This window comes from Prosopis cineraria, unplaced genomic scaffold (assembly GCF_029017545.1).
Source record: "Prosopis cineraria cultivar Desert tree isolate PC_DT_omini unplaced genomic scaffold, ASM2901754v1 PC11, whole genome shotgun sequence".
Classification (NCBI taxonomy): Eukaryota; Viridiplantae; Streptophyta; class Magnoliopsida; order Fabales; family Fabaceae; genus Prosopis; species Prosopis cineraria.
The window spans coordinates 11,373,599-11,515,951 of record NW_026555342.1 but is presented as its reverse complement, the minus strand read 5'-3'; the positions used below and the strand labels follow the sequence as shown (position 1 = coordinate 11,515,951).

Here is a 142,353-nt window from a genome sequence, read left to right as displayed (position 1 = left end):
CTAACCAGATCAAGAATCCGATTCCGATTAGTATCAATTTGTTTCTGGAAATAATCGGGGGTCGATGGATTGGACCCACGGCGAGGTTGGTCTTCATTTCAATGAATTCAGCCATGGATTCAGCGAGACGGGACCAATCTCCCTGATCAATCTGATATGAATCTTCAAGGCTTTGATAAGGGGCAACGATACGAAGGTGAGGGAGGGCATCGACGCCGAAGAGAGAGAAACTCTCTTTGGATTCTCTGAAATCGAGTTTGCAGAAGAACAATTTCGCGTGTGAAAGGGAAGAAGGGTGTCGACTGTTGCCAATGTAGGAGGAAGCGACGAGTTCAAATTCACGGAGCATATCTTTGAGGCGGAGGTCAGGATTGTTGTGGAGTAGAATGGCGTCGAAGAAGACGACGACCCAGTAGGGTCTTGGGGTTTCGACGGAAGTGAGGAATCGGGAGACGGATTCATCGTTGAGGTGAATTACACCGGATTTCGATTTAGATTGAAGGGCAAGAAGCTCGCGCACTCGATGGTCGGCAGATTCGGACGAAGCATTGAAGGCAACGAGAGAGCAGATAGCGATGAAGAGCAGGAAAGATGGGATTTTGGGAAATGGGGTCATCGTTAGAGAAGCGATTTGTTTCCAAGAAGAGAGGCAAGCCCTACGAAGGCATGGAGCTTTTCATCATGCATGCAAGGCGCAACAACTTTAATATACTTGCACTACACAGGAATTGGTTTATATGAGCACCATGGCGCGAATACAATGCCGTTTGACAGTGTTTTCCCAACCCCCTCCTTTTTAACCACAAATTTATTATAATAATAATAAATAAATATTATCAAATTATTATTTTTATATTTAATAAAAAAATAAAATATTAAGATGTTAAAATTAAATCTGAACAGATTAATTCATTAAAATTTAATTTAAATAGTTCATATATAAATTTTGATCTGAACAATTCAAAATTGTATTGAAATAATTAAAATTGTAACTAAAAATATTTTTTTTATTTTACTAATTTTGTACAGTTTTTTATCTATGAGAGATAATATCATTCAAGGCATAATCAGGAATTAAATATAAGTATTTTTTCAATAAAAATTCAAACATTAATTTATTACAGTGTAAGAAACTAGTTCATTTTATTAGACTCAACTCCAATTTTAAATTATTCAAATTATTTTTTATTTTTTTAGTATAATTTTCAATGTTCAAACTAAAATTTTTATTTAAACTATTCAGGTTTAATTTTAACATCTTAATATTTATTAATTTATTAAATATTAAAATAATAATTTTATAATAATCATTTATTATTATAATAAATTAATAATAAATTTGTGGTTTAAAAAAAGTAAAAAAAAATACTATCAAACAGCAGTGTTTTAATGCTAAGCACCATGATATTTATTTTAGGATAAGTACCACCGTGATAAGCATTGAAACTGAATCCCACTGCGCACGAGGACTGGGATAAGGCATCTACAATTCAATTCTACTCGTAGGGCACCATTCGATTCTACGTGTAGGGCACTAATGTGTGTGTATTTTTATGATTTTTTTTTAAAAAAAATAAAAAGGCAACGATGAAACTGTACAAAAATAAAATTAAGTTTAGGTGGATCAGCTAAAAGCGAGTCCTGCATTCTAAAGGCAGTGACGGATGAGAAAGAAAATCTATCAAACAATTTTGTGACATGGTGCCCCCCACGCCAAAACAAAAAAATTATCAGAGTCTGGAGGTGAATCATCATAAATAATTGTGTTGAAATTGACAAAATATTTTTTATTTTATTTTATTTTTTCTTTTTTTCGGGGGCGGGGATGGGAGCACCCCTACATGTCCCCCTGTAGAACCATCCCCACATGGTTGATGTGTATTGTGTGTATAAAACCCTACAAAATCTGCTCTTTGGGGTGAGGGAGTACCACGACACGATGCACATTATGAAATTATATGAGTGGGAACGGTTTCCTGCTCACTCTTGGATAAGCACTGCATTCTCATTTAAAAAATGAGATTTAAACCGTCTAAATTAAATTTAAAATATTATTTTAATTAATTTATTAAAATAAAAAATTATAAAATAATTTTAATAAATTTTTTATTTGATCTAGATTTAATTTAAAGAGTTTAATTTAATATTAAAATTTTTATAATTAATATATATTGATTATCTATATAAACTTTATATAGTCCACCAATTCAGGTATAATATTTTAACTGTATAGAATACATTTAAAAAATTTAAAATATTCAATTATAAAAAATTTAATATTAAATTAAGTCTAAATTAAATTAAAAAATTTATTAAAATTATTTTATAACTTTTATAGCTTTTTATTTTAATAAATTAATATAAAATAATATTTTAAATTTGAATTGTCTAAATTAAAATGTGAATGGTCCACATCTTATCTCTTGAATGAGCACTCCATGCTCATCCAAGAGATGAGCAGGAAACCATTTTCAGAGTTATATTAATCATTTTTACCTGTGAATACTTTTTCTTGTCCAGTCATTTTTTATTGTCGAGTAAAATAATTTACTTTTTTGGACAAAATAAATAAGAAAACACTCAACCTCTTTTTTCCCTACAAGCCTACAACTTCGCGCAACGTATCTTGCATGATAAAACGGTGTTATTTATTTTATTTTTTTTTTGACCTATGTTATTGTGAGACGCCGTTACGCTGTTCTTGTGATAGAGGAACAAGTAAAACAAGAACAATGATTAGAAATGGTCAATGATTGCGCATGACAGACAATAATGATTATATAAGAAGTCAAGAAAGCTGAAGCTGCAACTCTTCACTGCCTCCTACTTCTGAAAATTGACACCTCATACAAACCATCGATCTTTCTATACAAGTCCCTAAATTCCCAACATTATATTCTGAAAAATGCACAGGTTGACTTCTTCACATGTGCTAGAAGCTGATAATCATGCAAAACCAGATATCAAACGTTTATACTTGGGTTTATCTGGTTTAAGCCCCATCTTCAACATTTCATCATGCAGTTTCATGGCCTTTCTAAGTTCCTTCACTTTACACAGCTCACGTATCATTATTACAAAACCCTCACTGCTAAGTAAATCCTGTCTTCTCATGTAGTCAAACACTTTATCAGCTTCCTCAATCTTCCTCGCTACAAAAAGTCTATTGAGAAATACATTATAAGCCGTGACATCCAAACTCGCATTCAACTGCTCTATCTTACAATGCAGTTCAATGGCTGAATCAACTTGCCTGCTATTGCAGTAGTGCTTCATCAATAAGCTACAGAAACAAGAATCAGGCACAATGCCTCTATCTAGAAGAGCACCCAGCAAATCCTCTGCTTCTCTCCATCTACCTTTATTACACAGAGATGTCATAAACTTGGACAAGTTTGATGAATAAGGAAGAAATCCTCTTCTTACAATGTCCTTCAACAGTTCAAAACCTTCCACTTCTACACACTGATCTTCTTCACAGAGAAAATTAGCCAGTGCTTGATAATTGCCATGGTCCAAAGTAAGACCTCTCTGAGAAGTTATATTATATACAGAAATTGCTTCCCTGATTCTCCTCTCCCTGGATAGTGCTCCTAGTAAACACCCATAAGTACGGTCCTGCAAGCTAATATTCTCCTGACAAGCCCCCCTAAAGAACATTTCTGCGGCAAATGTCTTGCCGATATCACTCAGTTTTTGAACCACTAAATCGTAGTTGAATGATGATGAGCACTTGGGAAGAAGTCCCTTCTCTACCATTGTATTGATTATCCTCTCCACAACTTCAACATCATCAAGTTTACATGCTCCATCGAGGATTGAAGTGTAAGTAACAAAATCAGGGGTAAGTTTCCTAGTACTCATTTCATTCAAGGCATCAAATGCAGACTTGAAGTCTCCTTTATCACTATAACAACCAATGACAATATTATAAATTTTCGAATCATAAATCCCAGAGTCTAACAATCTGCCAATTGTGTCAAACTTTCCATTTTTACTCAAAATCTGAGTAACAATTGACAACGTAGAGCGACCAAGTCTATAGCCAAAGCGAATCAAGGCACCATAGAGACACCAAGCCAGCCGAATCTTGTTCTCTCTCTGCAAAGCATCAAGAAGCGCATTGCAGGATCGAACCGTGGGAGTACAACCACGAAGCCTCATCGACCTAAATACCTCTAACCCTTCCATGAAAAGATCCTTTTCCGAATAACGTTCAATAACAAAACTTAGCACAACAGATAATGAATCTCTAGTTCTACCTTTACTCAGTCTGACCATACTCTCTGAAATAGCAGGTGCAGGGCATTCCCGAATCAAAGAATCCAAGAGGGGTTTTGAATGATGACAGTGGATGAGATCAGGCCGGATTTGATTTGAATGGAACCAGAGATTTGGGCTGAGTTTGGATATTGTGGAGTTTGGAGGAACAGAGATGGGTTAAAGTTTAGAGGAGAGATTGAGGCCCTGGAGGAGGGACATCCAGTTGCGTCTCTGCAAGAGAGTGGAAGAGATTTGGGAAGCGAGTTGATTTTGTTGGATTTGGGTTCCTCCAGTTGCGAGAAGTGGCGAAGGATCTGGAGAAATTTGGAGACTTGGGAAGATACATATGGGGCCAGATGACCTGGGCGAAGTGCCCTGTTGCGTCGATAACATTGCGAGGAACCGAAGGATTTTGTTTTTGTTTTTGTGGTTTTTTTTTGGGGGGGGGGGGAGGGTGAGTTTGGATTCCAAAAGGTGGTAGTGGATAATATTAATTATATAAATTTTTAAAAAATCAAACCAAGTCTTTTTAAGAAACAGGAGAATTTAAATTTATTTTTAGTATTTCACAAATTTATAACTTACAATGTGAGATGAGAAACTTGGGTTTTGCTTATAGTTGACAAACAATGGTGCTGTTATTTTTAAATCATCAATGCGATTGCCATTTGCGACTTGCAAATCTCATTTTTTTAGTCACCGTCCTTCAGATTCAGTGCAAGCACAAGCAGGGCAATACTCGGAGTCCTGGAGCATGTGCTGCTTACAAAATTAATGTGATGATTAGTTTATATAAGATTAATGATCCATTGCTGGCACTCAGACACATACAAGCAGTATTTTGGCAGCAGAAGCATCTTACCTACTGATTTCTCAGAAGCGCATTCAGGGCCTTGAGGTCTTCTGATCATCAACTAACTTACCCAATGAAGGGTTTTTTTGGTCTGCAAATGGTGCGCACTGCAATTTGTGAATTCTGTGCATATTTTTGTCACTGACGATTATACATCTAAGCAGAGTTCCCTGTTTAACGGGATTCTTTGTAGTTGTGGCAGAAGAGACCCTCGCATAGAATGTACAAAAAGTCACAAATCCATCACAAACTTTTGAAACTCTGGTATTTCCTCCTCTAGCCAAGTAACACAACTGCTACTGTTCATTTGAGGTTCACAATAATCATTTGTGATATGGTTCAGTAGCATCAAGATTGTTGGCCCAAAAAATAGTACCATCAAGATTGGAGTTAACATCATGACATCAATAATTCTCAAGTCCAGATTGGCTCCATCATCAAACACCTATCGAAAGTCTTACAGTTCACACTTCTTATATTTTGCCTCTTGGCTTTTCCTTTTCCGCAACCTTTTATTAAAAAAAAGAAAATAATTCTCAGGTTCCAATATTATACTGTTTATACCACCATCGCTTCTAGTCTTGTGCAACCAAATTTCTTTGATTGTTCCTCCTAGAGTGAGTCTCAGTCATTGTAAATAGTTGACGAATTTCATTTACTATTTTACTTTACACAGCCAATAATTTCGTTCTCATTTTCCCAACATCATTTCTTTACTAGCATCCAGAAAGAGTCCACACTCATCGAGTCATTATGAAAGGCAATTTCTAAACGCATGGCTCATGACACACTTAAATGCCAAACAACAATAACTCGCAAGATTAAGCTTCGGCAGAGAAGTGTTTGGATGCCAAAGTATGAGATTTCTAAACAACCAAAGGAAGAAATTTAGGTGAAATAATTCAAGAAAAGATAAATGTAGGCACCGGTTGAACGCAATCTGCAGGAAAATCAAAGCAGGTGCACGGAAGGTGGCCCTTTTGAAAAATAAAAGCTTTTGATATTAGAGAAGGGTCTCTGAAAAAGCCAAATCATATGCCATTTCCCTCTTCTCCCTTCTCATTATCATAGACCAACCTCAAGGTTCAGTCACAAGAAAAAGAAAAGTAAAATGTGAGAAGCTCGGTAAGTCAGATTTATCGACAAGTGACCCAAGAAAGATCTCACAACAGCCGGCCAGTTAGCTTCCCTAGAGTTGAGTCTCAGTCATTGTAGAATAGTTGACGAATTTCATTTACTATTTTACTTTACACAGCCAATAATTTCGTTCTCATTTTCCCAACATCATTTCTTTACTAGCATCCAGAAAGAGTCCACACTCATCGAGTCATCATGAAAGGGCAATTTCTAAACGAATGGCTCATGACACATTAAATGCCAAACAACAATAACTCGCAAGATTAAGCTTCGGCAGAGAAGTGTTTGAATGCCAAAGTATGAGATTTCTAAACAACCAAAGGAAGAAATTTAGGTGAAATGCAATTCAAGAAAAGATAAATTGTAGGCACCGGTTGACGCAATCTGCAGGAAAATCAAAGCAGGTTGCACGGAAGGTGACCCTTTTGAAAAATCAAAAGCTTGATATCAGAGAAGGGTCTCTGAAAAAGCCAAATCATATGCCATTTCCCTCTTCTCCCCTTCTCATAATCATAAGACCAACCTCAAGGTTCAGTCACAAGAAAAAGAAAAGTAAAATGTGAGAAGCTCGGTAAGCAGATTTATCGACAGAGACCCAAGAAAGATCTCACAACAACCGGCCAGTTAGCTTCTTAGATCGGTTTGATTTGGCTACAGCCGCTATGGCCATTCAAGAACAAGGGCACTTTATAATGATTTCTCCCTTTCCTTGGTACATGTAGCCTTCCCTCACACCGTGAATCCAAGGATTCGTGATGAGAGACAACTAACCCAGGAGCAATTAGATTCTACCAAATAACTTTCTTTCGAATAACTGGAAAAATGAGAGAGCATAAAAAGTGCAAAGGTCAGGGTACAAAACAAATCAGATCAGAATACTAAGCGACACGAGAAAAATAGCTGAAAAGGATAGGTATTGAAGTAAAAGAAATGGTTGGTCGGGGCTAAGAAACTGAAGGAAAGGAGATGCGATTAGCAGCTTCGCCCTCCCGCGAGTTAGAAAGATGAGTCGGAAGCACAACTCAAGAACTCATTTTATACTGATGTTTTCACAAACCCTAGAATCTTGACCCTTCAGCGCAAGGATTTGATCAAATCATGGCTATCCAAACTAATTAAAAGGTCATGTTAATATATATAAAATAAAATCATTTAGCTAAAATGTACTCTTTCGTGACTTTTTTTATTCTCCTTTCTTTTTTATTGCGTAAAGCTCAAAATAAATTTATTCTAATATTTATTTAATTTGAAATATGTTATTATATACTTCATGATCTTTAAAATAAAAATTATCTATTCTTTAAAAAGTATTATTTCTAATAATTTTAAAAAATTCAAATACCAGTATTTACTATTTTTCTTTAAAGTATGCATTTATAATTTATTATTATACTTTTATCTGCTCAGTACATTTTCTTTAAAAAAACATATTCGGCTTAGATGTTCGGGAAGCAATTACTTCAAATATCAATTGAATCCTTTCTTCACATGCTCTGATCAAACGCTAATTTATGTAACATCTTATTAGGACTTAGTTTCAGGTGAGTTTGCTATCAGCTATGCCACATTCAAGATCAGGGGCATCAAATCACCACTTCCACCTTCCCCTTTGTACTCGTAACCTTCACTCGCACAACTCAATCAAAAGGGGAAAAAAATCAAATAACAAAAAAACTGAGAAAGCATTTATTGATTTGCCAAGGACAAGCATAACAATATCTTGTTGGCAAGAGCAGAGGAACGAAGAAGCATCTCCCAAGAACCCTAACCAAGAGAGACTATGTAAGTATACTCTCAGTACTCATTGGTGCGTCCAAAGGAAAAAGCATCGCGGTCCGCCACTTGATATTGTCATGAAAATAGATTGTATTACAAAGAATGATGGTACAAAAGGCACAAATCACGGCCTTCCAGGTTACACAGAAGCCATCCAACATTTAACTACGAAGCGCTGCTTTTGTTCTTTACAGGTTCCGTTACAAAGATATCAGTATCATCTAGACAACTATCCAGAAAACAAAGCTGTTAAGCACCTAAAAGAAGATGTGGCATCTTGCACACGACTGGTGTCCACTATACATTGCTTTGCTTGTAAAGCTTGGTGTCAAGAACTTGTTTACCACACATCGCACAAACTCCTGAAACACAACACAACTCTCGAGTTTAGTATTCTTACTGGAAAGCAAAAACGTCTGTCTAGTTTCAGAACATCTCCAAAACAAGTTGTACCTTTAGAGTAAGCACAGGTGTGGCAATACTTCGCATCCTGGTGCACCTGCTGCTTGCAGATAATGCACTTAGTGTTTCCGTAAGGGGTCCATCTGCAAGCAAATCAAAGCAATAATAAATTAACACAACATTTATGATCCAAACATGTATGCCTAACCAATTCATAAACAAAATGAGAGAATGCCACCACCTCAGCATTCTGCCAAGCAGCCAAGGTGCCACGTTTCACATCATGCAAACACACTTTAGACGACAAAATAACTATAAAACTATTGACATCTAAATATGAGATGGAAGTATAAGAAGCGATTGGTTAGTCTCAAATTCATAAATTTTGAACCCTCCTTATTAATAATATTTTGATTGTGTCATGTTTCATGTCCTCTGTCCATACTTTAACTAAGCTTACAGTAAGCATCAACTTGTAAAACTGGTAAACTATTGACTTCTATAAACGAAATGGAATATGAGCAGCCAAAACTAGTCTTTTCTACGGCCTTAAAATATTTTGAACCAGTAACCAATATATAAAAAGTATTCATGTGCAACAATCAGAAATTCAATTTTACTTGTCAGAGAAGACTGACCACCCTGGGAGAAAAGGGGGCGGGATTCTAGACACCTGAAATAAAATAAAACTTCAACGACACAGCAAACTAGTACTTCGACTAGTAACTACAAACAGAAATTGTTGTGGCATATAAACAGTTGGTGCGTTGGAATGTTGGATGTTAGAGGCATTACAAGAGCATATGTAAAATCACAATATCCCAAGAGAAAACGAGAGAAGAAAGAAGCAGGGGTCATAACTTCAATTTTGCCCACAACTTAATCGTTCCCTCTCTAGGAGATACAATCGCAACGTCTGCAACATATAGTTGATAAAATAAAGCATAATTGAATAATACGCAATAACAAGTGACATTCACCGCCTGTATAATTTTGTAAAATTATGACAGAACTTGTTCGAGAATAGCGTCTGTCATAGCAAGAATCGATAGACACAACTGGAAGGTCATGTTGAACAGCAAAACAACAAGGGAGTTAATTTTCATTAAAAAAATTGCATATATATCACGTAGAATCTTTCACCTGATCATTACAAATGATATCGATCAAAGAGTCAAAGCATGCTTCTTAAATCCCTTTAGCATACCCAATAAGAAAAAGAAAGGAAAAATAAAAATATGAACTTGAATTTTGACGTGCCTGTTCTTCTTCGAGAGAAGCTTGTTTTCGTTGATCTTCCGGCCACCGCCCTCAGTAGTATTGCTAGCGCCTTCTTTCCACTTATCTGGTACTATCACCTTCGATAATTTCTTCTCGCCTGAAAGAAAAAAATCATAATCAGAATACAGAAAACTGCACCAGTGGCTCCTTTGCCACTCAGATTTTCAGAAAATTTCCCCAAAAAAAATTCCAGTGGAACTACAAATTACAACGAAAGGCGAGGAACTTACACTTCTCGCAGACCATTGCGATCGTCGATGGCTCTAATTCCCGATGATAAACTTGCAGTGTAAGTGATCGATTCGACGAATCCCTAACCTAAACCCTATCGCACCTACGACCGAATGATGTCGTTTAAGCAGTGCGAATCTTGATGGCAATCGTTAAATTAAACGACAGGTCCAGATCTTGATAGAAATTTTCAACCCTCTATCAAAAATGAATTGACAAAATTACCCTCGACAAAACTTTCAAGTTTTAACGCGTGTCGTCGTATACAGGATTAACAAAATGCTAATCTGAGCCGTTGGATTATTATTTTGTAGTGTATAATTCCAATCCTCTTTGGTTATGTACCCAACCCAACCCAACCCATTTATCTTTGCTTTATCTAAGTACACGTGGACAATATGATTGTCTTTGCTCAATACTTCCCTGTTATTATAATTTTCCCAATGTCTTTGATCAGCTTTTCCCCAGATGCTCGCCAATGCAGCTTTCAAAAAAAGTTGGTTTTAACACTGATAATCGCTTATTGGCAAAAGGTGGTGTTTGAATATTTTTTTAGTTAATCAATTTTTTTAGCAAAAAAATCGATTACTTGCCTAACCAAACAGGCACTAAGAGATTACACTGGCACTAAATGAGTGACACAGAGCCATAGTCAAATGTACATGAAGAATAACAGAGTTGGAATGAAGGCAGGCAAAACTATAAAATCCAAGCCAACTATCTACTAATTTCGTTATATATGATTGAAACACATTCTTTTTGCAAATGGTAACAATATCCTATCCTAAGACACCAAAAGGGGACTGCATCATGGGCAACAACAAAGGAGGAAGCTTTTTCGATTTCGGGTTTAAAAGAAAGATTGTCAAATGGAGAGAAAATTGAAACTAAAGGAAGAAACTATCAAAAACGTATCTTTTAAGTTTCAAAATTTAAAATGAAACCATATTAGTTTTTATAAAAATTTGATGTAAAGCTGACATGATTTCAAGTTTTCACGTTGGTTGTAGAAGCAATTAATATGAAAACATATGGAAAATTTTCACCTAAGTCTCCCAGGGCAAATTAAATTATTAAAAGATCTCATAACATGTATAAAATATTATCAAATTTTAAATCTTGTGTATTTATAATTGAGCAGAGGAAAAAGACAATTGGACAAATGAAAATGACAACTTAATATTAAACTCATATATGAATTGTCATTTTTATTCGCCCAATTATAAATATCTTTTGTCAAGTTATAAATGTCTAAAAATTGAAATTTAAAAATATTTTTTATATTTTATGAAATCTCTTAATAATTAAATTTTTTTTATGGGATTTAAGTGTGATTTTTTCATGTTTTCCTATCGGTTTTTCACAAAATCAATGTAAAAACTTTTGCATATAATTACAATTTTACCCCATTTTTTTGCTATGGTTTTTTTAAATAATTGATGTTAAAAGACGATGTAAAAAAGTTACTCTGTAATAGTGATTATATGTTAACCATGCTCGGATCTTAGTGTTGAAAGTTGAAACTATAAACCAATTAAAACGACACACACGCACCGAAATCAAAGTTCTATCAGCAGATGCCCATTGTTGGACGATACAAAACTTCGAAGAAATTAGGCAGCAGAATCTTCCGCATAGTAAGGACCCCTTAGTTTAATATAATATAATAAAATAAAACACAATTTTTTTGTCAAAAAATTCTAATCACTGGTACAAATTTAACTTTTTACAAGGAATTTTTTTCATTAGGCAAACAATTAAAAAAACAAGGTGGTTACTTAAGAAACCGAAATAAAAAACTTTTTAAATTTTTACATCATCTTTCTCCTCTTACAAGAATGTTATATTTTACAATTTTTTTCTCATCAATGGGATTTTCTCTACAATTTCCTCTATTTTTCTAGCTCGAAATCACATATCTTTAGCAATGTTAATCCTCCCCACCTATTCCAACCATCTTCTCAAAACTCCATCATCAATTTCTTTAAAATTAATTCCATCTATTAGTTTGGTAGAGGCATTGATTCTAAGCATTTTTCTTAGGCTTGAGTCATTAAGGTAAGTTTGTCTAATTTCATTCCCACCCTCTAATCTCTTCTTTAAATTAGTTTTTTTTAGAGTTTATGGTTAGGGTTTTTGTTTTTAAGGATACCAAACTATTGGGTAGGAATTTTATGGTGATTTTGAAGTTAAATAGATGTTATTTAGATTGTTTTCTCAATAATTATGATGATATGGAGGTTAAATTCGAAACCTTAGACTAAATGGGTAGATTTTTATAATGTTTGAGGGTTTAGAGGCTAAATAAGTGATATGTAAAAATTCTAAATTATAATTTAGACAAAAATTTTACAAGTTAAACATTAAATCTTAAGTCAACTTGTACAAATATAAAAATATTGCCCTCCTGGTATATTTTGCACTGGACTTTATGTTGATCATGTTATTGTCACATTGCATTTCTTTTGTATGGTGTTTCATCAAGAGAGTCAAAGCTAACCCAAACCTAACACACCACTTCTTTCTTTACCTAAGTTTCTTTTTTTTTTTTTCACTATGTTGCCAAATATATATATATATATATATATATGTCCACCTTGCTTTGTGACCAATTGAAAACTTAATTAAATCAAGGTCTAATAATTATCTATTATCTATTTTGAGGCGATGTGGAACTAAACTTATTTATATATGCAACCTGTTTGATTTCCTGCTAATATTTAAATTTTTTTTGATTAATCACTAATCAGACTTTAAAAATCAAGTGTTTGATGCTGTGAATGGATTCTCACTGTTATCTCAAATTGGATTAGATATAAATTCTTATTTTGTTCATTATTTGAGAAACAAGATACTAGTTTGATGATGATTCTCCCTTGATTAAGGATAAGGTATGCCCGTGGTGGATATCGTGCTCTTAATATAGTAATAAGTTTATTGTTTTGGTTGTAGAAATACCTTGAACCAGATGACCTTGATTCTAGAAATCTACTTATTTTGGTTGCATACATTACCCCATCGACATACCTTAGGCAACATACTTTATGGAGATTCTATGAGTTCAGATAGTTTTAGATAATTTTAATGAGTTTTTTAGTTTAAGACAAATCTTGGATACCTTATGTATATTTTTGGATAGTTAATTGTAACAATTTTAATTGTTGAAAACTTTAAATGAATTATATTGGATAGTTAATAATTTTGGATAATTAAAATTGATTGTGTTGTTTGGATGAAAATTTTATATGATTTATACTATCTAGCTGGTTATATTTGTGTATAAGGATGAAAAAATATATACAAATATTATATATATATATAAAATTATTTTTTTACATTGGTTACAACCATAATTAATGTAAAAAACTCACTTTCTATATCAGTTATATCGATATGTAAAAAGTGAGGGAATCATTTATTTTTTTAAAACATTAATTGTTTATAACATTGTCTTGTGAATGATATAAAAAGTCATTTTTATTTACTGTAAAAAGCTTTTTCTATTATAGTGAATTTTTAATAATGTGAATTAATAATGATGTTAGTCAAAATAAAAATAAGTGTTCACAGTGCCTACAATAATTACATCCCCAACTAACACATCAAGCATTGCCAATCTGAAAATTGAGTTAAAATTATAAAATAAAGCTTTGTCAACATAAATTGAATCAAATTATTTGGAAAGTTTTTTTAGTTAACATAAATTTGTTAAGCTTCGTTGTCAAACATTCATAGAATTCTGCAGCGTACCTTATACTTGAAGCAGATCATTAAAGTATTTAACTAGTTATCTTAACAACATTAGGTTCTTTAAACTTAAGTAAACTATATGCTTTATTGTAAACAATATTCTGTATACTGTAAGTGAATCAATTAAATCAATGAAATGCTAAAACAATACTTGACATTATTTCACAGCATACAATTTGAAGACAAAATGGGGATGTGGGAAAAATAAAGAATAGAGAAGAATTGAATTTAATCCCAAGGGCTGAGAGAGCACTCCTCGGGCAAAGTAGGATATCGTTCAGAATCGTTGCAATAATCATAAATAACCATATTTCTCTGAACCCAGGCATAGTCCTTCTTCTGATCATCAGAAAGGTGCCAAGCATTGTACTGATCCCACCAGTTCTTGGTAGTGGTGGACACACAATCTGGGTATGGATCCTCCCATTGACAAGCATCCACACTGAAATCTTTGTACGATGACACGAACGGTGCTAGCTTCCAGTTCGTCTTCTCCAGCCCTCCTCTCGTCGCCCAGTCATCTGCATTCCATATGCTCGAGAACAGAAACATCGGTTTCTCGTTCGGGAAGAAGCTGTTTGGCTTCCCATTGTTCTTGTACACTCTCAGCGGAACTCTGTCCACAAAAAACCTGCCTTCCCCAAATCCCACAATCACCTGATGTGTTCTCATGGAACTGAGTTTCTTGATTGGAAAATGGGGACAATGAGGAGAAAGGGAACTTACACGAGCTGGTGATCGTTCCATAGAACAGAGTAAGTGTGGTAGTCCTCGGTGGGGTCGAACCAGAGCATGTGCCTCATCTCACGGCCTCCAGTTCCATTCTTGTACACGTTTGTCTGAATCAAGTAAGGCTGCCCTGTCCTGTTTCCTAAGAACTCAAAATCAATCTCGTCTCTTTCTGGCCCTGCTCCATTCTCGCTGCACATCTGCATCAATTTCAATTCAATTCATGATCTCCCACATGAGAAAGGTAGTATTTTGGTACATTCTTGAATTTGAATGACTTACATAATAAGCTGTCACCACACCAGCAGAATCGCCTCCAACTAGCTTCAGCTTCATGCTGAACCATCCAAATCTGTAGCGTTGTTTCGTTTGGAACCCGCATCCTATTCACCGAAAAAGTTACATCGACAAGGTTTGAACTTGGTGCATTGATCAAACAATTGACCTTCATAAATAAGGTAAACCACCCTGAATGACACGTTGAGCTGATGAGTTACCTGTTTCTTTGTCGAGAGAGAGATACCAGATCTGGCCATCTTCGGAGGTGGTGAAGTGTTCCTTGGACCACATTATGCTGAAGTTGTCTTCGAAGGATCCTTTGGAGATGCCTGCTTGGGATGCAGCCGCCATGGCCATGAGAGCTGCAAAGAGAAGGATCATGGATAGTGATGCAGAAACTGGGCTTGAAGGGGTGTCCATGGCGGGCGGATGAGGGAAGATTTTGGAGTGAAAGGGATTAGATCTGTGACTGAAAGAGAGAGAGAGGTGTAGAATAAATTGGGGGGGGGGGGATTATTTGAAAATAATTTAGAGCATCCAGTTGTAATCTTGTAATGTCATATGCCATTGTTCCCCAGTTTCTTGTTGGACCCAAGCTCGCGTATCGACGCTAAAATCAATAAAATATCTGCCTGTGGGTTGGGGGGGGGGGGTTTTGAGGATTGGAAAAGGGTTATAATGGGAAATGGGGATTAAAATAAAGGGGGAGTGAGGGGGGTGGCCCTGTGGGGTCTGTAAGTCTATTAGGTTACATGGAAACAACGTGGGAGTGTGATCCTTGGAATTACATTCTGTGCTCGTCAAGAACAATCATAACTTTTCATTTCAACTTTATTTAATCCTTATTGTTTATTTAAATTAAATTTTTAAATATTTTTAATATTATATTTATTAATATAAAAAATATAAAAATATAAAAAATTTAATATATCTGTTTATAATCAATTTGGTCAATTTAATCTAACAATCCAATTAATATTAAAAAAATTTATAATTTTATAATTTGATTATATAGATAGATTTTATACAATTCAAGTATAATTTAGATAATCTTATTTGATATTAAAAAATTATAAATTTTATAAATTAATTATTTAAATGTACTCTAAATAATACGAGTTTAATATTATAATTTTTTATATTTTGTATTTTAATAAATGTAATATTAAAAATATTAAAAAAATTAATTTAAATAAACGGTATGAATTAAATAAGGTTGAAATGGAGGTACAGGAAAAACGCAGACGTGTGATCCTTCTGGTTTTCGAATTCAAAATTCTTGACAGCTGCATTCCGCTGTCCGCCCAGCCTTCTTACTCCAATCATTATATTATAGTATTACTATATACTATTTTATTTAGATCGAATTTAATAATAGATAATTAAATTATATATATCTTGAAAGGTTGGGGTTGAATAGAATATATAAAAAAATAGGGAGAATTATAAATAAAGAACTAATAAAATATTAATATTAAATTATAATTTTTTCACAATTAAAATTTCTAGATTCAGTATATCTTATTTCATGTTTTAGTATTAAAATCTTTAAAAACTCTTGGTTTGACATTATTTTTAATAAAATCTTTAGGTATCATTTCACTAATAAACTAACAAAGTCATGGCAACAATGGTGAATTCTTCACTGAATTAATGTACTTGCATTGGAGAAAGTAAAATTGTATTTGCTTTATAGATCTATCGGGGGGTTACGCTGCTTTTTGAGAGTAATACGATACTTTCTTCTTTAATAAAAAAGACCAGGGGAAAATCATGTGAAAGATAACAATTAAATTTAGTCAGAATTCAAAAGGTTTCTACGTTTTAAAATAATTCATTTAAAATTTTAATATCTATATTATTAAGTACAGTTGGATCTACGAGCTAGTTTGTGGACTTCTCTAAAATATAGTTAAATGTAATAATCTAGTATCTCTAAGATCTTTGATTTTTATGATGGTTTTATAAAGAGGTTGATTTTAACAAAAATTGAACCCTTCAAGAATACCCAAAAATTCTACAACAATACTGAAATAATAATAAAGGTATTTAGAAAATTTTTTTATCCAGTCTTCTTGATCACCGTGAATGCGAGCTCGACAAACAGCGTTACCTTTTACATTGACGGAGCCATTAGCGGAGGACACCATTTATGACACTCCTTCCAAGAAGAAGATGTTTGCCAACCATCGAGGTGATTGAGGAAACAAATAAAGCAAAGCTTATGGGGGTTAATGGTCTTATAAAGTTTAAGAAGATGACCGACCAACCAACATCCCCAACACTTTTAGCCACGAACCCTAATTAATGGAAAATATAGATCAGCGTTTTTTTTAGCTTTTCTTCACTGCACACTCCATGTGATAAGTCTAAGATTAAATATGTCTCATTCAATCTACGAGGAGTGCAAGACTTTATCACATGGCCTCGAGTACACTGCATCCCATGACCAATTCAACTTAATCATTTCATTTTATTTTTAAGCTTAAAACAATACATATATGCCATTAGCCAGCGTGCATGTTTCTTGTCCTGTCACTCTACCTTAAACTAATGCTATATTCGAGTCCGTTCGAGCAGTCTTTTACGTTATGATGAATGGAATGGGTTATGGATCCATCAGCACTGTGCCCCTATTCCTTTGAGCATTTGCACATGGCAATGTGGCTTTCCACAATGGTGTCTAGTCATTAGTTCTTATAATTATTGGAGAATGACACCGGACACCAGAAGCGTGCATGTGCCTGGACTTGGTCAACGTTAATATTGGTTGACTTCTCGAGATAGCTGATGAAAACAACATTACTAAACACGCCCTTGGAGCCCCTATATGATCTTAGGTTGGTGATTTACTATTGTGTAAATTGGCCCATATCCCAATAGGCCCAATTTGTCCACTCAAGCTATACACATAATAGTTGGGAATGGGTGTCGCGTTAAGCCCATTTGGCAAGAAAACATAACTTTGCAGCGCTATTTGAAAGTGTATTCTTAGATGATCTTTTGGCATCGCTACTAGGACATTTGCGTTTACATTTATGACTTATATGTTGAAGCCCATTATTTTAGAGATCCATCATACTTTTTGGGAGTAAGAGTCTAGCTGAAACCCGGGGTCTTTTAAATCTTATAATATTTTTAAGTGGTTATATAAAGCTTAACCTAAAAATTTTACGGGTGTTATCCATTTCATGCAATCTACGGAAACTTAGAAACTAGTCAATTAAAATGAATTCACCTATTAATCTACTATACATTGCTCAGATTGTGACGTGCTCTTTGTGGCTGATAGCTGTAGACACCCAAAGTGGAAATCACAGGCATAATCCTAAAACATTATGAAGATGAATTCCTTACCAAAAGATGATGACAGAGATAAATATCTTATAAATCTGGGTGACTTACAAATGGCATATCACTAATATCACCTGATTCATTTGTACTTATGTGGTACTACTGTACATCTCATCTCCTTTTTCTTCGCCTTCCTTTCACTGCTTTTTGCTTGGTGGGGTGAACCTGCTTTTTTCTTTTGGAAAAAGCTGATATGATATCCCATATCTGATATAATATCTCCACTACCCCTGATAGCGAAAACCCCACCTTTCTCCACCGTTCAAACTCTATCTCCGCCTTCTCATAGCTATTCACCTCAGATTTTTCATTCAGATATTTCCTTCTTGTCTTCCCAGAAAGGTCTCGCTCGTTCTGTTTATAAACCCCTTCCTTCTTATTCACTTCGCAATATCAATCTCTTCCTTCTTCTTCTTCTTCTTCTTCTTCAATTCATTTCAACACCAAATCACAGTATGGCTGCCATGGCCACTGCAACCCTAACCTCCTCCATCTCTTCCAACCCCAAATCTTCTTTCTTCCACAGTAAGATACCTTCATCTGTTTCTTCTCGCTTCACGCCTGTCAAATCCTCCATCTCAATGTCCCTAAACTCTCCCTCCTACGACCTCAATTCGTTCACCTTCCAGCCCATCAAAGAATCCATTGTCTCCCGGGAAATGACACGCCGTTACATGACCGACATGATCACCTACGCCGACACCGACGTCATCGTGGTCGGAGCCGGCTCTGCCGGCCTCTCCTGCGCCTATGAGCTCAGCAAGAATCCCTCAGTACAAGTGGCCATCATCGAACAATCCGTCAGCCCTGGCGGCGGCGCGTGGCTCGGTGGGCAGCTCTTCTCGGCCATGGTGGTCCGAAAGCCGGCCCACCAGTTCCTGGACGAGCTCGGCGTGGAGTACGACGAGGCTGAGGACTACGTGGTCATCAAACACGCGGCCCTTTTCACGTCGACTATCATGAGCAAGCTTCTGTCACGGCAGAACGTGAAGCTGTTCAACGCGGTGGCGGCGGAGGATTTGATCGTGAAGGAGGGGAAGGTGGCAGGGGTGGTGACGAACTGGGCGCTGGTGTCGATGAACCACGACACTCAGTCGTGCATGGACCCTAACGTGATGGAGGCGAAGGTAGTGGTAAGCTCGTGCGGGCACGACGGGCCGTTCGGAGCGACGGGAGTGAAGAGATTGAAGAGCATAGGGATGATCGACAGCGTCCCAGGAATGAAGGCTCTGGACATGAATGCTGCCGAGGATGCTATTGTTCGATTGACCAGGGAGGTCGTGCCCGGAATGATTGTCACCGGCATGGAAGTTGCAGAGATTGACGGAGCCCCAAGAATGGTACGATCATATATCTATATATATATATATATATATAATCAGTGAATTAAAGAACAAATTAAAAGAAAGCTTTTTTGGCCTCGTGATTGAAAAGAGGGATTCATGAACATGTGGAATGATTTGTTGTGACAGGGTCCAACGTTTGGAGCGATGATGATATCGGGGCAGAAGGCGGCGCATTTGGCGTTAAAGGCACTGGGGAAGAACAATGCCATAGATGGAACATGCGAGCTTGGAAGACAAGAACAACCCGTGCTTGTTTATGCTTCCGCTGAAATTGATCAAGACATCGTTGATGCTTAGAAACTTAGCTCAACATTAAATATCTTCGGTTTTTTCCCCTTTTCATCTCTGTTTCGCTTCGTCTTCTGTTTGGTTACCCCACTCTTATTATCTGGGAATAAACCTAGAAAATCGACAATCTTTTTTACATGGAGCAAACACAGACTTTTGTTCGATTGTGCCTTGTGTTTACTATGGATTCACTTCACCTAAAATATATACATAAAATAAAAAGATAAACATAAAAAATTTGGTCATCGGACCTACATTATCTAAAATAGGGTCCACCCTTCTATATCCATTTCTCACCTTAATTTTGTAATTTAGGTGAAGTGCACTTTAGCATATCTATATTCAAAGTTAGTGTAACTGTAAAATTAAGATTTGGATCAGTAAGCATGACTTAAATCTTCTTCACTCAATGAATATCTGATGTGATATGATAATAATGATTCGATTTAATTAAACAATTGTAAAAGATTTTGTATTTAATATTTAAAAAGTAACAAGTCTCAAATTTATGGCTGTGTATTTGCCTATTTGGTTTTCCTCAGGTAAGAAAACTTTAAAAAGTTAAAATAAGATGATGTACATGAAAGGTCCAATTTTTTTGCCTTGTTTGGCAACCATGAGCGTGGAAGAATGAAAGTTGAAGAAGGATCCAATTCTTTTGTTGCATGGAACTAAAATTGGAAGTTGCAAATTGATTTCCTGTGGACAGCATACTTTGCTTGAAAATACATCCGCCGTGTTTCGGCAAAAGGAGCCCTTGGATTTGCTTCTGCACAAACATGGTTTTGACCGTTTTCAATAACGTACACCCTGCGTCGTTTATATATCGAGTATACAAAACTAGAGATTGTGTTACATTGAATTGAGCGATAACTTGGACTGAGAAAACACGAAAGAATTCAAGTTGAGGAGGGGAAGCTGACATTGAAAACAAGCAATGTTGGTATGAATTAATGTCTAAAGAAACATTCACTATTCCAATATTATTGTGCTTCAGATCATTCTCATTGCTCTCTTCCATCCTTCATATAGTTTTTCTCTTTGGCGCGATACAAATTTTGGTATTGATAACAAGATGGCTGCGCGCGCTTAATGTATCTAAAGTCAGATGTCAAAAGTGTTCGCACTTATTTGGAGCATCATGGCACGTCTGAATATGACGCTAGGTTTTTAACCGTCATATTTCCTTCAACTCATCCTTCGCTTCCTCTTTATATGACAGGTTTTATTATAGTAACCATTATATTTTGGATTATCAATTTTTTTAATTTTTGTAGCAGTGAAGGGTTTACATGCCGCCCTCTTTTTTAAGCACCATGCTTCAGAACTTGTTATTTCTGCAGGCATTTTATTTGAGGAAGATGTGAAAGAAGATTGTGAAGGCATGGGTCAAGAAGACAAAAACAAATTATTGCAAAAAGCAAAAAACACTGGCCATGTTTGGTACATCAGAATTGTGAAAAGGGAAATGGAATTGGACATGGAATTCTTCAGTTGGCTTGTTTGGTATATCAGAATTGCTTTCTTGAAGGAATCTGATTCCATCAAAATTGATGGAATCCAATTCCATTGTAGAGACCATGGAATCCACCAACTCAACATGGAATTAGCTTATGTGTCATTAAAAAAATAAAATAAAAGGTATTTTGAGCTTTAAAAGTACATTCTTTATTTTTTTATTGTTAAGTTTTTCATTAAAAAAATAAAATAAAGGGTATTTTGATTTTTTATATTTTAAATACATATACTTATTAAAATTATATCATGATTCCATCTTCATACCAAACACACTTTTAAAACTCAATTCAATTCCGATTCCGATTCCGATTCCAATTCCGATTCCGATTCCGATTCCATCAAAAACTCTTCTATCATACCAAACGAGGCCTGGAGTGAAGGCAGTTTAGTTGCTACTTGCATTTTTTTTATTTGGGTAAAGCAAACCTGCTTGCATGAAGTACGCAATCTCATGGCAGACATTCTATGATTTTTTTTTTCTTTTTGCATCAGTTGGGCTTGGATGTTCGGATGATGAATCTTCTGCAAACAGTGGTCTTTTCGGGTCACAGCACCTTTTTCTAATAGTTGTCCAGTTGGAAGCTGTAAAAAACAAATAAGCATGTATCAACCAAAAAGAAGAAGAACAAATAAGCAACCTTGTCTCCCACCTTCTCTTGTTGGGAAAGAAGCATCGTATATTCAGTATTATAGACTAATCATGTACATCTAACTCAAGTGGGGACTCAAATAGGAGGGCGCTATCCTTTTTTTTTTTTGATCGAGAAGCTTGATGGTGAACTTGAAACCTTGTTTAAGGAGTGTTGAGTTACTTAAGCCTCAGCCCTACCATCATTAATATGTAGCTTTGGGAGATTTATCGTGTTTTCCGCTTACTGTTAATTTGCTCCTGTCACAGTAGCTGTCTCTTGGGGAAGAGAGAAGATTTTTGATGCTGCTCTGCCTTAGTGGTTGGGAAAGTGAATGGTCGTAGCGACTCAATTCTATTAAAAGGCAAGAAGGGCTGAAACAATGAAAAAGTTGAAAAGTAAACACAATCAAAATATTCAAAGGGGCACCATGGACCCACACATATTGACAAGGTTGGGCCATTCCGAAGCTGTTTACCAGCAAAGACAAGCATTCGTGGCTGGGGTGGGATTCCCTCTTGGAGTAGGATCTTTGCCCTGACGTGCTCTATTGTATCAAAGCTCCGCAGCTGCAGGGTAATGGTGTTACTGTTTCCGGACTTGACCAAAAATTTGCATTCCTTCACGGAGCTTGTTATAATCCGCTTCGCTACAACAGATCGCGAGACCAAATCGGGGGCTTAGGGATTCTTTGATAACCAAAGCACATGACCCCAGAGGGCCTTTTCCTATTACAATGTCATGCGTGTACAATTGACTTTGACATGCCAACGAATTGTAATGCAATCTTTAACAGACCGTCTCTGTTTGGTCAGTTATAAAATTGAAGGGATGACTATTTCTAAGCTCTCCGGAGAGAATGAGAACAAAAAAACAGCAGATCTTGTGTCTGTCCCCTTACGGTGATGAGAACCACCATGATAAGATTTGTACGGTTTAGATTTTAATATGAACAGTTCAGATTTAATGTTTTTCATTATTATTTTATATTTATTAAAATAAAGATTGTATAAATTTCTTTAATGAATAGTTTATTATCAATTAGAATACAGATAATTAATTTGGCTAGTCTAATTTAATATTAAAATTTTTATCTTTCATATATTAATGATCGAGACGTACTTTATAAATCCATATTTGATTATATAGTTTTCATACATTTTTATTTTAATAAATACAATATTAAAAGAAATATAATCTCCTAGCTCGAACTTTTAAAAATATTTTTTAAAAAACATTTGTATAGTTAATATATAAAAATATATTAATTTTAATATTAAATTAGACTATTTAATTTAAATATAAACGAGATTTGTCATGAAAGGATTTATTAAATTTTTTATAATTTTTATAAATTTTTATTTAAAATATAAAGTAAAAATATAAAATTAATGATTTAAATCAGGATGGTTCAAATTTTACCAGGCACCATAAGCACCGAAGACAAATTTGTCATCCGCGTAAAGTGGGATTTGGACCTTCCATAATAAGATTATAGATTTTAGGAAGAATTATTTAGAAGTTTTACAAAATACAATTAACTGCTATAAAGTTAATTAAAAACTTAGCAAAGAAAAATCAATAAATCTTGTGATATTTAAATGTGTTGTATGAGACTGGTATATAATTCTCCTTAGATTCTATGATATTTTTTTATATTATCATTTGAATTAATAAATAAAAAAAGGAAAAGATTTTTCCTGAAACGCAAAGAGGTGTTTGTAAAATGCTTTCTCAGCAACTCCCAAGGCCATAACATCCGCCTTTGGTATTCCATCCTTTTGCTTGCATATTTAATGTGTTTTCCTTTCAATACAAGCAAGCCAACGAGTTAATTGTCACAGTGAAGTGACTGTCTCTCGGGCAAGAGAAAAAGTTTCCTTTATATTTATTATTATTATTATTATTATTATTATTCTCTGCTTTTGTGGTTAGGAAAGTGACATGTTTTGGCATTTCCTGATTGTAGTCATCCCTTTAGGTTCTGAAACGTTAACAGAGGATATTTAAACAGATCTCTCACCAGACCCACCCACCCACCCATAATATTAAGTGCATCTCATGCAACATAGAGAGCATACTGAATTTATAAAAAATCATAGAACACACTGATTGTGAATCAGCTCATGACAAGATCAGTAATATGATACTACACTGACACGGATACAGTGACACAACAAAGTTTGAAATGAGCTGAATCAAAGGCAGAGATTGTCATGCATAAGGAAAAATGAAGCTAACATTAAATTCATCTCATTCACTTGTTGAGTATGTGGCAGTCCAGTATCTTTCAAACATTAAATTCATCTCATTCACTTGTTGAGTACGTCGCAGTCCAGTATTTTTCAATCTGTTCAGCTGTTCTTCCAGGGATCCTCCCAGCTATTAAAGCCCACCTGATAGAAGCACTGGAATTTTAGCTTTAAGGATAAACATGTTGAATCTGCATATCCGTCACTATTTTAAAATAGAACAAACCTTTCACCAACTAGTTTGTACATTCTGATAATCAATTCCTCCTCATCGCTGGAAAATTCTAGCTTTGATTGTTTGCTGGTCTCCTCTGTAAAGGAACAAACATCCTTAAGGTATAAGAAGGGAATGTTCAATATAAAAGCCAAACAAAGTGCATGGCTGAGACTTGAGAAAGTTATTATCTGTAAATCCTTAGGAATAGTCATGCTCACATGTGACAAAAGAAGATTAAAGAATAGCATAAAATGCAAAAAAAAAAAAAAAACGATTATAAGTACTAAATATGATAAGAGTGGGGGTCTTGAAAGAATACCTTGAAGGTTCTCCAAGGCAAAAAACGATTATAAGTACTAAATATGATAAGAGTGGGGGTCTTGAAAAGAATACCTTGAAGGTTCTCCAAGGCTTCATCAGTGGAAGAATGTTCTGAGGCAGCCATTGGGACAACAAGGTAAATGAAAAGGCAAAAGAGAGAGTGAGATGAACCACTTACAGGCTTGGTATTAATAGCCATTTCTTGTCGTCAAAACAGGTGGCTCTGATCAATCAGGTTAACGAGAACCAAATTCACCAATATACGATTTTGATTTGATATGGCGTGGTTAACGAGAACTGCAGCCTCCCTGTATATGGTGAGATGGTAATGCAAGGAATATATGAATGTGACATTTTGAAGATTGGTGGCTTACAAAATGATCCGTGAAATTTTCACTGTTGATTACTTGGTGTGGAGGGCCCAGGCATGTGTTGAAACTTGAAAACAATGCTGTTAGGTGATGCTGTCTCGTTAACTATTCAAACGCAAGCTTTTGCCCATTTATCTAACGCTCAATGTTGAAGTTTTAGTTAGCATCTTCTAACAGTTAATATTAAAAATTGATAGTAAAGGTAAAAATAACTTGTTTGAATTACTTTAACAAAAAAATTGTTTTTAACTAATAATTTAAGATACTAGGTGCTTCTTGCCGAATATTTTAGGACAAAATGCACCTTTAGCTAATAAAAATGGGTTAAGAACAAATGTCTTGAAAGTATTTTTGAAAGTAACAATGATATTCTTACTTTTTAAAAGTAGTGATATCACCTTAAAATTTTAAAAAAGAGTACAATTTTACCTTATTGTCAAGTTGACCATTCAATCATCATGTTGGCATCTACCTAGCACTTTTAACCACACAAAAAATACATGTCCAAGTGGCCGAGTGAACCTCTTCTTCCGCCAAGTATCACGAGGGACATGAAAAGTGAGGAACATGGTAAAAGAGAAATGTTGAACCTCGGTGATGCAAATCAAGGTGAGAGGGAGCAAATTCAACGTCTCCAAGCTGGTCTTGGTGAGATTGATGACAGTAAACTACATGACTCGGTGACGTAACAGATGAAGAGACAGGTTGGGCTTGACTGACTTAATAGCGGCTTTGAGCAACAGACAGATAGACAGTCTCACATGGCAAGGAGAGAATTGAATCTTAAGGGGTTTACTTGACTATTCAATCTTGAATGGTGGGAGTTCAGCTAATTATTAAATGGGATCGGGATTTGAATGACTCAGGGATTGATTGGAAGGTATCAATGTAAGGTCTCCCTTACTAATTCCTTTTAATTCCAAAAATTATGAAAATAAAGGGCTAAGTAAAATAGATTACTAATTGTAAACTTTACAATAATAGAATCCCAAGTTTTTAAATTTTAAAACACTTCATTATATAAATAAAAAAAATCAAAATAGAAATATCTGCAAAAGAATAGATACTAATATATATCAAAGTATTTGCATTTCAATTGGAGAACAATAAAATAATGCAGAAAAGCAGAGGTACGCTGTGACATGTGTTACATGCACCATATCATGTTTTTCTTTGTGTTATGTGCCATGGCACAAGCGTCATGTGTCATGGTACATTGCACAAGCTGATAGCATCTGTTGCTATTGACAACAATAAAATGCACCCTATTTTTTCATCTAATATTTGATTGAGGTGATTTAGGTGTTTATAAAAAGCTTTTTTCTAACCCTAACTAATGGCACTGGTTTCACAACTAGATTATTTCTCAAACAAAAATTGAACACCTATTTTCTCAATTTACTCCTTTTTCAATCAAAACATAAATCTGGTGTCCCAATTTCAATCCAAGTGCCAAAGCTCAATTTTCACTATAGACCACACTCAATAGACTTATAGTTAACTATACACCACATCATACAAATGATATATCTATTTCATTTTTAATGCTCAACCCTTTAATAACAAAAATAGAAGTGAGTCTCAAATTTATAAATTATTATATCATTCAACACCAATTATATTTTTACTCACTTTCCACTTGCACTAGTGTTTTAACCCTTTTTAAGATTTCACAATCTAATACACACACAATTTAAGACCTAAAATACACAACTTAGCTCAAATTCACATGGTGTAAGTAAGCATAAATATGATGTCTCCTAGTTGGTAATATCACAAATAGTTATACACATAAACTCAAAATAATTTAGGCATACAAATTAGAATAAATGTCCTAAGTCTCAGATTATTTCTCCCATTCTTGCCTTGATGAACTAACTTCTATAATATTAAAGAGAGAGAAGTCAGTACAATCACTCAGTAATCAAGATGAATCTAACTTATACAAATGCATATCAATTAATTACAATACAAGTGGCAAAATATCATCTCACTCATGTATTTTATGCATTCATGATTTCATTTTTCAAAATCATGACATTAATCACATAATATCATATGATTTCAATATAAGGACACAAAATAGACAACCATGTGCCCTTTCTATCGATTTGCATGATCACACCTTCCTTATATCCTCTTTATGCTACCAACACAAAACCATGGGCTATTTCACAATGGGTTCATCCATGTAATAAGACTATCCTAGCTATTTATGTGTGAGAAGCTACCCAGCCAAGGTTGCTTAACTCACTTGTGGGTCATGATTTTCTCCAAATCTCATTCTATGGGGGTGTCGTTCTTCTTGTACTAACTTCCTCATCAAATAAGTAGAAATTAGAGTTAGGTTCAAGTCCTTTATTACACAATGGGACAATCCCTTATCAAACAAGTGGGCTAATAATTATAAATATATCTAGACAAACCATCAAGCTCTAATAGTATCCTTATCATGTGAATTTTTAACTCACAACTCCTCTTTTGAAATGAATTCTCATCCTACATGATCATGCAATGTTAAAATGCAATACTTCATAGCATGCAAAATAATCACTATACATGTATGTTTAATATCATTGTTGTACTCATACCATCTACGATTACCACATATTCACATAACAATAGATCATTGAACTCTACATCATATCACATCATTGAACTCCTAGCGATAATACATCATGCAATTCCATTTGGTCTTCATATATTCACATCATTTCATAATCATTTAAATTATCACATAACAGTGTATCATACATGTACATGCCAATTCACAAATTTCCAATTTATCATTGCAACAAGTTAATTCATTATATCACAATCATTTATCATGACACAAGCACACATCTATATTGAATGTTTTCATATATGTCACATAGTTTATACAACTATATAACTAATTAACATACAAAATTACAGGAAATATTTTTCTCAATTATCTCAAATTTTTGAGAGGTCAAAAGTTTACTTCTCAAATATACACTTCCAAAGCTTTTTAAAGCTTGAATCATGCCAAGTTATAATCACTTTACATATTCACATCAACAATGATCATTATCCATATTAGGATAAATTCTCAATATCTAACTTATTCATATACAAGAATGCCCATAGGGTTTGTTGGCCTTTTTTAACTCACATTGGTTTACATGAACCCCATTGAACTATCAATCATTAATGGCATTTTCAACTCCCATATAAATTGTTTATGAGGGATTTTCAGACATTAATAATCCTAACAACCAAAAACTCATTAAGCCATAAGTGTTAGGTTTAAATAACTAAATCCATTTCCATTAACTCTATTTCAGTCAATAGGTTCAGGCCCAATAGCCTTTATGAATCAAAAATTATCTTTCTCAAACAAATGCTAATCTTAAAATTAAGAAAAATGGAAGGAGGATAAACATTTAGGGGACTTATCTTTAGTGTTTAGAAGTTTTAAAATACTCTTAATGCTTTTGAATTTTAAGCCCTAGTAGAGCTTTTCATAGTTTTCTCATTTCCTCTTTTGTTTCTTTTCTATTTTGAGTCTGATTCGTATTCTTATTTCTACAAATTCTAGACCATGTGCCGTAGAGCATGCCACACTTGTCACGATATATTGTATAAAGATGCTTGGTTTATGTTTTGATGACTTATGCACTGCAACATATGGCATAAAGCCATTCCTCCTTGTTTTTCTCCTATTTAATGGTTCGGGTGGCCTAACTTTGCTTTGGACTCAATCATAGGGTTGGAATCACAACCTAAAACATCTAATAGCTCTTTGTAATCACACACCACATTAATTTACTTAAATAATCTCATTGTACTCAAATAATTAAAGGTTAATTTCCTAGAATGTTACAACAAGAAGAGAAGAGATCAAGGAAGAAAAGGGACGGAGACAATGGCGAGTTCTTCATTGAAAGTGTTTCTATACTTAAGAAATCTTCTTCTACTTGTGCGCTCTGCATTTGTGATTTCTCTTTTGAACTCATCCTTTCTATACCTTAAGGTAACTTTATTCTATAATTTATTGTCCTTGCTTGCTCAATTCTAGATCTAGTCAGAATCCAAGTATATATTTCTTTTTTCATATGCAACTGCAAGAGGAGAATCCATGTGCATTTGTTTCTCCACTTTTGTTCAATTTGCTTAATTAGGGAAATGTGTTTTGCTGTGACAATCACGATAAGGGCTTGTACTCTGATGCTTGAATATGAGACTGGGGAGTTGAAGGAGGCTGAACAACTACATATGGGTTATGACGGTGAAGGTTTGGGGGTGAGGGACATGAGGCACTCACGTGGAGGAAGAAAAAGGATAGTCTATGGTTCCCATTTGATTCAGGACATGCCCTTATCATTCTTGTTTTGAAATGTTTAGATTATGCTGGATACTGGATACTGGATGCCTGATGCCTCTCATTACTCTGTTTAGTTGGATTCCAACTTTTTGTCCTTAATTTTAGGTCTTTAATTACCTTTTCAATTTGCTTCTCCTCCTCAATCATGGTTGAATGGTGTAAATTCTATAATATGCCATTTTCTACTTAGTTATCTTGATTCTACTTAGTGAATTCTATGAGGACATTTTTAGTTTTTCCTTTTGGTTTAAGTGCATCAATTTTTTTAGTTTTAAATTTCAAAACTTGTGCAAAAGAGAAAGGGGCACCTTTCTAAACTTTTTTTAATTTTTTAAAAAATGCCAGTGATTGGAAGTCAAAGTAACAGTCAAACAAATGGCCACACTGATGGCAAAGTAAACTTGTTTCCTTTTTTAAAGTTTTAAAGCTAAATTGCTCCAACTAAAAGGTAAGAGTACCCACTACTTTTTTAGAAAAATTTTAAAATATTTTTATCCCTTACCCTATAAAAAAGTGGTGAGCTGATTATTTATTTTTATGAGATAAACATTATTCTAAATTGGTCCTTCAATGATGAAGTTGTTTAATGCTTCTACACATGGAAGCTTGACAGATCTATCTTTGAGACTTAAAGTTAAAACTCATTGGGGGTTGCTGTGGATTTCTTATTTTGATATAGCTTTTTCATAGTAGAATTTCATGTAAAACATATCAGTTTTATCAAACATCTTTTTCACTTTTAAATTACTTTTTTTCTTAGATATAAAAAAACTTGTGCTTTTTCACTTTTAGATATTACTTTTTTTCTTAGATATAAAAAAGACTTGTGCTTGAGAGGGCAAGTAGATACAAAGCCAGATGTTTAATAACTTTTTTGTTGGTTACTGTTAATGACATTAAATAAATTGTACAAGTTGAAATGAACTGATACTCGAGAATCACAGACAAGATCAGCAAACAAAGTTACTGTTGAGGACTAGAATTTCTCTCTTAGCCTCTTAGACATTCAATGCCTATACATTTTGCTCTTGAGATAGGAGTCACTGGTTCGTGACATTCTCTCCAGCAAAAACAAACTCCCAAAACTACTATTTGCAGAACCAGAAAGAAACACAAAAGCAGTGAGGAATATTCCTAAAGTTCTTGATGAAATCTAAATATGCATAGTCCTATTGAGAATGCTAAATTCACAAGTACTCACAGTTGGAACTTGGGGGAATATTAAAATTCATGTAAACTCAACAGTGTTGGGTGAATTGAATGAAGGAAGGTGGAACCTTATTGGTATAGATTGATCATCATCATTTAAAAGGTTGAATTATACCAAGATCAAAAGTGAAAATTGGAGTACTTCATGAATAGTTATTTTTCACTCTAACTTTACTCTGTGAAGTTGATAACTTACACTTTTATGTATAAGCAAGTGCTGATTTGTATTTATTGCAGCTAAAATGCCATTGTTCCTTCACCATGCCAAGCTGTTTGATGCATGTTTCTTTGCTGAATGTCTTGGACCTCAAAAAATCACACCCCACAAGATTGAGAATGATGTTAGTTCAGATAAGATAGCATGTGAGAATCTCCCCTGGTTGATTACTGTACATATCTTGGTTGAATAGCATATGAGAATCTGGTCCTTCTGTCATTGATTTTTCAATCATGGAATAACTACTATATCCTATATGTAATTACCTATTCATAATTTTTTTTTATTTTTACTTTCAAATAAGTATTGTGGTTGTGAATATGTTACTTCTTAGGGGGATTTATCCTTTATTATTCATCAACTCAAGTACAGCAGATAATGATCAAATTTTATATTCAAAAGAAATTATCCAAATTCAATTTTGTTGGGACAAAATCCACAATTTATTTCACCCATCATTCTTTTTCTTTTATTTTCTTCTTTTGTGCAAAAGAATGGCCTGAAGCTTGCTGTTTTAGTCTCTTAAATTTCAAGGCCACAATTAGTAGTATTTGATTGTTATATACATAAAATGTACCATTGTTTATGTTAAAAATCAAATATAAATACGTCCCTTTTACTATTCAACTGAGTAGTATTCACTAAAAAAAAAGTAAAGGTTATTTTCTCCAATTTAATGGTAAAGTTTCAAGTGCCTAAAATTTAAAAGTTGAGAATTTTTTTTGTATATTTTAAGAGTTTAAGATCAAGATATTATTTGTGTAAAAGTTCAGAGTTTGGAATGCTCATTAACCCATTAATTTTTTATATTATGTGAGTTTTTTTTTTGATATTCAATTATTTGACTTGTTTATTAATTTAATCTGTGCAAAAAACAGTTCGGGTGACATATGAAAATTTTATTTTTTATTTTTGTTTATATAATATTTTCCTTTTGCGATTTTGTTTAGTAGATTATTTGTATTACAATCATGCAATCTCAAGTAGGCAAAAAAGTCTTAAGTTCTTGTAATGTATATGAGGATATCGAAAATTCACGTTTCTCAGCATAAAGAAGGCCAAAACATCACTTGTGTCAGGGGCATATTAAAGGAGTCTGCAAAGAAAGGACATAGGCAAAAAAAGGAATGGAAATGAAAACTATATCAATCGTTCAATATGAACAAAGTACACGAGAAATAGGAGACCAAAATCAAATGCAAGGTTTAATTAATTGAACAACAAATGGCAATCATCAAAACTGTGGGATGAATCTTGTTGAAATTGGGAGCCTTATTGAGAACCAAACATCAGAAAATATAGACTAAATTGTTGCAATGCCTAATTTCCTATAATCTTAAATTGGAACTGGCTCTCAGATTAAAAGCTCTAAATTGGATCCCAATTACATAAATTTTGGTCCCTATAATCTTAAATATCTCAACTCTGAGGCCTGATTCTTTTTAAAAAAAAGGTGTAAATTTAAGATTATTTGTGAAATGTATAATATTTTAGATAAAGTTCAGAAATACATTATTATGACAGCAGATGAAAAGATGTAAAATAGCTATAATTACATTCAATCAGATAGCTCCTAATAATAATCAGTCAAACACTAACTGATACGATCCCTTTCCCCTTTTGTTTCCTTGCACATACGTTTGTCAAGAGAAAAAAAATAAACGGAGACGATTCATCAATAGCTCCGCAACAACTTATGTTGCCAACTTAATACTTCTCTTCATGTCCTTCAAGAATTATTTATATACATATATATTCGTTCTTAAACATTATGGATAAGGATACCTTGTAGAGACGAACAAGCCTAAGCAGCGGCACGCAAGTAAAATACATTTCAAGACTATCATCGATTAGCTAAATAGAATGGGCACTTCCTCGGCTTCTTTTTTCAAATGAGAACGGGACTAAATTGACTGTCTTCAACACAAAAAATAATAAAAGCCGAAACTAGGGGCTAAGCAAAACAAATGGCAGAATATCACACGACAGAGAGACCGACAGGTAGAGGCATGAGTGGCCCTCAGATTACATGGAACACCTACCCATCATGGCCCATAATATTCTCATATTGATTGCTTCTCTTCTTTCCCAACGATACCTTCCTTCTACACTTCAGTCATGTTTGTTGTGATGGAATGGGCTAGGTGGAATGGGAATCGAAGAGGAATTGACAAGGTTTTGATGTTTGGCACAAATGAAAAGCCATTACCATGGATTGGCCTATTACCTTAAATGAGGTAACGAGCAATCCTTCCCTGGACCAGACAAATGGCTACCACTTCTTAGGAATAAATATTTATGGGACAAAGTATCCGTGCCATATTTTTTTTATTTCCAAGCCTACCTTTCACCTCTTCCTCGGTGGCAACAGCAAGTCTGATGGCATGCTCCCTCTTCCTCACCAATTGCAAAACCGACAGCATTCTCCCTCTTCCTTACCAGCCGCAAGTCCGACGGCATGCTCTCGTCATCATTCTAATGCAGTAAAGGCCATCCTAATGCCCCTATTCCTTAACCTACAAATGATTAAGGCGATCTTCAATCTCCAATAAGATAAGAAACCAAGCCACAGGTGACAAAGTCACTTAATTCTATGAAAAAAGACACAGAAAGAATGAAACATAACATATTCATAACGAAAACAACGGATAGAGCACAACACATGTAGTACTCAGCATTGACTGAAATATTCACGAAGTTCAAAAGAAAACATAACCAAATTATTTAAAGGGCCACCATGGACCCGCCCATTAACAAGTTCTTCTAACGGTTACAAACCCTAACTACCACTCACTGCAACTAGCACCCCAATATTTTAGAATCCTCCACGAAGGCGGAGCACGAGGTGAAGGGTGGACTCCTTCTGGATGTTGTAGTCAACAAGGGTCCTACCATTCTCCAATTGCTTCCCTGCAAAGATCAGTCTTTGCTGGTCCGGTGGAATTCCTTCCTTGTCCTGGATTTTTGCCTTTACATTGTCAATGGTATTCGAACTCTCAACCTCCAGAGTAATGGTTTTGCCTGTCAGAGTCTTCATAAAGATCTGGATACCTCCCCTGAGACGAAGCACCAGGCGAAGTGTGGACTCCTTCTGAATGTTATAGTCAGCCAATGTGCGTCCATCTTCTAGTTGCTTTCCAGCTAAAATCAACCTCTGCTGGTCCGGGGGATACCTTCCTTATCTTGGATCTTAGCCTTAACATTATCAATTATGTCAAAGCTTTCAACCTACAAGGTTATAGTCTCCCAGTGAGGGTCTTCACAAAAATTTGCATACCACCACGGAGACGCAGAACAAGATAGAGAGTAGACTCCTTCTAGTTGTTATAGTCAGCCAAGGTTTGGCCATCCTCAAGCTGTTTACCAGCGAAGATAAGCCTTTGTTGGTTCGGTGGGATTCCCTCTTTGTCTTGGATCTTTGCCTTCACATTGTCAATAGTATCTGAGCTTTCCACCTCGAGGGTGATGGTCTTTTGGTCAAAGTCTTTAATAAGATTTGTATTCCTCCTCGGAGGTGAAGCACCGGGTGGAGGGTGGACTCTTTTTGGATGTTATAATCAGCGAGGGTACGACCATCCTTAAGCTACTTTCCGACAAAGATAAGCCTCTACTGATCTAGAGTAAAGATAAATCTTGGCCTTCCTTGTCTTGGATCTTGGCCTTGGCATTGTCAAAGATAAATCTCGCGGGATCCCTGATTTTTAAGTAAAACGTTCTAGATTTAAGAGAGAGGTTACTACCACTTTAATACTATAAATAGAAGACGAAGATATAAAAAATTATAATCAACACTTAATTAAAGACTCACATTTTATACTTTTAGCTTTTAGTTTTATCAGTTAGTTTTTATCTTCAATCTAGACTTGTAACTTTTTCACATTTCAATAAAAATCAAAACAATTGTTTTATCAAAATTTTATGTATCTTTTACATCCAAGTGAATTGTGGTAAGGGAGTTCGGAACTCTTCTATTATCAATTGAGATTCAATGTCTCCGACACACCTAATATTTATTGTTCACACACAAACAAAAAGAAACTCATTTTTTGTTTATTTTTTTATATAAGCAAAATCACCTATTTTAATAAGTATTTATTACATATTTTTTTAAATCACCTCTCATAATTTACATTGACAAAAATAATTAATGCATGCTTATGTTAATTAACATGAGGCATTTTAGTTTAATTTTTTTATTTTCAAACATAATTATTATGTTTAATTAATTTTTTTAAACTATATAATACAGTTTTTTATATATATAAAAACAGAGGGAGTATATATTTACTCATCATTAATTAATAGGATTATAAAGAAAATGACAAAATGAATAGAATGAAATCACTCATATTTTTAAATTTAGCACTGAGGACACGATCACTATCCAATGAAGGGCATCAACGGTTCTGATTCTAGTCGAGTGGAATACCAATTACCAACCTCGTTCCTTTGCATTCATCGCTGTGGCTGTGGAGGGCAAAAGAGTTGGACCATCTATGATAAGGGATAACATTACATAGATTCTCTTATTTGTTTTCACCAAAATATTATCATTATAATTATTTTGAAATGACCAAAAAATAGTGGAGGCACGTAAAGGCGGTTGCTAAAAAGACAAAAAGGAAAAATAAAAAACACGAAAAGTGGGTCCAGCTCACCAGGTCCCTCAAAACCAAATCATCAACTCTTGCTCGGCCCAATTCCTGTCTTACATGTTCAATCGGCCTTGTATTTTATATTGGATTCCCATGCCTCTACTAACAAATCCATGGTTCCTGTCTTCCCAGTGTATTAAGTTGTCTGGAGTCGGCATTTATGGAGTGCCAGACTTACCTGGACTGTCTCAGTTCGGGGAAACCCAAATAAGTTTAAATTTACAGAAAAGTCAAACTGAACTCTAACTTTTTCAAGCTTCCGCCTCAATTGAGCCGGCCCAAATTGTTGGATTTTTTAAAATTTTTAAAAAATAAATTTCAATTTTTATTTTAAAATTAATTATTTTTATATTATAAAAATGTCAAATATATTTTTGGGATACTTATAAAATGTAGAAGACTTAATTTTTCTTAAAAAAATTGTGGGTCTTAAAATTTTAAAATTAAGATGCATTTCAAATATTTTTTTAGATGCTTTATAGATTAAAAATAATAAAAATGTAAAAATGTGAATACTTTAAATGTTTTTATAAAATATCTATAATATCAAATATATGGTCTCTTATTATAAAATGAATTAAAATTTAAAGAATTAATTAATACTTAATATATTATTTATATTATTTTAATTTTTATTGAGTATTTAGGCTTAGTCGTCGAATTTTGTTAGCTTATTTGGACTGACCCTAATAAGACTGAACATTAAAAAAATTATGATTTTGTTAAATTTTTTTTGAGCCTGAATTACGGAATTCAAAGTTATCAAATTAGATATTTAGTAAAAAATGCTAATCCTTCATAACATGAGGATTAAAGGTTTGTATTCTTATTAAAAGAGGTACAAACATTTAATATCTAAACATGCTTACAATAAAATTGTTTTCAATGTGTGTGTGATTAAAAAAAAAAAAAATTGCTATCAAAGCGCGGCCTATGAGAATGCAAGGCGCCGTCCCTTGTAAGCCGGTCACCGTCTCTGCGTGTTGCAATGGAGTCCGGCGAATCAAGATGGCTCAAGAATTGGATCCCAGTACCTCTTTCATAATCTTCACGTCTAGTATCGATGACTCAAGGGAAGATAAAATCTTTTGAAAAGGGTCACTTTCCTCTCAATTCCATTGATAAGACGGACCTACGAGAATTTTCACCCTTAATTGAGAGATGGCGAGGATTTCGCAAGGAGCACAATGGGATATGTCTTAGTGAGGACGAGTTTGCGAATATGGATCGAAGAGCAAGGAATATGGATCGAAGGGCAAGACTATAAGAAAATAGAGGAGCGTTGGGATAGCGAGGAAATTATATATGTGTGTGTGTATTCGAAGTAAAAGGCAACATGGCAAAGCCATATAAAAATAAAAATTTAAAACATTGTCCATTTACTGCAAAATGGGAAAGATCTGGCTAGAACATATTGTCTAGTGCTGCAGATGATAGAAATTCAAAATTATTTCATCCTTCGTTGCTGACCATAGGTCAGAATTAATGAGAACTATACAATCTTAAGACTTACTGGTTAGAAACTAAAGAAGATAACATTGCGTTAGTTAGAATGGTTACAAAGTAAGAGGTCAAAGTTATAGTTTTCCAACTCTATAAAAGTATCAAACCCATGGCCAGATGGTTTATCTGAACCTAGAGACTTATAAAGAAAAGAGACTATTGGACAATTTAGACCACTAGGTCGTCTGTATGATTTTTTGAAGTAGATAAGTTGTTAATGGATGGATGGAAATTGATGATGATCAGAAGACGTTCCTAGCTAGTGGTCTCAGTGATAAACATCATTGCGCATGAGGCCTTTGATTACCTTGATAAAAAAAGAGTGGGTGATCGATGTGTGGAGAAATGGCTTTAGTGACGAATATGTCAAGTGTGTGTGTGTGCATGTGTACCGTGGGATGAGTAATTAAGGGTAAATTAAACTTCGAAAATTCTCTGGCCTATAGATATTAAGGTGTCCCTTGGAGCTCTTGCTTCTCAATAGCCTGTTAACTCATTTGGAGGTGACAAATCAAGAAAATCTTCCACATATACAAATCTATATCCAATATCTCTATTGATGCACAAAGCTTAACTTTTATTAACACGTTCACGAAGTAACCAAAGTAAGCTCAATAGTATCGTATGGAGGAAACTGGATGGACCCATTCTAAGTGGCCCTTGGAATCCATCTATGAGTAACCGTTTTAAGCTTAATGTTGATGGTGCTTTCTCTTATCTTTTGAATGTTGCTGGCTGTGAGGGCCTGATTTGTGATTCTAATAGAGGCTTTCGAGCAGGTTTTTTGTTTAAAATGAATGACAGTAACCCAATCTATGCTGAACGCTAGGCTTGCATGTGAGGCCTTAAAATGGCTTCGAACCTTGGGTATGGAAAGCTGATCCTTGAATCTAACTCAAGTGAAGCCATTGCTGCAATTAATGGTAACACTCCTCCTAATCGCTCATGTTTGTCGGTGAAATCCGAGCGCTTCTAGCTCGTCAGTGTGGTGGTTCAGACTCGAAGAATTTCAAGATATGCGAATGCAACTGCTGACATGCTTTCTAAACGGGCTCTTTCTTATGTTGTTGGGTTTTCATCCCTTGTTCTCCCCTCCCGGCCCCTTATTTAGATATAATTTTGGCGCAGGACACTAAGGATGCCTCTCCCCCCCCCCTCTCACTGTAAGAACTAATAGTACTGCAAAAATGGTTCCCAGCAAGATAATTTTTATATCAAATTAATAGTACTGGCAAATGTTAAGTAAAAAGTGGAAGACGTGTGTGGAATAGAAGAACTGAAGGATGCTGAGAAATACCTTGGATAAATTGTCTACCGTACAATCCAAAATACAAAGTCTTGCCATAAGATTATCCTGTTTCTCGAGTTCATTTTCTGTATCATATATATGGTGGGCTTCAATTATCTTTCCTCCTCTTTGCAACTCTTGTTCTTTCAGTTAGTATATATACATACACACACAGGCAAGAAAAGATTAGCACCTATTCGGCGTGAAATAAGTGGTGATTATGTTATGCATGCGTATTCAATGAAATTAAATTTCCAGGTTTTTCCATCTGCTCCTATTTGGCCAAACTTTACTTTCATTATCAAGGCCATGGGAACTTATAGGCAAATAAGACAATAGCTTAGGGCCCTGAAAAAACCTAAATATCTTTGGTCGGTGTAGATTAAATAGACACAGTTGTACTGTTGTATAATAAATGCTAAATGAAAAGAGTTAAGTTCAAATTCTTTCTCTCATTGAAAACCTGTTCTTATTTTCAAAATAACATTTAGTAATTGGATTGGCCCCAGCTTGATTACTGATTATTATTTATTTATTTTTACAATTTCCATTCTCATATCTAACTCTTCAACTTTTCGTTTTCACTCTTCCACTTTTCTCCCATTTCTTTTTTCTACTTTAAAGCCTTAAAAAAAAGTATTAGTCATCAAACCCCTTTTTTGCTGCAATCTTTTTTTGATATTTTTGGATCCAACCAAAGCATTGGAGCATACACCATTAAGTAGGGGCTGTTTTTGTCTCAGTACTACTTGCTATCATTTGTGTTTGTTCCTTTTTAATTCAAGCTTTATTCTTTAAAATACAAAACACTAAATGTTTAATTTTTTATTATTATTTAGTTGTAAAAAATGTCAAATAGAACATATGAGGATCGATAAATTATGATATGTTAGGCTTCTTTATTTATTTCGCCTTAGGCCTCAAACTCCCTTGACGCTAGTTGCTCTCATTTTCATCTTATTTAATTTCAACATTTTTTAGGGATTTAAAGAATATTATTCTCAAAAAAGAAAATATTAGATGATGGTGGGTGCCGATCAAAAGGAGATGATTTGTAAGTGAACCATATCCTCTATATCTATCTATATGTGTTGTATGTGGAAATAAGTAAAAAAGAACAAAGATAATACATAGCTGAAGAGTTCAGGAACGAATTCAAAGTTCAATGAATATTAAGATCCACCACCAGTGACGCTTCCGTTGAAGATTTCGATGGTGTCTCCCTGAGCAACTTGGTGCCACCGAAAGGACTTATCGTCGTCCATCACACTCTGCCCGTAAATGAAGAAATAGCCATCCGAAGGAAGAGGAAGCTGATTCCTCTGATGCAACTTCTGAAGCTCCTTCCTCAACTCTCCCACGTTATCACTTGGATTCACATCCACTGGTATCTTCTTCTTCCCACATTTAGTCAGAATCATCACCCTCAACTTCTTCGATCCTCCACCGCCACCTCCTCCACCCCCATTGTTAGCCCCGCTGCTTGTCGCCGGCGCGGCAATAGGCAGTGGTCTCAAACTGACCTCAATCTCAGAATATTCACAAATCTCACAATCTAGCAACATCTGATGGTCGTGCAATTCATTACCCGATAAATGGACGGCTAGCCTGTTATTGGCCGGAACGACCTCGATTTCTTGAATTCTTTCTTTCAGCTTCAAGACAGTGTCGTTTGCGTCCATTTCTAGGGTGTAGACCTTGGACGAAGGGGTCTTCACGTTGATGAGCAATTTCACGGTGGAGGGCGCCGGAGAAAACTCCTCTGTCTTGCCGGGCTGGGTCTTGAAGAAATCGGCGGCGATGTGGAGCTGAACGCGGGAGTTATTGAGGAGAACGCATTTCTCGATGTCGGCGTCGTCTGGGAGAGTTTGGCCCTTGAAGATTAGGGTTTGCATGGAGACGGGAATGCCTTGGTACTTTTCAATCTTCTCTTTGATGGCAAGGACAGTGTCGTAGAACCATACTTCAATCATGAATGGTCTTCCTCGCTGGGGTACGAAGATTAAATCCATGTTTGCAATTTAACTTCGTAACCCAGACATTAATATTATGGATTTTATATCCATCCATGTAACGGCCAACAAAATGAGTATATGATAGTAATGCAGTTCAAAGTTACTCGCTTTTTGTAACAAAGACCCGATTTTTTCTAACGAAGGGAGCCTAAATCGGTGGTGATTTCACTTTTTTGCATTTACTTTTCGCATTTAATGTCATTAAGTTGTACATTGTACTAGTAAATCCAAGTTTATAGGGCCAATTAATTACTCCAATCCTCTCTATATAGAATGTTCCTATATTTATAATTTATTTTCAGCATATTTTAATAAAATTAACAAAAATTTTATCCGTTATTTTAATTTTAAAATTTAAAAAATTTTAATTTTATTCCTATTAAATATATCTACTTTAAAAATAAAATACTCTAATATTTTTTAACCTTTTCAATATTTAAAAGGAGCAAAATGATAAAAATAAATACAATAATTATTAACTGCCTTATAAATAAGATTAAAACAAATATTTTCTTTCTTATGAATAGGATCAAAGTAATATAATAGTGTTGGTTCAAAATGGAAGACTTTACAATGAATTAAATTAATAGCATTAAAATTTTCTTTTATATACTCTTATTATTAATTGTATTGTAGAGAAAAATTATATATATATATATATATATATAACTTCAAAATAATGAAGATGGATTGATTTTTTCATTAAAAAGATAGGTTGATTTTAATTAGAAGATAATATTAATTAAAGAGAGAAATTTTTAGATAAAATAGGTGCACCATATTATTTGTAGTTTATCCAATTAAAATGCTTCAAGTCATCTAAATAAAATCTTTTATGACATTATTTAATTTCTTGTATTTTCTCTCTCTGCTATCATTAATAGCATCTGAATATCATATTTTTATTTTATATACCACAAATAACATAGCACACTCAGCCTACTTAAGAATTTTTATATTAAAAAAGTAATGATAATTTTTATCATTTTAATCATATGAACTACGAAATATTGTTGTACTAAATGTGAGCACCACTTATAATGATATTTCAAATATTGATTCACCACGTTGTAAGGGACTTAAGACTAGCATTTCTAGACCAAACTCATGTTGGTTTGTATCAAACTACTTTTTATGATGTGTTTGGATTAATGAAGATTGGAATTTGGATTGGGAATCCAAATCCATTTCTTATTATAGTTGATTTGTAATTCCAATTTTTTTTTACACCTTAATCATTTAAAATTTGTTCCCTTCATATTTTTACAATTGCTATGACTCTTGTGTCTTTTCTTACTTCTCATTCTCATCTCATATCAATTGAAAAATATATAAAAACTTATCACTTTCATTTTTTATTTTTATTTCAAATTTCAATTCATCTCTTTTCTTTATTTCTTAAACCATCCAAATAAAGAATTTTAAATACATGAACTTATATCAATCCCAACGCTGCCTAATGAGGGTATAATTGAAAATATATAAATTTTTTAAGAAATTAAGATTTTAACTAATATTTTTTGAGAATATTATGAATTAATTTTCAATGCTCTATATCGTGACCTAGAGGGAGTATAGATTTTAAAAGACGATTCAGACTTCAGACTCAGAGTTTATGACAAAAGAAAAAAAGAAGACGATTCGAAGAATTATATATGAAGAGACAAGAGATATTAATGTAATTACTAGTTCTACATATTCTCTGGCGAGCGAGAGAAAAAAATGTTAAATTAAATACTCAAAGTAGGAAAATTATTAAAAATTTGAATTAAATACTAATAATAATTAAGATTATAATAAAATTTAATGATAAATCTTTATTAAAATATATTGACTTAAATACACTACTCTCGTAAAATTGATTGAGAGTAAATTGAGATATTAATGAAGGGCGGAACATTGAGAAAATAATTAATTCTTCTTAAAATTCTAAATCAACAAACATCTTGAAAAATTACAAAAATTCTAAAAGCAACAAGTAGCCATGAAAGAGAAGCAATAGTTTGGAACATGAAAACAAATTTTCAGCGGTTGTGTGAACAGAATATTAAACATATTAATGCCAGTTGACCCCCCCCTTTTTGTGTGGCTATCATGACTTTAGCCAGATAACATTAAGGATGTTTGTTTGAAATTAAAAAATAAGTAATTTTTAATAGATATTTTATAAAAAAATTAATTCATGAATATTTTAAAAAATTTAATGAAAAGTATTTATTATTTATTGATTTTTTAGATTTTATAATATTATCATGAATCTTTATTTATAAAAAATAATTTATTATTTAGTTATTTTAAATTTTTATAATAGTATCTTGGTGTTTTTCTATATTTTTTTCTCATACAAAAAAGGCACTTTAGTGATTATTCCTTAAAATTTGTTTAGACCTATTCAATGTTGATGTTCATATAACTAAGTAGAAAACTTTTTTAAGGATTGTTTAATGTGGACAAAGTAAAACTCATTAATTTATATAGATAAACTAGATTTATACCCTACGCGATGCATGGGAATGTTTTAATTTTAAAAAATAAAAAAATAAAAATGTTAAAAATATATTGCTTTCTCCTCTATTTTAAGAGTCACAAAATACAAGCATGTCTTCTACTTTTAAATTTTCATTTTCATTCATTTAAGTATTAGTTAATAGTTGTTGGACTAAAATACCGTTATTGATATATTGTTTTAATTTTTCATTCATATTTTAAATTTATTTGTTATACAAACTGATTTATATAGTATTTTTTTAAAAAAATTAAATACATATTCTCTCTTTTAAAAAATTTAAGGTAGTTTTAACTGAATTTTATCTCTTAATAAAGTAGTTACATATTTTTAAACTAACACAATATTTTTTATTTATTCCTACTTAATAAAATATTTTATTCTAAAATAATATAAAATAATTTATTTATTAGAGACACTTAAAAAAGAAAACAATAATTATACCTTAAAATATAAAAAAAATTTATATTTTTTAATATTTAATTCTTAAAAAATACTTTACACTTTGAATTAAAAATTATTTATATTTTGTATATAAAAAATTATAAATGACCTAATCTCAACTTGAGATTAATTTTATTCTTGGACCTCAAAAATTCTTTATTTCTTCACCCTGTTGTTTCTGCCGTTCTTTTTCTCTATTAGCGGGGCTTACAGTTGGTTTTTTTAATATTTTTTATTGTAAAATATTTAGTGGGTCCCACCAATGATTTTTTTAATATTTTCTCCTTTTCTCTTACCTCTCCCCCCCCCCCCCCGGGTAAAAATGCGAAATCCCTGCACCTTTAAAAGCTCCTTAACCAGCTGCAGCTTCAGCACTGTCTCCTTCCTCCAAATTTGTAACTTACACTATCAGAGACTTGTGCAGTGTTCAACTTCCAGAAGAACATACACGATGTGGCAAAGGTGACGAAGGCGAACTACGATTCTTGCACTATCTCTTCTTCTTCTTCTTCATTGACTTATCCTCTGTCATCGCTACAACCTCACTTGTCGTAGAGAATGAATTGTCTAAGTAGGAGTCTTGGTTGAGGGTGCTAGGATTGAGAAGGAGTCGCTGGAGTTGTTGTTGATAAGAAGAGAGGGAGGAAATGAAGGAGAGAGAGGGAATGGAGAAACCATGCAGTTCACCAAGGCTTCAATGAGGACGAGGGACATGCCCGACGGTGAAAATTGAAGGAGGATGGGAGATGCTCGACTTACTAGTCCTTTGAAAGCTTTGCACGATCACTTTCTCTCTCCTCCACTCCTTACTGAACCATTTCTCTCCCTCTCTCGCGCTCGCAGACAATTCAAGGACACTTTTATAGAGTGAGAAAATAGACAAACAGATTATAGGACTAAATTAATAATTTAAGAATTTTCAATATAAGTAAAAATAATAAATTAAATATTTTATAATATTTAACATAATATTTTTAACAATGTTAAAAATGAGATTAAAATGTGAGTTTTAAAAATAAAAAAGAAGTATTTTTACTAAGAATCTTATATTCACATTTAATTTTCATTATGGATCCTACATGATTTTTTAAAATATAAAAATTTTATTATTTTTTACACCTTATCTAAAATTTTAACATTTGCAAATGTAGGTCCCCCACACACACACACAAATTTAAATTAATTACTAATGTAAATTTACTCATTAAATTAAATTATAGGTTTCACACCCACTTTTTTACCCCACACACACACAAAAATTTAAATTAATTGCTAATTTAAATTTACTAATTAAAATTAGTAGGTTTCATAGCCACTTTTTTACCATTAGTAATTTCTTTGTTTACCACCTATTATTTTTACTAAAAATCTTATATTGATGATCAATTTTTATTAATCAGATGCGATCTTTTAAAATATAAAAATCTTATTATTTTTTATTTTTTTATAAATTTTTAAAATTTATAAATGTAGGTCCCACACTCACAAATTTTAATACCATTAGTAATATTTTTGTATATCTAACACATATTATTTTTACTAAAATTTTTAGGTTCATCATCAATTTTTACTAATCCTACGATCTTTTAAAATATAAAAATATCATTATTTTTATATTTTATCTAAATTTTTAAAATTTATAAATGCAGGTTCCACACTCACAAATTTTAATGGTAGGTCCCACACCTACTTTTCTATTATGGATCCCATAATTATATTTTTTTAAAACAAAATCATTCATTAACTAAATTAAAAAAAGAGGTTAAGGTCTAAATTTACCATTGTACTTATTTTCAAGAAGCGCTACCCACCCTAAACTCTTAAGTGAGATAATTTTTTTCCTCAACTATTCTCTAGAGGAGCAAAATTGCCCTTCTATTAATCTACTATTTGTTCTTTTGTTTTGTGCTTATATGTCATGGTGGTGGGTCCATTGTCTTCTTACTTGGCACCTAATGTGTGACCTCTGCCCATGTTTGACCTTCTAACATGGCATCTTCTTCTTCATTCTTATTCCATCTCTAGTTCTAGCCTCCCTTACTCAATTTTATCTCCTCCTTCAGTGAATTTATTTTTTGAGGGTCCATAACAACACCACCACCACCACTTCCTCCTCTACCATTATGTCTATTATGACTACCATAGTACTTGGTATTTGAACCAGAATGATCCTCAACACCCTTCACATTAACAATGGTAATGAGATAAAGAAACATAGCTAGTTGAAAAGGTGTGCCTCACCTTTCAACCTCTATTACTAGATTTCTCATAGGATGGGAACAACCAGAGACTACTATTAAATCTAAGAGTCTTCTCTTTTGTATAGGACCTCTTTATTATTTGTCGACAATAGATAAAAGCAATGGAAAATTCTGAATGCCCTTCTTATTGACAATCGTAGATTTGGGGCTCAATTATTGACTAAAGCTCTCATTTTGAATGCCTTTGTGCCATAATTTGGCAATGCATTGCGAAGGTAAGGTGATGACCCAGATCTGGATCTGAATCCAATAAAGTGACAATATGCAAAAAAGATCCATATAAAAGGAAGTGTGATGTATTAGACGACAAACAAATTATAAGCAAGATCGAAGTTGAGTCTTCAACAATTGATTTGAAAAGATTGGTGATAATGATAGTTGATGAAGTAGTGGATGCAAGGAAAGATATTGAAGAAGTAATGGATGAGGAAAAGGGGATAAGTGATTTCTTTATGTGTGATATTCTCACTCTACTAAACACAATTACTAAAAACGCTCATAGTAATCAAAGGTTTAACTCCAAAAGGTTATTACTAAGTTTTAGTTCAAAGTCAAAGAATTCCAAGTTTTCTATATTAAAAAGAGTTTAAATCTATCAAAATCTCTTATATTAGAGAAAAGATAAGTTATGGAAGCATGGAATGTCTCAGATGAGTAAAAGAAATCAAAAACGTTGAAAAACAAATCATATGCTGTGAAACAAGGTAATGCACTGTGGCTCGTGCATGCTACACTGGCACGTGTTACTTTCTATATCATGTGCCGCAGCTTAAGTGCCATGCGCCATGGCGTGTTGTATGAAAAATTAGTAGATTCTGATGTCATTTAACAGCAGAATTGGGAAATTTTTAACACATCTTGATTCTCCATCTGATGTCTAAATGACGTGATTTAGGTATCTATAGAAAGCTCTAAACATGAACTAGCTAATGGTATAGGTTTCACTTTTAAAATAAGTCACACCAGGAAGTTAGACATCCAAACACATTTTAACTACTTTTCACAACTTTCACATAAAATGGGTGTCTAAAACCCTCAATAAGTGTCAAAAGCCTTTCCTAATACCTGGACTCTATCCATTTGATCTAAGACTATCAATATAACATGTCATACGTACTTAAATAATAGTATAACATAAATTCACTCCTCAACCCCTTTTTACCAAAAACAGAGGGGGAGGTAAATTTTCACTGCATTTCATCAAAAATCATTGTAACAAATTTAAAACATCATTTTTACACTTATATTAGTATTTTAGCCTACAAACATATATATATATATATATATATATCTCAGCATACATAAATACTCAGGGCTCAAAATACAAATTAGATATTTCTAACAACAAAATAGTACAAGTATGATGGCATGCAACTTAGAATTGACAAACATATACTATTACACAAAATAAGCTAAGCTAAATGCATACAAAAAGAAATATGCTAATTTCTAGCCTCTTGAGCCTTCTCCTTCTTCGTACCAGAGCTAGATCTTGAAAAGTGTTAAATGAAAGGGGTGGGTCTAGCCACTCAATAATAAAGGTAGAACCTACCCTATGTAGTTATATATTAATTATAAACTAAGTACATACATATGAAACCAAGTACTTAAACATACTCACGCACATCATAACTCATCATTTCTCATTAATAACAACTTTATCTCACATTAACTAGATACGTTGTCACCATATTCTCATATATGTGACCATGACTCTTTATTCACGCAACTTGCCACAACTCAACAAGTGTGACATGTCATATATTTATATAAGAAATGGTCAACCAACTTTATATCCTCCTTATTTCTTCAAACTAAAATTGTAGGCTATAAAATTAAATAAGGCCCTGTCCATGTAACTGGACTACCCAAGCTTACTAATCATGAGTGTGACTCAGCCAAAGGTTACATGACTCACTCTCAGACTACGACTTCCCCCATCCTCAAATCTCTAGGGTATCTTATACCCTAAACTATTCTCCTCGTCGAATTGGTGGAGAAAGCTAGATTCTAGTCCTTCAATAAATTATGGGGCAGTCTCTCGACAAACTATGGATAAGGCTATACCTTCCTATATCGAAGGGCAGCCTAAATACCATATGAATTTTTTTCTTTACTCTTGATTCCTAAGCAAACTCCTGCCCATTGATCATGCCATATGTGATACTTAACTATTTTCACATTTTTATTTTTATTCACTCATTATCACAATAATCATGTTAGGCTCACGACCATGCGCTAACCAAGTATGCATTCTCATCATTTTCTCAACATAATTCTCACTAATCTCAAAAATCTATTTCTCTTTAACACATATTTATCTCAACACAACATCACATTCATTTTTCCCAAGTACTTGTGCATATCCATAGTTTAAAAACATCTTGATTTTGCATTTTCATTTCAAACCAAAAATAACATTATGCACATTCAATTTTCATACACTTATTGAACCCAATGCATGCTTTCACATTGAAAATTAATCCATACATGTAACATTCACAATCAATAATCAGTTAACATATAACTATCCAAGATAGGGTTTCCCTAGTTACCTCAAACCTTTAAAAGGTTAAAGATTCATCCCTCAATATAAGAGCTTTCAAGCTTGAATTCCTAATCAAATAGGTGACCAAGAGTCAAAATTACAATCAACTAAGTTAAATTTCATCAACATTACCAACTCAAACATTAAACCTTCAATCTCCACTTCGAAATTACCTAATATTCACTTCACAAGAGTTTAAGCCTATCCCTTGGGTTTATTAATTAACTTTAGTCTCCAGTAACATTAATGAATCATTAAATTCCCATTGATGGCATCACAATCTTCTAACCACCCATAATAAATGAAATTTTCAGATATCAATGGTGCCTAACAACTTAAAACACCAAAATTCATTATACTTAGGTTTAGATATTCTAATATACTTTCATTAACTCCATTTGAGTTAATAAATTTAGATTCATAATCCATATAGACCGAAAATTCATTTTCACTATCAAACCCTAACTATAAACTCATAAATGTGGAAGAAATTAAGAGATTAATGAGTATAGTACTTACCTTGGGTGCTATAGCCTCTAAAATACTCTCAATGTCATCTACAAGTAAACCCTAGCAGAGCTTGATGTGTCTTTCTATTTCCTCTTTTCTCTTCTCTCTTTTTTTGTCTCATTTTTACGACTGATATCTACGGGATTCGCGCCGTGGCGATAGTGCATATGGTACAAAGAAGACATCTCTTACCTGATAGCCTTATACATTGTGACATATGGCATAGGGACTTTTTAACTTATTTTTCTCCATTTTTGGTCCCTAACTGACCCAATTTTACTTTGGACCTAAATTATAACTGAAAAGACTAAAAGCATTTATTATTCTGCTTTAATTACACACCACATCAATTTACTTAACTATCCTTATTAATCTTAGTAAATCAAGAAATTAAAAATTAAGATGTTACATTGTGTACTAGAAAAATTTATGGATTTAAAAAAGGTGGACATGTATGGATTGGAAATGAATGGATATAGGCCAGAAAGGTTAGCTATGGCACGAAGACTTTAGAAAGAAAATAGTAAGAAGAAAGAGATTGTATAGCAAAGAAGAAGAAGAATATAATGAGATCTAGTCAAAGGTAGTGTTTGACTTCATAGGTTAGAGGCCAAGTCAAACAATGATGGCCCCATGTCATGACACATCATCAAAAAAAATGAAAAACTTAAAAAAAAAAGTAAATTGTACCACTTAAGAGTTTAGGTTGCTAAGTGCTTTTCAAAAATAAGTATAAAATTAAAATTAAATCTTAAAAAAAACAGAGTAAGCACTGTAGATCTACAGTGCTTGAACATTATGCTTTACAATATATATTAATGATTAATGAGTTTTAAGATTTTCTCTGTAATAACCCATATTATAATAATAAAGCTAGATTAAATAATAAGATAATTTTATTTTATTTTTAAAATTTTTTTTAAATAATAACAACAACAACAACATACATTGGTGGTTTTGTGAAGATTTTGTTGGTTCTTATCATTAAAGTTTTGCACTAGAGATTTTTATTTTTATTTTTATTTTTCCTCTGTTATTGGAAACTACCATTTTGCCCCTTAAAAAAAAGAAAGAAAAAAATGAAATGGCAGATATATATCAGGCTTCCTCCTCACCTCTATTTTTTAAAAATTCTAGACCAGCCGAGAGAGAGAGAGAGAGAGAACGAGAGCGAGCAAGCGAGCTCAGACCTTCCTGTCTCAACTTTCCTCTGTTTCTTCCGCCGCCTACTGTCATCGCCAGTGATGTGGATGCGCCGGAAAAGAATTTCTCACCTCCTCTATTATTCCTTACTGACATGGCCTGTTGGTTCATGCTGCTGCGTGTTCCCTTTTTCTTTGATTTGTGTAGCCAAAAACTCATCTCCCTTCTTGTATGTGCTGTCATGGGGTAGCGTATAAGGTTCTTCCATTCCTATGCATCACCATCAGCCTCCTCCTCTTCATTCAGTCGAACATTCCAGACCAAACGAGAGAGTACTTCTCCTCCCTCATTACAACTCTTTGTTCTCTTCCTGATTTGGGTGAGCTCGCTGGTAGGCTCGAGTGTGTTCGCTGGAGGTCCTAGTTTCTTTCCACTCTAGTTGCCGTAATAGATCGAAATCCCTCCCTCCTATCATCGTCGGCGACTGTGAGTGAACTTTCCTCCCCCTCCTTTATTGTGTTGCTATGCGTGAATGTCAGAGTTTATTTTTTCCTACTACGCGTCACTGGTACTTGCTACCATGGAGGTTCTGTCAATTCTGCTGTCGTCCTTCATTCTCCTCTGTTAGTTTCAGCTACGTGTTTCTATATCATGTGGTGGGAGTAATTTTTGTCATGGTTAGAGGTTCAGTTTGCTAGTTCTCCCATTTCCCTGTGCGCGACAGTGAACAGCTCTCTTTCACCTGTTCTCGACATTTTTCTGGTTGGAGGGAGCTTTGAGTTTCTTATTCCATATCTACCATGGTGGACCTGAGGTGAATATCTTTGAATCCTTATTTTTCTTCTTTTCTGCTGGTATAGTGCATGGCTGCGTGAATGAAAGAAATATTGAGGTTTAATCAAGTTGAAATTCATGTTTTATGCTTCTGATTTTAGCATGTTATTTCCCTATAATTGTTTTACTTCAAACTTAAGGAGCATGGCAGTGATTTGAAATTCCTTTAAGCTTGACCGGTTCTTGATAGGGATTTAATTTTCTAGTTAAATTGATTTGGTTTCTGTTGAAGAAATGAATTTGGAAGGCTAATTAATCTAAACATCTATCTTGGAAATTTTTGGTAAATGGACTTGGGTAGGGAGAAGCTTGATTACAGTTAAGGTTCAAATCCTCACAGAAGTGTTTGATAAAATGTTTGAGAGAGAGTCTTGTTATATGATTGTTTGATTTTGTATCTATAATAGTGATGGTTTCTCAAGGAGGATGATTTGGCTTGGATATTAGGATTTGTATATCTCAATTAGGTGTTGTCAAGAGGTGTATTTAAGAAGCTATAAAAATTTTATTTGAGTTTTAAATTATTGAGAGTTAAATGGTTGATGATTTATAAAGTATATTATCACTTTGAAAGTCATACTTGATGCTTGGAAATAGTGGGCAAGAGAATTAAAGGATGCAAGTGTTATTGAATGGCTTAGAGTGTCGCATATTATGTGTTTAATAAAAAGTCTAAGAAGAAACCTATAGGTGTGGATTTTATTCTTAAAACTTTAAAATTATTATTATTATTGATTCTAGTTGAGTGGACTCTCTTAAAAAGAGACTTGTTGATTCAAAAGCAAAGTTCATTAAAATTTTATTTTATATGATAGGGTAATCGTAAGCAGGGTAGCTCGATTATTACAGATGAAAGAAGTGAGTTTTGAGGTAAAGTGTTACAGGTAAGTGGATAGTATTCCAACTGATATTTTTTTTTCAATCAAATTTTCCTTTACTAAAATATTACGTTTTTTTTCTGGAAATTATTTTAATAACATTAATGCGATTATTGGATATTTGTTGATTAACATTACTTTATTTTGAGAAGTTAGCTTTACTAAATTTGAAATGTTATTTGATCGATTAAATCAAGTTATTGAACTTTAATTATGAGATTTTTATTTTATCAAATATTGGATTAATACAGAGAATAATTCATGCGAGTTCGACATTGAAAATTTTTTTATTCAATAAATACAAGCATGAGCATTGGATATGAAATTTTATTTTAACACGTTTTAATGCTTAAAAGTATTCATGTAAGTTTGATTTTGAGAATGAGAACTGTATCTTGAAAGTGATGATTTTCTCGCATGTTTGAAAATGGTTTTAAAAAGGGACTTTATACAGAACACTGGTTGCTAACGGCAGTTCTGTTAGCCCTTGGCGCGCCATGGTACACCTAGCTAGTAGGGTGTTTATAGGAGGTGCTAGCCCCGTGCGATGGCCAATGCACGTGGAACGGAGGGATGGTTATTCATGAGCATCGTACTCACGTTTGTTCCGTGGCTTCAAGCAGCGTTTGATTAGCATTACCTTCGTGGACTGTGTGTTCACGTTTGTTTCGTGGCTCAGGCCGCGTTTGATTACTTACCCTCGTGGACTGTGTGTTCACGTTTGTTTTCGTGGCATAAGCCGTGTTTGATTAGTTACCCTCGTGGATTGTGTGTCCACGTTTGTTAATTGTTCTGATAAGTCCTTATAATTATGAATCTAATTACTTAATGATTTTATATTTCATTGATTTTTATTCAATAATTTATTTATAAATATTTATTTCATACATGTGCTTCCTTAAAAATCAAGTGATATTATCGTTTGCTACCATAGTTCAATGATTTAAGATTTTTTAAATTTTTATAGAGACATCATTATGAAGCTTATTGAATTTTTATGGAAATTTTTGTTTCATTAACTTACATATCTATTTTGAATTTTTTATTTTATTTATATTTAATTATTTATTGTTGGGACGTTATTCACTGAAAAATATATTTTTGGCCTCAGGTAGTATAAATTGAACTTGTATATCAAGGTGTTACTTGAGGCATTCTATCGCTAAAGTGGAGTGGAAGAATTATTTCAAACAAGTTTTACTTGATGAAAATTTGAACCCTGTATTCATTTCAGGGAATGGTCGTAACTACTCCATGTATAATGTAGGTAGGATTCTCATCTTTTTTAAAAGATTGTATATATGTTAGTAGGGAGTGAGATCCTTTATTTTGATTATTATTGTTCTTTGTCATTCATTTCAGGAAGTCTTATTTACATGAAAGTTCTATTAAAAATTTAATAAATAATAATAATAATAATAATAATAATAATAATAATAATAATAGCAAAAATCATATGCCAGTAGTTTGGCATGGATGAAAGTATATTTGTTCAAGGCTTAAGGGATATGAGTTTTATACACATATTCCGTGCCGGTCATGCCTTAAATTTTTAGGGCGTGACATTCTCAATTCCAATAAAAATATCAAAATGAGTATTTATCAAAGGAAGTATTAAACATTGATAATAATCTTTTAAGAGTATTAAAAAACCAATATTTAGAAACTGTTTGGTTGCAACAAAAATTGAAAATTGAAAGGAAGGAGTGCCAAAATCTAATTTTTTAGGCTAGAAAAAATATTACAATACCACTACAAATACAAAAAGTCAAGAAATATCAGAAGTATCATATCAAACTATACAATATACCCTATAGTGAGTTAAAATTACTAATATGAGATCCTGATAATTATTTGAGTATTGTTGACCCTAATTGAAGATAATTCTCTAAAAATGTGTTTTCTAACACAAATTCGAGGTGTTGTACTTAAGTTGTTATCGCCACTTCCACAGAGATCGATGCCATGAAAAATTAGATAGAGATTTAAGTAAGATAGGAGACCTATCTTTCAAAGGTGCACAGCATCCACAAGCCTTTTATTACTGAACTCAGAACTCTCTGAATCATGTATCCACAGCCATTTGAAGTGTTCTTCAAATTAGAGGAAGCATTCTGACATGAAAATGAATCTGAAAATGATTGAAACACCAGATAGATTTCCAACTATAATATTCCTTAAAGCATCAAACTATATAAGGACTGTAAATAATGTTCAATATCCAACATTCAAATCTACATGCTACGCTTTAGGACTTCTTGATGACGACTAAGAGTATATTGATGCAATCAAAGAAGCCTTTATATGGGCATCAGGGCATTATCTGAGAAGATTTTTTGCAAATATGTTGCTTAGCCAGTGTCTTAGCCAGCCAGAGTTAGTTTGGAGTCAAACAACTAAGTTAATATATGAGGATATGTATTACTCACCAATTTCAAGAAAATTTAGAACAGGTTAGACCCTTCTTCTTGTAATGTAAAATGCCTCATTAGTTATAATAGATCAAAACATGTTAAACCATTTTTCCAAATGAGATATTATTTGGCATACACCAACTTTAATCAAAATAGAAAAAATGTTTCATTCAAATTTGATAAGGAAAAAAAAGTACTTATCACTTAAAATTAGATATCTAGAAGAGCAATATAAATTATCAAACTCACTTCTTATATCATCATTATGATTTATTATTTATTAAACTCTGTTCTATTTTGAAATTTATTTCTAAAGACATAATCATCATCTATAAAGTAGATAGCCACAGTATCTTATTATATATATATATATATATATCCATCTTTAGTTATAAACTTGTCATAAGATAATTTTTATGACTAAATTTATACAGTAGAAAAAAAAATCTATTAATCATTTTAATATTTGGTTATATGTAGCATCTATCTTTAGTGATAAAGAAAGGAAAAATGCTACACTTTCAGAGATTAATAAGATCCTTCTTCAAAATAAAAGGTCACTAGATGATTTTCCTTCCTTGCCAAAGCCTACAGCGGTGATTGATATGAACACAATTAATCAACTTGTCATAGAAGAATTGAACTTTGATATAGACCTTTACAAGTCTAAGACAACAATGTATGAGGAAAAGATGATAGATGAGCAAAAAAAAATTTATCAAGATATCATTTCTGCTATCCAATCAAAAACAGGAGGGTTCTTCTTTGTCTATGGCTTTGGAGGAACTGGTAAGACATTTTTGTGGAATGCTCTCACAGCTTACATTAGATCTCAAAAAATGATTGTCTTAAATGTTGCATCAAGTGGAATTGCAGCAACATTATTACCTTCTGGAAGAACTACCCATTCAAGGTTTTGTATTCTAATTCATATAACAAAAGATTCTATGTGCAACATCATGCATGGTTTTGCAATAGATAAGCTACTGGTAAACAATGATTTAATTATTTGGGATGAGGCACCTATGATCAAAAAACATTATTTTGAAGCATTTGATAGATCTCTAAAAGATATAATGCATAGTGAACAAATATTTGGAGGTAAAGTCATGGTTCTTGGGGGGGCTTTCGGCAAATTCTACTTGTAATACCTGGAGGTTTTAGGGCTGATATTGTTAATGCTTCCATTAATTCATCTTATTTGTGGTATCATTGCAAAATTAATAAGTTGACCAAGAACATGAGGCTTGCTACATTAAGTTCAGAAATAGAAAAGGATAAAATTCAATCTTTCTCAGATTGGCTTCTAAGTGTAAGAGATGGATCAATCAATAATCAAGGTGATGGTAAATCAAACATAGACATACCTGAAGAATTTTTAATCTCTAAGTACACAGATCTTTTAAAAAAAATTGTGGGATGTATTCATCTAAAGTTACAAGAAAATTTCATGTAAGAAGATTTTTTCACAAATAGAGAAATATTGGATCCAACTTTAGAAGTTGTCGATCAATTGAATAGTTACATATGTTCAATCTTCCCGAGCAAGGATGTTACATACTTTAGTTCAGACTCAATATGCAAAGCAACTAAGGATTCATATTCTTTTAAAGATATCTACAATATTGAATTCTTGAACACAATTGAATATTCTGGAATGGCTCCACACAAGTTAACCCTTAAGGTTGGAGTCCCAGTAATGCTTATGAAAAATATAGATAAGGCTAATAGACTTTTTAATGGAACAAGGTTGAGGATCACTTTGTTAGCAGACCACTTTATAAGGGGAATAATTCTTAATGGATCAAATCTAGGTGACGATGTTTATATTCATTGTATGGATCTAAATCCTTATGAGGGTAATCTTCCTTTTGTCATGCGTCAGTGACAATTTTCTATTGTCTTATCATTTGCAATGACCATTAATAAAAGTCAAGGGCAAACGTTGTCAAGAATTGAAGTTTATTTGCCAAATTCAGTATTTACTCATGGACAACTATATGTTGCTTTCTTGAGGGTTAAATTAAAGTATGGGCTTAAACTTCTCATTCATGATTCAAATTTTAGGCCTCTTAGATCTACAACAAATGTAGTTTACAAGGAAGTTTTTTAATTTGTAGCTTGAACAATAATAGTTGAATCTCTTTCTCAAAAGACATGAATACATCTTTTCGTGTTTTGGTCTCTTCGTGAAGGAAATTCGAATCAATTTTAATTTCTTGACCGATCTCCATCTATCATTTATATTCATTATATTCATTGCTTTTTTTGGTCAGCAAATGAACCTTCCAAAATATAGCAGCAAATGATTTTGGACTAAAAAATCATACCTTCTAATAAGTCAACATTATAATTTATAAATTTCATTGATTTTTTTTAAAATTTGCTATTGAAAATATATTTTAACAAATATTTATTTAGTCTAACAAGATAATATTATTACTTAAAATAATAATTCTATAAATGTGTTGACTTAAAGTACTTCTTGATTATTATGTTTTTATCAAACCCGTGCATCGCGCACGGGATCTATGCTAGTTGAAGATAATTCTCCAAAAACGTGTTTTCTGACACGAATTTGAGGTGTCGTACTGAAGTCGTTATCGCCACTTCCAATGACGTGAAACATTAGATAGAGATTCAAGCAAGATAGGAGGCTTATCTTTCAAAGGTGCACAGCATCCACAAGCCTTTTATTACCAAACTCAGAACTCTCTGAATCGCATATCCACAGCCATTTGAAGTGTTCTTCGAATTAGAGGAAGCATTCTGACATGAAAATGAATCTGAAAATGACAATTGAACACCAGATAGATTTCCAACTATAATATTCCTTAAAGCATCAAAGAAATAAAAGACTCGTCTGACGAGGTTATCAGTTCGACCACTACTTTCCCGGTGAAGAAATCGCCATCGATGTAGAGTTGAATGCGGGAGTTATGGATGAGGAAGCATTCTTCCATGTCGGCGTCATCTGGTAGGGTTCGGCCATGGAAGATTAAGGTTTGCATGGAGGCGGGAATGCCACGGCAATTTTCAATCTTCTCTTTGATAGCAAGGACGATGTCAAAGAACCGTAGTTAATCGTGAATTCCTCCCTTGGGTGCAAGAGTTAAATCCATGTTATTCTGGAAGTTAATCTCATAATCAGATAATAATATCATGGATTTAACACATATATACTCTTTCTATTCCTATTTATTTATGAATCACTTCTAATATTTTTATTGAAATCAAGAAAAATTTTAAAATTTATTAATTTTATTTAAAACTTTAACCAGTAAAATAAAATATTCTATTCCAACATTTAATAAAAATAAAAAAAATGATAACGATAAATATAATAATTATTAAAATACTTTATAAATAAATTAAATTAAAACTCTTTCTATCCTATAAATAGAGTCACGAGGTATATACATTGCCAACATAATGACTAATATAGTTAGGGTTATGTTTGAAACAGTATCCATTTTGTTAAATGAAGAGCCGAAATAATTGGCGGTTTAATGTCATGATATTTTGATTCTAAAAAATCCATGTATATCTTTTATAATAATTAATATTAAATTAAAGATATACTCGCCATCTTAAGAATATTTAGCCTTTGAGTTTAAATAATTATTTTAAATATGAAATTAAAGACAACTAGCCATTACCCTATTTTAATTTAATTGTCATTATTAATAAAATATAATATCTTAAATAAGATTATTCAAAAATTCCGGCGGTGAAAATCAAATATGCTCGATGGAATTGGAAAAGTCCCATCAACAAGATGAAAGGGGTATAATGGTCTTTATCTTGTGTTTCTTATCACGTTAATGGGAGTTCATCCCATTCCAGTCAGCTATAGGAAATAAGAAATCGTGCACAAGCTCAGAGTACCAAATGGCTCTTCAACATAAAATATTTAATTTGTCAAAAATGGTACCAAGTATAAATCATGATAAATTTATGCACATCTGATAAATAGCATGGCTCCTCTTAATCTTCATATTTATAATTCCCATAAGCTTTCTTCACACATTTTGATTCATTCCATGTATATATTTCTCATCTTTTCGTTTTTCTCCTCAAATTTTTCAATATTTAAATTTTATTAAAAGTACAATTCTTAAAGAATTTTTTTATCTCATTGGAAAAACACATATCTAAACCATATTTTTTTTATTTTATTTATAAGTCACTTCTAACATGTTTTATTATAATCAAAAAAATTTTAAATCTCATTAATTTTACCTTAAAATTTAACAAATTTTCATCTTTACCTTTAATAAATATTTTTAAATCTCATTACTGGTATTTTTTTTTTGTTGCCCAATGTATTCCCATAACCGAAGACCATGAGACTAATCCCCCGATGAATATGAGTGCCATTTAAAGGATTATCCTCTCCCAAGTAATGTTTTTCCATGCATACCTTCAAAAATTAAACCTTGAAATGATGCTTAAGAGCCCAGACCACTATTATTTGTACGACATCCACTTGATTTATTACTAATATTTTTATTCAAAGCATTTAATAAAAACAAAAATATAAAGAGGAGTATAGAAAATTGACAAATATTCCATAAATAAAATTAATTTTTTTCTTCTCTCTCTCTTTTATAAATAGGACTAGAGGAGTATCCCTTTTTTTTTTTTGGCAGTACAATGTGACATGGATTATAACTTAATTTTTTTAAAAAAATATGCTTATCTTCATAATTTAAATATTTCTTTTCTTTTCTTTTTTTTTTTTTGAAAAAACCATTTTCTAAAAACATGACAATTTAGAATTATCATCTGATATTTTTTTTTTTAACCTTCAGAAGTATCGTCTGATTAAGTTTACCTTTTGCCCTCAATTTGCATAATTTACCTTGGACGTGACTCAGATTCATGATTGGATGAAAAATTATTAGGTACCATGTTATTATTTTTTTTTTTTACCAGAAGGTACCATGTTATTTACACTCTCATTGATAAGGATATTTCAAATCAAATAAAAATCTCTCATCTTCTCAACGTGTGGGGGTGTGTTTTATATCCATTGATCATGTTTATTAATCCCAATGATGCATGGGCGTAGGCGGGAACCAAGTAAAATCCATTAAATTAGATCTGACGTCTTCATCCTCTTCCCCACCAAGAGTAATACATATCACTATAACGGGATCAACAAATATGACGAACATATACAATGCTTCTTGTCTTCGTCAGTCGCAAATTTTAAATCCTAGTCAATCTGATTAGTTTGTATCTTTCATCTACTTCCATCCCCATCTACATAAAAAAAACAAAGAAAAAGGAGATAATCAGGCGATCAAGTACGAGAATGAATTTCTTGAAAGCTTACCTGATCTTTAAATCAGCTATGGCCAAACTTTGCCATAGACATCCTTCTTACTATATTTTCGATCCCAAGACCAAGGTACATCTACAGGAAAAAGGAATAGGGAAAGAAAAAGTAAATACAAAATTGGTACGAATCATAAACAAAAAGAAAACGTTGGCGCCGAACAATGGCTGAGAATTAAATTTACGTAGCCTTGAAGTCCAAATGCCTGAGGATAGAGCATGACCTTGAGAAGTGTAAGGCTGAGGAGGAACCTCGTAAGGAACCGGTAATGGAATCACTTGTGATGATGAATCTGCAGTCTCACTTGTCATCCCAACCAGAGTCACAAATTTTGTTCTGCGCGTTTGAGAAGATCCTAGTTCTCTGCAATTATCCTGTATTTTTTTTTTTTAATGAGTCAGAAACTCTTTAACTCGTTAAATAGTAAAACAGAACCAGAACCAGAACAAGAAAGCAAGGATGTTTGATGTGACCACCTCTGATGGTCTAACGTGATCTGTACAGGAAAAGTCACAACCATGTCTTTTGGCTAATGATGGGAGAAACAGCACTCCTAGCTGCGAGAGAATATGTGTAGGTGCTATTAAAGAAATCGAGAAATGGACAGAAAGTGGTGGACTATTATGAATTTTTCGTGTAAGAAAATTCGGACAAGTACCTCGTACGAACGGATCATCAACTGAGAATTGTTTTTCTGGAGAGCTCCCCAGGCTGCTTTACTGAGGTTTGCAGAGGTTAACAAAAACCAACTGTTTTGGAAAAGGGTAATTTCATTGTCAGCTATCTATAGCCCAGCAGTGCAGCAAGAAACCAAAAATTTGCATGGGCATAAAAATGGAGTGATGGAATTCTTACGCAAGCTTCTGGCCATTATAACGAGTAAAAGTCTTTATATGTGGCATGGCACGACTGAAACAAAGAAAGCACAAGAATTAGGGGGGAAGAGTTCAATAATAAAACCTTATTCCCTAGTACGATGTTTTCCTTGAGTTGTGGGCTGCGTGGCTGCAAATGAAATGCAATTCCAAGTTCACAAAAATAACGCAGGAAGGGTTTGCTAGTTCCAATGATAACTGAAAAAGTAACAGCATACTTCAAACTGATCATCTTTCACCCCAGTTAAAATTCGTTCTGCTCATTTGACCAAATAGATACATCGCATTATCAGGCTCCAAGCACATCACGTGGCAATTTTTTTCCCAGAATTGATGAAAAGCAGGCAACACAAGGGATACAGCATATGCTTATGATCCCCATGAAAGCAATCATAAAGAAGAAACTAAAGAAAAACTAACAAGAAAAGATGAAAAGTGAATTTAAGAAGTTTCAATCAAATCTTCATGCAAAAGGATCTACATTGAAACACAACGTTAAGGTATAACTTCTGTTGCCTATGATTAACTTCTCAGTTCTCACCTGCGACCTGTATGATCTGCTTTCCATTTTGCCCAATATTTTTTCAAGAAATCCTTTTCTACATTCTTCAGAGGACTAGGGATTGCACTTCCAGCTGCATAACCCTTTTGAAGAAATAGAAGCAAATTAAATATTGTCCAATGAGAAAATTTTAAAATTCAATTATCAATGTCTAGTCAGATAATAAAACAGAACTTGTCCAGTTATTTATCCTTGACAACCAAATCAATTCGGTTCAAGTTTCACAAACATGTGAAAGAAAGCAAGATGAATAGCAAAAAAAGTTGGTGAATCATCAATTTTCTGGAAACCAAAAATGCTGGACATTGTTTGCTGCCATGATATATCTCAAAGAAGAAATCCAGGAAGTAGAAGTGCTGTTCTCTATCCTGGACGCAGTGCATCCACTACCATTTTTTTCCCCTTTGTTGAACATTCAGTGCATCTAAAGACTAAATTTAACTTGTTCACAATTTGAATTCACAGAACTTTTTAATTTTCAGTAACTTAAATCAAATAGAATTTACATAAAAAACAATAGTGAAATACCCATAATAAGATTTCAAAAATGTCTTAAGAAACTAAAGATATGAGAGTTGGGGACAAGTTGAAGAATTAAAAAACTAGTTACGAATAAATAAATATATTAAAAAGTATTTTTAAGTTACTTTTTGCATTAACTGTTAGCTATTAATCATTAAGTAAGGGGAAAAATATATTTTGTTGAATGTGAATAAATAGAAAAAATAACAGCAGTGAGGAAGGGTTATGCTTTCACAGTCTCAGGCATCACAACGAAAGATAGCCAGGACCCCGAAGGATAGGCATGATAATCAAACATGTGATAGTCTACAAATAAAAAATTAAGTGACGTCTAAATCACCCAATAACGAAATGAAAGAGTGATTATCAAAGTGATAAAAAAGGGTAAAATATAAAAACATAAACTTTGCAAATATTTTGTTCCTAACCTCTAAAGAGCATCTAACATCTTCTACAGTGGGGAATATTATTTGAGGCTTCCCCATGCCAAGTGGCGTTTTATCTTCTGAAAAACCAGCTGACATTGAGGTTGTCAGCTCAGCAATCCACTTTTCGTCCAGGGAGCCAAGGGAGGAAAACTGCAGTGCAAAAGGCTAGCTGTATTAGAAAGAGATACCATGCTTAAAAATCTGCTACGAATTTTTTTAAAAAAATTCAGAGCCCTTAACAGGAATAATTAACAGTCAACATACAACAACCTAAATATTTGCAGCAATTAACAAGTAGGGATCAATTCAAACAATTCCAAATTGCTATAAGTTGAATGCAATCCAGTGAAAGAACATAACAAAATAGGATGAGCCTCTTGATCATTGATTTCTACATCTAAACAGAGGAAGGACTTCCTGGTTAAGATTGACTATTTGACATCCACGGGAACTGCCTCTCAACATACATACATCTCAGGATACAGTGTCACAGCACCTGGTAGATAAGAGGAGAATTCTTGAACTCTTCATCGAACGTACACTCCTGGAGAAGTGACTGCAATTTCATATGTCCCCATCTTTTTAAGCTGGCGCCAGTATGATATCCAGGTACAGATGCAACTAGTCTGACCTAAAAACATCTCAAGTCTGTCATGTGTGATCAAGTACAATAAGATGCAAAAATGCAAAGAACATTACAGAGATCCTTCAAAAGCCATTGAAAGAAATTTCAAGACGTCAGCTCAAACACATACCATTGCATTGCTATAATCAAACTTCTTGAAGAAAGATGGGCTTATACTTGAGTTTCCAAGCAACGGTAGCTTAACAGAGAATTCAGGCCACTGCATCACAGAGAACACCATGATATATGCGCAATCCAAACACTATCATTGTACCAACAGAATAATAATGTCCCCACCTAATATATCAACAAGATCTATATTGCGTTCTCCAGAAAACTATACGAATATTTGTTACAGTATGAAGATGAGTAACAAGTTTTTGACAAAACATGGACAGAATTAATCAAAAAAGAAATCATGCTCAAATAAAAAGTTTTGTCCTGGCAAAGGGATGGGGCAGGATGGATTGTTCCAGGATATGACAGGATTGAACAAGTGTTAATCAAACCAGTAAAGCTTCACTAAGGTCTTCAAATAAATTTGCCTCAATCAATCTGCTTGCATCATGATTTTTTCTTGGGACATTCTATCCTGTTGTAGAAGAAGTAAATCATGTGATGTACTCAATACCTTCAACACATTCAGATATTCAATCAAGTCATTTTCAAACCCAGATCCTTTGTTGGGATTATTTTGATCTTTCCATGGAAAATCTTGCATCCATAAACCTTGGCTCTTATTATTCCAGTCTACATAAATTAAATTTGCTGTATGCACAATAACCCTCACTCCATGAGGATAGATAAGAAACATGGCTTTTGAGTGGTGTGTCCCAAATGAAATGGGCAATGGTGGTTTGTGCAGAATCCAGCTTGCAGGCTTGTTTCTCTGATAATAATTAAAGTAAAGATAGCAATCATTTATCCATTAAAGAAAAAAAAATAAAAATTTGTAAATGATGGATAGAGTTTATTAAATCTGAGAAAAACCTTCATATAATCCACCTTGCCATCACTCTCCCCATGGATAACGAGCACATGGGGGATCTTTGAAAGTGCTGGACATGCTACACCAAAAAAACACAGTAAAGTGCATAGTGAAGCATAGTGGATGGGATTGGCTATAAAAGGATTCAAAAAAAGTGACTTCATACTGAGGTTGCAATGGAGAGATTGACCTTGACGTTGTCCCTTTTAGGGTTTCTAAGATGTAAGACAACTATTCAACGAGGATAAAAGTAAAGTTAAGGCCAATTTGCGTATTATTATATATTTTACATAACTGACAAAAAGAATGATCTAAACTAGATGCATGCACTACCAAATGAGACATGGAAATAGGTTCCAACAACTGTACTGATGGAAGGAATAAAGGAGAGGGAAAAAAATAAGAATGAATGACCCAAGCTGTGCTGTCAAACCAAATATTCTAGCGTTGCCGAACAATCAAGCACAATCTGAAAAAGAAATTGAAAGCTGTACGAGTAAACGGGCCAATCTGAAAAGATAGCTCACCAGGTATCAACCAGTCAATATCCACCATGTAGTTTGAAAGGATAGCAACAAGAATATCCCCCTACCAACAATAAGGGGGGAAATTAGTTAAGATATTTCAATTACAAAACAAGTTAAACAGCTCAAATTGAAGATAATTGTCTTGCACAATTATTCTTCAACAAATGATTGAAAAATTAAAACTTAATACAGAATCAACACAAGAGTGGATTTGTCACTTAGATATTAGAACAAAAGGAGATCATTCCAGGGGCAGTGCAACAAGGAGAGAAAAAATCGCACTGAAAATATCAGTGTCATTACCTGAATAACATCATTTATTGAAACACAAGATGTATTTGCCCACTGTGGTAGTCCCTTCACATTTAGAAGTCGAAAAGTTGAAGGTAATTCATAATTAGGGATGTAGAAATGGCGAATGGCCTCTGCATTAGTGTCCTCAATGGATTGTGAACTACTAGATTTATGTGTCACTACATTTCTTCCTCGTTCTTGGTCGAATGTTTCAACTCTCTTTTGCAGAGTCTACAAAACATAGAAGATGATCAATTTCGAAAATAGGGGAGGAACAGAAGAATGTGCGTTTAACTTTTAATTAAACACAGAAGCAAAGAAATAATCGGACAACCAACAGAATACCTCAGAATTCCTGCCAGAACCTTCATTTCCAGATGACACTTCATTGCCCGTCCTTCCACAACTAGAATATCTTTTACCGGTATTAACTGAAGACACTTTTTTCTCACCACCCAACACTTCATATTTATAAAGATGGTGCCCGGGAATAAGTTCTATAATGTCTCCAGTGGCAATGGTAACTTTGTCTTGAGAATTCAACTTCTTTCTTTTATTCCCCGAATTAACAATGATTGGATTCGTTCCCTCCTACATTTGCAGCTAGTAGTCATTCTACAAATAAACAGCTTTAAAATGCAGGAAATAACGGGAAACGGTAGTCCCGATGAAGGCTTAAAGACTGAATTATTACCACAACCAAATTAGCAGACCCGTCAGCAGAAGCAGTCAAAGTCAAGTGCTTGCGGCTAAGTCTCTTGTCCGATACAGGAATATTGTTCCGGCCGATAATGTTTGAGCCATCTGTAACAGGTAATTTTGGCACTGAAGTGTCTTCCTCCAAATTTTGCTTCAGTGGAACCAAATATCCAACCTTCATACAAACAAATCAAAGGTTACTTAGTTGAAATAATTAAGCCACCATAGAATTAGAAACGAACAAACAAAGATCAATATCAGAGATACTAAATTTACACATTAGGCAGAACGGACCTGTGACAAAGACATGAATGAAGCTCCGATTGCATGAAACAAGAGCGCACAGCAGAGCCTGAGTCACCCTCAACAACTTCGAAGGGGTTTTGCTGGCAACAGTTCTGATGCAAGAACCCCTCCCCATTCGGTTTCGGTTGCATTAAAAAAATTCAGGAATATATATTTTTTAATTGAGTTCAATTATATTTAAAAAAAATACTATTTTTCAGGTCTTTATTTTAAAATAGGGTAAATGATAACTAAAAGGAAAAATTGTTAAAAAATTATATTTTAAAAAAATAGTATATTAAATAATGAATAAGTTTAATTGTATTTAAAAAAAATCAAGTCTTTAACCTTATAAAATAAAATGAAGGGCAAAAGGACATAAAATATATATATATATATATATATAAATAAAGTTGTGGGTTAAAACCATCCATCAACTTAAAATAAAATAAAAGCAAAAATATTTTATAACATTATTTAAATTGATGCAAGCATAAATCACTCAAACATTAACCATTAAACTAATATTTTAAGTAAACATTAACATTTTTTTTGTTGGTATAAACAAAAAAATAGAAAGTAAAAATACTTATAAAGTCATTGACTTGAGGCATCTAAAAGTCTAAAATAAAAAAAGAGAATAAGAATACCCATAACGTTACTTTTAAAGATGTAATAGTGATCAATTTGTTAAAATTTATGCTACATGATTTCTTTTCATCTAATGATACCCTTAATGGAAATTTCAAACATTTCTTAAGCAAAGGCTTATTGGAGAAATTGTTGACGATTAAGCACGATCTTTTAGAGCCCTCTCAACTGAGCATTAAACCTAAGCCATTGAGTTGGCCAAGAAGAGATGTGAAGTTGGAAAGGAAATGGTTGAAGTGAATTTTCTTTATCAATCCAAATCATTGAGAAGAAACTTTAATGGTTTAAGAATTTTAATAAAACAAGAGATTTAACTTTTTATTCGGTCAAAATGATATTTTTTCATATGTTATTCATATTCCCTACATTTGAAGTAAGGAAGTAGCAAAAAAATGAAGGAAGGGTGGTTTGAGAAAAAGAAAAAGTAGAAAAAGAAGTGGCAGTGAGCACAATAAAAGTGAGACTTAGGAGATGATGGAAGAAAAGGTAAATCACCCTCATTTGCTGCCTTCGTTGTCAAAACTAGAGCCTCAAGTAGAGACTCATTATCATATAATGATCGATCAACCTATGTATAATTTTACTTGAGAATATTTTTTAGTTTACGTCAGTGAAAAAATGATCAATTTCTTTTTAGATGTTAATTAAACGGTTAACGTTTGAAAAATTTAACATATTGATCACTATTGCACTTATTAAAGTGACGTTATGGGTATTTTTATCATTTTTCTCATTTTAAGTTACTGAATGCCTCTGGCCAACAACTTTTTAGGTATTTTTACATTTTTTTAGTCCATGTCAAAAAAAAATATTTTAACGTCTGCTTAATTGTCAATTAAACAGTCAACATTTGAATGATTTAATGGATTGATTATTTTTACATTAATTTAAATAATGTTATGGAAATTTTTGTCTCTTTTCTCACCTTTAGCTACTAAATTCTCCTAACTAATGACTTCGTAACTACTTTTTTTTCATTTGACCAAAAATTAATGCTAAATCAAAACCTCATCATCAAAACTTAAATTTTAAAATTTATTATTTATTTTTTCCAAATTTTTTATAGGAGAATGATAAATGAGTGTTTTATTAAAAAATTACTGAAGAATCACAAATAATGAATTTACAATGATAAAAATGCTTGATTGAATGTTATCAATTGTAGATACAATAAAATCTGTTAAGAATATCGCTATATAGGCAAATAATCACCAATTGCAACTCTCTCTCCAAAGTCAAACGGGTCTAATTTTCTTTTATTTCTTTTATTTTACTAGCTGTTTCCCTTTGGGCCAACTTTCCGCTTTGCTGGGTGGAATGGAACACAGAATTAACCAGAGAATCCAACAAATAAAATCAGCAGGAATTTGCATAGGATTCCATACTGAATTATTTACAAATTATCAACATGATCGGTCATTAATAGTTGGAAAAATCACAGTGGAGGACCTCTGAAATATTTTATTTATAAAAAAAGACTAAAGAATTTTGAATTCACCTTATAAGAGTAAAGGATCAAAATATAATTTTTTAGTGTGAAAATATAAAACTACTCTTATTTAAAAAAAAAAATCACTATCATTGGTCGCTAGTAGTCGAACTACTTGCTGGACCAAATGCTGGAGCGCTAGCGCCGATGGCCGAACTGCTTGCCGGAGCTTGGACATTGATCGTTGGATTGGAGAGAGAGACAAATTAAATTCTTTTAAGGAATTTGGACCCTCAAACTCTTAACCACCAAAAGGTGAAAAGATAGTTAGACGTATTTTTAATACAATTTCTTTATATAATGCAAATTTTTATATACATATTTTTAATTTTATTTTCACTTTTCATATTAAACTTGTTAGAAGTTTAATGTTTATTTGTCATTTTATAAATAACCTTGTTAAATTATTAATGAGACTTGTTAAAATTTAACGAGTAATTATTTGTGAAATGACAAGTCTTATTATTAGTTTTGAAAATTTATCATAATAATTTAATAAGTAAATTTTAGTAAAATAACAAATTCATATAAGCTTTTAACATGTAAAATTTTAGTAATAAAAGTAACTAAACAATTATAAAAACCACTACATATTTAATTTTTTTAACAAATTTTCATTGTTAATTTAACAAGTAGCTATTTATAAAATGATAAGTTTCATTATTGGCTTTGAAAATTTTTCTTGATAATTTAACAAGTAAATTTTAAAATAATAACAAGCTCATATAAATTTTTAACATGTAAGTTTTTAGTAATAAAAACAAGTGAATATTTATTAAAAAAAACTCCATATTGAATTTTTTTAATAAGTTTCCATTATTAATTTAATAAGTAACTATTTTTGAAATGACAAGTCTTGTCATTAACTTTAAAATTTTTTTAATAAATTGACAAGTAAATTTTAATAAAATAATGAGTTTATATAAACTTTTGTTAATAAAAACAAACAAATATTTATAAAAATCAGTGCATATTAAATTTTGTAATAAGTTTCATTAGTAATTTAATAAATAACTATTTGTAAAATGATGAATAACCATTAAACTTCTAACAAACATTGACATGAAAAGTGAACACAAAATAATATATATATATATATATACACATATATATTTGTATTATATAATTGAAAGAAATTGCTAGCTTAGTGACTGACCATACTTTTAGTGGCCAAGGAAATGTGGGATCAAACTTCCTTTTGGCCAACTTAAAAAATTTAATTTGTCTCCCTCACTAGTCTGGTGACTTGCACTGGAGCTCCAGCAGGCAATATGACCATTGGAGCTCCAACAACTAGTGATAGTGAGATTTTTTTAAAAAAACAAATGAGGAGTAATTTTGCTTGTTATACTAAAATTTAATTACATTTTGATCCACTGATCTTGCAAAGTGAATTTATAATTCTTTGATCATTTTCTATAAATAAAATGCTCCAGAAATCCTATTGTGATTTTTCCTTAATCGTTTCTTCATAAAGCCCAAAGCTGCGCTAATCATGCAATCACGGTTTTCTATGTCAGCTTATACTCCATGGCTTGAGACAAATCTTTTAAAGTTGTCATGTGTCAAACTTTTGCATCAAATGTTTATGAATCCATTATTTCTTTGGTGACTAGAATATACCTCCCTCCACCACCCCCTCCAAAAATGATACAACAACAACAACAACAACAACAAGCCTTTATCCTACTAGGTGGGGTCGGCTACATGGATTGCAAGACGTCATTATGCTCTATCATTTATCAAGCTTTTAGGAATATTATTAATTAAGAGATCACGTTCAACAACTTCCAAGAGTGTTCTCTTAGGCCTTCCTCTACCTCTCTTAATCGGACTCAAAGTTATATGTTCCACTCCTCACTGGTGCCTCCCTAGGTCTTCTTTACACATGCCCAAACCATCTTAACAGACTATAACAACAACAACAAACAACAACAACAACAAGCCTTTATCCCACTAGGTGGGGTCGGCTACATAGATTGCAAGACGCCATTGTGCTCTATCATTTATTAAGCTTTTAGAAATATTATTAATTAAGAGATCACGTTCAACAACTTCCAAGAGTGTTCTCTTAGGCCTTCCTCTACCTCTCTTAATCGGACTCAAAGTTATATGTTCCACTCTTCTCACTGGTGCCTCCCTTGGTCTTCTTTGTACATGCCCAAACCATCTCAACCGATTTTCTACCATTTTTTCCTCAATAGGTGTCATCCTCACTTTTTCACGTATGTGCTCATTTCGAATTTTATCTTTACGTGTATGTCCGCACATCCATCGTAACATTCTCATCTCTGCTACTCCAACTTTATGCTCTTGCTGTCCCGTTAGAGCCCAGCATTCACTACTATATAACATTGCCGGTCTGATAGCAGTACGATAAAACTTTCCTTTAAGTTTATTAGGCACCTTACGGTCACAAATAACTCCTTTAGCTTTTCTCCAATTAAACCACCCAGCTTGAATTCTATGTGAAATATCTCCACTGATTTCGCCATCATTTTGAATAATGGCTCCCAAATATTTAAACTTTTCCACTTGAGGTATAATTTGATCTCCCAATTTCACTTTCAAATTATTTTCGAATAGTCCTTTATCAAATTTACAATATAAATATTCCGTCTTACTTCTACTCAGACGAAAACCTTTCGACTCCAATGTCCTCCTCTATAACTCAAGTTTGCAATTAACCTCTTCTCTTGTCTCTGCTATAAAAACTATATCATCCGCGAAGAGCATACATTTCGGGATTTCCTCTTGAATATGTTCCGTCAAAACATTTAAAATCAAGTTGAACAAATAAGGACTCAGAGATGATCCCTGATGTAGTCCAATCTTTATAGGAAAATCCTTTATTTGACCACTAGGCGTTCTTATACTAGTTTTTACCCCCTCATACATATCTTGTATGGCTTTAATATAAGCAATCCGTACTCCTTTTTTTCCAACGCTTTCCAAAGCACTTCTCTTGGTATACGGTCATAAGCTTTTTCCAAATCAATAAAAACCATGTGTAGATCTTTATCTTTACAACGATACTTTTCCATTAATCCCCTTAGTAGATAAATCACCTCTGTAGTTGATCTACCTAGCATAAAACCAAATTGATTCTCAGAAATACTTGTCTCCAATCTCAACCTGTGCTCAATTACTTTCTCCCACAATTTCATTGTGTGGCTCATGAGTTTAATCCCCCTATAGTTAGTACAATTCTGAATATCTCCTTTATTTTTATAAATAGGAATTAATGTACTTCTCCTTCACTCATCAGGCATTTTCTTGGACCGTAAAATCACATTAAATAACTTAGTTAACCATCTCACCCCTTCTTTACCTAAACATTTCCACGCTTTGATAGATATACAATCAAGTCCGTTAGCTCTACCATTTGCCATTTTCTTAAGAGCTTCCTTTACCTCCTTATCACGTATTTTTCGATAGAATGACAAATTTTGTTTTCCTTCACCAGTTACTAAATCCTCCAAGTTACTAGATGAATCCTCTCCATCATTGAAAAGTTTAGAAAAATAAGTCTCCCATCTATTTTTAATTTCATCATCTGTAACTAAATTCTTCCCTCTTCATCCTTAATAAAAACAAAAACAGAATTATAATTTTCACTATTATGTTAAATACACTTGTGCTGAACCCACATCAGTAAAATGCTCGTACATCAAAAGCAGAAGCATCAGGTGGAAAAGCTACAACAAAACAGCTATCTTCTACGCTTAGATTCTTTACGCATCTCTGCAACGTAGCTCTCCAGGTTTGATTTCTTCCATAAACGCCTTAACACAAGGTCTTCCTTTATCCCTTCGTCTATTAAACAAAACACAATAAAAATAATTAACTTATTTGCTTGCTGCTTCAGAAGAAAGCTCAATCTAGAATAATTTGTACTCACCCATGCTTCTCCAAACATCCTGGGGTACACCAAGGGACCTTCGTGTCAGATAAGAAGCATCTTCCCAAGTAAAGGGATGTTGCTTGACCTTGTATCTCCAAAACCAACAGCCAGACCACAACAACAACTGAATGGAGGACAAAACTAATTAATACTTGAACATTGATCAAAATCATTGAAATTCATGGATCAGCTTCCAGGAAGGAATAGCACACACTACGAAATTGTAATTAAACTAGATGAAAAACAATATCTACATAATTCCTTTTCAAACTTCAGTTTCCAGATAAAGAGTTTTGAGCTCAACCTTGCTTAAAGTATAAGGCAAGAGAATAAAGCGGACACCGATAAGTTCCCATACAATGGGCTTTTCAGCCCCTTTTATCTGCAATTCAAGTTCTTTGCTAAGGTCTTCCTGCATTTTCCTGCATGCATACATTCCTCACATTGCGTTAGTCAGCATTGAAGGTTTTAAAAATATGGTCAGCAAAGCCCAATCTTATGTATTATGAAAATTAATTCAGAAGAGGAGAGAATAAGAGTTTGCAGGGATGGGAAAAGCAGTAAACACTTCAGTTGACATAAAGAAAATACATCCAAGACCAGAAATTTATTACTACTGAATAAGGACAATAATCATACTTATCCATATTCTTCTGAGTCTTCTTCTTGTTTGTAACTCCTCCACTGCGTTCAAGTTCCAACGCCTTTAGTTTATTTTTGTATGCCGGTGTCTTCTTGACCATGTCTATGGCCTGAAAACAAATAAATGGTAGTGCAATGAGTTTAGTGTTTTAATTTTCAGAAAGTTTTTAAACAAATAGATGCATCGATCTGACCGAAAAAGGTGTAGCAAGTATCTTTGAAAGCACATACAGACACATATCTCTGACCTACTCTAAGCCTTTACCATGCATCACAAATTCGCATTAAAAAAACTAGTTGGAACCATCACCAGCGTTCCTTGGATATGTGGGGCAGAGAAATTATCATCCCTGATTTGTGAATGTGAAACTTAGGTTGTGACAATACAACCCAACTTAACTTAGATGCGTCAAGAACAGAGTCCATAAACAGATAATTGGCTTACTAAGACCAAGCATTTACTTGAACTGTTTTACAACAAATCCAAGAATGGCTCCTTACAGCAATGCATTTGGCATAAATAGGAAAATTTTGATATTACAGCATGGTTGTAGAAAACACACAATTCACGATTCAGAGTGTATGATCTGACAAAATCCAAAAGGAAAACAATACCGATTGTTGGTTGAATCAGAAAAAATCAGATACATACTTTTGAAATGCCAGAAACAGCAATTCAAAACAATGCCATTCCATTGGGTCACAAAGTGAGGTCCTTTATGACCTGACACACTTAATGAAGAAGATAGCCTAAAAAAAAAAAAAAAAAATCTTACCTGGACAATATGGATCCAATTAAAAGCCTCTTTTACTTTCAAATGAAATTAACAGAGAAAATCATTTTAATTGAAAAGAAGTTGGAGCAAGTTGCCCTGAACCACATTGCCATATATACACATCCAAAACCCAAACTTTAGGCATACATTTAATTCTATAATTCAAGCAATTCTTTTATGGTATATATTGTTTACATTGCATTTTTTTTTTTTCAACGTGTTGCTAAATTTTACAATTTCACACGATTTACAATTCAAAAATTGGCCTTTCAATTCACAATTCAAATCATGACTCAAGTACTATGATACGATGTATTGTAGGCATCGCTCCTGAGGCTTTAGCTGGCAGACTAAAGCATAGAGTATGATACATGAATAGATATATGAATGCAAAAAATGCAAGTTTCCTAGCTGAAATAGTTGAATCAACATTTGGTATTTCCAGCACACGGTCTGACATCAGGAAAATGTCATAAATATTTAACTGAAAATACGGTACCTGATTATACCTTGTCCACCTATTTAGATACTGGAAACCTGAAAGAATAATAAGAAGGCCAGCCAACACAGCACGAGGATCCTAGCAGGTAAAAGTAGGCAATAATGTGAAGTTAGAATCAAGTCAGATTGATCATTCAACCATGTGATGTGTTCTAAAACAGAATTTGTTACTTGTACCACTGAAAGTGAAAAAACAAAAACTCACCGTTTTGTGACCATAATATGCCCGATAGTACTGTGCAGTATTATAAAATACCTGTGATGAGAAAAATTGCAACTCAGATTTTGTAAATAGTTAAAACACAAGGAACCTAAAATTGCATTTCTTTCAGACCCTGAACTGAAGAAGCAATCAAGTGAGTCCATTTAAGTTCAAAGCCATTGAAGACGTGGCAAACCATTTACATGTGGATAAGTTATGATCACTTTACTAAAATATTCATTTTACTTCATATGAAATGGTCAGCTACTTAATCTGTCACAAAAAGACCAAGCATCTCCTTATTAACTAAAAGATCTTCCTAGAACACGAAATCCATGCCAGCCCTTATGTCTTTGAAGCAAACTTTTCTTGAACATCCTAGACAAAAACCATGCAAACAAAGACAGATGGCTTCAGCATACATGTCAATGAACCAACCAATATTTCTTAAACCATATCAAAATACATTATTAAACAAGCTATAGCCCTATCTATGGACTAAATAAACAACAATGCTCACTATGCATTTCCATTCATTTTCTCTAACTTAAAGCAGCCGTTAGAAAACTAAGATATAATTACCTCTTCTGGATGTGCAATTGCGTAATCGTATTGTTCTCGTGTGGCCTCATCCTTCAAAATCTGTAAACAAGTTCAGTTTCCATCATCTAATATCATTTCTCAAGAATCATGTGGTTAGATAAGCAATGACTTCGAATTTACATGAAGTTTTAAACTCGTCAGCCTTTAGAGGAATTTTTTTAAAGATGCAATTTAGTTTCTAAAAGGAGAATATAGCCTACATTTTAATCATTTCCATATTCAGATTTCCAAAATTGATAACCACATAAAGAATTAAAACAAGAACTAACGCACCTCATAAGCATTGGCAATTTTAACAAACCGCTTTCTCGATTCTGGATCAGGGTTTTTATCTGGGTGACTGAAATTAACATTGGTATATAAACAAAAGATGAAAAACTTCCATTTTGAAAATTTAAACAAGAAGCTAAAAAACAAATTACTTGAAAATAGATAAAAACAAAAATGGCGACAACTTACTATTTCAAAGAGAGTTTGTAGTAAGCTTTCTTGATTTCCGAAGCATTAGCAGTCTGAGAAACCCTACATTAAAATCGTGAGTCAGAGCCAATCAACTGGATTATAGAAGTCGAGAAAAGTGAACATCTAATTGGGAAGAAGAGGAGATCACCCCAGTAGATCATAGCAGTCATCTTCATCGCAGTAGATCGCCACTGAAGGAGAGATAACAACTGAAAGGATCACAATCAATAAAAATGCCGGCCACCGAATCGGTGCCGGTGGCGAGTTCATCGTGGTTGCCCTGTGCGCCTCCCAGGAAGATGGCGCCTGATGATTCTTCTTCCTCTTCGTCGGTCAATTGTCTGCATTTTAGATCCATTGCATTAATCAAACCTCGCACAAACAACTAGTTGACTATACGACACCGTTTACTTTATTATTTTTGTTTTTATTTAGATTTTTTTTTTGGGTCAAATGTTTTTACTTATGAATGACTGACTTGTTTATTATTATTATTTTTTTAAGGTTTTATTTTTGATTAGATAGATTCATAGTTTTACATTTTATTTCGGGTTTAAATTGTTTGGAGCCGAAGCCGATATATATTAAAGCTCTCGAAAAATTAAAATTAAAATTTAAAAGGAAAAGTGATGGTAAGTAAAGTGAAAAAGAAAAAAGAAAAGAAAAGCTGATTTCATTAATATTTCCCCCCATTATTATTGGCAAAATGAGAAGAAAAAAAGCTACAAATTATATAAAATAACAATAAAATTTTAAAAAATGTGATAATTATTATTTAGTTTATAAAAAATTATCATTAGACATTTTGATTTTTGATGAAATGACATGTTTGTCATTAGTGATTAGTGTAGGAAATGGTTATTTGAATGTGTTATTGAATAGCATAGAATAAAAAATTACTATTCCTTTTCCACGAATTTATTATTTATAAATGAATTAAAAAATGAATATTTTAATTCAACTTAATTGATAAACAAATTTGTAAAAGAAAGTTGTCATGCTCTATTTTTTTTTAGTCAATAACTTAAACAAAATAGTCAGCTCTCATAATAGTCATTAAAAATAAAAATGTAATTTTGTTAAGAATCAAAATATCAAACTGATAAACTAAATAATAATTATTACATTTTCCAGTACTTGACTGTGTGTTTTATATTTTGGAGATATTGTTTTGTCACTTTTTTCCATTATATTCACCGTTTTATCATTAATGTGGTTAAAGAATTTTTTTTAATATGTAAGATTAAAAGAATTTAAATACATTATTCCTTTTAAAATTGTCCAAGATAAAAATGAGACATGTTTTAAAACTTTCAGGGTTTTATTGGGCCTCTCTAATTTTTTTTTTTTAACAAAGGAAGGCCGAAGCCTTGACTCCAATTAGCTAAACCTAAAGATACAGTCATGCTGGATATCGAATAGTCTAAATGCATAAATTGAGAGGGTGGCCCAAGAAAAAAAAGAGTAAGCTGAGACTAATAAGGCCCAGTAGAGTTACTATTTGTGTGCGAATCAATGCCAACTGATGGTACTCCCATGTGGCCAGTGCCTATGATAAAGCAGACATAACACGGTCCCTTAACACTTGAGGACCCTCGTGCGCCAGGATAGTTAGAGATTTGGATCTCACTTTTTTTTTTTTTTCCGTTTCTTCTTAATGTTGGGCTAAGGCCCTTTATTTTATTAAAAAAAATTAATGATTAATTTTCATCTTTAAAACTATAGAGTCTGTTTGGTTTTCTTACTTTTCACATTCAAAAAGTAAAATTTTACCTTTAAAAAGTTGAAAGTTGTTTAGGTAAAATATTTTGTAGAAAAGTACATTCTGAAAATACATTCAAACAAGCTAAAAGTAAATTTTTAAAATGTAACTATTTAAAATTTTTGAAAAATGAATTTAAAAAGTAGAATGTTATTTAACTATATTATCCCAAATTTAATTTCTTATTTTTTATTTAAAAAATAGTTAATTCATTAAAAATATAACTATTATTTCAATAATAATAATTAGGCATCACATTTTTAGCATTTAAAATTAAATAATTAATCATATTAATTTTTAGCATTAATGTATAATAAAAATTATAAATCTTTATCACATTTTTTAAAATTAAAAATTAAAAAATATAAATAACTAGAGATTAAATTTTTAACATTATAGATCAAAATTTATGTTATTTAAAATCTTTATCACATTTTTTAAATATTTTAAATATATTACATTTGTATAATAAAAATTACAAATTATCAGAAATTAATGCTCTTTTTGATAATTGTACATTCAAAAGTATATTTCACTATCACAAATTAAACAACTTTCAGTATACCAAATTAACTTTTGAAAAAAATATGTACAAACACAAATTTCGTTACAACAACTAACTTTCATTGAATTTATTTTCGTCAAATAAACTTTTAACAAACTGAAAATCGAACACACACTATGTTTGATCAGAAAATTTTTTATGTAATGTCTGCATTAATAAATTTATATTTAAATTTTAAATCATGTATTAAATTCTCTATTTTGATAGTGTAAAAAAATGAAAAGTAGAAGAGGCAAGCTGAAATTCGAAACATAAATGAAAGATTGAGAGGGATGATATTTTTTCCTTAATCAATGAGAGACAAAAATAAGTGATGAGAGAAATCACGAGATTAACGAAGATACCAATAGTTTAAAAAATGAAGAAAACTAAAGAATTAGAGTGACTAAAATTTTAAATAATTAAGATTTAAATAAAATTTGAAATTACAAAGAGCTTAAAACTTGAATTTAAAGTTGAACAAAATCCAAATCTATAAAGTTGAATTTGAACAAAATCTAAATCCATAAACTGTTATATATTCAAAGTTCAACTCCAAATTTGAAATTAAATCCTCATTCATTTAAACAGAATATTGATAAATTTTCTCCCTTATTTGGTTGAGAAAAAGGAAGGGATTTGGGGGTATCATTAAAATTCCTCCCTCCCCCTCTTTTTTACTGAAAAAATATTAATAAGATACTTATAAATTATTGCCTCGTATATAGTTTTGCGAATAAAATGAATAGTCATAAATTTTATAATAGATAAATATTTTTCAAAATTTATTACGTTCATTACATTTATTAACTAATTGAGTCTTGACTCTTGACTAAGAAAATTATAAAATGAAATATTAAAAAAAAAAAACGGAAGGAGAGAAACAATCGGGGGAAGCATATGGGAAAAAAAATAGGAGGAGGGAAACGCGTGGGGAGAGCCACGTGTCAGAAGGATTGCTTTATAATTAAAATAAAAAAGTGAGAATCTTCAAGGGTTTCGCAATGATTGACTTGTCTCTCCCATGGCCCCATTCCCCTGCCTTCACTAAATTATTGAATCACTCTCTTTAAAATGTATAAGAAATAAGAAGTACTCTATATAATAGAATTGTCTGTGGAAATTAATAGCCACAACTAATAATCAACATCCCAAGTGATGAAAAAGCATAGTGGAATAACTTAACTTCTTAGCCTATTGAAAAGGTTAAAAAAAAAAAAATTATCTCTCCTCTGTGGCAGTCCCTTTCTATTCTTTGTGGGAGTTGTGAGGTTCGAGCGTGACCTTAATCATTGCCATTATTGGAGTGACTGATGATTGGTTCCATGAGTTCCCATCTTTTTTAAGTGCGAGTGTCCTATGATTGTGAGGTAGTGAGTTTTTGCTGTGACTAAGTGCTTTTCTATCTTGTGTGCTTCTTTCTTTTTTTTGGAGAATGGAGCTATGGAGGCTAGACAAAGCAGTGGTGGTAAAAAGAAACAGAAGAGGTGGTTCTCAATCTAAGGAAAAAAGGAGAGAAAAGGAGGCGCTTTGGTGGGGGTGATCATTAGTGACAAAAATCGTAACAAACTTGTGGCGATTTCAATGATAAAAATGGGTTGGAATCTCGATGAGGAGATTAAGGTATATGAAATTGTTGAGGATAAAAATACTTTCTTGTTCAAATTTGATAAGGCTGACGATTACTATTGAATCCTAAAGGAAGAGCTTGGTCTATACAATTTCACCTTTTAAGCTTGCAAATTTGGAAGGATTATATGGTGTACAAAGAGGTTGATTTCTCATCATCACCCTTTTGGGTGCAATTCCATGGCCTTCCTTTAGAAGCTTTTGATAAGGAGAATGTTGTGATTCTTGGCAATGCTGTAGGAGAAGTTATGATGCCCGAAAATCCTGAAATGGGGGACAAATTCACAAGAAGCTTCATCCGAGCCAGAGTGAACGTGAATTTGAAGGAACCTTTAGTAGATGGATTTTGGATTCCAAGACCAAAAAAGGAACCAGGGTGGGTAAATGAAAAATATGAAAGGTTTCAAAACTTTTACTATTGTTGTAGACGAATTGGTCATGATGTTAAGAGTTGCATGAAGAAACAGGAAGTGGAAGATAGTAGTAGTGATGAGGCTAATGAATTTGGGAATTGGCTAAGCACTACCAATGTCAAGATTTTTAAGGAAGCTTTAGTGATGGTGAAGGAGGGGTGGTCGGAAGTGATAGTGATAAACATGCCCATTGGCAACTAGAAAAACCAAGAAGCTGACAAGGCCCATAAAAAATCCAAATCTAGAAATAATCATAAGAGCAAGCGTTTCAAAAGTGTTAGCGGATTTTGGGGGAAAGATAAGGATTCTATTAACAAGAATTGAAACATGAGAAACAAGGGGGAGGATATTATGCAATCTCAATCAAATGCAATCGCTATAAATGGTCCAATACTGGCCTCATAATGCAGTGACAGATCAGCCACACATAAAGGCGAAGGACAAGCTAATGGAAAGTCTAAAGCCCAGTTTTTTGAATGCCATGGGCATGATTACTAGCCCAGTCGTGAATTACAAAGTGGACTTGCCAAGAGAAAGTGAAGATTTGTCTAGAGCTATCATCCTTTATAATGGGCTCTCTCCAATGTCAGCTATAACAGTGGGTTTGAATGGAATTAATCTAAAATGGCATGGAGAAGAGGTTGTATCCCCTGACAGAAATCGAAGATGACAGAAGCTCTCCTTCAAAACAGAATCAAAATTTGAGTTAGCTGAGAATGAATTTGCTACAGCAAAAACAAACAAAGGAACGAGAAGAAGCTTTAGGGCCCTCAAACGCCATATTCAAAATAAGGTTGAGAGCAGTTTCATGAAGACCTCACCTTCAAAGCCCAATCTGTACGAAATTGACTTCCCACCTAGTTAGTTCGTCTTCAATGGCTCAGGTAATTATGATTCTCTTTCTTCATTTACTAATGCCAGTGGTCGAATGGAACCAGTCACTGGTGCACAATGAAAATCTTCGCTTGGAACTGTCAGGATTCGGAGGTTTCCTTGACAGTTAAAAATCGCGAAGAGGAATACTCTTGCAATAAACCCCAAATTGTTTTTTGATGGAAACTAAACAAAAAAGTCAAGTGGTCAGGAAGGTGCGGCGAAGATATAGGCATACGTAGGAATGGTTGGTAGAACCGTTTGGAATTGGTGGTGGTCTTGCTTTGTGGTGGAATGATGATATGTTGGTTAATATCTTATAATTTTTGCCTAATATTATTCACATTATGGTTACTGCTTCTACTATTGATTTGCCTAATTTTATTACTTTCATCTATAGTCACCTTAAAGAGAAGGAGAGGAAGCTTGTGTGGGAGGAAGTCAAGAAAATCGAACGAAATATCACCCAATCTTGGCTCTGCCTAGGTGACTTTAATGACATATTATCTCAGTTTGAAAAATTGGGGGGAGGAACCTAAGAGCTATGAGAAAAAATAATCAATTTTTAGATCTTCCTTGTTGATTATGGCTTAATAGACTTGGGCAATAATAGGTATAAATACACTTTGTAATAGGCGTATGAGGGAAGGATTGGTGCAGGATCAGATTAGTCCTGCTTATGGGAATTTAAAATTAACGAAAGCATTTCTTGATGTCCAGGTGTTTAATATCGACCCTATAGGTTTGGACCGTCACTTACTTCTGATGCATCTAATTTGCCAAAATACTAAAAATGTTCGAACTTTCATACTTGAGGCTATCTGGGCAACTCATAAGGATTTTTTTTTTTTCCAAACTTACTATTAAGAAGGGCGAGGCTACTTCTAATGGTCAAAAGAAGATTCTCATATTTGACTTCTTATTCAATCTTGATTCATGTAGAAAAGAGCTGAGTAAATGGAGCAAGAAGGCATTCCTAAACAATAAAAAATCATTGAGGATCTGAAGAAACGACTGTATGAATAGACACGAGGTGATCTCAATGACAGTAAGTCTCAGAAAATTTGTGATATTTCTACTTTGATTGAAAAGGCTTTAGATAATGAGGAACATTATTAGTGGGAAAGGGCTCGTATTTCTTAGCTTAATCTAATGTTCGTAACTCAAAAGTTTTTTCATCTCAGCACTATTAGAAGATGCCAACGTAACAGTATTTTAAGCCTTAGAGATGATGACAGAAGATGGCTGACGGAGAAGGGAGATATCTTAACCAATGTGGCAGGCTTTTTTCAACAACCCTTTACGGCTTTGGGACTTAGGAGAATGGATAAAGCGTTAAGTTGTTTACAGGCTAGAATCGATGATCAAACTAATGTTGTCCTTATGCGCCCTGTAACTAAAGAAGAAATTCAAGAAGCAGTATTTAATCTTGGTGTCGACAAGGCACCCAGTCCGATGGCTTTTCAAGTAAATTTCTATCATTCCATTAGGACTGAGATTGGTGATAGCATCCGCTTTATGATTCTGGAATTCTTTTATGGTAAGTGCTCTCTTGAGGCTATTTATAATACTAATATTAGTCTTATTCCTAAAGTGGACAAGCCTAAACATGTTTCTCAATCCTGCCCTATTGATCTTTTAATTTCTCTTATAAGGTCATCTCAAAAACTATTGCAAATCGCATGAGACCTATTCTTGATACACGCATCTCTTGGAATCAAGGTGCCTTTGTTCCTAGGCATTTCATTCATGATAACATTATTATTGCTAATGAAGTGTGCCATTATTTGAGGGGAAAGAAAACTGGTAATAAATTGGAATTTTCTTTGAAAATGGATACGAGCTAGGCCTATGATAGAATTGGATGGGATTTTTTTATAGAAAGTTCTGTTTAAATTTGGTTTCTACTCTAATTGGATCAACATTATAATGAAGTTTTTGGAATTTGTTAGCCTTAACATATGTGTCTTAGGGCAGCAAATTGCTTCTTTTGTTCCAGGATGAGGCTTAAGACAAGGTGATCCCCTATCTCCTTACCTCTCCATCTTGGTTGCTAAAGTTCTATCAAGCTTGGTCAATGATTCTCAACATCAAAGGCTTCTCAAGGGGATTAATAAGCTCACCATTAGCAGCCCAGAACTTACTCATTGCTTATTTGCAGATGACGCCCTTCTCATTATGAATACTAATGCCTGAAATTGTAAAAATCTTGCTAAATTATTAAACTTCTACTGTATAGCTTCGGGTCAAATGGCGAATCTAGGTAAATCAAGCATTTTCTTCTCGTTATATGCTCCTGCACATGATAGAGCTAGAGTGTGTCAAATTCTGGGTATTCCTGAAGTGACAGATCTGGGAAATATTTGGGCATCCCAAGCATCTGGGGAAAAACTAACTAACAGGCTCTTGCTTATTTCAAGGAAAGAATCTACCGCAAGGTTTAAGGGTGGGAAATATCTACTTTATCTTTTACAGGTAGGGTGGTGATGATTAAAGTTGTGCTTAGTGCTATCCCAATTTATCCAATGAGCCATTTTAAGTTTCCAATAAAAACTTGCAAGGGGATTCACAGTCTCATCTCGAATTTTTGGTAGGGTGGTGAAGACTTATTGGAAAGCTTGGAATGACTTGTCTCGGCTAAAGAGTGAAGAAGGTATGGCCTTCAAGGACTTTGTCATATTGAATGAGGCTCTTGCCAAAACAGCGTGGAGAATCATTAACCAGCCATATGAGTTTGTGGGTTAAAGTTCTCAAGAGTATTTATTTTCCCAAAGGTGCATTTGTTGATGCAAAGAAGGCCTCACAAGCTTCAACGTGTTGGTCTAGTATGATTGATAGGCGGGATTTCTTAAAGAAAAATATCCTTTGGGATTTAGGTAATGGAGAATCAATCAAAATTTGGGATGATCCTTAGGTTCCTACTACTAAATTCCAAAGTAAACCTGTTGATAATTCTAATTTCATAGTCAAGCACAATCGAATTTCTCACTTGATAATCAATGGTACATGAGATCTCTCTCCTTTTCAAGGGCTGATTGATGATAATGTTAAGGTAGAAATTTTGAAAATCCAGATTCCTTCATGTGCTTTATCTGATAAATGTGTATGGGCACTAGTTACTAATGGGGCTTATACAGTCAAACTGGGCTATAAACAGGAAAGTAATCATTGAAAGAAAGTTGCAAACTATGCTGAGACGTCCTGCATGATTTCTAGTGATGTTTGGCGGTATATATGGCAAATCAAAACCCTCCCACGCATCCAACACTTCATCTGGAGGACTCTCTCAATCTATTACTGTGAACACATTACTTTATAGACGGAAGTGTTGGTTCCCTAAGGTTTTCCCTATTTGTGAATCTGAAGATGAAACGATTGAGCATCAATTTTTTCTTTCTCCCTGGGTTATATGCTTATGGTTTTCTAGCCCTTTTGGTTTCAAGCTTGATTATTTTAATATTCACAACTTTGAATCTTGGCGGGTGGATATTTTAAAATTTGTTTGTATGATTTCTGATTTTGATCTTGGTCTAATGAGCTGGTTGTTATGGCTGATATAGAAGCAAAGGAATGATGAAGTATTCAATCAAAGAGACCTAAACTTGTTGCAAGTGTCAGAACAAGCGAGGTCCCTGCATGAAAAATTTTGGGTCGTGAATAATGTGAATTCTGAGAGTGTTACTTCTCCACCCCCAGTTCACGATTCTAGTTGGGTTCCACCACAATCAGATTACCTTAAAATTTATAGCGATGGGGCCTTCTCTAATAAATTTTCTCCTACTGCTATTGAAGCTGTATGTAGAAACAACTTGGGTGACTTTAAATGGGGCTTCATTGATAAATTAAAATCTCTTTTTGCCTTCATGATAGAACTTTGAAGCGAGCACTTTTATTAGCAATAGACTTGGGGCATGACAAAGTGATTTTTGAATTTTGACTGCAAATTACTTTGAGTTCCTTCTGCTTAGTTTGATCAATGTGATTGGAATTGTCGCAGTATTATCCAAGAGATTTCTGTTATGACGGGTTGGGTTTTCCCTCTGTTTTACCCCTAGACGGGGTCGTGTAGTTGACCTCGTAGCAGCTGATGCTCATAAGGGAGTGTGCCTATTCGGGTGGGTATCTCTACCTGCATCACTCTCATTTATCATCTCTTCTAAAATCAAATGCTTTGGATGCTCAGAAGATTGGGGCAGACACTTCAATTCGAGGGCATAAAATAGGTGTGGGTTAATGTTGTTTATGCTTTGTAATTCTGTGTCTGGTTTTTTCCCTTTATTTCCTTGTTTCCTGGACGTTTATTGCCTCTGGCTTTAATAGAGATATCTTTGCCCCAAAAAAAGCCTATTGAAAAAGTTTAAATTTTTTACCTGACAAAATAGCGTGGACGCTTCATATCATTTGAAGGATCTAAATCACATGCCTAGAACCATTGTTAATGAAATACATTATTCTTGTTGAGACAACAATCAGTGATGTGAAATACACCCATTTAACTTATAACAACAATTGTGCGAGAGTGCAACAAGTGAATCCCTTTGGAACCATTGCTTTGCTCATAATTTATTTTATTTTATTTTTATAATCAATAAAATGGGTCGGACTTGGTTTTTGTTTAAATAAAAATCATGCTTTCATGTGAACTTTCACTATTTTCTGTGTGTGTGTTCTATAAAAATTATTTATTCTTTCCGTTTAAAAATGTAAGGTATTTTTAATTGAATATCATTTTTTAATAAAATAGTTATCTATTTTTTAACTAGCCATATTTTTTTATATTTAATCTTATGAAATACTGTGTAATAAATATAAAGTCATTCATTAATATGGGCACTTTTGGAAAAGAACAATGATTACATCTCAAAAGATTAAAAATACTTTACATTTTTTAATATTCGATTTCTTAAAAAAAGTCTTACATTTTTGAATGGAGAAAGTATTTGATATCATTCGTTTAACTAATATTGTATGTATATATAAAAGTCATGTCTTTCATGAATAAATGCAAATTGAGATTTTTTCCCCATATTATGTGTTTAATAATTCTATAAAAACTATCTGTACTCAAAAGATTTATGATGTGAGTATGTGGGGTTAAACACACGCGCATGTTGTAGGTTGAAGAAGATATTTAGACGCCTCAAATTGTGGTGGTTTCTTACTCCATTTAGTAAAAAGGTGGATGTGTGTGTGTGTCACTCTTCCTCGTAAAGAAAGAGTCACCGTTATTTTCAACAGGGGAAATGACTGGTATGTTGGTGTGCATGAATATTTGTATTTGATTCCTTTAAAAAAATAATGTAGATCAGATATTTATAAATTTGTTTATATATGTAATTTTGATAAATACACGCATATACATATATACTTACATTTGTTTGTGTGTGTATGACAACCGTTTTTAATTATTTTTAATAAAAGATAATTAAAAAATCATACAAAATGATAAGTGATGCCAAAGCAAAGTCCAATAAGACAATCAATTGAAGTCTATAACATATGAGAAAGATTTCTTTTAATAAAAACAAAAATGATAATAAAATCTTTCAGGATTATACAAATGATAATTTAGTCTCTTAAAATGTTATAACTCTAATAAAATTTTTAGGAATTTCTTTATCAATAACTTTATAGTGAAAAGACTATGTTATCCTTATTGAAAATAATAAGCTTTAATCATAATTTCTATTTTGTAAATTATAAAAGTTGAACAAAAAATCACAACTTATTAAATGTAATTTTTATTATTAAAAAATAAATTTTAATTATAACTTTTGCTTGAGGAATAATAACTTTTATTATGTGAATCGCAAGAGTTAAATAAAAAATTATAATTTGTCAAATGTAATCTTTATTATTGAAAAATAAGTTCTTAAAATAATAAACCCTATTATCACAACTTCTATTTAAAAAATCACAACTTTTTTCAAAGAATAACAATAATTAAATAAGAAATTATAAATTCTCAATAAAGATAAAATAATATTTTTAATTTAAAATTTATTGATAAAGAGATTTATAAGAACTTCAATAAAAATGTGACATTTTGAAGGATTAAATTATTATTTATATAATTTTAAGAGATTTTATTATTATTTTTTCTTAATAAAAAGAAGAGGCATAGCCATTAAAAAAAGAGGAGATATATACTGTGATCTAATTGCATATCAAGCTAAAGCAACTTTTGCATTCATCATTTAAAGGCTCACTCATAATGTAGATTTCAAGTTTCATGTTATGGGTAAAGTGTTGGCTTTTCTAAAAACTCGTTTATAAGTGAAGATTTTCCAATTATATATATTGCACATCAGGAAAACTAATATAACATTTTTGTCCTATAACAACAATTTAAAATTATAATTAAAGATATGAAAACTAGTGCAAAAAACTGAAAATAATATTTTTGAACTTATACCTATTTCAATGTTGCCTACTATAAAAAGCCATAGTACACATTTCAAAAATTGTTACTTATATTTTAAGAATAAGTACTAGTTTTCATGTCAACTTATTGCAGTAGTTTTAAAATGTTGCCAATCATGTAGTAATAGACAACATTTCTAAACTATTGTGTAAACATAAAATATGAAAAATTTAAGATTTCTATCCATAGTATTTGAACCCTAAATCTCAAGAAAATCGAAAATATTTTGTTAACACTTTTCTATTTAGTGCAAGTTAATTTGTATATAAATAATAATGAATTTAAACAATTAATAATTTAATAAATTAATCCATCAATATAGTATAATAAAAATAATAAAAAGTGTAAAAAAATATATTTATGCATAAAAATACTATACACAATGGTTATTAAATGTTACAAAAAGAAATATTTAAAGGCAACATTTTAAAACCACATCATGCTTGAAAACAAAATCACGTCCTCCGCACATGGCCTTGCTAAATGCGATCAAAGATGGTGTTCTAATCGTTTACGATGAATTATGTGATTTGTTTGGTTAAACATCCATACAATCATTTTAGAAAACAAAGGAATATATAAAAATAGAGAAGCATTTTAAAAAATGTGAAAATGACATAAATTTAATTTCTCTCTATAGTCCTAAATTATTAATCAACTGATCAAATTTTAGTAGTATAAATAAATTAATTAATTTTGAAAAACCATTAAAAGTGAATTATTAAATGAAATCAAATAATATATTATTTTAATGGACCATTCATTTACCTCGGTTGGGGCCTGTGGTTTTCCCTTCCTCATCTGCATAAGAAAAAAAAAATGAAGAGGAGGGCTCCAATTGGAGGGTTTGGGAGAAGAGAGTATATTTTAAATATACATCTCTTTCTAATTAAAAAAAAAACAAATAGTGTTTATAAGAAAAAAATAATAATACAACCTCTCGACTCCCATCAGGCCAGACGAAGGATTACTAAAATACTTACTTTCGTTAAAACCTGTTCCCTTCAATATTTGCAGGCTTCGTTCTATCATTTGCTTTCCGCATTTCAGAGGGAATAATATATACTGTTGGCGAGGTCTGCTTCATGTGCTCACAAAAAAAAAAAAAAAAAGGGTTCCCTTCATACCCCTCCATTAAACTATGCAAGATATTAGGAAAGGAAGTCATGTGCAGAGTTGGGGATAGAAATGGCCTATCAGGTCTGTTTAAACCTAATTTTTTCAAGCTTGACATTTGAAAATTGGGATTTTCTATATAGTAGGGTTTCTGAGTTTGGCCTTTTTAAACGCTGACAAAATGAACCAAAATTTACCTGGATTAAGCCTATATTTATTTTAACCTTGAAAAATATGATATTTTAATTTATACCTTTAGATTAAATTTAAACTTTAATATTTATATATACTCTCCTGTTAAAAAATATAATATATTTTTAATTAAATTTCACTCTTTAATAAAATAATTACCTACTTTTAAATAAATCATATTTTTTCATATTTACTTCTATTAAACACCCTACAATAAATATAAAGTTATTCTTCAATAAAAGCACTTTTAAAAGAAGAAAAATAATAATTACATCTTGAAAGATTAAAAATATTTTATACTTTTTAACATCTAACTCTTTAAAAAATATCTTACATTTTTAAACGGAAGGATTATATATTTGTACATTACCAATGGGGTTTAGGTCTAGTGAAAAAGATTAGTCCCTCACAAGCACAACATGGCAAACCAATATTTAAAATTCTGCTATCAAAGATGCTCACATTTCACACCCAACCATGCATAGAATATGATCTTTTTTAATAAAAGGATGCCTGTGAATAATGTATACACACACATTAAAATTACTATTTGTATTACTTATTTTAAATTCAGAGCATAAACATATAATATAATAAGAAAAAAAAACGAAATAGGGATAGGGGCTTTCAGTCAATAAGAATTAAGAGCCTTGTTTGAAAAATAATTAATTTTAGAATAACAACACTTCTGATCCCAACTTAAAAAAAAAAGAAAAAAAAAAAGGGATGAAGATCATATGAGCTGAGCCTGTCCGGTTCGCGTCTCTAGTTATGAGGATGGACAAGAAAACACGAAAGCGAGAGGGGAGGCATGTTCCACAAATAATGTTGGCTCTCACGACCAGACATCACATGCTTTTTCATTCTCGGCACTTCGCGAAACTTTTCCCCTTTTCCCTGTCATAATTATTTCTTCATTTTTTTTATATTAATCCTTTTTACTATCTCATTATTAGGATATGCCGACTTCCTTGATTTCCCTTTCTTCCCTATACTTCCCCAAAACTGCCTTTTTGCCTTGATTCAACGTATTTGTTCCTGTGGGCCCCCCCTCCTCTCCTCGTGCTTTTCTTTCGCATCAATTTTATTTTATTTTTTATTTTTCAATCGTCTCATATCATTAGTTTATTTATTGTCAGCTAATTATTCATTATTCATAAGAGAGATTCCTTAACAGTTTTTATATTATTTCATATACATGTTGATATTGCTTGACGATGATCATCTTTAGAATATTCATATAATTTCATTGTTCATTTTTTAGAATTAAACCTCCAATTATTTATTTAAAATATAAATACTGATCCCATCGCCATGTGAGTATTTCATCAGCTTCATTCAACTCTCAAATCTACGCATCTTCTTATATCACTATCACCAACTATTACTCAGTGTATCATTAATAATTAAAAAAAATATAATAAAACTCTTAATAAACTCCATCATTTGATAAATTATGAATCATGCAACTCATTCAATAAACTTCAAAAAAAATTTAGCCAAACACATACATGTGTATGTTCAACTATATTATAACACAATTTATAACGAATCGTGTCGCTGACCAATGATTTTTCAATGAAAGTGTGTTCTTTGCTCAATTTATTTGTTTACAAAAAAGTTTATAAGCCCACATTATTAACGAATATGGTTCAGTTAGTTGTTTTAGAATTTATATCTCCAATACAAAATACTAGTATAAGTCAAATGCATTTACACTTTTTAAGAAACGTGAGTTTGTGTATTAATTTTGTCAAAAATGTCAATTTTTAAAATTTTGTCCTCCATTATACTAATAAATAATCCAAATTAAGTGTTGTCTTGAAAAAACAAGTCAATAAATTTGGGCAAAAAATGGCCCTTTACATCTTCTTAATTTTTAGCCATTAAATCTTTGGGCGGTTCAGATTTGAGCTCTTATAAATTAACAATTAACAATTTTAATAAAAGACATGAAATTTTGGAATAATTTTGTAATTTTATAAGATTTTTTATATTCATAGATTGTTTGTGCAGGAGATGAGAATGAATTTTCCTGTTTTTTTTTCCTGCACACTTTGTAAAATGAATAATATACTGTTTATAGAGTATGAAGAACTGAAATTTCAACCCATGGAAATAATATTTAGTGGGACTTATTAATTTTAACATTAAAAAAAAATTCAAACACCATATATTACAAAACAATAAAACGCAAAGTCGAATTATAACTCAATATCAAAATCATAGCACTATTTATGCATAAATCAAATTAATCGCATCAAATTTAATTTAGATTATACACACACACATGACTAATATGTCAATAGTGATAGTACATTAATATATTGAAAAATATTTAATGTAAATAAATAAAATTTTAAAAGATACAATTATAAATAGAATTTAAAAACGATAAGTTTGGATTTTTGTAGTGGAGAATTACCACCTCCTCATTGATTCCCTGTCCTTTCGGCAGTCTCAATGATGGAGAAAGATTAGAAAGTTAATCATACACCATTATTAGAATTCGCTTCTCACTAGTCACTACTCATTCATTAATCATTGCCCGAGACACCCTATTTGTCATCTCATAACCTTCTAGCGCATCTCTTATCATTTTCACTTTCACATTACTGTGCAAACAGAAGAAATCAGAGTGCCGACGAGACTCTCGTTTCCTCTGTTCTTTGTTTAGGCTTTAACACCCATCCTTTTCAGAGATGATGGGCCCTGCCCTGAGGCTGAATTGCATTTCCCCTTTCTTCAACAAAAATTAGAATTTAAATCCTAGGACCTATTCCAAAGAATAGTTGCATATTTACACTCATCCTTCTGTATTTTTTTTTCCTAATCTCTTGCTGCTTCATAACACTTAAATAATTATCAGTTAGGAGGATTTGAATCCTAAAAGCTGATTATTACCATTTGCAGCAAGCAAGTCAAGATGCGCACCAACAGGGAAAGCTTTGGTTTGTCCACAGAAATTTAAAAATATGAACAAGGTCGGTCGTTGTCGGGGTAAAGTATGGGACCAGTGGTGATTGATGAAGTGCCTCAATGGGATATTTTCATCATTTTGAGATGCTTATGCTCTGAAACTGATTCTCATGTAAGCGAAGCACATGCCTCTTTTCTCAATCTCTCATCCTCGCCTACTTTGAAAATTTGACCTCTACACACTAATTAGCCTCACTACTTCTCACGTGTAAGATTGAGAGATTTGAATTCCAAACCAATTTAATCAAAGAAAAATATGAAGAAGGACATGCATGTGACTCCCCAAGATGGAGCCCCGTTTGTGTGCCGACATGGACTCACAGATTACGGTTAAGTCACTGGTGCTTTGCAGTGTACTAAACATACATGTACGTATTTATCTTCCCATGTGATTTTAATTTCACTTTTGGTTTAACCCTGTTGAGTTTGCTGTCAAATTGACCAACACAAAGTAAACCCAACACTCATCATATTGACAATGAATCAGATAGGACTCCTCTTGGAGTATGGTTCTCATTCCTCCAAGTCTCTCTTTCTCCATCTCTTCCTTTGTCGACAAGCCTTTTTCTCACTGTCCCCTGTTATTTCTGCTTGGGAAAAAAAAAATTAGATATCATTGATGCTTAAAAAATTTGGCATAAATATAAAATATAATGTGCATTTTTTTTTCTGATGGCACCATGAGCCGCGTGGTCATTCTCTTGAGCAGAAGTTTTCAATCCTCAACTATTTCCTTTGGTACGAACATCAGTGTGATGACAATAATTGATGGGCTTTCCTGGCTATAAATTATTGTTCTCCCAATCCTTTAGATTATAGTATGCAGCCACTTTCTCACAAGCTGAAAGCCCACTTCATATCATTCTCCTCCTATAGGTGAGTGCCATTAATATCTTCTGCATTTCTGATGAGAATTCTGCATTTATGTACTCTCTTTCATTGTCTGTACTTCATTTCTCCATCAGCACATATATGATCTGTTTAAATCTCAAGTTCCCACAGGATGCTAAGGACATATGACATGTAGGTGTCTTCTTCAGTTCCTAGTGAAAGAGACAAGTATAGTCAGATAAAGGACATCCAAAATAAATTGCATTGAATTCAGGATTTTTTCTCAAGATCGTGTTTATTTATTGGTTTCAAATTTCAGCGGAGCTTTTTACATATATGCAGGATACTGGTGAGTGCAATATGCAGACCATCCGTTCTGAAGTTAAAGGATGCACGATGGAGTCTCCTAGCTTGTTGAGCAGCTTCAATCTGGTGAGTAATTACCATTCAATTCGTCCCTGTGATGGCATTTTAGGAATTATTAATTAATTACATGCATAACACACACACACACACACAAGTCAACAGATCGAGTCACTAGGTTTGACTATCTGATCTGATTCTAGGGATGTGACCATGTGAATGTCAGTAGCAGATTTAATTATGGGTTTCAAATTTCAGTAATATACTTGCTGCTATATATACTAACCCTTCTCAAATTCCAACAAACATGTGGTTTCCTACCACATGATCAACCTAGAAAGGGGGAAGAATAAATAAATCTTTTGTCTAAGAATCTATTGCTTTCCACTCTATTATATTAATACTAATTGCCTTGTTTTGTGAATAGCAGAGTAATTTTTAATTAGACGACCAAGCCAATCATGAATAAATATGTAGATATGTTATTAGATATACTCGTTACTGTCTATATATTTTGTATTTGGGTGTGGATTGGAATGAGGAGGAGGAGATCATAGGGTTTGCATGTAACATGGCAAAGCTTTGATTTTGTTTGGAATCCAAGTGGAGCGAGAAAATAAAATACTAAAAAGGACGATGATCTAGACTCCTCCAAAACAGTCACAGATTTTTTGAGATGTCAAGATAGAAATGTCCGAATGATTCAGAATCCAATATCCGCTTTAATGTTACCGTGCCTTGTCGAAGTTTCTTTGTACTGTTTTGCCACACTGTGAAGGAGACAGAAATCTTCTCTCTTCCTGCATAACATCCACCACACTGAGTTTGTCAGTTTTGAGTAGCTTGTAGAAATGTGATTCATGTCAAAAAAGCAAAATGAATACCATCTCTCATTCAGCTTTAGATCGTCAAGTCATTGAAACAAGTGTTTACTCAATTCTTCTGATTTTTAGTAAACTTTTGATTTGTCAAAGGAAATGCGTGTCTTGATCTATACACCGACCTATGGGGTGTGTGCATATACTAATATACACATACACAGATATATATATATATATATATATATATAGACTAGAGAAAGTCGCCAGTCTCAAATGTTAAATAATATTCATGTTGGAATATAATACTAAAGGGTTGTTTTCTTGAAGCATTTCTTTTTCTACAAGTTTTGATTATTTTTTTCCTATGTACAAGATCTTGTATCATAAAGAAATGGGCTCCACTTTTTCCCTTTTGTGGAGGAAAACACCAAGTTGAACCCCCATATAAAGTTATCGGCTATCCCCTAGAAGTTATATGCAAGCGATATACGAAGAAAACATTGCTTGTATTCTATTAAAAAAAAAAAAAAAACATTACGTGTGCGTGCAATATCTGTATTCTATATGGAGTTAGTCATTTAGTTTCTTACACTTTTTGTAGTTCTTGATAAAATTATAATAAGTTTAATCTTTCAAAAATTTATTTATGTGATATTGAGTTGCAAAAATCGTACACTTGTTATGTAATTTTTTATCGATAAAGAAATAAAAATTTAGTTAAATTTGGATTTTTCACTTTTCTATATTTTATGAATAATTAATTACTTTTTATTTGAAGTGATACCTTTAAATTAATTAGATTTTATTTAATTTTCATAGATTCTGATTAGTTTTAAATAAGAATTCAGATTCAGGCCAAAAAGGAAAAAAATATTAAATTCGAAATCCGTTTTGAAAATGGTTATTTATTTTATTGAAATCAATGTTATTTTACTTCCGTAATAGTGTTCCCAATTCTAAGTTAGATTTTTTTTTGAAAAAGAACTTTGGTGAATTAATTATATATATATATATATATATATATGTCATAAAAATATAGCCTGTGATTATATTTAAAAGAAAACCTCCAACTATACAGAAGGACCGAATCACCGCCAATATTGAACGACTTCTCTGTAAACTTTTACCCCAAATCCTTCGAAATGTGTGTGGATGTTATGCAATGGTATGGAACTAAAAACAACTAAGCACAGTGCAGAAAAGATCACAGACGAAGAGAATCGATTGTCTCGACATATAAAGACGTGGAAACTGCCTTAGTCTCCAAAGTGTAAAACGTTTTCATCAAGGACAAAAATAAACAGAAGAAGCAAAGCAAAACCAAAAGTAATTGTCCCTATGCTATATTGTCTCTACATGTAAAACCCTCGTTCACGCTTGTTTATAATCCCGTATCACCTTCTTCTCTCTTCTTTTTGCAGGCTCAAGCAAGCATGGAATCGAATTCAGACCCACCCTTTTACGAGGCCCTCAAGGTCCTCCTCGACAAGAACCGAAACCTTAAAGACAATTCTGTTAGTTGTGCTGATGATGAGCTTGGTGTTGTGATGGTGAAGGAGCGGGAGCTTCCGGTGATCGACTTGAGGCGATTGGAAAGTGAGGACGAGAGGGAGAGGGAGGAATGCAAGACGGAGATAGCTAGGGCTTCAAAGGAGTGGGGATTCTTTCAGGTGGTAAATCATGGGATTTCCATTGAGATTCTGAAGAAGATGAGGGCTGAGCAGGGGAAGGTGTTCAAGCAGCCATTTGAGCAGAAGGTGAAGGAGGACGAGTTCTTCAACTTCTCTGCCGGTACTTACCGTTGGGGAGCTCCTTCTGCTACCAGCATTCGACAGTTATCTTGGTCTGAAGCCTTTCATATTCCTCTTACTGATATACTTGGTTCAACTGGATCCAACAGTCTCAGGTAACAGCATCATGCTTAACTTTTTTCCTTCCATTCTTGATACACACACACGCATGGTTTCATAATTAACTATAGTATCCAGTTTTAATTGACTCTTTGTAATGTTTACTCTACATATAGCAATAGAAATGTGTGTGTGTTTCGTTTTCAAAGTCTAAGATTTTATGCCAATCCATAGTTTGGGTGCTTCTCTTGAAAGAGTAATCTACTTGCCATAATAAACTAGTGAATGAAGGAGGTGAGGGGAGGTTTTTCTAATCTCGTTTTGCTCTCTCCTAATCACATTCCCATGTACTTTATTCTTCTTAATTTGTTAATTCTTTGTAGAGATGGAAAATTTGGCATTTTTTTTTAAAAATCATTTGTTATACTATGTTTCTATAATTCTTTGACGGGAGAGTATTAATTCTTGCTCTGACTTGTAGGTAGTTAATTAATTTATTAACAATATCCCGACTGTCACCGCGTCTGGGTGGTGTAGTTGGTCATCACGCTAGTCTCACACACTAGAGGTCCCCGGTTCGAACCCGGGCTCAGACACTCCCATGCCAGTAGCCATTTTTCGTTTTTGGCAATTGTAAGTGGCTCCAGTTAAGTATGCACACAGCAGTCAGCACAAAATACAACCTTACCCTGCTCTCAGTTGAACTTGTTCACATGAATCACATCTCTCCCTCTCTGCTCTTCTTTCTTTAGGCTTCGTTATATTATGTAGCTCAAGTGTCAGTCTCAAGACAAGAAAGTATGGGGCCCTTTCTGCTTTCACAGGGCCCTGTCTGGACTCGACCTCTAGAAAAGTCGATTCTATTCTATGTATAGTCAACTCCTCGTGCCACCGTCAGCACAGCACTCAAGAGATGCCATGTCAGACTTTTTTGCCGCTGCAACTGTTCACACACACTAACCCCACATGGCGCAAACGTGCACGTTTTGCTTTTATCCGAGCCCCAAAACTTGTTCTCACAAATTCTGTATGCACACATGACCTGCCATTTGCTTCATTCCTTTTGACCTACTTCGTCTGCCCCATATTGTTTCTCACGTGAACTTCGCAAGCTGCTGAAGCTGACAGGGTAAAAGTTACTCAGTTAGTATTCATTCTGTTGAATGATTCTCTAGCCAGTGAAGCTTGGTGTTAGTAAAAGGCTAAAAGCTTCTATAAGCAAAGTACGGCGTTCCCTGTAACAAATAGGCATATAGGAGATGAATGGCACGTATTCCTATGCTTAAGGGACAATTACTCAATGTCAATAACGAAGAGAAAAGCATACGTACGCCCACACACGCGCGCGAATGATCACCTGATATTGATAAGTTTTTGGAGAAATTTACATATAAAGGACTCTATCAAGTATTTTGATAAATAACACTAACTCCCCATTGCATTGTAATTGTACGACAAGCATTTGATGTGAGCATAATTATATACAAATGAGTTAGGCAGAATGACAACTAAACACTTTATACAAATATTAATATTAAATTAAATTTTTTTAACATTGATGTTTTCAAATTTCAATACTTTTTCTACTTTGTTTCAATATTAAAAGAGTTTTACAAATAAATATTACTGAAAATTAGAATAATGATCATGGTAAGCATCTAATCATGTCATTGCATTTACAATACAAATAAAAAATTGGTTTTTACTCAGAAAATAACACATGTTGTATGCATATGTGCCTGTGCTACTTTATTTGAATTTTGTCACCTGATGTGATCCACTCCAACGTATCCTCATTGAAACTAGGCAACAAAGATTAGATACATGATCTTATTGTGCCATCTTAATCCAATCGCAAATTGCTTTTATTAGATAATCTTGTTTGTAGATATGAAGTATGTAAAGCTAGTTAATATAATACTTGTTGGGTGTACATATGCACGTGCAGCACAGCCATAGAACAGTTTGCAAGGACAGTGTCAAGTCTTGCACAGAGATTAGCTGAAATTCTGGAAGAGAAAATGGGACACAAGTCGACTTTCTTCCAGGAAAATTGTTTGCCCAGCACTTGTTATCTTCGATTGAACCGATATCCTCCATGTCCATTGTTTTCCGAGATTCATGGCCTGATGCCTCACACTGATAGCGATTTCCTCACCATATTACACCAAGATCAGGTTGGAGGGTTGCAGCTGGTGAAAGATGGCAAGTGGATCGCAGTTAAGCCAAATCCTGATGCCCTTATCATCAACATTGGTGACTTGTTCCAGGTATCTACTTCCTCGTCTTGATGAGCTTGATCCATTTTTTGTTTTCATTGTTACTCATTTGAATTTAACATATCTTATAAGCACAACATCACAGGTCTCTTGTGTATATGTTGTGGTGCAGGCATGGAGCAATGGAGCATACAAGAGTGTTGAGCACCGAGTAATTACGAACACGCGAGTGGAGAGGTTCTCTACTGCTTATTTCTTGTGTCCTTCGAACGACACAGTGATAGAGAGCTGCACAGAACCTGCAGTGTACAGAAAGTTCAGCTTCATGGAATACAGGCAACAAGTTCGAGAAGATGTTCAAAACTTGGGTTCTAAAATTGGCCTTCCAAGATTTCTCATGCAAACTACGCCCACTGCCTAGTTATCCAGTAATCGTATACATATATATAGTAATCTACATGATGGTGATGGTGAAAATTAAATATTCGAGTAGGAATATTAGTAGCTAGCTAGCATAGGTATATATATAGTCGTCAACCATATATATATATATATATCCAAGCATCAAGTAGGTTATTTCTCAAAATGATTTGAGGTTTGTGCAAACGAAATCAGAACGTATGGACGAAGCTGATTTCTGACTGCAATTTTGGTGCTGTCTCATTTTTTGTCTGCTGAACATTGGAACACAGGAGAAGAGTTTCTGTTGACATCGTCGGCAGAAGGGAAGCATTGTCTGATCCATGGGCCATGAGAGTGAAGGGCAAGAGCACATGACTGTTGCATGGGCATAAAGAAAAATTATATTAATGTGTTATGGAGCTGATGAGCTGTTTATATATATATATATATATGTATGTATGTATGCATGTGATTGATTGAGAAAATTGATGTTCTCTGCATATTAATTATTTGGATTTTTTTCCTAAACTCCAATCGGAAAAGTTGAAGCTCTTCCCTTTGTAGTTCCTTTGTAATCTAGGCTTTGAAAATGCATAGTTCCTGCTATAATAATCTATATATATGAGAAATTAAATTATATTTTGTGTACTGGTATGCCTTCTGGTTCTGAGTATTTTATGTTGCATATTTTTTTAAAATGAATTGTATATAATGGAGAATATCAAATTATTTTAGATGGACCAGTTTGTATCAAATTGGGTTAAAAAAAAAAAATATTTCCTTACATATCGAATTCGCAAATTCAAGGGCAACTACTTTGAAAAAAATCTCCGTGAACCCAAGCCAATTAAATCCAAATCTGTTTAATTCTGTCTAAAAATTGGATCTGTTTAGCTTATATGACAAAAGATTAATTATGTCAGTTCTTTTTATAATAAGCAAAATTTACGACAGATATTTACACAATGAATGTAACACACCAAATTTTTTTTTTAAAAAATAATTTAACTTAATCATAGTTGGATTATAGCCACCCAACACATTTTTATATCAATAATTTAAATATAAAATATTTTATAATTAGCTTCAACTCACACAATATAACATTTCAGATAAATTTTTACCTCCCACATGCCATTAGGCTAAATCACATTTATCCATCCTTATACTCCCAACAAGTAAACTAAATCACATTTGTCCATCCTTATACTTCCAACAAGTAAAATAAGCAATTTAGTTAATTTTCAACACAAGCCAGTTATTTGTCCTTATAATCATGCCATTTTAACCAATCCAAAGTAAACCAAATATTAAAATTACAGTCATCCAAATTGTATCAAAAATAGAAATAATTTGAAAGGCATGATTACATTTATATATTCATATAATTGACAATAAATAAAAAGCCCTAATATTGGCAATATAACACATTATAAATCATAAATCAAATACCCAAAAGAGACAGTAGATCTATGCCACTAAGCCTCTGGGACTCCTCCATGTGTCATTCATGGCTCTTCTCCTGAAAATTGTTAACCATATAATGAGACTCAAAAGTCTTAGTAACCAAAGCCAATTTATGATAGTGTATACAAATAGTTAAGTGTGTGCTTATTAAATGAAAATTAAAAATAATATAATTCCAACAATTATAAGAAATATTACAATACATACAAACAACCATCCTTATATCCCTCTATTAACCTCGAGCCGTAGCCCTCACTTGGTGCTAAATTATCCGGTCAAAGGTAGATTAGCTCGAGCCCTTACAAGCTACCTATTGAGCTCCAATAGGGGCGTACCACGTGACACATAAATACAACAATAATAGCAAGTCTCCCAACACCTCCCACAAATTATACAATATTAAAAAATTCATAATTTTTTCAGTAATCACCCAATTAACATGAAGTAACACTAATCATAAATTAAAAGCATCGTTACTTTGTGGCTTTTTCAATAAATTATTCTTTATAATTTCTCTCCCACCACAATCTTCACCAATAATACAATCTACAAATAACATATTATTTATAAACATTAGTTTCAATTTTTGAAACTAATAAAATAATTCTAATAATAAAATTAAAAATAAAACAAAATTCCTAATCTCAATCTTAATACAAATCTAAAGTTAATACTATTAAGTAAAATTTTTAACTCCTCTTTTACTCATCAATAAACATTAATAATCTAAAAATCAAATTTTAAACTAATTTCTATTATCAAAATTTTCTTTTTATTTTATAAATTCGCACCTAAAATATCCAAAAATTAAAAATTAAGTCTTTAACTTAGAATCATAATTCTATAGCCATAATAATTCATTTCTCATCCCAAATAATCATCTAAACCTCAATAAATCAACATATATTTTCAGATCTAGTCTAGAATTTGATCCATAAGCCACAAATTCAAAGATCATCAACAAATTTATACTCTAGAATATTTATTATACTACTAACAACCTCATAAACCATATTTATTCAACATAAATTCATCCCTTTTCCAAATCCTAAATTTTCTACCACCACAAAATCAGAAACTAAAGAGAAATGACGACTAAAAAAAAAATTTAGAATATATACTTAGTCTTGAAAAGCTTGAAATCACACCCTAAATATCCTATCAAAAACTCTTACCTTAAAAATTCAGATCTTTTGCATCGACAACCTGGTTCACAGACGCTCTCTCTGATAGCACACGAAAGAGAAGAGAAATGAAAGAAAAATGAGAAGAGAACGGTGGTTTTAAAAAAATGAATGTGGGTCCCACAAATTTTTTTTTAATTATTTTTCTCTTTCCTCTCTCTTCTTTCTTTATTATTATTATTATTATTATTATTATTATTATTATCATTATCATTATCATTATATAAATATAATGATTACACGCGCACGCCGAAAGTTTTTTTGTTCTTCTCATTTTGTTTTTTTTTCATACCTTTTCTTTTTTCTATAATAATAATAATAATTTAATAATATTTTTTTTTATTTTTTTATTTTTTATTTTAAATTTTTTAATTAATTTAATTTTTAATTTAATTTTAATTTATAATTATATCGTAAGTTAGATTTAATAATCATCGATTTAATAATCATCTCCTACTAATTTACTTATCTCTAAATATTTTTTAAAACTTTTATTAATCTAAATTAATTATTAAAATTTAAATTGAGATGTTACAATGAAAAACAATTATATGTGATCACCCTGCATCTGCCCATGTATTCCCTCCATTGACATTTTCTGGAAAATATATCCTCACTTGCTTCATTTTTCTAGATATTTACAACCCATGCCTATTTTTTTATTTAATTATATCCTCACTTACTTCATTTATTATATTTTTTAAAAAATGATCCATTAAAATTTTCAATTCTTACTATTAAGATATTTAATAAGAATATAACTAAAAATATATTTTTTTTAAAAAAATAAAATTTTCAACTATTTTTTTTAATGATGAAGAAGTTACTGATATTCTGTGCTTATACCTTGATTATGGATTAGCATATGGACGATTTTAAGTTAAAATTTTATTTCAGAGATTTTCAATAAAGATCCCTTAATTAAATTTATTTAAATTTAAAATTCTTAAATTTTTGATATTTTACTGCAGTTTATGGATACTAATTTAATATTAAATTTTTTAAAAAATGATAAAATTATTCTTCCTTTAAATTAATATCAAAATTATTTTACTTCACTTAATAATTAACTTACTTTACTTATTTATGTATTTACAGAATGTTATTAATTACCCTACTTTATTTGTTCAATTCTTTAAAATGAAATCAAATGAACAAATTGAATAAATGAAGTAGAACAATGAATAAGTGTAGTATAGCAATAAATAATAGTTTATAAATAAATGAATAACATATAATATATGAATCAATAAGTTGTTTTAAAATAATTTAAACACATAAAATAAAAACAAGTTAAGTAAAAAAATTAACAAAATTCAGAAAATAAATTAATAAGTAAAATAAGACAATTAACAAATAAAGTAAGAAAGTTTTAATATTAATTTAAATAATGAATAATTTTATTATTTTTTTTCAAAAATTCAATATTAAATTAGTATCACGGATTACAGTATAATTTTAAAAATTTAAGAACTTTTAAACTTAAACAAACGTGGTCAATTGATCTTTGTTAAAATTCTTCCATTTTATTTTAGAACAAAATTTTATAAAAATCAGTATCTGACAAAATTTTACAAAAATATCAAAGGAAGGCAGTGTTTTGGGGTGAAGCGACGCTGAGATATTTTGATATGTGACGCGACGCTACTCTAAGACACTCGTGAACGCGGGAACGGTTGGGATGGCGGTTTCGCAATTATGGGCAAACATCGGAGCTGTCGTACTTGAAATCAGAGGGTGTGGCCACAACAACCAAATCCAACCGGAAGCAGCATCGGAGTCGCCGAGTCGAAGATTGAAAGGCAGCCCTCAGCTGAACCGTTGGTCCAGGGCTCGAGCTCTTCGTTCCGGCCGCAAATTGGACCGTCCTAGTCCCCAAATTCAGACCCTCCAACCCGATGCTTCTCTACCTCCCATCACTCTGTCGCCTGATTCAGATGCGTCCGATATCGACGTTGTGGAGGGCGTGGAGGTGAGGGTGTCCAAGTCCATTTATATAGTCTCGGACGGAACCGGTTGGACGGCCGAGCACTGCGTTAACGCTGCCTTGGGTCAGTTTGATTACTGCTTGGTCGATCATGGATGCCCTGTCAATACCCATTTGTTTTCTGGGGTAATTCGTCTTGTCACTTCTCCTTTGCGACTTTTTAGTAATAATTTTAGTACCAAACTCGATTTAATTTCTGTTTTGGGTTTGTGGTAACATTTCATAGACCGCAGAGTATTCTCTACTTAGAGGCGCTATCAACCCCCCCTTTTCTTTTTTCTTTTTTGTTTTTTTCTCTGGAACTTGAAACTGTGCAATCTGGTTAATGGGCAAGTCTCTGGTAAAACTTAAAAAAAAAAAAATTGGGGGTCAGGGTTGGTGTATAAAATGAAAGGTAGATTTTTTTTTTGGGTCGTCATCTCGTACGCAATTGCAGTTGGAGCAAAATGGTCAGCAGTAATGTGGTTGGCGATAGGTGGAGCTTACCCTCCGAAATGACACCAAAAAACTAGTGGTAAATTTGACATCTTCTAATTTGGGTCCTTGTGCCATGCATTATATCTCTAACTAAGTGCGCACATGGAGAAAAATCTAACCAAGTGCTAACATCTGGGGTATTCAAAGCAAAGGGAGCAGTAGAAAATAAAAACAATACTCCCCGTTCCTAGGAGCTAGTCGAGGGATTTTTTCGTTCTAAATGTAAGAACTCAATCTACTTTGCATCAAATTCCCCCAAAACTATCTCTATTGATTGCACATATTAAAGGGGTTTCATCAATGGGAATAGTTTTCAATGTTAATGATTAAATGGGGCTTTTTAGGGTAACTAACACAGTTTTTTGACAAATAACCTACTTAACTTTTTTTTTCTTAATCTCTCTAATTTGATTATTTATCTCTGCATTTAGGACCAGAGGGATTACCATATTTTTCAACTGTGATATATGTTGATGCTTGGTGCTGATTTTACTCAGTTGTTATCAGATTGATGATGCGGAGAAATTAGTGGAGATCATAAAGCAGGCAGCCAAGGAAGGTGCTATGGTTGTTTATACTTTAGCTGACCCTTCATTGGCTGGATATGCTAAGCAGGCATGCAAGTTATGGGGCATTCCATCCACTGACGTATTAGGTCCAATTATAGAAGAAATTGCTTCCCATCTTGGGGTTTCACCATCTGGCCTTCCCCGTGGGGCTTCTGGCCAGAACTTTCCGCTCTCTGAGGAATATTTTCATCGCATTGAAGCTATTGAATTCACCATCAAGCAAGATGATGGGGCATGTCCCCAGAATTTGGCCAAGGCTGACATTATTCTTACTGGTGTTTCACGGACTGGCAAGACACCGTTATCAATTTATCTAGCACAAAAAGGTTACAAAGTGGCAAATGTACCCATTGTGATGGGTGTGGGAATGCCAAAGACTCTATTTAAGGTAGATGTAAATAAGGTTTTTGGCTTAACAATAAATCATTTAGTTCTACAGAACATTAGGAAAGCAAGGGCTAGAACTCTTGGACTCAGTCCAGAATCAAGGAGTAATTACTCAGAGATGGACTATGTTAGACGGGAACTGGAATTTGCAGGAAGACTCTTTGCTGAAAACCCTGTCTGGCCTGTGATTGGTAAGAAATCTAGCGCCATCGTGTTTCCATTTCTGTGTCTCACTGTTTTCACGTTCCTATTAATTTTTATTTGTAAAAATAACGTAATCATACAATAGCAATTTTTGTAATTTTTTTTCCTTGTTTCAATTTGTCACTAATGGAACCTTAATTTGTTTCTCCCACCTCAGATGTGACGGGAAAAGCAATAGAAGAAACTGCAGCAGTTATATTGAGGCTCTACCATGACAGGAAGCAAAAGTTCACGATGCCAAGGATCTCAAAACGCTACTAGCTAGAGGTGACAATTTGGTTTACCTGATGTGAGACCACGAGTTGTGAATTCTTGAATTGTATATTGTATAGTTATATAATACAAATGTTATTATTAATTCATTCCAATCTACACTGGAGGGTAAAATGTTACTATCAATTTTAAGTTTTGATTCGTAAATGCTTGTTCTTAATAGGAATGCTTATTACTCTGTCATGTCAAAAGTTGAACAGTATCTTAATCGGTCCAGATGCCAAACATCTACTAAAAAGATGTTCGCTTTGATGAATCCAGTGGGAACCGTCAACTGTGAAACTGCAAATCCATACATCTAGTGAACGTTGGTGGCATTTCTCTTTTTGATAGAAATGTTGGTGGCATTTCTTCGTCAGTTAAAATTATCACGTATCTAATCGATAAGGGGAAAGGTGCCCTTAATCTTCAAGCTAAATAGGTGACCAGCATTGTCTTAGGCGCATTGAGTTGGTGCCTAGCACTTTGCATCTAAAATTGGTCGAAGTAACTTTGATCTTTCATACCTAATATATGACAATACTAAAAGCTTCCATAGACCAAGGAACATTCTTTGTTCCTGGAAAAGCAATTGTGGAGGGCCCTATTTCGGACAAAAAGCTAAAAGCTTTCGAACTCACATGCCTTCTGTCCGCGCAAACGCTTGATGGTAGCTCTCAATAATAATTTTGTTCTCACCTTTCTTTTTATTTGCTCACTTGAAAGTCACAAACTCAAAAAAGGTTCACCAACTATTAGGATCGCGTAAAAACAAAATACAAAAGAACAGAACAGAAAGATCCAAGGAAGGAAAAATCAAGGCTAAATACAGGAGCTAGGGAGAACAACAGTGACTCTAATCCTTCACTCAGCCGTGCAATACTAACAAACACGACATATATTTCTAAATGGAATATGTTTCTCGTCATCTGTTGTTTCCCATTCCTATAAACCGAAGATTCCGTGTTTCAGTCGAATTGCAGTATGTCTTTGTAATGATATCTTGAAGTTGCCAAGGAGATGAACCCCGAGTATTAACTGATTTTGACGTCAAGGTGGTGATAGAAATTTGATTGGCTTTTCTGAAACTCCAGCAGTTTATTTAATCTTCTTTGAACTGATGCTTTTTTCTGCCTTTGGCAGTAATTCTTCTGCAAGAAAATTTTTAGACACATACAATGATGTATCATTTGGTTGTAGAAAGAAGCAACGAAAACTAGGTGAACTGAGTGATCTGTGTGGCAACGAGGTTCACCATCACTGAAACATCCGCTTTTGTGAATTTTAATTTTTAGCACTATCTGGCTGCTAACTATGACTTCGGAGGATTTTTCTTCTTCTGTGATACTTATCTTGTAAATGGTCAATCGTTAATCCGTGGTTTCTAACTTATCTTCACTTCAGGATCTTCTGCTTCTCTCACTGCTGCCAATCAACCCCATATTCATCACTTTGCTTGCTGATTGTAAGGGTGAAGTATATCAGCAACATAGTTCCCATGCTTGATCTGTGTTTAAGCAGAATTAAAGACATTAGGAACAGGAGAGAATATAAATAGGAAGAGACGAGGCCACGAATGGATCTGTATAGCATCAAGGCATCTTTTAATCTTACAGAGTGGCAAAGAACAGAAGAACCCTCCTAGGATCAAGGACCCGGAGAGAAGGCCTTTTGAAACTGTTTCGCCGGGATATTCCTTTGCTCTCAATGGCGGCGGCCGCAGCCGCCGTGCTGATATTGCTGGCGGTGATTGTAATCTGATGATGGACCTGTGAATTGGTGAAGTGGTCAGTGGGCCCTAGGGCCACCGCCCCGGGCTTTTCAGGCGTGCAAGACCCCACCAGAGTAGCTGCAGATCAATGATAACATTAATACAAGAAATTTTGTTGGCTCACAAGCTTGTTCAGGTCTCTGGCAATGCCAATTCTGGTGGCCCCACTTAAGGGTACTGTTATGGTATTAATACACCCTTATAATCTGTACCTGTACCAAACTAGGAGGATTTCACTTCCCAAAATCCTTTTCCTTTTCGCACTGAGGTTTACCCAGAATGGCATTTCCTAGTTTTACTGTGATAGATTTTCAGATAAGATAGTTCCATTATGAAAGTTAGGTTTTGTTTTAGTTGGGCACTTCAACTAATTCTCACGTTGCTTGAATACCCAGGTGGTTGGTTTTGACATCAAATCAGTTTCTCCCACGCTATGGTAACATGCAAAGCTTACTTAATAGAGTGGTAAAAGAGTTGGTGTCTCAAGTACAAAAAAGTTAATGAAAATTCTTAATTGCGAATAGATAAGTGAGTATATGATTACCAACCATGCTTGAATGTCGTTCCAAAAACCATAGTGGATCTGGGATTATGGCTATAATAATAATTATTATTATAATAATAAGGTAGAATCATTAACAACAAGATGAGACCTGATACCCAGGGGACACCACCATGGCCTGACACAATTACAGGTTGGTGATGGAAATATTAATATTAAGTTTTGCTAATATTTAATTTATTATAATACATCACTATGCTTGGGCATAAACTAAGGTATGGAGACATTATAATTCTATGGCCATCTACGAGATGCGATTGTAATTTTAAAATTAGAAAGAGAACAATAAATGAGTTTTTGTATATTTTTGCGAGGGATGTGGTACCTTTAGGTGAGCCTGTTGTCGGGAAACTATCCCTATCATGAAGGGTAGCACTGCCATTGATCTTCTTGTCGCCCCCACGCTGAGATCCTTTCCTAGAAAGGTTCCTCTGCAACTATTTTTTGTTTTTTAAAACACAAAAGACAAAAAAAAAAAAATTGGTCAAAAAGATTTAAACTTTTTTTTTTTGGGCCAGAAAAAAGATTTAAACTGGAACCAAGTAAAATCTATGAGGTGTGTGATTAAATTATGAAATTTAAGAAATTGCTTTTGCATCGAAGAGAATGATAATTGAGGGAGAACATTTAGGCTGAATCTCAATTCATTCAATCAATTGCTTTAAATATTGCAAAATACAATTGCCGAAAAAAGTACAGAGAAAGGCATGTTGGTGAAGGGTTAAGTATGAGTTACACAAAGTGAATGACGGTTTAATTAATTAAAAGGCTGCTCTAATTTCAACGTTTCATTAATTTTAAATCAAGAGGAGGGATAGAGTCTGAGGAGATCGTAATAAAGCTTGAGAAAGACATTCTATTCCGATGGTCACAAACTTTAATTGGAAGTTGATCAATGACAGCACCACCGTGCTATCTCAGCCAAGTTTTTATTTACTGTTTTTTTTTTCAATGAAAAAATATGGCTTTTTCAGGCTTTAGAAACAGAGGTACAGTATTTTATTAAATTAATCTTAATTAGTTTAAAAGAAGAAGAAACTTACTGTAATTCTGGAATTGGAACTGTTATCTTTGTTGATGGTGGAAGGGAAGGCGTCCATGTCAATCACGAAGCTATCAGATTTCTCGGGCGCATATTGAAATGCATCTGTGTGATCTGAAACCGAGATTTTCTGGGTCGCCCTGTTCTGTTCTGATTCGGTGGCCCTACGTGAAGGAGAAGAAGAAGAAGAACACGAGTCCTGGAAAAGCAGCGTTAGGAAGGATCTGTGAGTGGAAATTATGAGGACGATGAACAAAGACCCAAAAATTCAATGGAACAGTTATGGCGAAGAAAATTAAGAGAGAACCCAGAAAACGAACACCCACCAACTTTGGAATTTCCGCCATTCCCGTCGCTTTCAAGGGAGGAAAAAAAAAAATGGAAGTCAGAAGTGATGTTAAAAGAAAAATTGAAGGAACAAACAAACACAACCCAAAAGCGATCGATCAATCACTGCCACGGGAAAGAGAACCCATGAATTTGTTCCTAGTTCTGGACTGGAAAACCCACTTACAGAGGATAAGGTGTTGTTATTCAAAAGTATAGGACTCGTCTCTGTTTGAAGTTTCAGAAGCTGGCTTCAACGGGAAAGGAAGAGAAAGGCTGTGTGGAAGGTGTCTGGTTGGCGAGAAAATAGTAGAATCGGGGGTGAAGTGACATGTAAGTAGGGTGTTTGTTGTGGGATTGAGGAAGCTGATTTTGGTGGGAAGGATGAAGAGGAAGTTGGAGGAGGAAGGAGAAAGAGTAGGAGTGAGGATTGGAAATTTGAGAGGGAGATCATGTGGCTTTTATATATATATATATATAATAATGAAATGATAGGATGGAATTGGGGAGATTGCTGTCCGTGAACTTGACGTCTAGGCCAAGCTCACGCCTCTAGAGTATCTCTTCTCGACTGGCCACTGACCCAGATCGCTCATGGATTCACCAATCTCTCCTCTGCGTCATTATCTTTAGGAAAGAATTACATTAAAAGTCTCATATAAATAAATTAATTGCTATAAAGTTTATATATCATTAATGAATTTAATTTAATTATCAATAGATTTTGTGATAATTAATTTTTTTTTTGTAAAATTTAGATGTAATTCCCCCTATCTTTAACCCCAATTTTCACTCACCTTGTATGTTTTTTTTTTTTTTATCAATAAGACTGAGTGAGTAAATACCCCTTCTCAAAATTATAATTTAAGTTATTTTTTAAAAATTTTATTTGATCCAAAATATAAAACATTGAATAAATATTATATATTTTTAATTACACACTTATTTTATTAAGTAATTAATGAAAGTATGTTGGATACAATTAAAAGGATATATAAAATTTTAGAAATTCAAGATTTTAACAATTTTTTAAAAATGTAAATTAGTGATTTAAATTATGATTTAAAGGGAGTAAATTCTTTTTTTTGTCAAAAATAAATAAATAGTATTGAAAAATGGCGTTCACATTTGCAGATATTATATTAATAAAAACTAAATATTATTTTTTAGTAAAATATAATAAATATTTTTACCTTGTTACAGGTATTTCTTTTCTTTTCTTCTGTTGATTCCAAACGATGGCAAGCTCCTCGGATAGGCCAACTAATTACATCTTAACTTGGACCATTTCTGATGGCAACATGGGCAAGTTGGAGTGTGGGTAGAAATTAAGAGTTCAAATTTTTTTATTGTTTAAAAAAATAGTAAATTTAATCTAGAAAACATGTTGTCTTTATTCCCTAAAGTTTTTTTATCAATGGTAGTATGGAACAAGGTTTGTGTAAATTTTTCATCAGAGAATTAATTTGTCCTTATAATTATGGTCAATCTTGATAACATGTTGCTGATGTTACAATTATATCAAGTTGATCATAAATTGATTTTTTTAATTTAAAAACTATATCAACCTTGACACTCTAAACCTTGACAAAAACTATACTTTCCCTTTAATATAATTAACTTATTATTGTAAAAATTGATAGAACATTTCAACTATATAATGATTTGTATATTATAATATTTAAAAAATTTAAAATAATTATTTTTATAAAGTAAAGCTATTGCTGAATTTTATGAAAATTTAAAACTACAGATGTTATTCTATTAATTTATAAAAATTGTTAAAAAATAATTTAAAACATAATAAAAAATTTTATCAACAAATTTTCTTTGATTAAGTATTGAAATTTTGTTAAATAATAAGTTAATTAACTATTTTGATAACTTGGATAGCAAAAACAGGAGAAAGCTATTTGATACTTTCAAGAAAATAAATGAATAATGAATAATCCTAAATATATATATATATATATATATATAGGATGGCTTGTATATTTGTTTATTACAAAAGTAATAATAATAATTCCCTTTTACAAAACCAGTAAGCTGATAGAAACAAGGGAGAATATCATTTAAGAATGATCTAAGCAAAAATCAATATAAAATGAATTATTGTTGAAATAAGAACATAAATTTGTCTTTTTTAAAATGAAACTTATTGTGAGTCTTTATTCATAATTAATTTACTTGAATGATCCTTAAATGTGATCATCTTCAAAAACAGTGCGAATTAATAATATGGCGTACCTAATAATTCTGCAATAATATAACATCACGCAAGGATGACAAATAAGCTAACAAGCAAGTTTAGGTCAACTACGATTTGACAGCAAAGGTAGGGATTATCCATTTCCATTCATCGTTGATTATTTTACACTAAATACGCGAATGATAGTGTTTTTATATGTTAATAACATCATGATATATATTTTATTAGATACATTATATGAATATATTGAAGTACATATATCATATTCATATGTATGTTCTGGCCCAAAAAAAAAATCACAGAAATGAATTTTGATTTTATAGATTTTTTTTATAGGAAATCAAAGAATCCCTTAATTTTTTTTTTTTTTTATGTATAGGGAGTAGAATTTGCCGATGATATGTTCTCCGAGACACTAAAAGCAATGGGCAGACATTCTTTTTGGCTTTACATTTTGGGACAAAAATGGGAGGGCATGTGACGCTTCTTTTATTCATGGTACGTAAAAATTAAATAAATAGCAAAGTATATTTAGTGAAGACGTCAAGTAAGTATCACGAGGAGCAGCAGACTTTTCCAACCAAATCCTAATCTTTAGTTCTCAATCTTATCTGTATTTTCCTTTTATCTCTGTGTTTTGCATGTATATACATTTAAATAACGTTCACACGAAAATGACACAACAATATATATAGAATGTTGACGTTTCCATTTAATTATAAAAATAATATATTTCTGAATATCTTTTCTTGCCGTTCTGATCTTATTAGTAGTTAAATGATTTTTTTTGAACGTCTTTCGGAACGATTTCTGAGAAAAATACAAAAGTACACTGAGAATTGTCTATTTTTGGTCAATGATGCCACCAAAAAGAATTGTATAATATAAATACAAAGCACGAATTGATATATTTTCTGTTAGTATATATAGAGGATAGCATTCGAGAGATGTGTAGATAAAGAAAGAGTGGAATAGAATAAGCGTGAAAGGCTTAAGCTTTTCAGAAAATAACAGATTCCACCAGGCCAGCTTCTGAAATTTGAATGCTTTAAAGTGTGGATAGCTTCGGGAAAAAAAAAATTAAATATAAAAAATATTGCATAAATTCTAATGCAAAGGTCAAGGCCAACTTTAAGTTTTGCATCAAATTATGTGCGGTGTGTTTTTAAAGTAATAATGCTTTAGGTCTGTTAAATTTCTGAATATAGAAGTATGTATCCGCTATTCTTAAAAATAGATAACTATTGAGAAATAGATTCATCATGTATGTTAATTAGTTACTCGTGGGTAATATTATCCAAATCTCTCTATTAAAAAAAAAGCAATAAAGCTTCAGACTCCAAAAATATACCATCATTTTTAATAACCAAAGAAATTCGTCCTCATTTTCTGAAGGCCACTTGCTTTTCCCACGCTTCATGTTAACATATATATTGATTTCTCCAAAACAAAGTTGTTTGAGAAAATTTCAATATAAACTTGAGAGATAAGATTAACATAAAACTTCAACTACAAAAATGAAAGATTGTTGACCTAAAATTAATCTTAATCGTTGAATGATCACTTGATAATAATATGTTGGTTTTGAGCTAGGGATGCATGATTGATCAAATAAAGAGAAGAACATTCTAACTATAATTAGTAATAATTATGAAAAGTCAGTGTGAGTTGGCATAAATGATTAAATGATCCGAACTAGTGTACATGACTCGCTTTGACTGCCATTTATCAACAAACAAAATCATAGTTGCAATTTTTGCCTTAATAATATATATATATATATATATTGAATATAAGAATCAGAAATAAATTTAAAAACTATAAGTAAAGCTAGTTAGATTGCTTTTGAATATGATATGATTATTCGTTTTGCTCGCCATACAACAATGATATAATTTATCCCCCTGTTCTTAGGTCAAATTGTGCCCAAGGAAGCAATACCTTCATTCCTTTATGATCAATCTGCCATTACAACTAATTAAGGCCTGCTTTGGTAATTAATTCACAACATGAATAATAATATACTTGAAAGTATCTATACCAATTGGCATTATAAGTGTTGGTGTGCTTCCAATGAGCACTCAATCATAATAAAAACAAAAGACTAAAATGCATATAACTTTTTTGAACCTTAAGGTAGTTAGTTGCATATGATCGTTTTTCCTTTAAACATTTAAAATTATTTCATCTAATATTTACTTTATTTTTCAAAACTCTCTCCCGTTATTAATTTTGTTTTGTTATTAATAGAGTTTGTTATGTCAGATCAAGAAAAGCCCTATAGAAGCTTATGTGACATTTTATGCAAGCAAATAATAAATATTTAAAAATTATATTATTATTTTTTAAATATTTATTTTTGTATTTGTTTTATCCATGTTTTTTCCCTTATCAATGGTACATATTTCTATATTAAAGGATAAATTTTTATTTACATAATTTTTATGAATGAAAGCTTTTTGATATTTTTCTTTTTATTCGTTTAATATAAAAATTTATTTTAATTAATAAAGAATAATAAAATTATAGTTTTTTATTTAAATTTTGTCAACAGTGAATAATGAGAATGAAGTCACTCAACCAAAAAAAAAAATGAGAACATTGTCATGTGTATTACAAGTAAAAACTATAATTTTCCCCTTCTTAAAAAGTGTTAATTAAAAAATTAATAAAAATATTTTTCTCATGTCATGTGCCATACATATTTCATTAATATGACATTGCAAATTTTATTAATACCATAACAAAGTTAATTAACAGTATGGTGCTTTGAAAAATAAAATTAAAAGTCATAAGAGTTAATTTTAAATATCTAAAGGTGAGGAGAGTCATAACTAACTACCTCAAAATTCACGAGAGTTTTATGTATTTTAGATTAAAAAAAATTATTAATTGAATGAGAAGGCTCAATGATTTGATGAATTATAGCAATGTAGTAATCATAAAAGGACACAATACAATATAATTACGGTGTATATATGGAGTGCGTCGTAGAAAAAAATGTAGGGTACAGCGCCTAAAAATATAATATGTATGAAAGATAACGTTGCATGAAGGTAATGGAGCTTTCACATCTGTGTTGTAAATATGAAACGGTGAATAGACTGGAATGGCAAGTTGCAACGTAACATAACAAAGGATTGTGAGAAAATATATTGAAGTGTGTTAGTCGGTGATATTATGAAAGAGGTGACATGTGAAGATGGTTCAATGTGTTTTGTTTGCTTCCTTTAAATTAGCCAATCCAAGTTTTGCCATCTCAACTTCATCTCTCCGTCTCACGTTCCTTTGTTTTATTTCTCCCTCACTTGTCAATTCTCTCTCCTTTTCATCGCAACTTATTCGCCACGCTTTTAATTCTCACTTCATAAGTTCGCCATCCTCTTATCTTCCTTCTCGTGTAATTTTGTTTTTTTTTTTTTGCATTAAGCTGTCCAAATATAAGTAAACTTAAAATGATATGAAAAGTCTCACATTAAATAAAATTAAGCCTAATGACATATAAAATGAAATGAAATGACTCATAAATTTATTTTTGAAGTTTTAAATTAAGATATGATATCATTTTATTGCTTTTGCTCATTTGACTTCCTGCCTTCGGACGATCACTTCTCATTCTTAAGATTAGAAGTGGTATCAAAGTTAGGTTTTATCCAAAACCTAAAAACTCATATTACACACACATTTGAAGTTCAATGGAATTGACCCTAGTTGATCTCTCATGAACTTATGTGCATCACATTGTTTAAAGTTTGAAGTTGGAAAATTGGCCTAGCCCTAATTGCAAGAGTAAGGATTAATGTTTGTGACATCTTCAATATGGAGAGCTTGTAAGCTCATGTTTGAGGGGAGATTATTAAGATGTTCAAGTATAAGTAAACTTCAGCTGATGTGAGAATTATCTTACAGCAAACAAAATTTGAGTTAATATTTAATATAAAATAAAAAGAAAAATTATAAACAGATTAAGACTTTTAATTTTAAGTTAAGATATGATTTCTTTTTGCATTTAATATGTTAGACTATAGACATACAAAAATTATGTGGTGGAGATAATTTTGAGAATCCACTAGCGGCTAGCTGATGGTAGAGTTACGCGGAGGAGAATCTTGAAGAATTATGTATGTGAACAATACAGTGGGTTCAATCTCGTACATATTCCAAAATTTATTATTCGATGGAATATTATAAGAAAACATTTGTGCTATATACTTCAAGTTACGTTAATTAAACTGATGTTTAATTCATATTTAGTCACAAAAAGGATGTAATTAATAAACATTAACATGTGCTTTAATTCCTTTGTTTAATTTTTGCTGTGGGTGAAAAATACCATTGAAAAAAATAATCCTGTAAATCTACTTGTCTTCAAAGTGAACTGATACTTGAGATTCACTATCTGATAAAACAAGTCTGTAGTCCGTGCGTGCATGAGAGAGAACGAACACACATACGCACTTATACGCCAACACGCACTATTCGTTATATTATATATGGAGACTGCAACAAAACCCCTCCTTTTGTAATTTTTTTTTATACACACAGCTGTCTTTTATAATTAGAGATAATCATTTTTTTTTTCAAAATTTGTTTTATAAAACAATTTTAAAAACTGTTTTTGAGAAAAAAATAAAAGAAGAACTTGTTTGGTAATAGTAATCCAAAAACAGTTTTATAAATTTATGAGATGGGGTTTTTTTTTTTATTGGGACAAAAATACAATGTTTGCCATTAATGAGAACAATTCTCATTTCTTGTTTTCCATTTTTTTCTCTGTAAAACAAAAAAAAAAGGGAACAGAAACAGTTAAAAATTGTTTTGGCTTTCTTGTATTTAAAAACAAAAAAAATCAAAAACTGTTTTCAAAACAAAAATTAAAAAATCATTAACCAAACAAGTTTTTTCATTTTAAACATATTTAAAAAAAGTTTTTAAGAATAGTAAACAAACAGGCAAATACCTCATTTAATAGAGAATATTCAAACTTTGGTTTATTAATCTGTTATAGTGCGATCATGTGCAAGTGGCTAATTAATTAAGATATGCCTTGCAGAAAAGTTCAGGCCGTAATTAATAATAATAATAATAATAATATATAAATTAGAGTGTGTAATGGGAACAAAAAGAGAGAAAGTACAATTAAGTAAGGATAAATGCATGCGCATGACGGCTTACACAAAAAAACCCACTTCCTCTTGTCTCTACTTCTTCATATGTACATACACTCACATGAAAAGGCTTTCATCATATCTCAGCCTTATATTTTTTTTTTCATGAACTCCCTCTAATCATATTTATGAGTCAATTTTAATGAAACCAATTTTTTTTTAATTTTATTAACTTTATTTTAAAATTTAACAAGTTTTTATATTTATCCCTAATAAATATTCTTAAATCTCATTATTGATATTTTTATTCAAAATATTTAATAAGAGTAAAAATATAAAGAGGAGCATTAGAAATTAAAAAATATCTTATAAATAAGATTAAATTTTTTTTCTCTCTTTCTTTATAATATAAATAGGATCAGAGGAGTATTTTATATATAAATGTGGTTAATAATTATCAAGAAGGTACATTTGTTCGGCCATCAAACATTATGGACGGCAATATAAAATTAGATCATGTCTTTCCTAGATTATTGTTTTGATCGGTTTAAATTCCGGCCACAAAATTTATTTGACAACTTTTTCCAACAAAAAAGGTCTGGCTTCCATTAGATCAATTAGAATTTCAATATTACTTCAGTACCACAGATATTGGTTATATATATGGTTATCAACACGAGTCACGACATGACCACAATATATATTCTTACCACTAAGAATTTTGTTTCCCACCTTCAACAATACTTAATATAATATCAAGCATGACTTAATTAATTGAACTCAAGATATATAAAAAATGAGTACATGTGAACTCAAGAGAAATATAAACTCATTATATTGAAGACGTTAATATCAAGAATGAAATTTTTTGTCTCGGTATGTTTATATTTTTTTACTTCTTCAGTTTCCAAATATAATGTTCAAATATAAAGATAACATAAGGATAATAAAACTTTTAATTTTTAGAGTTTGTCTCAATTATTGATTTGATATCTCAAGTTTAATTTTGATCAATTTAGTCTCTTAAATTTGCCTCAAATATTAATTTGGTTCTTATTATTTAAAGATAAGGTAACACTATTAAAATCTGCTGACATGAATAACATACATAATATATGATGGCAGCCATGTAAATTAGTAAAAATAAATATAATTATTTATGTTGAAAAAACATATTTAGGAATTTTAACAAATGAAAGAATAAAAGGTAGTGTAAGAAACTAAATTAATAAAAAAATAACCTGATTTATGGGCTAATTTATTCTCATTTGACTACATATACATGTCAAGTCATCAACATATTTTATACATTATATTAACTTGAGAGTCAGTTTTTGTTTTAAAGTTTAAAGAACAAACATGATACTAATTTAAAAAAATGTAGGGGCTAAATTGATAAAAATTAAATTTGATGAATCAAATTATTAACTGAGACAAATTTAAAGGATTAAAAAGTTCATTACCCCTTTATATAATCTATCTTAGCTTGCGAAATACCAAGTATTTTAGGCACCATCTCAAACTAACAATTTTTGCTAGAGTGTCAAATAAGGGGGCAAGATATAAATACTTTGAATCACCAGAAAAAAACAAATAAATAAGCACACATACATCACAACTAATCAAATTGATGATAACTCAATAGAAAATGAAGTTATCAAGTTTGTAAATATACCTAAAAAATGGTACCAAAACTAAGATACCGACCTAAATCCATGGCGGTTTGGAGGTGGGTGCTTCTTGTCTTTCTTTCATTAGTAAGAGGATTTGGAACTCGTCTTTCTGCATTGCTTTTAATTTTTTAAAAAAAGTCTTTGAAAAACAAGGCCCCAAGGAGTAAGAGAAAACAAAATTGAGAACACCTTCGATTCGTTTGGTGAAGCACACAAAAGATACAGACGCAAAACAAAAGGGAAAAAAAAGTGGGTGGAGAGGTAATAATGATAGCAAGCCATACCTTTTGCACTTGAAATAGATTCACCACCACCCCACACATGCTTGTTCCTATATATTAAAATTATTATATGAGACAACTAGCTAGTTGTTGGATATATGGCTAATTGTAACAATGTAATTGGTTTGTTTCTTGTATATTGGCTTCATTGTCTGATCTCTTTTAATTTGTTCACCATACATGGTTGTGGTGTCAAACTCTTAGTGTATTATACTAAAGAAAGGTCTCTGCGCCATCATGAGCATGCAGCCATTGGCCACATATATATGAAGCCAAACACGAGTGTTTTAGAGAATATTCGTCTCACCATAGAGTAGGGCGGCTTCATTAATATTATCAAGTATTATTATTATCATCATCATCATTAACATAGACCAATGAAACCCAAACTTGAAAGCAAAAGGCACTTCATGATAATTACATACCACCTTATTGTTTAATTACTTCTTAATCTATGTATGTTCCCCTATTCGTTCAATATATTATAAGTATTTTTTAATTGAATCACACGTAACCTAATTAATTAGTTAATTTTTTAAAAAAATTTATGCATACTCTTTTTATATTTATGTACCCTTGTTTAAGAAGATATTTCAATTAAAAAACATTATTAATTATGCCCATAATTAAGGATATTAAGGATTTTTTTAAAAAAATATCACTTATTGCATTTTAAAAAACTCAAAATCTTTTATATTTTTTAACAACTTATCTCAAAGAAAATATTTTATATTTTTTAATTGGAGGAAGTATATCTTTAGGGTAAACTAAATGAACATGCAAAGGCCAGTATTTATTGGCATTTTCTGGAAAAGAGGGAGGATAAAATATGCTGGATATTTAGTGATTTTATGTGCTTGCCATACACACACGCACTAATTAATTCCCTTTGGTTTCGTCGTTTTATAATTTGTCGCCCCATAATTTGTGTGTATATGAAGTAGTGTTGCTACAAGAAAAAGCCAAAGTACATTTATGAGGAAGAGAGAGTAGTTACATAGAAGCATATGGATTGGGAAATATAGAAATTTGGGGTTGCGTTGTTGGTGATGAGTGAAGTCGGAGCCAACCATTTGGCTATCCTCATCAAGAACTGGGAACAAAACAAGCTATATGCATTCATTGTGAAAAAGAAATTTGCAGATATGGGCACTCTACATATTTTGTCATTGAAAACTGTGTCTTTGTTTCCACCTTCACTTCCTTCCAACCTACACGTTTATGGGGGACTCTCCCCATTGTATTCTTCTGCACTCATAAATTTATTCCATACACCCTAAAATCCTCTATATTAATTACCCAGTCTTTATTATAGGGCATCTTTTAGAATAATTCTTTGATTCTTAATATAAGTCATATAGATGGTTATCAATTAATATTTTCTAATTTTACCCCCTAATAATTACAGAAAGAAGCTAAGAAGTTAATTCTGATTTAATGCTTTTACGTTGCTCCTTGATTATAGGTGATTGGATCAACTGGTAAAGGGTTGATATCTCTATGGGAGGCATGCTCTCCAAAGAGATACCCACAAGTTGTCGACTGAATTAATCTAGATCAATGACATAGGATATTAAAACTCATGCCGGGAAAAAAATCTCTCTCTCTCTCTCTCTCTCTCTAATGGGGGTAAATTTATTTTTTTTAATTTTTAAAACAGATTTTAATGAGTTAATTATCATCCTTTCTTGGTTAATTGATAATAAGAGAGGGAAGGAGTACATTGGAGTATATATTTTATGCTAATTGATCGTGCGGACCACTTCTTTCTCCACTTTAATTTCGTTGTGGTAAAGATTTGCATACTCATCAAAACAGACTTCATTAGATTCCTGAAATCATGGTGGGTAATTTACTGTGGGCCTAAACTGAAAGTTTCATGTTACAAAGCAATGACTGAGAGTTCATTTATTAGTGATGATAACCAGCATAAAGTCAATTTTACATTTAACTATAAAATAATTCAACTAAAAGTGTACTTAATTATTATCAATGATGATCTATATGAGCGATTTTGCTTGTGTATCTAAATTTTGTATCAAGATATGTATGTTCAATGCTGTCAAACTCACAAATTTAAATAAATTTATGATAGAAATATAAACTTAAATCATAAATTTGAATTGTAAACTTATAAGAGTTTATCTTTATTAATAAACGACCATTAAAAGTTAAAATATAATTTGATTATAAATATAATCATAATTTGATTATGGATAGATTATCACACTAAATATAAAAAATTTAAAATAGGACAACTTATTTTTCATATTTATTATTATTTTTAATAATATTAGTTTTTTTTTAATTTTATTTTTTTTTGAAGCAAGTCCTAACGTTTCTATGATCGAGTTCTATATAATATATATTTAACTTACTCAATTTAGTAAAAAATTAACAAGTTTAGCTAGTTTAATTGAATTTGCATCTAGTCTAAATTTATATGAGCGAGCTAACACGATTTTGTAAATTAAAAATGTAAAAACAGTAAACTAAGAAGTGAACTCGCTAGTTAATCGAGTTTGTATATAATCTGTGTTTATAAACGAGTTGACATGATTTTATAAGTTAGAAATATAAAAATAATAAATTTTGAGAGTCAATTCAAAGGTTTAATAAAAATGTATATCTTGCTGCCAAGCTATGAAGCTATCTTCATATTGTTTTACGTTGCCTGAAAAGGATTCTCAATATTTGCAAAAATAGATGTAAAGGATGTATTTGTGAAAATAAATAGGAAAAAAAAAACTTGATTAGTACAATTATGAGATATGAGCTGTAAATGCGACAACCTTCTCGTGCCTCATTACTCTCTTAACATGCATGTACTATGGATTTAAATTAAAGAGTATAGCTTATTATAATACATGGGCTTGCCACTTTGTACACCATCATTTTCAGATTTGAAATGATGGTAGTTTTGATCAAAGAAGAAATGATTTTAATTAATTCTGTGTTGGGTAGTCGAGTTTTATTTTTTATAAAAGTATAAAAAAATAAATTTTAATCGTCCAAATTCAATACGAAAGATTTAAATATTACTTGATTTCAAGCAATCAGATCTGCACGAAAAACAAATAATTTTTTCAAATGTATAAAATGTCAACAATCTAGAAGGAATGAGTACAGTCCTCATTCCGGTACTCTAGAGCCGACGACCCCATGGATTTCGTCGAGTTTAACTTGAAATATTATGCTGGGCCAGTCTGGTTGACTGGATCAACTAGTTTAAAGTCCAGTAAGCCCAAAATCCAGCTTGAACAGTACTGGATAATAATCTTTTATTATTATATCTGGAAAACCTAAAATGCTTTTGGTTCTCCATACTTGGCCCAAATAAACATGATATTGCAATAGCGTTAAAATTTTTGTGATGGAGCTAGACACCTAAAAGAGTCCCACCATACTTGATCCGGATTGATCTGAGTCCTATTAAAGCTCCCTTCGACTGGACATGACACCGGTGTATGCTGTGCCTAATAATACTAAACTATACCTTTATTTATCAATGTTATTTGTTCTGGTAATTAGTTGTCAATTTGAGCCTAGCTTCGGTATTCTTGCTTCACGATGCCAAGTTATGCAATGAACCAAAGCAATCAGATCAAGAGTCATTCTAATACACTTTCTCACCAATAAAAAAAAAAAAAAAGCCATTCTAATGCATTTAACTAGATTAAACAAGACGATTGAGGTTCGTACGAGCAGAAAGCATCTCTCACAGCGTAACTAGAGAAATTAAAAAGCTTAACATCCAACACAGAAAACTACCGAATACGTGCTTTTCTCAAGGAATTATATTATGGCAACAATTATTCTTTTCTTTCTCCATCAAGCATTCCTAGCCCTCTCCTCTCTCCCAGCTTCTTCATCACCCAACATTTATATTCTCATTATAAAAACTTCCCTCTTCCCATTCAAAAATCCATAAACCACCATGCAAGGCCATGACCCTATTCCGATCCAAAACCCACCCGACCCTAAACCCTTCAGTCGCCGCCACACCGCTGGCTACTACGTCCAACGTGTTCGTGACAGCCTCACGACTCGAGTCTCCAAACTCATATGCGCCACTCTCTTGATTTTCCTCGTCGTTATTGCCATGATCACCTTCGTCCTCTGGATCAGCCTCCGCCCGCATCGCCCTAAAGTTCATGTTCATGAGTTTTCGGTGTCGGGTCTGAACCCAGAGTCCAAGTTCAAAAATGCTCAGATAAACTTCAACCTGACGACCAGAAACTCGAACCAGAATATCGGCATTTATTACGAGAACATGAACGGGTCGGTTTATTATAGGGACCACAACATTGGGTCGACGCCATTACTTCGTCCGTTCTACCAGGAGCCGAAGAAAACGACGGTGGTTGGCGGCCTTCTGAGGGGAGCGACTCTAAAGATGAGCAGGGAGCTTTGGGCGGAAGCGTTGGGCGATGAGAAGGCGAAGCGGAACGTGGCGTTCCGTTTGGATTTTACGGCCACGATCAGATTCAAAATATCAATGTGGGAAAGCAAGCACCATCGGATGCACGCCAACTGTGATGTCACTGTGGGCCCCGACGGCTCCATCTTGGATGCTTTCAGAGACAAGAGGTGCCCCGTTTACTTCTCTTTGAAGTGAGCGGGGCGTGCCCGGATTCATTTTTAATTCTTTGAACTTTACTCTCGGCTTTTGTTGTTGTTTGATTATATTTTTTTCAGAGTCATATAATAAATTATTCAAAGAAAATGTAATATATATATATATATATATATTTATATCTAAATAAGGTTCACTTCTTTTTTCATATTAATCTTATTTTTTTATCCATATCTTTACATTATATGGACGTAATTATGAGTATAAAAAAATTTTAAATTTTTGTATTTGTTTTATGGAAAAACAGGAAAACAAAAGAAAGCACTAACAACCTAAACTGTCCTCAACAAGCCTATGGTTCCTATTAGAATAAATAAAACGCAACACAGTGGGTGTGGGAGACGTCAGCACCACAAGATCTGCTCAAGGTGAGAATTAAAGCGAACTCAACTCTTAAAGCTCAGGCTCTGAAATTCAATTATTTAAATTTAACTTATTTTTAAAGTCCGGCTTTAAACTTTTTTTATCCAAAAAAAATTATTATAATTTAAATAAAATATTTTAAAATTTAATATAAAATAAATTAAAATCTCATATAAAATTTAACATAAACTCAATAAAAATTTAAAATTTTAAATTTAAGATGAATATTAAAATCTTCATCAATATAAATCAAAATTCTCCTCTTCATCATCTAAACATAACATATTAAATCTCTTAAATGCAGATTTACTTGTTGAAAATAGAGGTGCAGATTTAATGTTAATTATCTTCATAACTTCTTCATCATCACTTACAATAAATATTAATCAAATTGTATTATTATCAGTCAAATATATATATATATATCTATCTATGTATGTATAACATAACTTAGTTTATCAAGGCCTGAAGGACTTCTCAAGTCTAAACCTTTTTTTCACATGACTTATTAAAATCAGGCTCTCAAATTTAATTATTTTAAAAAAAAATTTATCTATAAAATCTGAACTTTTATTTAAATAAACTTTTTAAGCTTGTGTACCAGCAACTTTCGCTAGTGCATCTGCGGCCTTGTTCACTTCACGGTCACCCAAGATCACGTCCCCCAACCAATCTTGACTCATCGAGGCTCGTATCTCCTGCATGATGTCGTCGTCCCAGTTCACGACAGCGTCCAAGTTGTACATCGCTTCCACTACTTCCTTACAATCACATTCCACAACAATATTCCTCATATTCCATCCCCAAGCTTCCGCTATCAAAGGTGACCCATTTCCAATCCGATAAGTGAACCCTCTTGCACCCAATCTAAATTTTTGTATTGCAATTCATGAACATTTCTGTAGAATTTTTTTTATTAATTTTGGATATATCTTTTTAACATATATTCAGTTGGCGAGTTTGATGCTATTAATAAAGAGGAGAGGTTATTAAATAAATTAATTTAAAGGGCATATTTTAAAATTAATTAATAAATTAAGTCAAAACGTCCGAGAAAGAGGACCAGAGTGAGATTTTTGCTTGTTTATTTTATTATTTACTTTGATGTTAACATTTTTTTAATCAGCAAATTTTAAGCGAGTTTGATATTAACGTTTAATATAGTACAACAAAAACTGCATATCATCTAATCGAGACTAAAATTTGTTGATATAGTACAGTGATACCCGAGACTGAAAAGTGGCAAATAATGTTATTTTAATGAAAAAAATTAAAAGAAAAAAATTTCAACGCATTAGCTAAGATTGAAAACAGAAAAGGCATACCTATACTCGTAGTGTTATGTAAGGTCCCTTATAAATGAGAATTCACAAGTTTAACCCATTTATAATCTTATATTTTCAGTACATGTCTCTCTAATTAAAAAAGAAAGAAAGAAAGACATCAGTAATGAAACTGAGTTTGAATTAACGGGATCGCCTTGGCCACAAAGCAAAGGCACATATCCTTTCCCACTTGTTGGTAACAAGGCATCATATTCCTCTTGCGCAAATGACCAATCATATACATGAAAGAAAGCTAATGAACCCTCTCAAAACTGCCACCCCATTCCGCTCCAAAATTTAAACATTAAATAATGTGCGAACCAAAGAATTTCTACGTGTGGCTACTCCAATTTATAGGTCTCTTGGGCCTTCTTGCTCTGATCCTATGGCTATCCTTAAGACCCAGATCACCGTCCTACTCCATCAACTTCATCTCCATCCCCCAGTCCTCTGATCAGAACGGCAGCATCGTTTACAACCTTGAGATTGAAAACCCAAACAAGGAATCTAGCATTTCCTTTGATGACATACAACTGAGCTTCCTGTATGGGGACGATCAGGTTGCACAATCAACCATAGGTTCTTTTCGTCAAGGACCTGGTAAAACCAATAGCGTATTCCAAAGTGTTGATGCCAACCGGGGAGCTCTGAAACCCATAGTCAACGCGATTTCTAACGCCACGGCTGAGCTCAGGGCTGCTTTGATGACCAGGATTCGGTACAAGACTTGGGGAATTAAGAGCAAGTTTCATGGGGTGAACCGGCAAGGTATTCTACCTATTGGTCCTGGTGGGAAGCTTTCGGGTAAGAAGAAAAAGTATCCCCTCAAGAGTCCCTCCAAGAAAAACAACAAGGTTCAAAATAAAGCATTGATCACAAGTCCAATCTCTCTGCGCGTGCGTGGATTTCTCATTCATTCCCAGTGTGTGTACATCCTCCTCCTCATAGAATTTGTCGATTGGATTTTTCTTGGGCCTGATTAAGATTCATCTTAAGGTTACACAATTCTTTTTTTCTTTAGAACCATATACAATATAATCCCCAATTCAAGTGGTACAGATTTCACTTACCCAATTCGTGTGTTTTACATTCATTTGTGAAGTTTTGTCATTACTACTATTATTTATTGTTGCCATGTCAACCAGTCATGTTAATAAGCTCGAGAATTAGATATGGAACTTGATAACCATGAAAGTATCAAGAATTTCAAAATAGAACCAATGCTTTGGAAGTCGAATCAAGAATCAAGAATCAAGAACAAGATAAATAAAGAATGAAAAACAACACCACTGCATCTAAGGAAGATATTCACCAATCTTAGATGATTTTTCTTGAGTATTTCTGAACTGCTAGATGATAAAAAATTATGGCATCAAAGTTGCCACCTGAGACAAAGGTTTAAATTTTACCCACGACTGCATACCGCCTACCCTAATAAACTTTGGTGACTTTAAGAACTTCGTTTCCCTAGAGTCCTACAGTTGCTAACAATTTGTCTCCGCCATTTGTGAATGGAAACCTGCAAGGCAACACAAAGGATGTAGTTTAAGAATTTATCTGACAAAAGACAAGTGAATGTCCGGCAATCAAATTAATCATATCCAGGACGAAGGCGTCCTGATATTTTGACAGAAAAAAGGTAAAAGGGCAGAATGAAATCCTTACAGCAGGGAAGCCACCATAATCCCCAGGCTCTTGGATGTCCTTGGTGACACAACTAGTCGCTGCAAGCCGAACCTGCAAGTGCCATACCATCAATGATCAGATATCTTCTCAACCCCAACTTCCAGTTTTCAGGAAAAATAAAAGCAGTACCATAGCAAAAAGATATTTAGATTCAAAAAGATTTCGCAGTTTATCAATTGGTAACACAGCAAGTAAAGAATTCTGATTTCTGAGTTCTTCTGGAAACCACCTATGCTGCAAACAATTTCCCCTTAACTTCCCAGAGACAAAATAAATTGAGGGGATTAAAAAGTAAAAACTTCAGATTATCCAATAAATCTATATATTTTTTAATGTTTTTCAAGCCTGTTCTTAATTTTGTACCACTAGAAAAAACGCAGCCTTTCAAAATCTAGTTCAGTATTATTTATTCTATAACATGCACAGAAAGTCCATTTATTATACATTCACCAGCCCTCCCAAAGGCACCAGGGTCACAAAAGGCTAGAACCTCACAAGATCAGGGCAGCAAATAAATACCTTTGATACAATGGAAACATGATCTCGCACAGCTACTCTTCCCCCCATAGTCACATAATCACCTATGCTGAAGGGCAGCATATCAGACAAAGTTGTAACACTTGAAAAATTCAAAAGCTTCAGCATGAATTATTTTGAATATGGATTTGACCATATATATTAATCTGATATTCACAAACAATGATCTTAAGAAAAGGAGTTAAGATAACATACGTTGCAGAACCTGCAATCCCTACTTGCCCACAAATCATACAATTCTTCCCAATAACTACATTATGACCAATCTGCAGAAACAGTTAGGACAGAGAGAAAAGGAAATCCCAGTGAAGGTATGTTTAATTATACAAAAGTTATATGCTAACCTGAACTAAATTATCCAACTTCGTATAATCCCCAATGATTGTATCTCTCCAACTGCATGATTAAACAGCCAGTAGCATAAATATTGACTCTTTTAAAGCTCATAAACCCAAAAGAAAATCAAACTAGAATATATATATATATATATATATATGAAAATAAAGTAAAGCATGATGCAATCAAATTCCATACCTGCCCCGATCAATGCATGTATTTGCACCAATCTCCACATTTGCCCCTATTATTACTTTCAACATCTACATGTTTAAGCAAGGAATGCAATTACGGTTAATCCAAATCAAAAACCAAAAGTAAGCAATTCAAAATTATGCATCCCCATATAACATGACGAAAAAGCACATCAAAGAAACATACAAAGATCCTTGAGACGATTTGTGCATTTATGTGCAACAACTAAGCACTTTTTTTCATAATTATATATTTATTTTTACATACGTGATTTTCAAAGCAAACAATCATCAGGGTAAAAAAGATCCGTAGGACATCTTCAATCCATATAATAGATCAAGGATATTAAAATTGATGGACAGCTAACTATTAATCAAGATCGCCATGAAAGTTCTATATCATGTTTCATGTTTAAGTGCACAATCTTAACTCTTTCAATGCTAATATATACAAGGAAGAAAGCATAAAGAAAGGCAAGTGTTTCCCAAAAACAAAAGTAAATGCAAAGAAATATCTACTGTGACAAAGGTCAATCAATAAATAGACAAGTATAAGATTTAAAAAGGGAAAATGAAACCAAGACTCCAAAATGATAATGTAGGCCATAGAGATATTAGAATTATAAATTTTACGATAAAGTTATGGGGCAGGTTATTACTCCTCTAGCTATTTACTGAAGTAAACTAGACTTACATACTAATAAGTCACATTATTAATCGTGTGTTCAAACAAGGTCTAGAAGTAAAGCAATCTTCATATTAAAAATCGGTAACATAAGTGTTTAGAAGTGTATGATGTATTAAAAAAATCCTAAGCTTAAAAGCATATGGATGGCAATGTCGATCATTCTTTACAGCTCACCTTCCTAAAGACAATGCAAATGTTAAAGAAGAAAGTTGAAAGAAGATAACAAAAAAATATAGTTTAATGTCAAAGTAGCTGAAGAAATGTTACCAACCTGAGGCTTCTTTATCATATTACCATTATCATCCACATAAAATCCAAACCCTGCAGCGATTACATCAAGCTTATCAGAAAATGAATTCCATAAAAGACATTTGTAGCATCAAATTAGTTGATTTGATGGTGCAAAGATAAGCTAATATATAGTACTTGCTTCTGGCTATGTAGTGAGTAAATGATAGGAATTCTTTTCTTTAGTTAAGTATATAAAATCTAGAAAACAAGCAAGAGTAGATATCCAACTTTACCATCTTGACCAATGCAGACTCCATTGTGGATTACACACAATTCACCCACCTGGCAATTACTCAATGCAACATTATACCTGCACAAGAACAGTAGTTTAAATAAAACCAATTGAGCACAAATTCAAAATTTTAGACGTTTGGCTGAGTTTAATTTAATGAGATGCACGTTCAAAGTATAAACTTAGCATACAATAAAAAGCATTCACAATATAAAAATAATAAAAGACAAAGAATAACACCAATAGCAAGTTAAGTTATTTTCTAACCATCATTAGCAATAGCCACGAGGTTAGTCAGTAAGTGTGGACAATTTATTTCTGGTCACCACAAAATATTCCAGATATAGAGCAAACTTGATATCAAGTCCCATGGACAATTGATGAGCTATCCCTCGAATTTGCATCATAAATAACCCACACCTACATGCTTCAAATTACCATGGTGTGAATTACAAAATAAGATGTTATCTATACTCAGTACAATATTACATGTGCTTTTGAAAGCAGTTTATGATCAAATGTTCACGGTAAAAGCTTTTGCAGTTCTAATCTTCTACTCTCAGAACAGGCGTCCTGTCTGTTCTCAATTACCAACCAAAAGCGTTTACAAATTTGAGCACAGCACATAAAATCCAGAGTTCAACAGCAATTTGAAACGTTTCAGATATGAACATGAGGGAAACTAACAAGCATCGTTAAGGGGCAGGAGAAAACATGTAAATCGTACCCTATTTTTGTTGAATGGGCAACTATAACAGAAGGCCCAACAATCGATCCAGATCCTATATGAACCTTTGCCCCAACAACAGCTTTTGAATGAACAATAGCGCCAATCTCTAAGACTGCAGATGAATCAATGGAAGCCGATGCGTGTAAAGTGCCCCCTCCATTATGCCATTTGTGAAACTTGTCAGAACAAGGTCCAGAACCATTCCCTAATCTTGAAAAGTAAGATAACCACAAACGGGAATTAATAAAATAGATGCGAAACCAAGTGATGCATACTAAATATGATGCAAACTAAATAGAGCTATATCGCACGGTAATTCACAACCAAGCAACTTCTTTGACTTCAGCTTTCTTTCTGTCCTTTTTTTCCCCCCAAAAAGCAAATGAATTGGGGTCGGTGAAGATTTACCTGAGTGAAAAGGCCCAGGTTGTTGGGGCGAAGAAACGGAAAAATGACGACTACTAGCAGAGTGATGCAGAGGGATAGGCAAAGTGACTTGAAGTTGAACTCTTCTCATGCGATTGAGATAAAGGATTGAAGAGGCGGCTAGCCTCCCAGGCGCGGCTGCCATAGCCAATGCAGTCAACAAAATCGAAGCTGGAAATGATGTAGGAACGGAATGGGGAGCACAGTAGACACCAAAGAAAATGGAGTAAGCATTGTTCGGGAGAAGGGTCTGTCAATGGTTCAATCAGGAGTCAGGAGTCAGGAGCCAGGAGCACTCCCTCACTACAAGGGTTGAAGCGGGTCTTCGATAATCTACAGTTCAGATTTTGGGCCCTCAACGCCCACATCAGTCTGGTAACCATATGCTCTGAATTAAATCTAACCCCAAATCTAACTCCAGATACTTTATTTGAAAAAAAAAAAACACCTAACTGCAAATATCAGAGATAGAATTTCTCTCTAATCTAAGTCTTTCTAATGAAACTATGAAAGGCGAACAAAAATAAGTTGCGACAATTTAGAACATTTTAATGTAATATTTCTAAAAATATCGAAACACAAAACATCACTATGTCCAATTTTTTATTTTTGGTGAATTACTACGTCTAATTTTATTCGAAAGTCTTCTTTTTGAATAAAGACTAGACAAGATGATCAGCGAGATTTTCATTTTTTTTTCATCTTTGGTCTTAGTTTGCCAGGGTATGATATTCATGAATTTATCCAGATTTCACATCTATAATTCCAATGCATGTTTTTACCGTCGCAAAATAGAAAACAAGTTGTGATATGATAAATTTGGATCTGAATCGTAATTATGACAAAAATCTTTATTGAACAAAGGATCGATCATATTTTATTCACTTTAATTTATTTATTCATGTATATATATATCATATAAAATTATTTATAATAAATTTTTTAAAATCCTAAGTGATTAAATTTTAAGGGTTAAAGTGTACATTTAATTCCTTAACTTTATATAAAATTTTAATTTAATCATTTAATTTTATAAAATATTTTTCAGTCTTCTAACTCCAACATTTTTAATAAATTTAATGTGTCAATATTTTAGAATATCTATTCAATGTAAGAATTTTTTGTTAATAAAATTAACGATATTAAAAAGATTGAAAAAATATTTTATATATTAAGAGAAAAAAATAAAACCTTGTTTAAGTTACTAAGGTGCATTTTAGCCAATTTAAAATTAATATATTTTTAAGAACACAAATATCATAATTTATTCCAAAAAAAACACAAATATCATATATTAAAAAATATATATTTCAATTAATGATTAAAACCAACATTAAAAATATATTGAATTTTATTTTTATTTATGTTTAGTTTTATTTTAAAAATATGAAATTTAAGAATAAAAATATCAGATATTATCATATAATTTTTAACTTTTTAGGATTCGTTTGGTTTTCAATTCAATTTATCAAAAGGGCTTTTGATATGGATTTTGGATTTAGATGTTGTTTTATTTTCAATCTTTTGTCAAAAGTCTATTTAAAAAGTCATTTTCAGATATGGTTGAATGTATTTTTGGCCAATTTACATTTGGATTTGTTATTTTTCACTTTTCAAATGTTAATTATTGTTTGGGTAATTAAAATAGATGCAAATTAATATTACAAAAGGACTTTGATAACTGACTTCAAAGTAGATTTCGGAACATGCAATTAGAAGCTTTTTAAAAGTTTTTTTCTAACTTATTTATAGAGCTTTGGTTTTATTTATAAGATAGAGAGTATTTGTTCTAATTTTATTTATAGAGCATTTCAATAATTATTATATCCATCTTTCCTCTTTTATCTTATTAAAGGTTGGAAAAGCTATTAATCGTTAGAATATTTAATTTTTTAAGTATATATATTTAATAGAAATAAAATTAAAAACTTGTTAAATACATTTTACTCTATCACAATTTTACAAACATTTTTGATATATTACATTTGTATAACAAAAATTATAAATTATCATAAATTATTTTTTTTATAATTGTATATTTAAAAGTACATTTTACTATTATAATCTAAATAACTTTTAGTATATCAAACTGACTTTTGAAAAATGTATCAAAATATAAATTTTGTTATAACAACTGATTTTCACTAAATTGATGTTTGCCAAATAAACTTTTATCAAATAGATTTTTGATAAACTAAATATCAAACACAAGTTGACCAAAAACGCATTCAACCACAATTGAAAAGAACTTTTTAAATGGATTTATTAGAAAAGATTAGAAACCAAACAACATCTAAATCCAAAATCCATTTCAAAAGTCCTCTTGATAAATTGAACTAAAAATCAAACGGACAATAATGGAGCTTTTTAAAAGTAAAATATTATTTGATCATACTACCCCAATTTTAATTTCTTATTTTTTATTTAAAAAATAGTCAATTTATTAAAAAATATAATTATCATTTAAATAATAATAATTAGATAGAAATTTTTTAAAATTATAAATTAAATAATTAATCATGCTAATTTTTAACGTTAATGTATAAAAAAATTATAAATCTTTATCATATTTTTAAATTACAAATTAAAAAATTATAAATAATTAGAGATCAAGTTTTTAGCATTATAGATCAAATTTTATGTTATTTAAAAATTATCATATTTTTTAGATATTTTAAATATATTTCTTTTGTATAATAAAAATTATAAATAATAAAAAATAATATTCTTTTTAGTAATTATATATTTCAAAGCATATTTTACTATTATAATTCAAATAACTTTTAATTTATTAAAATGACTTTTAAAAAAAATATTTAAATATAAATTTCATTACAATAATTGATTTTTACTAAATGAATTTTTAGCAAATAAATTTTTAATAAACTGAAAATAAAATATACACTTACTAAATACTTTTTCTAGATAAACGTATATTTTTGCATTAAAGGTTTGAATTTGAAATTATACTGAAATTGGGAATAACAATAACTTTCGTGGACCAGAGATTTGGTATATTTAATATAAAAAAAGGAATTGGTATATTTTTTTAAAAAAAATTGGATGTTAAAAAACATTAATTGGTTTTATAAATTCCTACATTAAAAATGTGCTTTCTCACTTTTTGAAAATGAGATGTTGTTTGGGAACCAATTGTTATTCAAATTGATTTTTGCAAAAGTACATTCAAATGAAGCTAAAAGTGGATTTGACCAACATAAAAATTTGGAACTTTTGGAACTAAAAGTTGAATGTTATATATTTATATAATCAAGTTATCCTTATTTTCTTGCGTCTTACTTCGTTTTTTTTTTTTTTTTATGTTCTTTGTCATTTGCTGCTTGTCTGCCCATGCTTTATCATACCAAACATTGAAATAGTTTTCAAAGGCGAGTTCAATTTTTTGACCAATAGAGATGGATGCTTTTAAACGGCAAAAAAAAAAAAAAGGGAGAATGGCAGGAAAGAAATTAAGAAAATTAAAATATAAGTGAATTCTGTATTTTTTTAAAAATATATATTAAATTATACATTATAAACAGAACAATTAATCTTGTTCATTTTTAACATTAATGTATATTGAACTATGTATATAATTTTCAATATTAATCCATTTTAAACATTTTTAATATATTGTATTTGTATAACAAAAATTATAAATCATCATAAATTAATGTCTTTTTTTATCATTGTATATTTAAAAGCATATTTCAAAACCACAAATTGTTATTGATCAAAATAACTTTCAATTTACTTAACTGACTTTTAAAATAAGGCATGTTTGACAAGCACTTTTGAAATGTTAAAAATGGTAGCTAAACATAAAACTAGTTTAGAATTAAAATTAAACACCTTAGGTGATAATAGAAATTAGAAATAAGTGTTAGAAACTCAAATTCGAAAACCTTCACGTCTATCACAGGTATATTGCAATGTGCACAGATAAATGCTATTATTCCATGTTTTATCCAGAAACATGTACCGGTAAACATACAACATCTAAGCTATCATATTGGTTTTAATGTTTAAGTAAACAAAGATACTAGCGAGGATATTGGTCAGTAATTGGATCTTTATCCACAGACTCGCTTGTAGATTGCTCAAACTTCTTGTCATCAATGACTGTAATGTTTGATGAATCAGTTCCACTACGATCAACGAAAAATGCAGGCTCCTGAGGGTCTGGTAGGGTGACGGCGGATTCACTGCTTAACATCACCATAATAGATTGCATTGTAGGTCTCAGAGTTTGGTTTTCTTGAACACACAACAAGCTAATATGAATGCATTTAATAACTTCATTTCTTGAATGAGAATCCCTTAGACTAGGATCCAGCAAATGTAATGGCGTCCCTTTCCTCCAAAGCTTCCAAGCCTGCGAGTACAACAATCATGTATATAATCAATCTATTCAAGAATTGATCTATATATCTAGCTAGCTACCATTTGAGCTTATTTATTTGATAATCTACTTACGTAGCTTAATAGGTCTTCGGCACAACTTGATATATAGAAAGAAGTATTCTTCTTGCCACTAATAATCTCTAGAATCAAGACACCAAAACTATAAATATCAGATTTGACTGAAATCTGACCATGCATAGCATATTCTGGAGCCATATAGCCACTACAAAAAAAGCACACATCACATGGTAAATGATCTCTTCCTTCTAGTTTGTCATAGAGCATGGCACAAAACAATTATCATGAAAATTTGACTTGATTTAAGTAACTTACTAAGTTCCCACAAGTCTACTTGTGCTTGATTGAGTTTGATCAATTTCAAAAATTCTGGCCATACTAAAATCAAAATTTTTGGATTTAAATTTTCATCTAATAATACATTGCTAGCTTTCAAATCACGGTGTATAATTTTGAATCGAGAATCTTCATGAAGATAAAGCATTCCCCTTGTAATGCCTTCAATAATCTTATAACGCCTCGACCAAGTCAGCTCACCTCTATTTCCAGTTTCTGTCAGGTCAAAAAGAGGCAATTTTAAATAAGAAGATGAAAGATATATTCACATCCTTACTCAAGTTCAAGCCACTTTCCATGCAAGATTACATGGTTGGATAAGTTAATGCGTGTACTATGCATGCAAAACTTACCGAATAGAAATTTGTCGAGGCTTGTCTTAGGCAAAAATTCATATATGAGTATCTTTTCTTCTTCATCCAAGCAGAATCCTAGTAACCTTACAAGATTTCTGTGTTGAAGTTTTGCCATCGTAACAACTTCATTTTTAAATTGTTCCATGCCTTGTTTAGAGCTGCTTGATAATCTCTTCACAGCTAATTCTTGCCCTCCGGGTAAAATGCCCTGCAGATAAAACAATCAATTGTATTAAAAACCATTTATAAACAAGTACTCCTTTTGATTTTATTTATAAGTCATTTTTATTAACTTTATCAATATCAATATAATAAAAGTATAAGGAATAAAAATAAATAAAATTTTAAATATAATTTTCAAGTAAAAAGCAAAAAGTAAATAAATAATATAATTTTTTTATTTTTTAAGGATAATTTAAAAATTTCAACATAAAATAAAATAATTTCATCAATTAATGATTTATAAAATAAAATAAATTTTATTTTTAAAATGTGATTAATATACAAAACGGGGGAGCACTTAATTTGTTGCCCTTAAAGATTCCAATTTCTAGACTTGAAATTGATATATACCTTGTACACTTCACCAAATCCTCCTCGGCCAAGTTTATTGTCAGGAGAGAAGTTGTTTGTGGCTGATTTGATGGCATCCAAATCAAATTCCAGAGATTCTACACTTGAAATGTCAACTATATAACCAAAGACAAAAAAAAAAAGGGATTATTTTCTAGCATCCTAGCTAGCTGTTTACTGAAATGGAATATTCATCAAATAGTCAATTAAAAAGGGCGTGTTCTCGTAAATTCAAGCTATTGCTCATCAAAAGAAATTTCTTAACATCAATAAATAGAAACAGAAAAACAAGTGAGCCGACCCATTATATACCCATTTAAATGACAGGCGACCTTGAGATTTGGACACTTCAATATTTAATCAAGTTTAAACTTATGGCTAGTCCTCTAGAGCTGAGGACTTGTTGGTTTCCCTACGTATTTTTTATTAAAAATTATTAATACTAGTAAATATAGGGGGAGAGGTATGAAAAAAAAGAAATATTAACCAAAATGAAAAAGAACATCTTAATATTTTTTGAAGATGATAATGATAAGGGTGATATTGATAATCATAATAATGTTGCTTATTGATATTTAGAGAAATATGGTTTGGTTTGATTTTAAAATTTTGATGATTTAATTTAATTTATTTTAAAAAATTTTGAGAAAAAATTTAAAAAGACGTGAAGCCATCATAGCCGCTTGAACCCGCGAGCTCGGCGTACTACTTTTTTAGGTCTAAATAAACCCGGCAAGGACATAAATTGAAAATTACTGTACGAGGGTCTAAAGGATGGAAGCTGATAATTATCGCACCATCAGTTTGTTTGGGAACAGAGGAATCCTCCTTTCCTGCCCTCCTTTTCAGGCAGAAGCACCAGAGCGAGACAATGAATATGAATACCACCACTGATGGGACAACAATGGCCATAATCGTCTCAGCTGGAATCCTGCCCTTATCTGAAATCTTGCTTTTATCTGAACAAATAATAAAATAAAAAATAAATCTCATATTTTTAATGTATCTCTTTTATACCACACATCTACTGGCTAGAAAGCAAGAAGACGCATGACCTTCCAATTCCTTACCATCGGAAGGGGTCTCTGGCGGCGGCGGAGCTGGCGGCGGCGGAGTCACTCGATAAAATAGGTACACTTCATACCTGACATTGCAAGTCGGGGCACGGACTACTCCCCCTACCTTCCCAAAACAGCAAGTGGGGTACTCTGCACTTAATTTTCTCAGGCAGTCATAACAATCATCTCCAGATATATCCGGTGTGCACTGCCCCATAGAATATATTGTTTGAATATCGTTGTAGTTTGCTTCTTTGGTCGCAAATCTCTTGCTCCCGACACCGTACGCAGCCTGTTTCGCCACCGCACTCAAGGTATCAACCACCAGTTTCATAAAACGGGTCGGGTCTGATGCGTTGCCGACGTTATATAAAATACCTGTTGGCTTATCCTGCTCTATGGAGAAGAAATACGTGTCGGAGTATCGTAACATGCACTTGTCGTACCAACCCACGGCTTGTGTAGTATTGTGACATTTCTGAGGGGCTGTGATATCTTTGATTGCCGAGGAAACACATTCTTGACAGGCCGGAACGTCGGCGTCTCCGCGACAGAGGAAGAGGCCGTAGACGGTGTCGCTGTTTTGTCCGACGGTGGTGTTGTAAAAGCCATTACTGTGATTGGCGTTTGAGGCAAGAGAAGAAAGTAAGCGATGAAGATTTGCGTGGTATGTGCTGTTTGGGGCATAAGTTGGGCCTAAACAATAGTTCTGTCCTTTGATTCTAGCAAACAAAAGGATTATAACACAGAAGGGCAGAAAGGCCTTGATGGAATTCATGAGGCGAATCCTTTTCTGATGATCATCAGGGACGTTTCAATAGTACTACTCTAGGATTGGGGGTATATTGGAGTCTGTTCTCCTCTTGTTCTCATTTATAGATTCTAGGATTTTTAACGTGGCAGAATTGAGATTTATGGTTAACATTGTTGTTGTATTTTTTTTTTTTTTCGGGGGGTAAAGAAAAGGGCCTTAAATTGACTCTTCCTTTCTGGCTTGCCTCGGGATAATTTTGGAAGAAGAGGAAATAATGCAAGCTGTAATTGATTTGAGTTCATTAAAAGCACGGGTCCATCAATTTGTTTTACCATGGATTGAGTCAAAGTCAATGGGACAGGTTGGCAAGTCAGTGGTGAAAATGACACGATGGATCTTCACACCCAAGCTGTGACGGTGAGGTTATTGGCACTCAAAATTGCATAGTTCTAAACCTTAAGAAAGATGGATCTTCTTTCTGTTGAGCATTTTCTTTCCATTAGTTTATGCTATGTGAAATATATAAAGCGGTATGGCAAGAATCATTTCTGCAGGTTTGAGACAAATTTTGGCTGCGATTATCAGTGTAATTTTGTTATAAGAAGATAAAGTGCTGATAACTATGTTAATATAACTGCAGCCTAAGAGGTCATTCATTCCACGAAGACGATAAATGGTGATGACCGTCAAGATTGATGCTGTTAACGGAGTTGGATTTGGTTAGATGCACGTAGATAGGAATGTTTATGTATGGGTGGTTTGTTTCTTTTTCCCGTGACATGTGGTATGAAAAAAGTGGGGGGACCCGCAGGGAGACATTGTCTCTTGACTGGGTAATGAATACAAAACCGCGCAACGTTAAATCTTCGTCCAACACGCAGCGTTAGGAAGCGTAGGACCAACTTTTCAAGTCTTGTTCTTGCATTGTCATTTACTGTTTGTTGGTCTCGTCCTTCATTATGTTCGATTAGGATTTATCAGTCTTTGGCCCCACGCGGCAAATTTGAACTCATCCTTTTGAATGAACAATATAATTGAGATAATAGCCAACGGAGAATGCTACCTTGTTGCTGTCAGACAGCACTGATTCCACACGTTAGGTTCTTTTGGCCCTTCAAATTCAAATAAAATTTACTTAGAGATAAGATAGAAAATGAGGAGAGAATATAACTAGGAGACTCAGAATACTAAACATACACTGATACAAGTTTCATGGGAAAAAATCTGATTATGTTCAATCAGTCAAACGTATGCAGAAATAGTACACATCAGTATTGGTGTCATTGCGATGTATAACGTATTTAGCTCATGAAAGAAGACCTTTGCCAAAAAAAAGTTTAAGAAAAACATAATTTTGAGTTCCAATACTTTACTTAAGTTTTGCTATAAGTCTTTGTACTTTTTTTTTGATAATTTAAGTCCTTGTACTTTTAATTTTTGATATTTTAAGTTTCTTTATAAGTAGTGTTATAAGGATTTAGAACACAAAAAAACAAAAATAAAAATTTAAATTATAAAAAAAATATATAAATTTATAATAAAATTTAAATAAAGTGCAGAAATTTAAAATTATACTCTCTCAAAAGTTTACGAAAGAAGATATCAAGCTTGTCTTCTCACCAAGGTAGCACTAGCCCAACACACACAAAGAAGTTCTTGATTCTGATCAAACACGTCAGGATGCTTCCAGTGTCATTCGCATCCTGTAGCCTGCAGGTTTTACTTTTGGGAAATTAGGGAGAGGGATCCAATCGGACCAGGAGTCTCTTTCTTTTTTTTTCCTCCCTTTCCCTCAACTTTTCTCATTTTCACCATTTAAATTTTTTTATTAAATAATTTTTTTAAATAAAAAAATTAATGAATGGTGAGGATGGGAGAAATGGAGGGAAATGGAGGAAAAAAAAGTGGAGAGACCCCACTTCCGGATCCAATTATGTTAAAATTTATTATAAAAGACAATAAAAATTAAAATTAGAATGAATAATTAACATAAGTGTAATTGACTATTATAAATTTTATTATAAAATCTATCAATAATATATCTTAAAATTAATGTGAGATACTACACAAGTTATAAAACCACTCTTTTAAAATAAGGTTGTACAGTTTTAATTCCAGGTGAAAAATAAAAAGCAGTCTTAAATTTAATTTAATTAATTTAATTTAAAAAATATTTAATTTTAAATAATTGAATCAATATAATTTTAAAGTCTTTACTTCTAAATAATTAAATCAACATAATTTTAAAAATATTTACTTTTAAATAATTATTACATTTTATTAAGAATGTCTTGTTTCAATCAATGAACTTACAGATTTTTAAGGGAGATGAGATTATTAACTTGTGAACTTTGGGACACTACTTTAGTTTTGTTTTAGTTTTCTGTTTTCCATCTCCTTGTTATTAAAAAGAAAATAGCTTTATCACAAATAATGTATTTTTTTAGTAACGATTAAATACATGCATGTGAGCTAAGATTAGAAAAAATGTAGGAGATTTGATTAGAAACAGTATAGTATTTTTAAATTTATATTTTAGTATTTGGTCCTTCTTAATAATTATTCTTTTAAAATATTTTTCAATAAATATTATTTTCTTCAAGTCCTTTGTTATAATTTTCCCTTTACTTGTAGAACTAAAATAGTTGCGGGCGTCGCTCCTAAAAACAATATTAAAAAAGTCAAGAAACCGGAGGAGTGCGAATAGAAGTATGAATTTGGATTCAATGCATATCCTTAAATTAAGGTACTGAATGCTTGTTTTATTTGAATCAATAAAATTTAAATCAATAATTCTAAATTCATACTCTATTAAAAATTAATGAATGAGTGAATTTATTTGAATTGCTAATTTGAATCTAGATGACCCGGATAGAAAAGCACGCTGTGCTTATAGTAGGGACAAGCATTGTATCCAAATTCATAAAAATACGCAAAAAAAAAATGCTATTTTAACAGTGATATTCATAGATTCGATAGAGTTAATCACCGTGATTTCAGTTTTGAATATTCTCATGATAAAATAAATTAAATGTTATTAAATGTTTTCAATAATATTGTTAAAAAATCCAACTCAAGTTTTTTCATAAGAAGGAAAACTAAGGTTTTTTTTGTTGGGTTAAAAAATAAGTTGGATTAATCTATCAGTATTTGATAATACTTTGTAGTATTTTAGAATGTTTCCTGAGCAATTTTTTGAGAAGTAATGAAACTCGATTGTATTTTGAAAATTAGAGGATGAAAAAGAAACTAAATAAAATTAAAGGATGAAGAAGAAACCTATATTAAAGAACCAAAAGTATGATTTTAGCCATATAATTATATTCCGTATTTTCACCATTGCAAACAAGTGGAGTTTTTTTTTCTCCCCATAAAAATATATAAAAAAAATCATATCTTATCAATTTTAATTTACTTATTAAATATTTGTGAATGAGATAAAATAAATATAATTATTCATAATTGTCCTTAAATCCTTTGAGACTATTCACTTACACTTCTGAGCTTAGAAAATAAAACCCCTGAAGTAAGAATATACAGAAATAAGGGATTTGAAACTCCCATGACAAGCACATGCACGTCTATCAGAGACTTGGCCACCATGAGCGTGACTGATTGCCCACAGATATTTTTCGAATTAAGATGATTGAGGTGAGGATTCCCCCCACCCCCCAAAATTCTTTTCTCCTTTTTTTTTTCCCTTTTCCAGTCATGAGATCAAGATTTAGATGGTTCAAATTTAATCTCTTATAAAATAATTATTACAATATTAATTATAAAAAATAAATAACCAAATTCAATCTACTAACATTTAATTTAAATAGTTTAAAATTATAGTAAAAATAAAAATAAAAATATTCTATAAAAGATCAAATCTAAACTGTTGAAAATGTTAATCTTGTGGTTAGAAAAAGAAAAGATGAGGAAGAGGATAAGAACTGGGAAGGACTTTTTTTTTTTTAACAAAGAACTGCGAAGGACATTTTGAAGACAACCGCTATCAATCAAAGTGCAGTTAACTTCCAACCTTGTCGTGAAAGTCGCCTCACATGGACAAGGTAATTGAAATGCCAACATAGTAGCTGACCAATGAGGTTTCAGCGTTCATATATATATATATATATATATAACACGACTGACTTTTTAAGCCCAATATATACGACACTGAAGACCCTCTTTTTCAAGTCGTCTTTATTATTATTTCCAAATTCCAAATAAAACGTTTCTAACGTATAAAAAAAAACCTTTTGTATAATGACAATCCAATACACACACACACGATATTCAAAAATAACTAGGATCCGTGTGATGGTAGTATATGGCAATCGACAGAAATTAAACACGATCCATTACTGTGTACAGTGTCAGTGTGTGCGTGTGTGTTGTAAGCATTCATTGTCCTCCGTTTAAAATGTAAAATTAAAAAAATAATAATAACTTGGCTTTGATTCTTGTTTCTTGACGCGACCTATTTAAACGACTTTTTCGTTTGGTATTGAGTTTCATAAGATTCACATTAAACTGGTACCTGTGGACGCCCACCCCCCCCCCCACCAAAAAAAAAAAGACTGAATAATCACTCACATAGCTTAGCAGGTCTGCAAAACTTGATACACTGAAAGAAATATTATTTTGGCCATTGATAATCTCAAGAATGAGGAGGCCGAAACTATACATTTCAGTTTTGATTGATATATGGCCGAGCTTTACATACTCTGGGGTATGTAGCCACCACAAATAGCATACATACATGGTAAATCATCTCTCTTCTCTAATTTGCTAAATATTATGACGGAAAAAATTAAATTGGCAGTTTATGTGAAAAACTTTACTTTAGAAACTTACAACGTTTACCAACAACAACACTTGTGTTTGCTTGAGTTTGGTCAACTTCAAAAAGTCTAGCCATACCGAAGTTGGAGATTTTTGGATTCAGAGACCTTCATCCAACAATACATTACTTGTGCTTTAAGGTTGTGATGTACCATTTTGAGTCAAGAATATTCGTGATGATAAGTATCCCCCAGCAGTGCCTTCGGTAATCTTGTAACGCTCTGATCAATTCAATTTACCTTTGCTTTCAGGTCCTGTATATAACAAGCAAGTTTAGACCATATGATGAAATTATATTAATATATATCCCTACTCAAGTAATTCAAACCAATTATTAATGAACTTATATGATTGGATGCGTCGTCGTATGCGTGCCTAAATATTGAAAATAATTGTACAGAACTTACCAAACAGAACATTGTCCAAGCTTTTGTCGGGAAAAAATTCATAGATGAGTAACTTTTCTTCTTCTTCTTCCCAAACAGAAAATTTGATTCCATTTTGAATATTTAAATTAAATAGTAGCTGAAGTGTGAGTTGAGCCCCTATATAATATCAAAATATTTTTCAAATAAGTTATTAGGCCATTTAACTAATTATATAAAAATAATTTGGGCTTTGATTGTTGTAGCCCATTTGTTTATATCTTTGGGATGCCAAAGTTTTATCTTGAAAAGCTCTTTTTTTTTTTTAATGATTCAAGGAAAATATTTTAAAATGAGGGTGTCACAGAACCCAAGCCTAAATAATGGCTCCTCTCCTTAAAGAACTCAATAAAAAGGTGTCATTGTCTTACATTTTTTCCATTATAACCCTAGCCAAATAATATTGAGGAACAAGGCCTGATGGGTCACTCATACTCTCCCTTTACAATCCTGACCAGGTAAATATTAGGGAAATGAGAATCTAAAAAAAACCAATTATTGTGCACGAAATGGAGGCAAATCACATGGTCACAATCTTATAGATATCATTTCATTTTCTCCTTACCCATCACCAATGCATGCATATGGCATATGTAGCAATGATGTACATCGACACATACAAGCAAGCTTTAAAGAAATAAAGCACCTCACTAAATCATGGCAAACATGTTTTAAAAGAATAAACTGTTTTAGAATTTCATAGTAACAACCCGAACTTACAACATGCTTAAAGAGAAAACTAATATACTATGGTTTCGTCATACACACACACATAACTACAAGCAAGCTTGACAAGATTAAAGTAATTTAGTAATTTCGACAAATATTGTTTCACAGCCTTAACAATGTTGTACTTCTATCATGCCTAAATAGACAAGGTTTATATAAGTATATAATTATATACATTTATTATATCACACAAAGCTTGCACACACATGGATTCGAAAAATTCTGAATTACACCTAGCCTTCATCCTTCTCAAATCACGCAGGGCTCTTGAATTTTTTTGGTCTCCCCTTTAACTATTATAGTTGAATTTGGATATGATAAGTAGCTAGTTCAAGTCCATTCATATCATTTAATGAGTATCAGGTGACACAATTAATAACTGTTCAATTTAATCAAATGATTGTTACAAATTTTATCATACAATATTTAGAAAGTACCAAATCTCAAATTTTTAAGAAGTCAGTATATTGATGTGTGTTTGAAGTGTTTTAAATTTTTAAAAAGGCATGTATGTTAATAATTCTCAAGCATCAATAAAAATCAATTAATGTAATTAAAACATTGAGTGGATTTGGACCACTGATTGAATCCAAATCCATGAGTCCGTTTGTACATGAATTATTGCTGCATCTATCATAAAAATTAATGAATGCCATTGCTATATAGCCCCCCCCCCCAAACACCATAAATTTCCCCGGCAGTGGTGGTGTGAGAGGCTGTTGAATCCTCAAACAAAGCAAAAGATGAAGCTATAGACGTCATTAAAGGGGGAAAAAACACGGAGAGCAAAAACGATAGAGAATCTCGTGACAGAGAAATAGAGAAAGTGTTAATCCATAGTCCAGCTCCAGCGTGAGATGCAGTATCCCAATGAAGAGAGGGCAGAGGAGAGAAGAAGGAACACGTGGCACGATGTAGAGCACTAGATGACATGGACTGTTTCGATGCCGTAGATGCACAAATTAAAGAAGGGACGCGGTCGAGAATCCGAACCCTCAGGTGCAGGTTTTTCAAAAACTCATTTTCCAAAAAAAGATAGCTGGAAAATTGAAGATGCAATTAAGCAAAGCTTGACTTGCTCTCCTCCATTTTATTGGCTATCGTATAGGTCGTCCGTATATCATCAATCAAGCCTTCCCTGTCACTCCAATAATTCTTCTTCCTCAGGGAGCGAAGGAAGATGGTACCTTACTTGCCATTCAAAAACTCCGCCAGAGTGTAACGATCTTGCCCCAATATCCCTAACATCACTAGGCTGCTCAGCCAAGAAAATCTATGCCACAGGGAATCAACCATATCGGCTTTGGAAAACAAGGAGGAAGAGTTCTGTCCCCTTTCAACTGTCGCTAGGCTGCT

At 32.6% G+C, this 142,353-nt stretch overlaps 15 protein-coding genes, 2 long non-coding RNA genes, 3 other non-coding genes and 2 pseudogenes across 30 annotated transcripts in view; 7 read left to right on the top strand and 15 right to left on the bottom strand.

The window, feature by feature from the left end:
* LOC129284798 (probable dolichyl-diphosphooligosaccharide--protein glycosyltransferase subunit 3B) overlaps nt 1-712 on the bottom strand; it is a 1,361-nt gene extending 649 nt beyond the window's left edge. Inside the window, exon 1 of the mRNA XM_054920271.1 lies at nt 1-712. This exon is cut by the window's left edge and continues 649 nt beyond it. Within this exon, the coding sequence (XP_054776246.1) occupies nt 1-616 (616 nt within the window). The 5' untranslated portion in view covers nt 617-712.
* Nucleotides 713-2,946: 2,234 nt separating this feature from the next.
* LOC129286102 (pentatricopeptide repeat-containing protein At4g21170-like) lies at nt 2,947-4,281 on the bottom strand. The gene has a single exon (XM_054922126.1). The coding sequence runs from the start codon at nt 4,279-4,281 to the stop codon at nt 2,947-2,949; it is 1,335 nt and encodes a 444-aa protein (XP_054778101.1).
* A 1,944-nt stretch (nt 4,282-6,225) lies between these two features.
* On the bottom strand, nt 6,226-6,325 carry LOC129287323 (small nucleolar RNA snoR109). Its single transcript, XR_008587645.1, has one exon. It is a non-coding gene; the product is annotated as a small nucleolar RNA snoR109 (small nucleolar RNA).
* Nucleotides 6,326-6,808: 483 nt separating this feature from the next.
* Nucleotides 6,809-6,913, bottom strand: LOC129287321 (small nucleolar RNA snoR109). The gene has a single exon (XR_008587644.1). It is a non-coding gene; the product is annotated as a small nucleolar RNA snoR109 (small nucleolar RNA).
* Nucleotides 6,914-7,916: 1,003 nt separating this feature from the next.
* Nucleotides 7,917-10,102, bottom strand: LOC129287001 (uncharacterized). The gene is made up of 4 exons (XM_054923122.1): nt 9,943-10,102; nt 9,692-9,809; nt 8,483-8,574; nt 7,917-8,391 (listed from the first exon to the last, which is right to left on the bottom strand). The coding sequence occupies exons 1-4, from the start codon at nt 9,956-9,958 to the stop codon at nt 8,327-8,329; spliced, it is 291 nt and encodes a 96-aa protein (XP_054779097.1). The 5' UTR covers nt 9,959-10,102; the 3' UTR covers nt 7,917-8,326.
* A 3,714-nt stretch (nt 10,103-13,816) lies between these two features.
* Nucleotides 13,817-15,215, bottom strand: LOC129286901 (probable xyloglucan endotransglucosylase/hydrolase protein 8). The gene is made up of 4 exons (XM_054922996.1): nt 14,920-15,215; nt 14,705-14,805; nt 14,420-14,622; nt 13,817-14,324 (listed from the first exon to the last, which is right to left on the bottom strand). The coding sequence occupies exons 1-4, from the start codon at nt 15,119-15,121 to the stop codon at nt 13,922-13,924; spliced, it is 909 nt and encodes a 302-aa protein (XP_054778971.1). The 5' UTR covers nt 15,122-15,215; the 3' UTR covers nt 13,817-13,921.
* Nucleotides 15,216-18,431: 3,216 nt separating this feature from the next.
* Nucleotides 18,432-19,851, top strand: LOC129286736 (thiamine thiazole synthase 2, chloroplastic-like). The gene is made up of 2 exons (XM_054922743.1): nt 18,432-19,395; nt 19,528-19,851. The coding sequence occupies exons 1-2, from the start codon at nt 18,511-18,513 to the stop codon at nt 19,696-19,698; spliced, it is 1,056 nt and encodes a 351-aa protein (XP_054778718.1). The 5' UTR covers nt 18,432-18,510; the 3' UTR covers nt 19,699-19,851.
* A 1,731-nt stretch (nt 19,852-21,582) lies between these two features.
* LOC129286101 (polyubiquitin 11-like) lies at nt 21,583-35,584 on the bottom strand (annotated as a pseudogene).
* LOC129286737 (MYB-like transcription factor ETC1) lies at nt 23,899-24,814 on the bottom strand. Its single transcript, XM_054922744.1, has 3 exons — nt 24,699-24,814; nt 24,315-24,399; nt 23,899-24,232 (listed from the first exon to the last, which is right to left on the bottom strand). The coding sequence occupies exons 1-3, from the start codon at nt 24,748-24,750 to the stop codon at nt 24,145-24,147; spliced, it is 225 nt and encodes a 74-aa protein (XP_054778719.1). The 5' UTR covers nt 24,751-24,814; the 3' UTR covers nt 23,899-24,144.
* A 3,805-nt stretch (nt 35,585-39,389) lies between the features above and the next one.
* LOC129286099 (ubiquitin domain-containing protein 7SL RNA1-like) lies at nt 39,390-40,258 on the bottom strand. Its single transcript, XM_054922125.1, has one exon. The coding sequence runs from the start codon at nt 40,227-40,229 to the stop codon at nt 39,390-39,392; it is 840 nt and encodes a 279-aa protein (XP_054778100.1). The 5' UTR covers nt 40,230-40,258.
* Nucleotides 40,259-58,847: 18,589 nt separating this feature from the next.
* On the bottom strand, nt 58,848-65,065 carry LOC129284822 (tyrosyl-DNA phosphodiesterase 1). 3 transcript variants are annotated; one of them, XM_054920305.1, is made up of 17 exons: nt 64,929-65,065; nt 64,630-64,809; nt 64,281-64,526; nt 63,945-64,166; nt 63,642-63,702; nt 63,117-63,193; nt 62,758-63,015; nt 62,257-62,346; nt 61,998-62,132; nt 61,502-61,651; nt 60,531-60,634; nt 59,970-60,023; nt 59,773-59,863; nt 59,591-59,671; nt 59,338-59,488; nt 59,112-59,192; nt 58,848-59,038 (listed from the first exon to the last, which is right to left on the bottom strand). In XM_054920305.1, the coding sequence occupies exons 1-16, from the start codon at nt 64,941-64,943 to the stop codon at nt 59,128-59,130; spliced, it is 1,980 nt and encodes a 659-aa protein (XP_054776280.1). In that variant the 5' UTR covers nt 64,944-65,065; the 3' UTR covers nt 58,848-59,038; nt 59,112-59,127. The 3 variants fall into 3 exon arrangements, with proteins under 3 accessions (XP_054776280.1, XP_054776279.1, XP_054776281.1); XM_054920304.1 differs by having other exon boundaries at nt 58,848-59,192; XM_054920306.1 differs by having other exon boundaries at nt 58,848-59,192; nt 59,606-59,671.
* Nucleotides 65,066-70,643: 5,578 nt separating this feature from the next.
* Nucleotides 70,644-74,488, bottom strand: LOC129286684 (chaperone protein dnaJ 50). Its single transcript, XM_054922668.1, has 10 exons — nt 74,298-74,488; nt 74,147-74,209; nt 73,961-74,027; nt 73,667-73,726; nt 73,088-73,138; nt 72,881-72,961; nt 71,603-71,715; nt 71,268-71,385; nt 70,961-71,087; nt 70,644-70,875 (listed from the first exon to the last, which is right to left on the bottom strand). The coding sequence occupies exons 1-10, from the start codon at nt 74,417-74,419 to the stop codon at nt 70,772-70,774; spliced, it is 906 nt and encodes a 301-aa protein (XP_054778643.1). The 5' UTR covers nt 74,420-74,488; the 3' UTR covers nt 70,644-70,771.
* Nucleotides 74,489-77,536: 3,048 nt separating this feature from the next.
* On the bottom strand, nt 77,537-79,630 carry LOC129286992 (uncharacterized). Its single transcript, XR_008587568.1, has 2 exons — nt 79,319-79,630; nt 77,537-79,178 (listed from the first exon to the last, which is right to left on the bottom strand). It is a non-coding gene; the product is annotated as an uncharacterized LOC129286992 (long non-coding RNA).
* On the top strand, nt 79,172-83,729 carry LOC129286991 (uncharacterized). 5 transcript variants are annotated; one of them, XR_008587565.1, is made up of 4 exons: nt 79,172-79,381; nt 80,313-80,418; nt 80,555-80,910; nt 81,026-83,729. It is a non-coding gene; the product is annotated as an uncharacterized LOC129286991 (long non-coding RNA). The 5 variants fall into 5 exon arrangements; XR_008587564.1 differs by having other exon boundaries at nt 80,555-81,845; nt 81,965-83,729; XR_008587566.1 differs by having other exon boundaries at nt 81,370-83,728.
* Nucleotides 83,730-90,816: 7,087 nt separating this feature from the next.
* Nucleotides 90,817-97,204, top strand: LOC129286979 (gibberellin 2-beta-dioxygenase 8). Of its 4 annotated transcripts, none has more exons than XM_054923093.1 (6): nt 90,910-90,957; nt 91,255-91,344; nt 93,295-93,422; nt 93,518-94,002; nt 95,895-96,216; nt 96,338-97,204. In XM_054923093.1, the coding sequence occupies exons 4-6, from the start codon at nt 93,530-93,532 to the stop codon at nt 96,584-96,586; spliced, it is 1,044 nt and encodes a 347-aa protein (XP_054779068.1). In that variant the 5' UTR covers nt 90,910-90,957; nt 91,255-91,344; nt 93,295-93,422; nt 93,518-93,529; the 3' UTR covers nt 96,587-97,204. The 4 variants fall into 4 exon arrangements, with proteins under 4 accessions (XP_054779065.1, XP_054779068.1, XP_054779069.1 ...); XM_054923094.1 differs by having other exon boundaries at nt 90,911-90,957; nt 93,290-93,422; XM_054923090.1 differs by lacking the exon at nt 93,295-93,422 and having other exon boundaries at nt 90,817-90,957.
* On the top strand, nt 94,469-94,542 carry TRNAV-CAC (transfer RNA valine (anticodon CAC)). The gene has a single exon. It is a non-coding gene; the product is annotated as a tRNA-Val (tRNA).
* Nucleotides 97,205-100,835: 3,631 nt separating the features above from the next.
* Nucleotides 100,836-103,317, top strand: LOC129286978 (pyruvate, phosphate dikinase regulatory protein 2-like). Its single transcript, XM_054923089.1, has 3 exons — nt 100,836-101,331; nt 102,190-102,829; nt 103,000-103,317. The coding sequence occupies exons 1-3, from the start codon at nt 100,900-100,902 to the stop codon at nt 103,101-103,103; spliced, it is 1,176 nt and encodes a 391-aa protein (XP_054779064.1). The 5' UTR covers nt 100,836-100,899; the 3' UTR covers nt 103,104-103,317.
* A 445-nt stretch (nt 103,318-103,762) lies between these two features.
* LOC129286982 (uncharacterized) lies at nt 103,763-107,241 on the bottom strand. Of its 2 annotated transcripts, none has more exons than XM_054923098.1 (6): nt 106,924-107,241; nt 106,796-106,824; nt 106,471-106,668; nt 105,753-105,864; nt 104,709-104,943; nt 103,763-104,601 (listed from the first exon to the last, which is right to left on the bottom strand). In XM_054923098.1, the coding sequence occupies exons 1-6, from the start codon at nt 106,943-106,945 to the stop codon at nt 104,514-104,516; spliced, it is 684 nt and encodes a 227-aa protein (XP_054779073.1). In that variant the 5' UTR covers nt 106,946-107,241; the 3' UTR covers nt 103,763-104,513. The 2 variants fall into 2 exon arrangements, with proteins under 2 accessions (XP_054779073.1, XP_054779074.1); XM_054923099.1 differs by having other exon boundaries at nt 106,984-107,240.
* A 12,763-nt stretch (nt 107,242-120,004) lies between these two features.
* LOC129286098 (NDR1/HIN1-like protein 13) lies at nt 120,005-120,685 on the top strand. Its single transcript, XM_054922124.1, has one exon. It carries the CDS (start codon nt 120,005-120,007, stop codon nt 120,683-120,685), a length of 681 nt encoding a protein of 226 aa, XP_054778099.1.
* A 1,954-nt stretch (nt 120,686-122,639) lies between these two features.
* Nucleotides 122,640-123,460, top strand: LOC129286983 (protein NDR1-like). Its single transcript, XM_054923100.1, has one exon. It carries the CDS (start codon nt 122,703-122,705, stop codon nt 123,372-123,374), a length of 672 nt encoding a protein of 223 aa, XP_054779075.1. The 5' UTR covers nt 122,640-122,702; the 3' UTR covers nt 123,375-123,460.
* A 114-nt stretch (nt 123,461-123,574) lies between these two features.
* Nucleotides 123,575-127,884, bottom strand: LOC129286980 (probable UDP-3-O-acylglucosamine N-acyltransferase 2, mitochondrial). Its single transcript, XM_054923095.1, has 10 exons — nt 127,494-127,884; nt 127,083-127,290; nt 126,357-126,433; nt 126,104-126,153; nt 125,149-125,213; nt 124,959-125,010; nt 124,810-124,880; nt 124,597-124,663; nt 124,057-124,128; nt 123,575-123,910 (listed from the first exon to the last, which is right to left on the bottom strand). The coding sequence occupies exons 1-10, from the start codon at nt 127,654-127,656 to the stop codon at nt 123,842-123,844; spliced, it is 894 nt and encodes a 297-aa protein (XP_054779070.1). The 5' UTR covers nt 127,657-127,884; the 3' UTR covers nt 123,575-123,841.
* Nucleotides 127,885-131,408: 3,524 nt separating this feature from the next.
* LOC129286973 (cysteine-rich receptor-like protein kinase 10) lies at nt 131,409-135,262 on the bottom strand (annotated as a pseudogene).
* Between the last annotated feature and the right edge of the window lie 7,091 nt (nt 135,263-142,353).

Bases quoted from the DNA above. Each gene is read 5' to 3' on its own strand.
- LOC129286102 (XM_054922126.1), bottom strand. From the start codon at position 4,281: ATGGTCAGACTGAGTAAAGGTAGAACTAGAGATTCATTATCTGTTGTG.
- LOC129287001 (XM_054923122.1), bottom strand. The intron at 8,575-9,691 runs GCACGTCAAAAT...ATTTGCTTGCAG, and splicing joins CTTCTCTCGAAGAAGAACAG to ATGGACCCCTTACGGAAACA. The intron at 8,392-8,482 runs GTACAACTTGTT...GTTGTGTTTCAG, and splicing joins CACCTGTGCTTACTCTAAAG to GAGTTTGTGCGATGTGTGGT.
- LOC129286901 (XM_054922996.1), bottom strand. From the start codon at position 15,121: ATGGACACCCCTTCAAGCCCAGTTTCTGCATCACTATCCATGATCCTT. The intron at 14,806-14,919 runs GTAACTCATCAG...TTCGGTGAATAG, and splicing joins CTCTCTCGACAAAGAAACAG to GATGCGGGTTCCAAACGAAA. The intron at 14,325-14,419 runs GTAAGTTCCCTT...TGGGGAAGGCAG, and splicing joins TGGAACGATCACCAGCTCGT to GTTTTTTGTGGACAGAGTTC.
- LOC129286736 (XM_054922743.1), top strand. From the start codon at position 18,511: ATGGCTGCCATGGCCACTGCAACCCTAACCTCCTCCATCTCTTCCAAC. The intron at 19,396-19,527 runs GTACGATCATAT...TTGTTGTGACAG, and splicing joins TTGACGGAGCCCCAAGAATG to GGTCCAACGTTTGGAGCGAT.
- LOC129286737 (XM_054922744.1), bottom strand. From the start codon at position 24,750: ATGGCTGCCTCAGAACATTCTTCCACTGATGAAGCCTTGGAGAACCTT. The intron at 24,400-24,698 runs GTATTCTTTTCA...GTTCCTTTACAG, and splicing joins AGCCTTGGAGAACCTTCAAG to AGGAGACCAGCAAACAATCA. The intron at 24,233-24,314 runs GTTTGTTCTATT...TGCTTCTATCAG, and splicing joins TACAAACTAGTTGGTGAAAG to GTGGGCTTTAATAGCTGGGA.
- LOC129286099 (XM_054922125.1), bottom strand. From the start codon at position 40,229: ATGGATTTAATCTTCGTACCCCAGCGAGGAAGACCATTCATGATTGAA.
- LOC129284822 (XM_054920304.1), bottom strand. The intron at 62,133-62,256 runs GTATGTGTTTGA...AGATGTTTTTAG, and splicing joins TTGATTATAGCAATGCAATG to GTCAGACTAGTTGCATCTGT. The intron at 61,652-61,997 runs GTGCTGTGACAC...TTTGCACTGCAG, and splicing joins ATTCTCCTCTTATCTACCAG to TTTTCCTCCCTTGGCTCCCT.
- LOC129286684 (XM_054922668.1), bottom strand. From the start codon at position 74,419: ATGAACTCGCCACCGGCACCGATTCGGTGGCCGGCATTTTTATTGATT. The intron at 71,386-71,602 runs GTATGATTATTG...GTATGCATGCAG, and splicing joins ACTCAGAAGAATATGGATAA to GAAAATGCAGGAAGACCTTA. The intron at 71,088-71,267 runs GTTGAGCTCAAA...TCCTCCATTCAG, and splicing joins TGCCTTATACTTTAAGCAAG to TTGTTGTTGTGGTCTGGCTG.
- LOC129286979 (XM_054923090.1), top strand. From the start codon at position 91,273: ATGCAGACCATCCGTTCTGAAGTTAAAGGATGCACGATGGAGTCTCCT. The intron at 94,003-95,894 runs GTAACAGCATCA...ATGCACGTGCAG, and splicing joins ACTGGATCCAACAGTCTCAG to CACAGCCATAGAACAGTTTG. The intron at 96,217-96,337 runs GTATCTACTTCC...GTTGTGGTGCAG, and splicing joins ACATTGGTGACTTGTTCCAG to GCATGGAGCAATGGAGCATA.
- LOC129286978 (XM_054923089.1), top strand. From the start codon at position 100,900: ATGGCGGTTTCGCAATTATGGGCAAACATCGGAGCTGTCGTACTTGAA. The intron at 101,332-102,189 runs GTAATTCGTCTT...AGTTGTTATCAG, and splicing joins ATACCCATTTGTTTTCTGGG to ATTGATGATGCGGAGAAATT. The intron at 102,830-102,999 runs GTAAGAAATCTA...CTCCCACCTCAG, and splicing joins CCCTGTCTGGCCTGTGATTG to ATGTGACGGGAAAAGCAATA.
- LOC129286982 (XM_054923098.1), bottom strand. From the start codon at position 106,945: ATGGGTTCTCTTTCCCGTGGCA. The intron at 106,825-106,923 runs GTGATTGATCGA...CTCCCTTGAAAG, and splicing joins GGGTTCTCTTTCCCGTGGCA to CGACGGGAATGGCGGAAATT. The intron at 105,865-106,470 runs GTAAGTTTCTTC...AACAAAAAATAG, and splicing joins GTTCCAATTCCAGAATTACA to TTGCAGAGGAACCTTTCTAG.
- LOC129286098 (XM_054922124.1), top strand. From the start codon at position 120,005: ATGCAAGGCCATGACCCTATTCCGATCCAAAACCCACCCGACCCTAAA.
- LOC129286983 (XM_054923100.1), top strand. From the start codon at position 122,703: ATGTGCGAACCAAAGAATTTCTACGTGTGGCTACTCCAATTTATAGGT.
- LOC129286980 (XM_054923095.1), bottom strand. From the start codon at position 127,656: ATGGCAGCCGCGCCTGGGAGGCTAGCCGCCTCTTCAATCCTTTATCTC. The intron at 125,214-126,103 runs GTTGGTAACATT...TTAAACATGTAG, and splicing joins ATATGATAAAGAAGCCTCAG to ATGTTGAAAGTAATAATAGG. The intron at 124,881-124,958 runs GTTAGCATATAA...CTGTTTCTGCAG, and splicing joins AGTTGGATAATTTAGTTCAG to ATTGGTCATAATGTAGTTAT.